We start from the raw sequence: 135077 nt of genomic DNA on the forward strand, positions 1-135077 counted from the left end.
AGGGAGACTTAATCTCAAGAAAGAAAACAATATGAACTTTGTCAAGTTGAGAGGAAGCAGATGTATTAACTTATTTATATAATAGCTTTTGTATTATAGCCAACTCTAGCTTGGGTAACAGGAGTGAAACTCCGTCTCAAAATAAAAAAAGATGGAATAGTTTTCTGAATACATGAGTACACGAAAGTGTGAGGGGCTCTTAGTGGTTGTCTAGGTTCATTTGTATGTATACTCATCAGTAAAAGAGGGTTTTTTGTGTGTGTGCTTTTTTGTTTGTTTTTCATTACAAACATTAAAAGAGGCTGGGCGTGGTGGTTCACGCCTGTAATCCCAGCACTTTGGGAGACGGAGGCAAATGGATCACCTGAGGTCAGGAGTTCGAGATCAGCCTGGCCAACATGGTGAAACTTCATCTCTACTAAAAATACATAAATTAGCCTGGCATGATGGCACGTGCCTGTAATCCCAGCTACTCAGGAGGCTGAGGCAGAAAATCACTTGAACCCAGGAAGCGGAGGTTGTAGTGTGAGCTGATATCAAGCCACTTCACTCCAGACCACGCGACAGAGCAAGACTATGTCCAAAAAAACGAAAGGAATTAAAAGGTAAAAAAGGAAGCTGGGCTAGAGATTAAACATTTCACAGAGAAGGAAATACAAATGGCCAACTGCGTTGCGCATGCCTGTAATCCCAGCTCACTGAAACCTTCACCTCCTGGGTTCACGCGATTCTCCTGCCTCAGCCTCCTGAGTAGCTGGGATTACAGGCCTGTGCCACCACGCCCAGCTAATTTTTCGTATTTTTAGTAGAAATGGTGCTTCACCATGTTAGCCAGGCCAGCCTTGAACTCTTGACCTCAGCTAATCTGCCTGCCTCAGCCTCCCAAAGTGCTGGGATTACAGGCATGAGCCACTGCACCTGGCCACTATTCCATCTTTATGGCAGTCAGTCAACAACTGGTTCTGCTGCATCTTAAAAGTGCACAATTTCTAAAGTTTAAATATATGGTCTTGGCCAGGTGCGGTGGCTCACGCCAGTAATCCTAGCACTTTGGGAGGCTGAAGCAGGAAGATCACTGAGTCCAGGAGTTTGAGACCACCCTGAACAACAAAGTAAGACTCCATCTCTACAAAAATTTAAAAATTGGCTGGGCATCGTGGCTCGTGCCTGTAGTCCCAGGTACTCAAGAGGCTGAGGTGGGAAGATTGCTTGAGCCCAGGAGATCAAATGAGCTGTGATCATACCACCGTACTCCAGCCTGGGCAACAGAGTGAGACCCTGTCTCATAAACAAATAAATAAACACTCTTAATTACACCAATGCCTCAATGTCCCAAGACAGATTGTCGTCAGTAACAGAATCTCAACTGTTGTCTCAAAGAATCAGAAACAAAAAGGACAATTCAATGTAATCTACAATATTGAGATATCTACAGGAAAAAAAAATTCATATGAACAAATTCCTTGGCCAGGCACAGTGGCTCATGCCTTAAGGTGGCTCACACCCTGAGGCCAAGGCGGGCAGATCACAAAGTTAAGACATTGAGACCATCCTGGCCAACGTGGTGAAACCTCATCTCTACTAAAACCACAAAAATTTGCTGGGTATGGTGGTGCGAGCCTGTAGTCCCAGCTACTTGGGAGGCTGAGGCAGGAGAATCTATTGAACCCAGGAGACGGAGGTTGCAGTGAGCCAAGATTGGGCCACTGCACTCCAGCGTGGCGACAGAGCAAGACTGTCTCAAATAAATAAATAAATAAATTCCTTCCTTTTCTCCTTCTTACCTATTCTCATTCTCAGTTATTGACAAAGTTTTTCTATAGTACAAGAGAAAAGTCAAATTACCCAACATCAGCTTTTTCAAAAAGAAACTTAAAAAGATATAAGGCAAGAGACTTGCGAATGTAACACCCTTGAAATGATATACTGAGCACTAACCCTAAATCTGCTATTACTACAAAATCTGAGAGAAAAAAAAAAAAAAAAAAAAAAACTTTGCATTTCTGTAGAGTTTTTAAGAATTCTCCAAACCACTTCAGCATCTGTAGTGTTTTATATTTTTCAGACTTCTCATAAGTAACATTTCATCAGGATTACCACCGTATGCCATAGTTGGTATGGAATAATTGTATCTTATAGATGAAAAAAAAAATGGACATAAAGAACAATGTACCCTAATGTCATCCAGTGTTATTACCAAGAGTTCGGATTATAATTTATATCCTACTCCAAATCCTGCATGCTACCCTAAGCCCCTATATATTCTGTTTCACAGAATGCTAAAGTCACTATATTTATGTGTTCAAACAAGTTTTGGAAATGCTGTGTTAAACAAAGCTTCGCTGTTTCCCATAGATTCTGGTTTTCATTACTGTTTTTAAAAACTCCCGAGCCACCACCATGCTCTTGGTCCGCGTCCTGCTCACTCCCATCGCGCACTCGCAGCAACTAAATCTGTTTGTTTTTTTGAGACGGAGTTTCTGTTGCCCAGGCTGGAGTGCAGTGGCGCGATCTGGGCTCACTGCAACCTCCGCCTCCCGGGTTCAAGTGATTCTCCTGCCTCAGTCTCCCAATTAGCTGAGACTGCAGGCGCCCACCACCACGCCTGGCTAATTTTTTGCAGCTGCAGCTCTTGCTGCTGAAGGGTCTCAACCTGGCCAACAAGGAGAACACGTCCCTGGTCCTGAACGGGACCGTGACGGGGCCAGCAAACCCGTGGGGAGGATCTTCTAGGAGCCTGCAGAGCTGAAAGCTAAAGTAGCTACCCCTGGTGTGGAGGATGAACCACTGCTGAAAGAAAATCCCCGCCGCTTTGTCACTTTTCCTATGAGTACCATGATAATTGGTAGATGTATAAGAAGGCGGAGGCTTCCTTCTGAACCAAGGAGAGAAATTTTATATCCCATGTTCTGGCTTTCTTTGCAGCAGGTGATGGCACAGTAAATAAAAACCTGGTGGAGCGATTTAGCCAAGAAGGTCAGATTGCAGAAGCCCATTACGACTTAAAAATATATATTCTTAAAAATATAGTCTCCTTATTGACACTTAAGTAAAAGATCCCAAAGAAAGGGAATTTCTCTTAAACACCATTGAAAGGATGCAGCTCACTGCAACCTCCGCCTCCTGGGCTCAAGCGATTCTCCTGCCCCAGCCTCCAGGGTAGCTGGGATTACAGGAGCCTGCGACTATGCCAGGCTCATTTTTGTATTTTAAGTAGAGATGAGGTTTCACCATGTTGGTCAGGCTGGTCTTGAACTCCTGACCTCGTGATCCTCCTGCCTCAGTCTCCCAAAGTGCTGAGATTACAGGCATGAGCCACCGCACCCGGCCTAAAAAACATTTTCTAATTTAAAAGACATATAGACTGTCTCAAAAAAAATCATCATGTACGTCCTTTTAGATTTTACCTGTAGTTCAGCTGGGCACAGTTGGCTCATGCCTGTAATCCTAGCACTTTAGGAGGCTGAGCTGGGTGGATCACCTGAGGTCAGGAGTTCAAGACTAGCCTGGCCAAAATAGTGAAAGCCCGTCTCTACTAAAAATACAAAAATTAAGCTGGGCGTAGTGGCTTATGCCTGTAATCTCAACACTTTGGAAGGCTGAGGCAGGCAGATCACTTGACGTCAGGAGTTCGAGACCAACCTGGCCAACATGGTGAAACCCCTTCTCTACTAAAAATATAAAAATTAGCTGGGAGTGGCAGCGGGTGCCTACAATCCCAGCTACTTGGGAGGCTGAGGCAGGAGAATCGCTTGAACCCAAGAGGTGGAGGTTGCAGTGAGCTGAGATCATGCCATTGCACTCCAGCCTGGGTGAGAGAGTGAAACTTCATCTCGGGGGAAAAAAAAAAAAAAAAAAAGGCCAAGTGTGATGGCTCATTCCTGTAATCCCAACACTTTGGGAGGCCAAGGCAGGTGGATCACAAGGTCAAGAGTTTGAGACCAGCCTAATCAACATGGTGAAACCCCATCTCTACTAAAAATACAAAAATTAGCTGGGCATGGTGGCACCCACCTATAATACCAGCTGCTTGGGAAGCTGAGGCAGGAGAATTGCTTGAACCTGGGAAGCAGAGGTTGTGGTAAGCCAAAATCGTGCTACTTCACTCCAGCCTGGGAGTCAGAGTGAGGCTCCATCTCAAGAAAAAAATAATAAAAATAAATGAATAGATTTTACCTGTTCATACTTTGAAATAATCACCCAGTAGTGTCTTATTCTAGCATTGTCTAAATCTCTGAGCATCATCTGGTGGAATCTTCAGTAGGAAACCATGAGTTAATACATTTTTCATTCAAATATTAATTTCAGAAGGAAACATAAACTAATATTTTTTTTTCAGACAGAGTTTTGTTCTTATTGCCCAGGCTGGAGTGTGCAGTGGTGTGATCTCGGCTCACTGCAACCTTCGCCTCCCAGGTTCAGGTGATTCTCCTGCCTCAGCCTCCTGAGTAGCTGGGATTACAGGCATGCGCCACCATGCCTGGCTAATTTTTTTTTTTTTTTTTTTTTTTTTTTTTTTTTTTTTAAGTAGAGACAGGGTTTCATCATGTTGGCCGGGCTGGTCTTGAACTCCTGAACTCAGGTGATCCACCGCCTCAGACTCCCAAAGTGCTGGGATTACAGGTGTGAGCCATCACGCCCAGCAAACTAATATTCTTAATAAGGCTAGTTTAAATTAACCTGTTATGTTTGGGGAAAAAAAGCTGAGACACCGCATGAAAGACGATGCGGGATATATGTTGATCTTTCGGCCCTATTTGCTAATTGTATTTGCTACTTGAACATTGTCCTGTTCTATTTTTAGTTTTCTTCATCATTTATTATATAATCCATTTTTAAATTTCTGTAATATGAGACATTTTCTATCTTTTAATTATTGTTACCTCAAGTTAATAAACACAGATTCTATGGTCCTGACACTTGTGCAACATTAAAATGAATAAAGGCTTTGCCTTGTGTTGTTAGGAAAAAACAAAAAACAAAAACCTGCAATTTGTTTTGCATTTTGCGTTTGACCCAGGAGTGGTTTAACAACATGTTCTGAAATTTCCCTTTGGGGAAGTGTATGGGAGAGCGAGTGTGAGTGTGTGCAACTAAAATTCCCTTTGGAAAAGGCTTTTTGGTTTGTTATTGTTTGGTTTGTCTAATTGTATTATATTTTGGTCAGAGAATATTATATGAATTATTATTTCTTCACTTTGGATATATTGAGATTTTCTTGCCTTTAACAGCACTCAAGAAAAACAAAAAAATAAATAAAAGATTTTCTTTGTAGCTTAGGATGTAAATATCACATTTTTGTGAATGCTTTATGCATTTTTTAAAAAGTTTATTCTTTATTATTAAGGTTCAGTTTAACATTATTAAATCTACTTAAATAAATCTATTTATTAGGTAGTTTAGGTCTTCTATATCCTAATTTATTGTTCACTTGATCTTTCTAGATCTGAGGGATTTGTTAGTCTCCTATTATTGTGTGCCTCTATTTTTCCTTGTACAAAATGTCATTACCTTTTAAATTAAAATTGTGGTTAAAATTTCTCTCTTTTAATGCTTTTTAGTCAGAATTCTACTTTAATGGATAATTACAACTGCAACCCCGGCTTAAATTTAGGAACAGATTCTGGTACATCCATTCGTCATTTATTTAGCCTTCCTGAAACTCTTCTTAGATGTAGTTCTTTTATACAGCAGTGTCAGATTTTGCTTTGTTAGTCAATGTGAAAATTATTTTCTTTTAATAGGTGTGGTAAACCCATTCATATTTATTGATATTATCAGTATGTTTGGCCAAAGATCTGCCTTACAAATTTTATGTTGTATATATATTTAATTTCACCATGTGGTCTGTTTCACTTGCTTCCTCCTCCCATCCTGCCATCCCCCTGGCCTTAAACATTATCTTTGGTGTTTAGGAAGAGTTTGTATTTTTGTTCTAATGGATACCTTTATCCTAATAGTTCTATACAATACATAAGTTCTCTCTTTTTGGCTACTATTTACATGAGCAACACTGAAATTATCTAGTAATCTGTTATTCTCCTTAGAACCTATCTTGAGGAAAAATTACTCCTGGTTAATATCTGTGTCTGATAGAGAGCTTATTTTATTTCTCATGTACTCTTCCTAATCTTTTTTTTTTTTTTTTTTTTGAGATGCGGAGTCTTGCTCTGTTGCCCAGGCTGGAGTGTCATGCTAAGATCTCAACTCACTCCAACCTTCACCTTCTGGGTTCAAGTAATTCTTGTGACTCAGCCTCCCAAATAGCTAGGACTACAGGCGTGTGCCACCACAGCTGGCTATTTTTTGTATTTTTGGTAGAGACGGGGTTTCACCATGCTGCCCAGGCTAGTCTGGATCTCCTGACCTCAAGTGATCCATCCGCCTTAGCCTCCCAAAGTGTTGAGATTACAGGTGTGAGCCACCGAGCCTAATCCCCTAATCTCTCTTCATTGATAGTTGTACTATACTTACAGGATTTCCAAGAAATGTGGAAAAGTTAATGAATACATATTAATGGTTTCTTGATGTATTTAAATACATGATAAAATAATAGTATCTATTTCCAGACTTCATAGTCAACCTATATATTGTAAAAGCATATAGCCATGATATCCTATACTGGCACCATTATAACCATCATTTATTCTTAGTTATGCAAGTAAACAAATTTATTCACACCACTAGTGAGAGATATTGATGTCTCTTCAGTGATTTTGGTTGTTTAAAGCTTGTTCTTTGGTCTTTTTGTTCTAAGAAAGTGTTATAGCTCCACCTCCATGAGTGTTCCTGAAGAGAGGGCTACCCTACAGGCAGTGTGTGAAGAGTAGACAAAGCTTGTTCTTTGGCTCCTCAGGAAGGGGATCTTAACAAGACAATTATTCTTTTGTGGTATTGTTGGGGGAAAGGAGAGATGTAACGGCAGTCTCCGATAGAGGGAGCCTTAGCCTCAGGAAAGAAAACTGGATCAGCTACTTTAACTACAGAGAAGTTTTGAAATACGGCTTTTACATTTGTAGCCATGCCTCTCTTCAGGGGTCAGAACTACCCCTTCATTTCCTATAAGGAAATCTACAAAAGCCAGGGTGTATGAATAGCTCAAAATTTGGCCAATAGTTCGGTTGGATGAAATCCTGTTAGCCCAGGAAATGGGGCAAAAGCCAGGTCTCCTATCCAAGACCCATCACCACCTGACCCAGTGAGGTGACATGCAGGGCACCTTGGAGCTACTTAGAAGAAACCCTGGAGAGCCGACGGTATAACTAGAGACAGTGATTCAGGTGGTTGAACTGTGTAATAGATGAGATAAATGCCCATGTTTTTACTATAAAGGATTACTAATCATTTTTTCTGGTTTTAAAAATTGCCATGGGAAAAAAAAACATTGAAAGTTTCAGTTACTAACTTCTGGCTATCATAAAGTAGAAAGGATTAAATAGGTAATTTAACAATGCAAAGTGTTAAAGGAAAAGTTATTATGCATCTCTTTAATATCTGGGAAATGATGCAGGATGAAACCAAACAACTTGGAGATATAATCAATTCAGCAAGGCTTTAAGATCTGTCAAGAGAACTCTCATACATCATTGAAGGAGGTGTAACCCCTATGGAAGGAAATTTGGTAATAGCTATCAAAATATACATACTACTTTTTGGCTTCACAATTTCATATCTATAAATTTATGCTCCAAATATACACATGCAAAATGGCACATGAATAAAATTATTCATTGCCAAACTGTTGTAATAGCAAGTTTGGAAGCAACCTAAACGTTCAACAGTAGAAAACTGATGAGACAAATTATAATACATTATTAATGTAATACTACACAGCTACAAAAAAGTAAGAAATTTCTTTATGCATTAAGATGTAATGATATCCAGGCTGGGCATGGTGGCTCATGCCAGTAATACAAGCACTTTGGGAGGCTGAGGTGGGAAGATCACTTAAGGCCAGGAGTTTGAGGCTGCAATGAGCTATGATCCTGCCACTACACTCCAGCTTCAGCAACAAAGTGAGATCCTGTCTCCAAACAAAAGTAATGATATCTAAAATATAGATTTTATATTTTAAGTTGGGCGCAGTGGCTCATGCTTGTAATCCCAGCACTTTGGAAGGCCAAGATGAGCGAATCACCTAAGGTCAGGAGTTCGAGACTAGCCTAGCCAACATGGTGAAACCCATTCTCTACTAAAATACAAAAAATTAGGCAGGCGTGGTAGTGGGTGCCTATAATCCCAGCTACTTGCGAGGTTGAGGCAGGAGAATCGCTTAAACCTGGGAGGTGGAGGTTGCAGTGAGCCAAGATCACTCCATTGCTTTCCAGCCTATTTTACATATAAGGGTACTGAGACCCCAGAATTTAACCCAGGCAATCTGACTCTAGCACTCATGCTGGTGGTTGCCTTCACTTAGGTCCAATTTATACATCACCTATAGAGTACAGGTTAAACTTGTACTTCAATAGCAGATTATCTCAATCCAAATAAAAGATTTCCTAATGGTTTCGTTTCAGTTATCAGAGAACTTAAGTAATGGAAGAAATACCTTAAGGCATATATAAAGGATAGGGCCTTTAATGAGCCCTTCCAACTTTGGAAGAAGTAAATCTGGTCCTAGTAGAAGACCATCAGCTGTACCTGAAGTCAACCAGTTCATATGAAGAAAGGCTAAAATTCAATACACTTTTATTAGAAGCTTACAATTACCTGTTACTACTGATATTACAATTCCTATTGTCTGTGAAATCTTTTTTTTTTTTTTTTAACTATGGGGTTTCACCATGTTTGTCAGGCTGGTCTTGAACTCCCAACATCAGGTGATCCGCCTGCCTTGGCCTCCAAAGTGCTTGGATTACAGGCATGAGCCACTACGCCCGGCCATGTGAAATCTTAAATGGAAGAATTCACATAGGATCAAGCCAGGATTGTACCTTGGATTTTTTTTTTTTTTTTCTGAGACTGAGTCTCGCTCTGTCACCCAGGCTGAAGGGCAGTGGCTCGATCGTGGCTCACTGCAATCTCTGCCACCCAGGTTCAAGAGATTCTCTTGCCTCAGCCTCCCAAGTAGCTGGGACCACAGGCGTGTGCCACCATGTCCAGCTAATTTTTGTATTTCTAGTACAAACGGTGTTTCATCATATTGGCCAGGCTGGTCTCAAACTCCTGACCTCGACTGATCCACTGGCCTCAGCCTCCAAAAGTGTTGGGATTACAGGCATGAGCCACTGTGCCCGCCCTATGACCTGGATTTTAGATTACAGAGACAAGTAATCTAAAACAATCACCTTTCTCTCCAGAACAACAGGTTAGAGGATCCAGAAACAGACCACAATATGTTAGAGAATACATTAAAGGTGGTATTTCAAATCAGTAGAAAACAACTTACTCAATAAATGATGTCAAGACAACTAGTTAGGGCATCTGAAGCATAACCTTGTCTATATTCACTAAATTCCAGCAGGAACAAAAATATAAAATGTAAAAACTGAAGCCGGGGTGAATTATTTTTCAAACATTGCATTTTACAAAAAGCCATTCAAAGCATAAAATCCAGAGCATAGAAAAAATGAGTAATGGCTGGACATGGTGGCTCATGCCTGTAATCCCAACACTTTGGGAGGCCGAACCTGGCAGATCACAAGGTCAAGAGATTGAGACCATTCTGGCCAACAAGGTGAAACCTGTCTACTAAAATACAAAAAAAAATTTAGCCGGGCGTGGTGGGGCATGCGCCTGTAGTCTCAGCTACTTGGGAGGTTGAGGCAAGGAAATCACTTGAAACTGGGAGGCAGAGGTTGCAGTGAGCTGAGATCACGACACTGCACTCCAACCTGGCGACAGGGCAATACTCCATCTTAAAAAAAAAAAAAAAAAAAAAAAAAAATATATATATATATATATATATGTACAAGATCATGTTTAAAAAAAGAAAAAATGAGTAACACATTTGACTACATAAGTACTAGAAACATGTCCATTGCAAACACACACACACACACACCCCAAAACCAAAAAAAACCCAAAAACCCAGAAAAGCCACGAACCAAACAAAAGTAAGCGACAAACTAGAGGAAATGTTTGCAACATATCTGACAAAGGACTAATTTCCTTAATATATAGAGTTCAAATAGATTAATAAAAATGATCAACAGGCTGGATACAGTAGCTCAAGCCTATAATACCAGCATTTTGGGAAGCTGAGGTGGGCAGATGGCTTGACCCCAGGAGTTCAAGACCAGCCTGGGCAACATGAGGAAACACCGTCTCTACAAAAACAAAAAAAACAAAAAAACAAAAAAATCAGCTGGGGGTGGTGGTACATCCCTGTAGTTTTAGTTACTTAGGAGGCTTAGGTGGGAGGATTGCTTGGACCCGAGAGGCCAAGTTGCAGTAAACCAAGATTGTGCCACTGCACTCCAGCTGGAGTGACAGAGAGAAACCTGGTCTCAAAAAAAAAAGGCAACAGCCCTATAGTAAGTGACAAAAGACATCAAAGGCCATTTTCAGGAAAAATAAATTAAAATTGAAAGAGATTTTTTTTTTTTTTTTTTTTTTTTTTTTTTTTTGAGACAGAGTGTTGCTCTTGTTGCCCCCAGGCTGGAGTGCAATGGCACGATCTTGGCTCACCACAACCTCCACCTCCAGGGTTCCAGAGATTCTCTTGACTTAGCCTCCCAAGTAGCTGGGGTTACAGGCATGTGCTACCACACCCAGATAATTTTTTTTTATATTTTTAGTACAGATGGGGTTTCCCCATGTTGGCCAGGCTGGTCTCGAATTCCCAACCTCAGTTGATCCAACCTCCTTGGCCTTCCAAAGTGCTGGGATTACAGGCATGAGCCACTGTGCCTGGCCAATAGGAAGGGTTTATACATATACAAAAACACTCTAATTAAAGAAATGCAAATTTAAAACAATGATATACCATGTTGGTGGATGTGGTGGCTCATGCCTGTAATCCCAACACTTCGAAAGGTCAAAGCGGGAGAATCACTTGAGGCCAGAAGTTCAAGACAAGAAGACTGAGAAACACAGTAAGACCCTATCTCTACAACTGTTCCCCTCCCCTCCCCAATTAGCTGGGGATGGTAGCTCATGCCTATAGTCCCAACTACTTGGGAGGCGGAGGTGGGAGGATCGCTTTAGCCCAGGATATTGATGGCACCACTACACTCCAGAGCTTACGTGACAGGGAAGACCCTGTCTCAAAACAAAAACAAAAGGCCAGGTGCTGTGGCTCATGCCTGTAATCCCAGCACTGTGGGAGGCCAAGGTAGGCAGATCAGGAGGATCAGGAGTTCGAGACCAGCCTGACCAACATGGTGAAACCCTGTCTCTACTAAAAATACAAAAATTAGCTGGGAGTAGTGGCACAAATCCCGCCTACTCAGGAGGCTGAGGCAGAGGTTGCTGTGAGCTGAGACTGTGCCACTGCACTCCAGCCTGGGCAACAGAGCAAGACTCCATCTAAAAAATAAATAAATAAAAATAAAATTGTATACCATGTTCAGCCTACAGCTTAAGAAGCAATATGATAGGCCGGGCATGGTGGCTCATACCTGTAATCCAAGCAGTTTGGAGGCCAAGGCGGGCGGATCACCTGAGGTCAGGAGTTCAAGACCAGCCTGACCAACATGGTGAAACCCCATCTTTAAAAAAAAAGAAAGCAATATGATATAATGGTTAAAACTGCTGCCTCTAGAGTCAGAATACTTGGGATTAAATCTGGCTCTACTCCTCACTGTGTATTTTCCAGTTTCCTTGGTTGGATTGAGAACTAACTGAGAAAATGTAATAAAGCAATTAGAACTGTGCCTGGCATGTACACAGTGACTGCTCAGTTAACATTAGTTCTATTAGTTCAATTAATTAGTTCTATTAGTTCAATTAAAATTAGACTGAAAAAAATAGAAAAACTATAATGGTGTTGAAAAGAAAGAGAGAACTAGCCACAAATAGGCTGTTGGTAGAAGTACAAACTGGTGCAATGTCTTTCAGTGGTAATTTGACATTATCTACTAATTTTAAATGCACTTTTTAAAATGTATCCTATAGATAACACATGTACATAAAATTACATTTCTGACTTTGCAATGTACTTTTAAAAACATATCCTATACATCACATATGTACATAAAAATACATGTATGTTCATAAAGATACATAGGGATTTTTCATTACAGCAATGTCCTTAATAGCAAAAGACTATAAATAACCTAAATGGTCATCCATATGGGTCTGAATAAACTATGGTGCATCCCAAAATAGAATATTATGATCAAAACATAATCCCCAAGATAGTAAAAAAGCAAATCAAAAAGCAATGTGGACAGCTTTCTGTCATTAGTGTTTGTATTCATAGAATATTTCTGGAAGGAGACACAAGAAATGGTAACAGTAGTTGCCTCTGAGGAGCAAGACTGAGAGTTGAAATCAAATGGAGATTTGCTATTCACTGAACATCTTGTTAATATGAAACTTTTTTCCATGTACATTACTTGTTCTTTTTCTTTCTTTCTTTCTTTTTTTTTTTTTTTTTTTTTTTTTGAGACCAAATCTCGCTCTGTTGCCCAAGCTGGAGTGCAATGGCACGATCTCAGTTCATTGCAACCTCCACCTCCCGGGTTTAAGCGATTCTCCTGCCTCAGCCTCCTGAGTAGCTGGGATTACAGACCCATGCCACCATGCCCAGCTAATTTTTGTATATATATATATATATATATATATATAGATATAGATATATATATATATTTTTTTTTTTTTTTTTTTTTTTTTTTTTTAGTAAAGACGGGGTTTCACCATGTTGACCAGGCTGGTCTTGAACTCCTGACCTCAGGTGATCCACCCACCTTTTGGCTTCTCAAAGTGCTGGGATTACAGGCATGAGCCACCATGCCCAACCTACTTTTTCTTTTTTTTTTTTAAGTCCTTGAGGCCAAGTAGCCATACTTTTTCAATTAAATAAAAACTAGTTAACTTTCAAAATGAGTGCAGTCATCATATATCATTACATCCTTATCAAAAAAGCAGAGGGAAGCATACCAACTGAAGACAAATTCTAAGAGAAATGATGCTAGCCTATCACTGCAGTTTGCCTAAAGGGCCAAAATGGATATCCTAGAGCAAAGACAGTCCTTGGCCCTTAAATAACTCTTCTCTTGGCCAGACGCAGTGGCTCACACCTGTAATCCCAGCACTTTGGGAGGCCAAGGCAGGCAGATCATGAGGTCAGGAGTTCGAAACCAACCTGAACAATATGGTGAAACCCCATCTCTACTAAAAATACAAAAATTAGCAGGGCATGGTGGTGCATGCCTGCAGACCCAGCTATGGGGAGACTGAGGCAGGAGAATTGGTTGAACCTGTGAGGCAGAGGTTGCAGTGACCCAATGCACTCCAGCCTAGGTGACACAGCAAGACTCCATCTCAAAAAAATAAACCTCTTCTCTCTTCCACCGCTCTAGAGTGATAAGAACCACGGGGACTAAGCACACGAGTTCCTTCCAGATCTCACATTATCCAGGTATCAACTCCAGAGCCTATAAAACAAGAGCTGTTCTTCCCTCCATATGCGGAAGTATACGAGTGTTCTTACACTTGATGTGTTGGTTAAGATGAGGATTCTGGGGGAAGAAGGAAAAGAGAAGGGACTGACGGATATAATTTATAACGCTTTCCTGGTCCTAATTATCTGTATCTTTGGGCAACTTATTCCCTAGTTTTTCCCTTTGATCTTAACACCTTATATATAAATGCACTTTACAATTCACAAAGCACAGTTCTTCTCATTAATTCTCCTAACCACCTTGTAGATGGGTATTACAGTACCATTTTAGATAAGCTTCATATTTGTCCCACAAATATTAGGCTTATGTCCCAGGACTCCCAGTGAACTCTCCAAACCTGATGTTTTCCACTCTGTGACTTTCTCTTCATCCCTGCTCAATTTCCCTGCACCAGTACCTGATTCTATTTTATTCCAGCCAACACTAAACACCTGTGTTCTTAGGCACTGTGCTTCTAGAGAGTGATAGAAGAAATTATTTAAGGATCAAGGACAAGATATGTCTTTCCTTCTAAGGACAGATTTGAGTTAGTTGTTTTTTAAATATTGTTCCTTTGTCATTCTGCCTGAGAAAACAAAGCAGTGGGTCTTATAAACAGGATCTCTCCAGTATTGAATACCTACTATGCTATGGTATTGTCCAGACACTTTATTCATTTTATTTCGCTTATCCTGTAAAAGCAGGCTTTATTATCTCCATGATTCAAATGAGTTGATAGAAATTTAGTGAAAGGCAGCCGGGCACAGTGGCTCATGCTTGTAATCCCAGCACTTTGGGAGGCCGAGGTGGGCAGATAACACGGTCAGGAGTTCGAGACCAGACTGACCAACATGATGAAATCCCGTTTCTACTAAAAATACAAAAATTAGCCAGGTGTGGTTGCACGCACCTGTAATCCAGCTACTCAGGAGGCTGAGGAAGGAGAATTGCTTGAACCCAGGAGGCGGACATTGCAGTAAGCCAAGATTGCCCCACTGCACTCCAGTCTAGGCAACAGAGCAAGACTCCGTCTCAAAAAAAAAAAAAAAAAAAAAAAAAAAGAAAGAAATGAATGAAGGCAAGTCAGTTGCTTAATGTTATATAGCTCTTATGTTCCCATGTTGAATAAGGATTCAAACCCCAGTATCTGGCTTTACAGCCTGTGGTATGTTACACTGTGTTGTCCAACAAACACAGCTGTTGAGGTTACATGGTTTGTTAAAGAGGTTAAAAACACCAATCAAAGGTCATGTGTAAGTTCTTAAGAAGGGGTAAATTGTGCCAGAAAAAAAGTAGCTGCTGTTCAGCTAGTTTTCTCACATTTACTCAGTCTTTCCCATCTCTAAAATGAAAATGAATCTAACTTCCAGAGAAAACAAATGGGGGTAGTGTGAGCCAAGGAAGTGAATAATAAATAGGAGGGAAAGGCAGCCCCTGCTGATTGGGAGGTAGTCCCAGGAGGTTGCATTCTGCAGTTGCCAAGCAACAAGTGTAAACAGCACAAGATCATGGCCACTAACTACAGTGCCAACCAGGTAAGTTCACATTCTCCATTGCTTTAATGTTTACTTTTGTTTTCCAGATTCTATCTTTGGACTGTCCCCTCTCATAGGATTCTGATCTTTGAACAGATAGCTGAAAGTGGGGTGAGATAATATTTTACCTCCTCAGGATAGAGAGCCCAGGGAAGATCCAAAGGTATCTCTGGGTTAAATTTGTAGGGTGTAAACCAGAAGGTGGCAATTTTTTTTTTTTTTTTTTTTTTTTTTTTTTTTTTCTGTAATAGGGCAGAGAGGAGGCTTATCGTGGTGGCTCACACTTGTAATCCCAGCACTTTGGGAGGCCAAGGAGGGTAGATCACAAGGTCAGGAGTTCGAGACCAGCCTGTCCAATATAGTGAAATCCTGTTTCTACTAAAAAATACAAAAATTAGCTGGGCGTGGTGGCGCATGCATGTAGTTCCAGCTACTCAGGAGGCTGAGGCAAGAGAATCACTTGAACTGGGAGGTAGAAATTGTAGTGAGCTGAGATCGTGCCACTGTATTCCAGCCTGGGCAACAAAGTGAGACTTTGTCTCAAAAAAAAAAAAAAAAAAAAAGGGCAGAGAGTAAAAACTTTAGGCTTTGCAGGCCAAGTGGCAAAGTCAAAAATATTATGTAGCTACTTACATAGAGAAAAACATTTTTCCATAAAATGTTTAACAAATTCAAAATATAACTGAATACAATTTTTGTACTACTAATGAAAATAATGGAATTTTGGGGGGGTGAGAAAAAATTTCACTTAACTGGTATTCAAAGTTGTTCCATTTTACTGAATCAATTGTAAATGTTCATCTATAAAAATCATCCTTAGCTCTCAGGCCATCCCAAAACAAGCAGCAATATGAATATGGCCCATAGGCAATAGTTTACCAACTCCTGATCTGGACCAGTGCTGCCCAACAAAGAGTGTGAGCCACAAATGTAATTTTAAATTTTCTAGTAGCTACATGAAAAAATTAAATACGCTGAATTAACCCAATATATCCAAATATTATTTAAACATGTAATCAGTATTGATTGAAAAAATTATAATCAGACATTTTACATTCTTTGTACTAAATCTTCAAAACCTGCTGGATGTGGTAGCTCATGTCTGTAATCCCAACACTTTGGTAGGCTGAGGCAGAAAGATCGCTTGAGGCCAGGACTTTGAGACCATCCTGGGCAATATGGTGAGACGTTGTCTCTACAAATAAATTTAAAAATTAGCTGGGCAAGATGGCATGCACCTGTAGTCCCAGATACTTGTGAGTCTGAGGGAGGAGGATTGCTTGAACCCAGGTATCCAAGGCTGCAGTGAGCTAGGATTCACACCTCTGACTCCAACCCGGGTGGCAGACCATGATCCTTTCTCAAAAAAACAAAACAAGAAAAAAAAAAAAAACGTTCAAAATTCAGTGTATTTTTTTTTTTCTTTGAGATGGAGTCTCACTCTGTCGCCAGGCTAGAGTGCAGTGGTGCAATCTCGGCTTACTGCAACCTCCACCTCCTGGGTTTAAGCAATTCTCCTGCCTCAGCCTCCCAAGTAGCTGGGACTACAGGTATGTGCTACCACACCCAGCTAATTTATGTATTTTTTTTTAGTAAAGAAGGGGTTTTGCCATGTTGGCCGGGATGGGCTCGATCTCTTGACCTTGTGATCCACCCACCTCAGCCTCACAAAGTGCTGGTTACAGGTGTGAGCCACCGCACCCAGCCTTCAGTGTATTTCATACTTATAAAGCACCTCAATCAATAATTTGAACTAGTCATATTTCAAGTGTTTAACAGCTCCATGTGGCTACTGGCTCCATGCTGGACAGCACACATCTAGACCAAACAAATTACACCCTTGTCATAGTGAGTTAAAGCCTACGTGGTTGGTCAGGTCTTTGGTCTTCAAATCTAAAGAACTGTGCCTAGTCAATTCCTGGGTTTGGGGCCTTGAAGCTTCAAAAGGATACTTATCTTTCTCTCCACAGTATGAAAAGGCTTTCTCATCCAAATATCTGCAGAACTGGTCTCCCGCTAAGCCGACAAAAGAGGTATTCCATATTCAGTGCAACTACAAGAGTCTCATGTTCTTCCTGCCACTTAACTCCTTTTAGACTTCTCTAAATTCTCATATCCTTCTCTGACCACATCCTTAATTCAAGCTCCCCAAATACTTTCTTTTTTCACTAATAAACATTTCTCTCTTCCACTTGCACCCCAGTGCATCTCTTCCCATGAAGGCTACACTCAATTTATTGCCAATGATCGTGGTCATCTACTGCCTTCTGTGCCCCGTTCCAAGGTGAGATACTAGCTTCATTCCTATCAAGAAAGGCAAACAATTGAGGCACAGAACTGGGAGATTTGCAGTCTCTCACAGCCATTATCTGAAAAATTAAAGTTTAATCTAATTTATGTTGCAATGTGAGAGCCCCTGAACTTCCAGCCAGCTTATCCAGCAGGATAGAGTTGTGTTTAGCACCCTTCACAAGTTCTTAAATTGATCAATGAGCTGTAAAAAAGAAAGCCTTCAGGTGATTACACCTCTGTCACACTCAGCCTAGGGATGCACAATTTTTTTTTTTTTTTTATCAAGTCCCACTCTGTTGCCCAGACTGAAGTGCAATGGCATGATCTTGGCTCACTGCAACCTCGACTCCCGGGTTCAAGTGATTCTCTGGCCTCAGCCTCCCAAGTAGCTGGGACTACAGGTGCGCACCACCACACCCAGCTAATTTTTTTGTATTTTTAGTAGAGAGGAGGTTTCACCATGTTGGCCAGGGTGGTCTGAAGCTCCTGATCTCAGGTGATCCGCCCGCCTTGCCTCGGCTTCCCAAAGTGCTGGGATTACAGGAATGAGCCACCACCTGACCTTTTTTTTTTTTTTTTTTTTTTGAGACAGAGTCTCGCTTTGTCACCCAGGCTGGAGTGCAATGGTGCAATCTCGGCTCACTGCAATCTCCACCTCCTGGGTTTAAGTGATTCTCCTGCCTCAATCTCCTGAGTAGCTAGGCCTACAGCCTCAGTCTCCCGAGTAGCTGGGACTCCCGGCTAAATTTTTTTATTTTTAGAAGAGACAGGGTTTTACCATGTTAGCCAGAATGGTCTTGATCTCCTGACCTGTGATCTGTCAGCATCGGTCTCCCAAAGTGCTGGAATTACAGGCATGAGCCACATGGCCCAGCCTAAGGATGCTGAATTTAAGTTGGCAGAGGGAAGGGGATGAAAAAATTAGGCCTGCGCAGGTAGATCAATGGTCTTGATGGTCAGGAGATCAAGACCATCCTGGTCAACATGGTGAAACCCCGTCTCTACTAAAAATATTTTTTAAAAAATTAGCTGGGCATGATGGCGTGTGCCTGTAATCCCAGCTACTCGGGAGGCTGAGGCAGGTGAATTGCCTGAACCCAGGAGGCGGAGGTTGCGGTGAGCCGAGATCGCGCCATTGCACTCCAGCCTGAGTAACAAGAGTCAAACTCCGTCTCAAAAAAAAAAAAAAAAAAAAAATTAGGCCTGCAAAGCCTAAATGAGGGAGGTGGGTAAGGAAGAGCGGGAAGATTATGCTTTCAGTCTTGTTTCATAACCATGCATTCCTGAAGGTAAAGGACGGAAATAAGATGAACAGAGGTTCTGTCAATTGGCCAGTTACTTGGAGTGAGAAGCCCTATTGAGGTATCGCTTTTCATTTTTAGGCAAATCCTTGGGGTTCCTTCATGGGCACCTGGCAAATGCCTCTGAAGATACCCCCTGCTCGGGTGACGCTGACCTCCCGTACAACTGCTGGTGCTGCCTCCCTTACCAAATGGATACAGAAAAATCCTGATTTACTCAAGGCCTCCAATGGGCTGCGTCCCGAAATCTTAGGCAAGGTATCTGTTCTTCCCATCTAACCCCAAACCCAGTTCTCAATTTCTTTTCAACCTCAAAAAATGTATATTGTTATGCCACCACTATCCCAGCAGGGAGGACCTCTAACCAATTCATCTTATCCTGACTAGTCCCTAATCACCTTCTGAGGCCTGAAGGGATGGGCTAAGGACGTCTTACCCTGAACAGTAGAAAATGATCTCATCTCAAAGTGGGGGTGGGTAATTAGAGAAATCAAATTCAAATTTTCTTTTTTTTTTTTTTTTGAGACGGAGTTTCGCTCTTGTTACCCAGGCTGGAGTGCAATGGCGCGATCTCGGCTCACTGCAACCTCCGCCTCCTGGGCTCAGGCAATTCTCCTGCCTCAGCCTCCTGAGTAGCTGGGATTACAGGCACGCGCCACCACGCCCAGATAATGTTTTGTATTTTTAGTAGAGACGGGGTTTCACCATGTTGACCAGGATGGTCTCGATCTCTCGACCTCGTGATCCACCCGCCTCGGCCTCCCAAAGTGCTGGGATTACAGGCTTGAGCCACAAATTTTCTTATTTGAAACTTGATCTACTGCCCATGGTATGGGGAGAAAGGGAGTTTGGGATCCTGAGGTGTACTGGGAATGATCTGGGCCTGACCAGAGACATGACTGTCTGTTCCACTCTACCACTGACAGTCCCATGATCCAGACAGTCAGAAGACACTCAGGAAGAAGTCTATCACAAAGACTGTACAACAAGCGCCAAGTCCAACCATAATTCCACGCTCCCCAGCTGCCAACCTCAATTCCCCAGATGAACTCCAAAGCTCACACCCCTCTGCAGGTCATACTCCAGGTCCCCAAAGCCCAGCAAAATCCTAAGAGCCCACCTAGAAGTCCACGTATGCTAGAACTCTGGGCAGGGCCTAAGCTAGCTGAGGTCCAGAAACACAAACCTTAAACTTCATAAGGACAAGGTAGCCACACACTGAAAAACCTGTATACTGTAGTGACTGAGTGAAATAAACAAGAGCCCCCAGGCAGAACTGTAGAACAGGGAAATTATGGGGTGGGAGTAAAAGCAAATTTGGAAATTAAACATTTTTTATTGAATCTTACTGATCTGGATTTTCTATTCTTGCTATGGCTGCCTCTTGTAACACAATTAAGGGAAAGAAGGTGGGGGAAATAAAGTAGGGAAAAAACGTACGGTGGTTTGGGTGGAACACATTTTTACAAGAATTGAGTCAGTTATACTCCAGAAATGACCAAGACAAAGTTGGTCTGAATCATGGAAAGAGGGCGGAATCTCAAAAAACCAGTCCCTCACCCCTACCCACTCATTTTTTATCCTGAGCACGTACAACTAATGACTTTGAAATCAGAAACAGAATTGTTGAACAGAATATGTGTATGTGTGTTTGGAGGTGGGGAAGAAAAGGTAGAGAAAGCCAAAGGAGAAGATAACTATGCTTGTGTAAGACTTTGTATCTAAGCACAAGTACAAATACAGTTTGAAAATTGAAGATATTAAAGTGATTGGAAGACAGAGAAGAAAAACAAAGATGGTAAGTAGAAATTTAAGGCATGATGCTCTGTCACACCTCCCACCCACCCATTACCATGCTTCAAACACCCAAATGGTAAGAAAGCACCAAAAAAATTCAACTGCCCTACCCATTTTCTAGCCTCCAACATCTGTTTATCATTGACCTCATTTTACATTTTCCTGGCACTGGCTGTTAAATTTAATGCCCTTGCCAAACCTTTCCCAGTCCCAATGACGAAGTGTTCTCTCATGATCACTTGTCCCTAATTCCAAGGACAAAGTAGAGAACAAATCGTTTAAAATGGAGGAAAGGTACAAGGACTTCCCAGAGCCCCTCTAGTAAAAACAGAAAAGCAATCATTACTTAAAGCCAAATACTATTTGGGACCCTGAATGAAGACTACTGAAGCAGCAGGTCCACACCTTAAGTAAGGTCTTCCTATCCAACTGATGCCAGCCAGTTACTATTTCCCCTCTTCAACCCACACTTTAACTGGTTGGCCAACAACTCAAAGTGACAGATGAGATAGGTCATTCCAGAGTTTCCAAAAACTATCAAACAGCATGCCTGCTAAAGCCTGGCCTATATGGATTTTAAAAGCAGCAAGTTTTCTCGTTACACATTTTTTGCCAGCTTTTCAACAATCCCGTCTCTTTTTTTTTTAATCTTTATTCTCCTTTCTCCCTAAGCCTGTATCTTCAGGTCATCATCCCTTAACTATCATCAACACTAGTCCTCTGTGCCTCTGACTGAATCATAATTTGCTGAATTGTACCATTAAGCTTATAATCAGTCCTTAATGGGATTTTGGTGCCTGTTATAACTCAAAAGCACTCTACATGCATCACTTCTTTTTCTTCTTCCTTCTCTGAGGCTTCTCTGTGATACTTAAATCTCTGGCTAAGTTCTATTTCATTTCCCTGAAAATTTTTCCAGTTATGAGATGTAGGAAAACTGAAGACCAAAGGGAAGAGGAGGAAATTGGTCCCTTCCCAACAGCCATTTTCTTGGTTTCTCTAGATTTCAAGGAGAGTCAAAGATAAAATGAGTATTTTAATTCAGTTTCAGAAAAAAATGGTATATGATTTGGATAAAAAAGCATAAAATTAGGAGGCTTTTCTGGAAATGCAAGAAAAAGAAATAATCTTTAATATGTTCAATGATAATTTTCTGGATTTTCCTCTTGTGTCAAAAGCTATATATTTTCTCCTCAAAGCAGCTGCTCTAAGAACTAACTAGCCCTCTTTATCTCCCTCTAGCTGGGACAGACTAATTCTCCTCCACCCCCACCTCTTTTCTTTCAATAACACTGCGTAGGTGTTAATGGCCTGGGCTCTCACCAATGAACAGAATTGTCCTTTAAGCCAGCAACCCACAGGCAGTGGCACCCAAAGCCTCACCCCCAGTTCCCAGGGCAGAAGCCACAGAGCTGGCATTGTTTCCACTGTCTCAAGAAAAAGGAGCCAAAAGCTGACCCTCAGCATAAATCAAAGCCCAATATGGAGAGGGAATAACTGCCTCTAGGCCCAGAGTAGGCAAGCTGTGGGCATAACAGGGGACTTTTTGCAGCCACCTCATCTTTAGAAACAAGGGGGAAATTAGACCCTTTTCCACTATTATGGTCTACAAGGTACTCTACTGCTCCAAGGGTATCTGAAAGCACAAAAGGATCTAAACAAGTAAGGATAACTTTTCCGAGGCTGGAGATAAGAGTGACAAACAGAAAGACGGGTGAATGTAATGACATGTAGGAAGATGATGCTGGGAATCTCCATTCTTCACATGGCTGCCAGCCCTAGAGAGGACAACACAGTAAGAACCAGAACAACCACTCCAGACTGGTATAGCTGGGGAATCTTCAGGCCTTTTCCTAGGTCCCACATCTGTGGATAGAGAAAAAAAAAAAAAAAAAGGAATTTCAGTAACCAGGACACTTACAGTTCTGCCTCAGAAAGTAATTCTACCTAAAGGAATAGACACCTCCTCTCAGCATAAGTCTAGAGAAAAGCATTTCTACCCTTATGCCCCACCTCTACCTTTCTCAAAACCCACAATATGGAACCTATTATCCACTTATTCCAATGACAGAAAATCAAGTTCTACTGTGTGGTGATGGTAGGAGGAATGTTCTCTAGAATGCCACAGGCCCTATGTGGTATACAAAAGCTTCCAGACTGAATAGATACAACTTTTCCTCATGACCACATGTCTATATTAATGTTTCTCAAAGTGTGTTCTTCCAAACGCTTGTTCCTCAGAATGCTGAAAGCATTATATGGGGCAAAAACAGTTCTGTGGTCAAAGTTCGTAAACATTTAACTGCGAAGACTTTCTAAACAGTTTATTAATGCATACTGTGAATCTCCAAAAGAGAGATATAATATGCATGATTTCCTAGATACAGTCAGTTACAGAATATTTTTATAGAGGAAAACTCTGTTTATTAGAGAACTAGTATTTCTAAAGGATACTCTGATCTAGAACACTATTTCTCAATTTTGCTTTGACTGTGACTCTACTAAGAAATACCTTTTAAATTGGAACCCAGTAGATATTTATATATAATAGATAAAACAATATTTACCATTACTGAGTGGTGCCACACACACACACACACACACACACATATATATTTATATATGTCATATATAAAATATATTTCATTAAAAAATTTTTTTTTCCTTTTTGTGGAGAATGGGGTCTCATTATACTTTCAGGCAGGTCTTGAAATCCTTGGCTCAAGCTATCCTCCTGCCTCTCTACTTCCTTAAGAGCTGGCATTACAGGCATGAACTTCTGCACCCGGCCTCTCCAGCTGGCATAGTCTTGGCTCACAGCAACATCCGCTTCCCAGGTTCAGGTGATTCTCCTGCTTCAGGCCCCTGAGTAGCTGGGACTACAGGTGAGTCCCATCACGCCCAGATAATTTTTGTATTTTTATTAGAGATGGGGTTTTGCAATGTTGGCCAGGCTGGTCTCAAACTCCTGACTTCAAGCGATCTACCTGCCTCAGCCTTCCAAAGTGCCGGGATTATAGGCATGAGTGACCACACCCAGCCAGCCCCAGCCTATATTTTCTATTCTATTTAAATTTCTTTTTTTGTTGATAGCATGCCACTAAATTGGTTTTCTACCCATTGAGTTAAAACCCATATTTATTTTTAATTTTAAAAAATAGGCTGGGTGCAGTGGCTCGCACCTGTAATCCTAGCACTTTGGGAGGCCGAGGTGGGCGGATCATTTAAGGTCAGGGGTTCCAGACCAGCCTGGCCAAGATAGTGAAACTCCACCTCTACTAAAAATATCAAAAGATGAGCCAGGCGTGGCGGTGGGCACCTATTTCCAGCTCCTCAGGAGGCTGAGGCAGGAGAATTGCTTGAACCTGGGAGGCAGAGGTTGTGGTGAGCCGAGATTGTGCCACTGCACTCTATAGCCTGGATGGCACAGAGAGACTCCGTCTCAAAAAGAAAAAAAAGGAGACAGGGTCTTGTTATGCCTTGCCCAGGCTGGTATTGAACTCCTGTGCTCGAGCAATCCTCTTGCCTCAGCCTCCCAAAGTGCTGGGATTACAGGTATGAGCCATCTCACCCAACCCACCCCCTGCTTTTTAAATTTTGAGACAAGGTCTCACTTTGTCACTTAGGCTGGAGTGCAGTGGTACAATCCCAGCTCACTGAAGCTTTGAACCTGACCTCATAGGTTCAAGCAATCCTCCTGCTCAGCTCCCCAAGTAGCTGGGACTACAGGTGCCCGTCACCATGCCCAGCTAATTTTTGCATTTTTGGTAGAGATGGAGTTTCACAATGTTGCTCAAGCTGGTCTCGAACTCCTGACCTCAAGTGATCTACGGGCCTCAGCCTCCCGAAGTGCTGGGATTACAGGCGTGAGCCACCACACCCAGCCCCAGCCTAGATATTCTATTCTATTTAAATTTCTTTTTTTGTTGGTAGCATACTACTAAATTGGTTTTCTACCACTGAGTTAAAACACATATTTATTTTTAATATTAACAAATAGAGACAGAGTCTTGTTACGTCTCGCCCCGGCTGGTACTGAACTCTTGGGCTCAAGCAATCCTCCTGCGTTGGCATCCCAAAGTGCTGGTATTACAGGTGTGAGCCATCTTGCCCAGCCCTCACTCCTTTTCTTTTTTTGAGACAGGGTCTCACTTTGCCACCTAGGCTGGAGTGCAGTGGCACAATCTCAGCTCACTGAAGCCTTGATCTCCCAGGTTCAAGCAATTCTCCTGGCTCAGCTCCCCAAGTAGTTGGGACTACAAGAGCCTATCACCATGCCCCACCAATTTGTTTGTCTTTTTGGTAGAGCTGGAGTTTCGCCATGTTGCCTAGGTTCGTCTTGAACTCCTGAGCTCAATCGATCCGCTGGCCTCCCCCTCCCAAAGTGCTAGGATTACAGGTGTGAGCTACCACACCCTTGGCCCCACATTTAACAATACGCTAACTTTGACTCTCTTGTGTCCTAGGGATATTAACATATTAATATTACATTATAAGTAACTAAATGAGTCCCTGGGGCAAAAGTAGTCTTCATTTTCCACACTTCCCACATACATACATGGCTGTCTTAACACACACATACACACATACGCCCACAGCCTCAATGTAAAACTGCCTAAATTAGGCGTCAGTTCAGAGAAAAGATGGAGAGAGCCCAGAAAAGAAAAAAAAAAAATCAAGAGGAGAAGATGCTTCCACCTCAACCCTCAAATAGCTTCTAACTAGATCAGATTAGAAGTCAAGTAAATTCCAGAGTTGTTTTGCTTAAACAGGAACAGTGTTTTATAAACAGTTGAGTCCTACTGGGTAGTGGTGGTAGGTGGGGATATCCCCTAGAATGCCACAGAGCCTAAAATCTCCTAGACTTTTATTATCAATCCTACTCCGCACTCCCCCGTGAGATCTTCTGGCAAGTCAACTATCAAGTTCAGAGGTCAAAAACTACAGGCTGTCACAGAAAACATAAAATCCTGTCCCACACTCAGAACCAGTACTTGCTAGAAGAAGAAATAAAAGCAGACTTAAGGGCCTTCAGGTTCCTCACTTCTCTCAACAAAGAGATTACCATCACAGCCAGGAACCAGGACAGAAAAGCTGTAAGTTCTGGGATTTTGTAAAACCTCCCCACATCCCCCCCCACCCCAACCATTCTGAGACAAAGACAAATATAGGGCAAGTCTATGCCTGAGCCAAAATATGAAGAGAGGAAGCTGATCAGCTGATTTTCTTTACAGAGCTTTGTTCTGTGGAATAGGAAGTCATTAATGGAAATGTCCTCCCTCTCTACCCCCTCCCCCTCAGGGAAGTGAAAGTCATTTTAAATCAAACTGAACACTGCCCCAGGGAACAGTTGATACAGACACTTAATTTGATAAGTCATTTAGTCTCTCACTTTTTTTTTTCCATTAAACTGTCTATTGGACCAGACCAAAATCCAGAAAGTATTTGTCTCTAAGGCTATGATTCAGAAGTAATACAAAGTCAAATTAAGGCAAAAGCATCCATCTGAGAGTTGGCTTAGGTTCAGAAGTAACGAAAATACAGAAATAATTGAATTTTTTTTTTAATTTTTATTTTTTTGAGATGGAGTTTCATTTTGTTGCTTAGACTAGAGTGCAATGGCACAATCTCAGCTCACCACAATCTCCGTCTCCTGAGTTCAAGTGATTCTCCTGCCTCAACCTTCTGAGTAGCTGGGATACAAGCATGCGTCACCATGCCCCACTAATTTGTATTTTTAGTAGAGACAGGGTTTCTCCATGTTGGTCAGGCTGGTCTCGAACTCTCAACCTCAAGTGGTCTGCCCACCTCAGCCTACCAAAGGGCTGGTTACAGGCATGAGCCACTGTACCCAGCCAAGAATTGAATTTCAATTATCTTCTTGGAAGCAAAACTAGGGAGACTACAAAATATGAAACTTTTTTTTTTGAGATGGAGTTTCACTCTTGTCACCCAGGCTGGAGTGCAATGGTACGAGCTCAGCTCGCTACAACCTCTGCCTCAGCCTCCCGAGTAGCTGGGATTACAGCCATGTGCCACCATGCCCAGATAATTTTGTATTTTTAGTAGAGATGGGGTTTCTCCATGTTGATCAGACTGGTCTCAAACTGCTGACCTCAGGTGATCTGCCCACCTTGGCCTCCCAAAGTGCTGGGATTACAGGTATGAGCCACTGTGCCCAGCCAAAATATGAAATCTTAAAATTCTAGAGGAGGGACTGATTTCTGACCTGGAGTAGGCTTGATTAAACTTTAACTTCTTTAGAAAAAAAAGAAAGACACCAGATTTTGATTTTGATTTTATTTATGATCCACCCTCCTTGGCCTCCCAAAATGCTGGGATTACAGGTGTGAGCCACTGAGCCCAGCCTTTTTTTTCTTTTTTTTTTTTGAGATGTGGTCTCACTTTGTCCTCCAAGCTGAAGTACAGTGGCATGATCTCAGCTTACTGTAATCCCTGCCTCCTGGGCTCAATCGATCCTCTCACCTCAGTCTTACAGATAGCTGGGACCACAGGTGCATACCACCATATCTGGCTAATTTTAGAAACCAGTTTTGAGCTGACCATGAGGTCACATAGGAGGCAACATGGATGGTTTTCACTCCATTACAAGATTCCTAAACTCGATATTAAAACCTGGGATTCTTGGCACCCAGTTGCTGTTAAAGTTGGTCTGTTCTGTCCAATAGCTGAAAGCAAAAATGCAATATAATGTCTAGATAACAAAAGGTAATCTATTTGAGTCCTGTCAGAAGCATTTCTCTGGGTCAACAGGAACATAAGAATGAAAGTATCAACAATGTTTATCTAGCTCATAACTGAATCCCCAGTGTCTACAACAGTACCGGACACATAAATAGGTACCAATTAATATTTATCTAATAAACATGCCTTCTATGCCTTCAGGGATCTCTTTTAATAATATCCCTCTTAAAAAGGAAGAGTTCACAATGAAATTCTGCAAGTATCTGTGAAGCCTATATCACTGCTCAGCTACACGACCAGCAGGACTGCCAGAGAATGCACAGAGGAACTTGTTTAGCTTTCCCCAAGAGTACCCTGAGTCACAACTAACCTTAAGAACAGCACTAGCCGGGCACAGTGGCTCACACCTGTAATCCTAGCACTTTGGGAGGCTGAGGTGGGTGGATTACCTAAGGCCAGGAGTTCGAGAGCAGTCTGGCCAACGTGGCGAAATCTTGTCTCTACTAAAAATACAAAAATTAGCCAGGAGTGATGGCACACGTCTATAATGCCAACTACTTGGGAGGCTGTGGCATGAGAATCGCTTGAACCCAGGAGGCAGAAGTTCTAGTGAGCTGAGATCATGCCACTGCACTCCAGCCTGGGTGACAGGGCAAGACTCCACCTCTGAAACAACAACAAAAAAGAACAGTACTAAACCCAGTAATGAAGGAGAGAATCCTCCTAGCCTCCCCACCCGCTTCACTGAGAAAATGTGCAAATCCCCAATTAACTTACCAAGTGTCGGATCCCATTCCAGGTATGATACATGAGAGGAAAGACGAGTGCAAACTTAGCTGTGTGGATCACTGCTGGCCCCAGATACAGGGACTTCACGAGTTCCAAATAAGACTCAAAGTTCCCAGGGAGTAACAGGGCTGACATGCCAAAAAGAGAGACCCCTGAGGAGAAAACCAAGTAGCTCATCACAGGTGCTCACAAGTTACAACTAATATGACACATAAAACTGGGTTGCATGATAGCACAATTCTAAACCATTTTGAAATGGAGAAGTTTTTTTTTGTTTTTGTTTTTGTTTTTTTTTTTTGAGAGAGGGTATCATTCTGTCACCCAGGCTGGAGTACAGTGGTACAATCTTGGCTCACTGCAACCTCCACCTCTCAAGTTCAAGTGATTCTCCTGCTTCAGCCTCCCAAGTAGCTGGGATGACAGGTACCCACCACAATGCCCAGGTAAATTTTATATTTTTAGTAGAGACAGCATTTCACAAAGTTGGCCAGGCTGGTCTCAAACTCCTGACCTCAAGTGATCTGCCCACCTTCACCTCCCAAAGTGCTGGTATTACAGATGTGAGCCACCACACCCCGCCTTGAAATGGAGAAGATTTAAACTCATGCACAAGTTTATAGTGGGAAACAGGCTACTTGGGATCTGTTCATAAACTAAATGTGCCATGTGTTTTAGTACGTTATTCCTCCTTTCAACATCCCTCTCTATAAAAACTTCACCTGCCAGTTTAGAAGTAACTAATGCCTTGGTATATCATCTAGTTGATCATCTAAGTAAGAAAAGGTAAAAACAGTATACTCAGTCCAGAGAAGAATGAGAAAAAAAAATTAGGTTCCGTTTTTTTTTTTTGAGATAGACTTTCGCTCTGTTGCCCAAGCTAGAGTGTAGTGGTTCGATCTCAGCTCACTGCAACTGCAACCTCTACCTCCTGGGTTCAAGTGATTCTTGTGCCTCAGTCTCCCAAGTAGCTGGAGTTATAGATGCATGCCACCATGCCTGGCTAATTTTTGTACCTTTAGTGAAGACAGGGTTTCACCATGTTGGCCAGGCTGGCCTGTCACTTGACTCCTGTCCTCAAGTGATTTGCCCACCTTGGCCTCCCAAAGTGCTGGGATTACCAGCATGAGACACTGCACCTGGCCTATTTTTTATCTTTATTTTCTAGTGTTGCTACCTCTGAAGAGAGAAAAAATTTAAAATCATTCAAATCTCTACCACACAAAAATTTAAATTTAAATGAATTAGAGACATTTTAAATATTAGAGCTAAAACTATAAAACTCTTAGAAGAAAGCATAGAAACAAATCTTCATGATCTTGAATTAGGTAGTGGTTTCACAGATGATACCAAAATCATAAATGACAAAAGAAAAAAACAGATGAATTGGATTTCATCAAAATTACAAACTTTTGTACGCAAATAATACCATCAACAAAGTAAAAAGACAATCCAAAGGAATGGGAGAAAATATTTGCAAATCATGAGAACTTTTATCCAGAAAATATAATGAACTCTTACAACTCAATTAATAAAATGACAAATGGATCTGAATAGAGATCTCTCCAAGAAGATAAATAAATGGCCAATCAGTAAATAAACAGATGCTTAACAATATTAGCCATCACAGAAATGCAAATCAAAACCATAATGATATAATGTAAATGCTATGTGTATATATTTGGAAGATTATTTCCCTATGTGAAAGAAAAAGTATGAATATTTTAATGTCTGACAGGGCTGCATTATTTGTTGGGGCTCAGTGGCTATCGACCACCGATGATTAACAAATATGAAACACAAATTAGAAATAAGATGTCATCTTGGTGAGGTGAGCCATGCTTGTAATCCCAACATTTTGGGAAGCCGAGGCAGGCAGACTGAGGTCAGGAGTTTAAGACCAGCCTGGCCAACATGCTGAAACCTGGTCTCTACTAAATATACAAAAATTAGCCAGGCGTGGTGTCACACACCTGTAATCCCAGCTACTTGGGAGGCTGAGGCAGGAGAACTGCTGGAACCCGGGAGGTGGAGGTTGCAGTGAGCTGAGATCGCACCACTGGACTCCAGCCTGGGCAACAGAGTGAGGCTCCATCTCAAAAAAAAAAAAAGAAAGAAAGAAAAGGCCAGTTATTTCCCACAATCAACAAAAATATCTCGGGGAAGCAAAAAAGAGTACTCACACCACAACTCCCAGAGACCCTGATCTGACAGGTTGAGATCATTGCTAGAATTGTGGTTTCCAAACTGTACATCAAGCTGCCTATAGCAAACTCACAGGTTCAACAGGACATTTTACATATTCAAATGAAACACAGTGTTACTTAACATCTACTGGACATAATGTGAACCATTATTAGCTCAAGGTAGTCCAGTTTCAACATTAGATGTAGATTTCTTTCAATGATCACAACTTTGCAAAGCTGGATTTTCAACAAAAAGGAAGTACTGTGTGAAAATCAGTGTGGAACAAGAAATGAGGGTGGAGTGTCCAATCTGATCTCTAAGGTTTGAGGAGCTGGGTAATATCCAACAGCATATACATCCCATTAGTAAGTAATTATGACTGGCTGGGCATGGTTGTAATCCCAGCATTTTAGGAGGCCAAGGTGGGAGAACTGCTTGGGCCCAGGAGTTCAAGACTAGCCTGGTCAACATAATGAGACCCCGTCTCTACTAAAAATAAAAATTAAAAAATTAGCTGGGCAAAATGGTGTGCACCTGTAGTCCCAGCTACTTAGGAGGCTGAGGAGAACAGATCACTTGAGCCTGTTAGGTTAAGGATGCAGTGAGCTGTGATTGTGCTACTGCAATCCAACCTGGGTAACAGAGTGAGAACTTCGTTTTAAAAACAAACCAAAAAAATGTATGGTTATTTGAGAATGAAATAAAAATATTTTTAAATTTCATTTATGTGGATGTGTTTGTTTGGCAATGAAGTCACACTCTCTCCAGGCTGGTATGCAGTGGCACAATCTCAGCTCGCTGCAACCAACGTTTTCCGGGTTCAATTGATTCTCCTGCCTTAGCCTCCCAAGTAGCTAGGATTACAGGCACCCGCTACCACGCCTGGCTAATTTTTTGTATTTTTAGTAGAGACGGGGTTTCACTATGTTGGCCAGGCTGGTCTTGAACTCTTGACCTCATGATCCGCCCACCTCGGCCTCCCAAAGTGCTGGGATTATAGACATGAGCCATGAAGCCCACCTGTTTTTGTTTTTCATAAAGACAGGGTCTTGCTATGTCGCTCAGGCTGGTCTCTAACTCCTGAGCTCAAGCAATCCTTCTGCCTTGGCCTCCCAAAGCACTGGGATTATAGTTCTGAGACACTGTGCCCAGCCTACGTGAATGATTTAAAAAACAAAATAAAGTCTACTCTATGGCTAAGAAACAAACGTTGGGCCAGGCACAGTGGCTCACACTTGTAATCCCAGCACTTTGGGAGGCTGAGGCAGGTGGATAACGAGGTCAGGAGTTCGAGATCAGCCTGGCCAACACAGTGAAATCCTATCTCTACTAAAAATATAAAAATTAGCTGGGCACAGTGGCGGATGCCTGTAATCCCAGCTACTCTGGAGGCTGAGGCAGGAGAATTTCTTGAACCTGGGAGGTGGAGGTTGCAGTGAGTCGAGATCGTGTCACCGCACTCTAGTCTGGGTGACAGAGCACGACTCCATCTCAAAAAAAAAGAAAAGAAAAAATTGGTGTGGGGCTATGTAGTAGTAGAACGATTTTGAAGACATCTGACTTATTTAGAAACAGTCTTCTCTTTTTGAATTGATTAAACTAATTGACATAATTCTGTATCATTCACAGGAAACACAAAAGCTGAAGATACTGTTTACTCACATCCCTAGGATTTCCATGAGTTTTAACTCCCGTAAGTCATTTGGGAGTAGGTGGTATTATCCTAGGATAACATCATATCAGGGTCTGGTCTTCTGTTGGTTAGTATTGGTATGAGTGACCATCCCTGGGACTCAGCCATGAGCCTGCTGTCCCATTTGGTGCATAGATCAGGGCTGAGTTTGCCCAGATATCTAAGGCATCTGTGTGGCTCTTGAAGTTTCAGAGCTTTATGTTGGCACTGCAGGCATGTGCCACCATACTCGGCTAATTGTTTTGTAGTTTTAGTAGAGACGATGTTTCACTATGTTAGCCAGGCTGGTCTCAAACTCTTGACCTCAGGTGATCCACCTGCCTCAGTCTCCCATCCACCTTGTCTGCTTCAGTTTCTTAAGCTCTTAAATGAAGATATTCCTGTTTCTCAGATTATTATGAGGGTTAAATAATTATGTAAATGTTTAGTAAATAATGGCTATAGCAATAGTTGTATCTGAATTAGGTGGTATTTTTCTGATGGATTGAGTCCTTAAGCAAAAAACATAAAATGATAAAGTCTCTGGATATACACAGAATACTGGTTATTTCTGACTGGCAGGATTATGGGTAACTTTTTGAAGTATATCTTTCTTTCTTTCTTTTTCTTCACAGCGTTCTTCTTTAGAATTTTTTTTTTTTTCTTTTTTTTGAGAGACAGAGTCTTGCTCTGTCTCCCAGGCTGGAGTGCAGTGGCACAAATCTCGGCTCACCGCAACCTCCACCTCCCGGATGCAAGTGATTCTCCTGCCTCAGCCTCCCTAGTAGCTGAGATTACAGGTGTTCACCACCACACCCAGCTAATTTGTGTATTTTGAGTAGAGATGGGTTTCACCATGTTGGGCAGGCTGGTCTCAAACTCCTGACCTCGTGATCCACCCACCTCAGCATCCCAAAGCACTGAGATTACAGGCATGAGCCACCGTGCCCAGCCTCTAAGTATATATTTCTATAATATTTTCATTATTTGCAATATGTTCTTATAATCAGGGGAAAAAAATTTTATACAAATTTCTGGGAGGTCAAGGAGATCCGGGATCATTACCAGATTCCAACTCAGATATAATTAGGAGAGAGATCATGTTGGCTGACTGCCTCACTAATATTTCAAAAAAGGCTCCACCTCTTCAGACAGGAATATTAATCAGTTAATTCAACTGAAAGTTATTTTAGCCAAAGCTTTCATCATTGCAAGTGAAAAACATATGAGAATTAAATATGAGATTTTTAAAAATTCTCCTCTGATGTTCAGTATATTGGGAATCAGGAAACTGACCCTACTCCTAGAACCTGAGTGCCCGAGGAAAGAGTCCTCTAACAGTTAAACAATTTCAATTGGGAAAATAAAGCCACTGAAGCTGTCCTATCTAATCACTAAGAAAAATTAACCGATGCTTTTGCTTGACTGCCAAGACCAGTTCCTGCTGGCTCCACCGCAGTTAAGTGCTATATATGGAACTGTGCAGACTGTCAGCAAGTCCTATTGTCACTTCCAGAAATCATCATAAGCTCTCTCAGACAATTCTTCCTAGCAAGCCCCTGCAGATGTCACTACAAATGAAAAGAAAACATCTAAAAGAGCCTTCATGAAGTTGTCCGACTGATGATTAAAACTCAGTGTGACAGCACGTGATTGTTCTTTTATTTATAGTGTTGTCACACTAATCTCATCATGATGTATACTGCCCATCTGCTTCCCCACAATCTCTCTCGAGGTCAAGAGTATTCATGCAATTAGGTAAAGTAAAGCATTTCTGAGAAGCATTTTCTCTTCTGGTGGGAGTTTTGCCAGGTCATCTCATCCTGGTAATACAAGGACTAAGATGCAGCTGTGAAATACGAAGGGCTGAGAAGGACTTTTTTAACTACAAATAATCACACATTTTCTGAGAGGTACGCGGTTAACTATTCCAATTATTAATGTAAATAATAATCACCACCAGGCCTGTATTAGGAATTTCAAATAGAGTATTTAATTTTTATAATCCTTAACAGTGATTATTTTAAGTAGAAAAAGAAATGATCATGTAGCAGACTGAAAAGTAACTATAACATCTCTCAAGAGATCTCAAAGATGACAAGAACTCTTGGTGCATTTTCTACAGCTCAAGGCCTACCTGGTCTTCAGGCTTGTCAAAATTACAAGAAACTAAAGTATAGAAGATAGACAGCAAAACGTCTTCTAATAATCAAAATCTAAGGCCCAGAAAGCCAAATTAAAAATTAGCAGGTTAGAACAAATGGAGGAAATTTTGACAGAAATGTCATTTAGGCCAAGTTGAGGCTGTATAAACCATAATCACACATATACCATACACACTTCACTGACTGGATAATTTGTGTCTTCCAGGTTCAATGTCTCCCTTCTTTGGACTCCAGAGAATAAACATTGAATATCTGGTTCCTTGGCCTTCTCTTTTTTCCTTTTTTGTTTCTGATTATTCATTTCCCTCTTACTGTCACTACCACTCATCTCATTCTTTGCCTCTCCCAAGAGGCAGGTCAAACCCAAATGCCTATAGGAGCCACACAGATGTGTGAATCAAGCAGAATATAAGGCAATTAAGGCCAGACTATGGTGCTCACAGAAAATTGTTGGGAGAGGGGAGCTACATATGTTCCACTTAAAGGTATTCAAATTCCAATCCTTTTCATCACACTACAAAGAAACAAAGTACATCTCTTCACCAAACATGGTCCACAGGCTACCAGTTTGTATTGTGAGAAAGGATATAATACTACCAACTAAATTTTTGCCTTACTTGATTTCAATCACATTCTGCTCTTATGTCTCTAACACATTCAGGCTATCCTGATTTTTTAAAAAATATCTTTATTGGGTATAAGTGAAACACAAAAAATTGTACATACTTAATGCATATCATTTTATGAGTCTGGAACTTTGGTTGATGTTTTAAGCTACACTACATTACTCAGTGACATGCATAAACTTTTCCTTCTTTCAAATGCAGGGCAAATCATATCTACTATGAAAGAATTTATACTAGTTTTAAGGTCTCTCTCTAGATTCTAACAGTTGTCCCCATATACAACAAAAAGGTATTATCCAGGCTGGGCACGGTGGCTCACACCTGTAATCCTAGCAATTTGGGAGACTGAGGTGGGCAGATTGCTCGAGCTCAGGAGTTTGAGACCAGCCTGGGCAACACTGAAACCTCATCTCTATTTTTTAAAAATTATTTAAAAACTAGGCCGGGTGTGGTGGCTCATGCCTGTAATGCCACCACTTTGGGAGGCCGAGGAGGAGGCTGCAGTCGGCCAACATGGGGAAACCCTGTCTCTACTGAAAATACAGAAATTAGCCAGGCATGGTGACGTGTGCCTGCAATCCTAGCTAACAGGGAGGCTGAGACAGGAGAATTGCTTGAACCTGGGAGGTACAGGTTGCAGTGAGCTAAGATCATGCCATTGCACTCCAGCCTGGGAGATGAGCAAAACTCCGTCTCAAAAAAAATAAAATAAAATAAAGTAAAATAAATAAATTTGTGGACAAAATCTGTGTCCAAATTTGTAGACAAAAAAAACTGAGGCTTGGAGGGGCAAGTGGTGACAAATAACTTTTTCAAGGTACGGTCTCACAGTCAGTGACAGAGTTAGAATTGAACATAGATCCATCTCATTTGAAAGTCTGTACTTTTTTCACTTTTTCTACACTCAGTCTGGAATAACCAGAATTTCTAAAGTATAACAGATGACATTTAAGAACCAATAACTAATATCCCATCTCAAGACAGGTCCAGAAGAAAAAAACAGCCATTTTCAAAGCCCATCAATTACTTTATGAATCTATAAGTCTTTTGGCTTTTTCTAGAGAACAGACTACCTGCCCAAGCAGCAGGTTTGCCTACAAATTAAAGGATCTCTCAGGAAAGTTCTGATTCTTCCATCTGACCCTGTTTTTATTTTATTTTTTTTAATTTATTTATTTTTGAGATAAGGTCTCACTCTGTTACCCAAGCTAGAGTGCAGTGGCATGATCTCAGCTCACTGCAACCTCTGCTTCCCAAGTTCAAGCAATTCTCATGCTTCAGCCTCCCACGTAGCTCAGATTACAGAAATGTGCCACCTACACCTAGCTAATTTTTTGTATTTTTAGTAGAGATGAGGTTTCACCATGTTGGTCAGGCTGTTCTCAAATTCCTGGTCTTAAACAATCTACCTGCATTGGCCTCCCAAAGTGTGGGGGTTACAAGCATGAGCCACGGCAGCCCACCTGATCGTTTTTAAAGACTACCCAAAACATTCAGGACCAGGACCATTCTTGTATCCATTCAAGTTAATTGTACAATTCATATACAGATCTATGAATATCTGTATATATTGGCTCAAAGCTTAAAATACATGTTGTTTAGCATCCTTATTCTCTTCCTAATCTCATGCTTTTTAATTGTTGTACGTTTTATCTTGTTATTTACGCTTTCCTAGACTCATTCATTATTGCAGCTTCAGTTATCTGCCATTCTCAAACATGTACCTAATTTCAACTAGACTTTTTCTGGCACTGTGAAAAATCCCGAGTATTTATTTTGTTTCATTTTTATTTATTTATTGAGACAGAGTCTTACTCTGTCACCCAGACTGGAGTGCACTAGTGTGATCCTAGCTCACTGCAACCTACACCTCCCAGGTTCAATCAATTCTTCTGCCTCAGCCTCTCGAGTAGCTGGGATTACAGCCATGTGCGCCACCACATCAGGCTGTGTGTGTGTGTGTGTGTGTGTGTGTGTGTGTGTGTGTGTGTGTGTGTGTGTGTGTGTACTTTTAGTAGAGATGGGTTTTCACCATGTTGGCCAGGCTGGTCTTAAACTCCTGACTTCAGGCGATCCGCCTGCCTTGGCCTCCCAAACTGCTAGGATTACAGGCATGAGCCACCACACCCAGCCCTGAGTATTTTAATTCTTATGGAACCTAAGCAATGGAAGAGTACTATTAGTCTCCTCTTTCAACCTTTTAAAACATTGTAGGCCAGGCACGGTAGTTCATGCCTGTAATCCCAGTACTTTGGGAAGCCGAGGTGGGTGGATCACTTGAGGTCAGGAGTTCAAGACTGAGGTTTAGAGAATTAGGTAATTTGTCTAAGTCATCTATCTGGCAAAAACCTGTTCCTTTATAATTTTGATGGAGGGACCATCAGCATTTGAAGAAAACAGTGTAACTACTACTCTATAGAACACAGCTACTATATTCAATCATGGAATTAGGAGAGAAGGTTTGGGAAAAACAGGACATATGCTGATGAATGCAAAGCCACCATTCAAAGGGGTAAAGAGAGAAAAAATAATTTTTTTAAAAATAGGGTCTTGCTGTGATCAGGCAGGAGTGCAGTGGCACAATCACAGATCACTGCAGCCTTGAATTTCTGGGTATTCCTCCTTACCTCAGCCTCCCTAGCTGAGACTATAGATGCAAGCCACCATTCCAGGTTAATTTTTAAATTTTTTATAGAGATAGGGTCTTGATATGTTACCCAGGATGATCTTGAACTCCTGGGCTCAAGCAATCCTCCTGCCTCGGCCTCCCAAAGGGATTACAGATGTAAACCACTGCATCCTGCCTAAATAATTCCTCAGTTGTGAAAAATATCTAATTTTAGCCATGAATGCAAATGAATGCATTTTTTTATCATTATAGTCGATAAAAGAGTCAATATCCTCTTTTTCATTTAGTGGTGACAAATATACTGAGATAATAAGGGAAACTACAGCTTAATAAATAAACTGCTCTTGTTCTTTCAGTAATTTTTAGGATTAAATCTGTTCATCAATATCACCAAACTGAGCAGAAAGCATCCATCTAGAAATTCCTTAATCAATCTAAAAAATTCTTATTCTAAGCAAGCAGAAATAAAAGTAATTGGCCAGGTGCAGTGGCTCATGCTTATAATCCCAGCATTTTGGGAGGCCAAGCCAGGAAGATCACGAGGTCAGGAGTTTGAGATCAGCCTGGCCAAATAGGCTGGTCTGTTTGAGACCGTGAAATCCCATCTCTACTAAAAATACAAAATTTAACTGGATGCAGTGGCGGGCGCCTGTAATACCAGCTGCTCAGGAGGCTGAGGCAGGAGAGTCACCTGAACCCGGGAAGCAGAGGTTGCAGTGGGCCGAGATTGTACCACTACACTCCAGCCTAGGCGACAGAGCTAGACTCCTTCTCCCTTAAAAAAAAAAATAAAAAGTGATTATGAATCTACAGTTAGAATGGCCTAATCATGAGATTTACTCTATCACCCCTATCAGTTCAGTGCAAGCAGCTTAAAAACCAGAACTATATATGGATTCCTAACAACATGAATCATCTTTTCTTTTTTTTTGAGATGGAGTCTCACTCTGTCGCCCAAGCTGGAGTGCAGTGGCATGATCTCGGCTCACTGCAACCTCTGCCTCCCGGGTTCAAGTGATTCTCCTGCCTCAGCCTCCCAAGCAGCTAAAACTATAGGCAGGAGCCACCACGCCCAGCCATTTTTAGTAGAGATGGGGTTTCACCATTATTGGCCAGGTTGGTCTTGAACTCCTGACCACGTGATCCACCCGCCTCAGCGTCCCAAAGTGCTGGGACTACAGGTGTAAGCCACCATGCCCGGCTGATGAATCATCCTTATACCTCAATTCCAGCATCCCTTTACCAACCAAAGGAATGAAAGAACAGAAATGACAGCATCAGATCTTAGATAGGAGTCTCTATCCTTATCAACAAAACTATATATGTCTATAAGTAGACATACATAAATATACACACACACGTACGAGATGGCAAATAGCAGAGGCTTAGATTCAGACACTTCCTGCCAATGTTTCATCAGCAGCTCCTTAAATACAAGATATACACTAGAGCCAATAGCCCTACTGATGACCACTTCAGTTAAAGACACAGTTTACAGGGCCGGGCGCCGTGGCTCATGCCTGTAATCCCAGCACTTTGGGAGGCCGAGGTGGGCAGATCATCTGAGGTTCAGAGTTTGAGACCAGCCTGACCAATATGGTGAAACCCTGTCTTAAAAAAAAAAAAAAAAAAAAATAGTTTACAGAGGCCTAGGAGGGACCCTGAAGGATACTATGAAAAACAGAAACAAGAGCACTTTTACAATACCACCATCACTTCAACAAAGCAAAAGTCAAGAGAAACTCCCTTTCCTACCTCGACAGCTCTATTTGGCACCAAATTTCTGAAGCAAGAGCACACTACATGCTAGGACCTGAAGGCTGCCATCTGCTCTACTCTGTACAAATGGGCCATCTCTTGGCAAGACTGTAATGATGCCTGATGTGATGAATAAAACTTAGGCACTGCTCCCAGGCTAAAGTACCAAAAGAGATGAGACAGAGGGGCTCAGACTGAGTTTTACATAAGGTAAAACAGTGGGGCTTCTGTCTCTCAGGTATATAACTTCATATGGATTCTAGGCAAGATATTTTCTCTTATTCCCTAGGATGAGGTTAAACACATAGTAGGGGGCCAGGCATGGTGGATCATGCCTATAATCCCAGCACCTTGAGAGCAATGGCAGGCAGATCACCTGAGGTCAGGAGTTTGGAAACCCTGTCTCTACTACAAATACAAAAACTAGCCAGGCATGGTGGCGGGCACCTGTAATCCCAGTTACTTGAGAGGCTGAGGCAAGAGAACAGCTTGAACCCGGGAAGTTGGTCTCAGGAGGCTGCAGTGAGCCAAGACTGTGCCACTGTCAAGACTCCAGGCAGGGCAACAAGAGTGAAACTGTGTCTCAGAAAAAAAAAAAAAAAGACGTACCAGGGAACACTCCACAGGAGAAAAGAGTCTGTACACACAGCAGGGATTTACACACTGTTCAAACTCATAAGAACATTTTCCTTTCCCAGCAAGGGTCCTAGGACTTCAACTTAGAACAGAAAGTCTTACTGAATGTGTGCTAACCGTTCATTGGAGCATTTCTTTTAGAAAGCACTCCACTACTCTTAGTTTGTATCTGTTCTCCCTGTGGATATATAAGAGCTAGATCACCTTTGCTGGGTGAGAACACAAGTTCCCCCGATGTCTCAAGGTGACTAATAGAAAACAAACTTAGATTTATCTATGCAGCACTCTAATGTCCGATAACCTCTTCTTGCTCCCACTGAATTGAATAGCTTTCAGCTAAACTAGTAATCACATCACAAAGAAATACCAGTTGAAATACAATACTAGTTAGGTAGTTATTATAGTTGGTATGCAGGGGACCAAAACAAGATACTTCTAGAGCCAAAAACTATGGTCATACACTGAACAGAAATTTAGGACAGAAATATATAAAACGTATTAACAAAAAAGAGAGTGGTATTCATTTTGTATTCACCAAATATTTATTAAATTATCTACTGCGTTCTAGGTACCATACTAGATGATTAAAAATACAGACGGATGCCATCTAAGCTTCAGGGAACGGGCAATCCAGTAAGGAAGAATGACAATGAACAAGTAAATTACAACTAAGATGATTGTTATGAAAGAAAAACTAGATTGCTTTGAGAGTGTGTATCTAGGGAACATAATCTAGTTTCTGTTTCTGTTTTTGGTGGGGATAGGAGAACAACGTATGCTATAAGGCTAGATAAAGGAAAGCTTAAAAAGTAAAAATACGTTATATGCATATTCTTGTGAGAAAATAAACACATAAAAATAAAAAAGCAGGGCCAGGCGCAGTGGCTCAAGCCTGTAATCCCAGCACTTTGGGAGGCCGAGGTGGGTGGATCACGAGGTCAAGAGATCGAGACCATCCTGGTCAACATGGTGAAACCCCATCTCTACCAAAAATACAAAAAATTAGCTGGGCATGGTGGCGCGTGCCTGTAATCCCAGCTACTCAGGAGGCTGAGGCAGGATAATTGCCTGAACCCAGGAGGCGGAGGTTGCGGTGAGCCTCATTGGAGATCGCGCCATTGCACTCCAGCCTGGGTAACAAGAGCGAAACTCCGTCTCAAAAAAAGTAAAATAAAATAAAAATAAAAAATAAAATAAAAAAGCAAAAATGTCTGTTTCCAGCAACAGCCAGAGAAAATTTTTAACACTACCTGACCTCTTGAAAAGTATATCCCTACTGTGATAAGATACATCAGATCCCAGAAGCCTGATTGTAATCTGCACTCCACATAATAAACCTTCCTACCTAAAAAGGATGTACTAATTATCTAAGACCAGTATACAATTCACTCTGTAGCTCCATTTCATATTACATAAATGAATAAATAGACATTCTGGTCTGTAAAACAAGATTTCATGAGATTGGTTAGTAAGCTAGTCTTTGGGGACTGATCAAGTCTAGGTGATAAGAATGGGTGCTAAAACTGAGTTTCTGAAGAATAAGGCTGATGATTCATCTTGAACTATGTTTCATCAATGATCAGTCAGCCATCCCATCTCTATTGCATTTCTCTGCTCTCTATAATTTCAGTAAATATGATATTAGGAAGTGCTAGGGAATGGGTTAAAAATTTACTAAGAAAATAATCTGGGCAGGGCATGGTGGCTCACACCTGTAATCCCAGCACTTTGGGAGTTTGAGGCGGGTGGATCACGAGGTCAGGAGATCAAGATCATCCTGGCTAACGCAGTGAAATCCCGTCTCTACTAAAAATACAAAAAATTAGCCAGGTGTGGTGGCACGTTCCTGTAGTCCCAGCTACTCAGCAGGCTGAGGCAGAAGAATCGCTTGAACTGGGAGGTGGAGGTTGCAGTGAGCCGAGATCAAGCCACTGCACTCCAGCCTGGGCCACAGAACAACTGTCTCAAAAAAAAAGAAAAAATCTGAGCACAGTGCAACGTTAATTAATTGTTAAAGGGATGAATGAAAAATAAACTTAAAAGAGACTTATTGTTTCCTCTAAATCAAGCTGCAGAGTGGCAAAGGAGGCAGTGACTAAGACCACTGAAACAGCCAAGATTTTCAAAGCAGCAAATGTGTGTGTGTAAAAACACATATACATACCTGCACTCAAAGCAATACCAGTACCACGGTGGCAGATGGACATCGCCATGGGAAGAGACCAACTGTAAAACACACAGAGACAATTTTAAAAAGGAAAAGATAGAAAAGAAAAATAAATAAATAAATAAAAAGAAAAACAAAATAAAATAAATAAATAAAAAGGAAAAGATGACACCACAGTAGAGTTCATCTTGGCAAAAATATAAACTAAATCTGAAATAGGTGCTATTTTCATTTTTCCTTTTTCTTTTTTTTTTTTGAGACAGAGTCTCGCTCTGTCACACAGGCTGGAATGCAGCAGCCCGATCTTGGTTCACTGCAACCTCCGCCTCCCCTCCCAGTTTCAAGCGATTCTCCTGAATAGGCACTATTTTCTAAAAACAAAAACAAACAAACAAAAAAAAACCCCAGCTTTCAAATTTCTGTGTTTTCACTTTTTTTTCTTCCCCACCGACAAGAGTCTTGTTCTGTCACCTAGGTTGGAGTGCTGTGGTGCAATCTCAGCTCACTGCAACCTGTGCCTCCTGGGTTCAAGAGATTCTCCAGTCTCCTGAGTAGCTGGTATTACATCCACCCACCACCCCATCTGGCTAATTTTTGTATTTTTGGTAAAGACAAGAGTTTCACCATCTAGGCCAGGCTGGTCTTGAACTCCTGACCTTGTGATCTGCCCACCTCAGCCTCCCAAAGTGCTGGGATTATAGGCATGAGCCACCGTGCCCAGCCATGTTTCCACTTTTTACTTTAAAAATACAAACCTGGGCCAGGCACGGTGGCTCACACCTATAATCCCAGCGAGGCTGAGGCAGGGGGATCACCTGAGGTCAGGAGTTTGAGATCAGCCTGAACAACATGAAGAAATCCCATCTCAACAAAATTAGCCGGGCATGGTGGCACATGCCTATTATCCCAGCTACTTGTGAGGCTGAGGCAGGAGAAATGCTTGAACCCAGGAGGTGGAGGTTGCAGTAAGCCGAGATTATGCCACTGCACTCCAGCCTGGGCAACAGAGCAAGACTCCGTCTCCAAAAAAAAAAAAGAAAGAAAGAAAATGCTACAATAAATTACCTATCCCAAATTTTTATATCCAGTCTTCCGGATTTAGTATATATTTCTTAATCCACAGTAGTTGTGAAATACTTTTTGTCATCAAACCCCTTTTTAAATCATGCATCATCAACTTTCCATAGAAGGACAACCAACATTGTTATTCTAGGCCTAGTTCTCACGCTCAAGAGAGAACTGGTGGATAAAATGGAAAGAACAAGAGTTTCTGTAGAAAGTTAACACTCATCTTGGCATGTTAGCTTAGACAAAGAATAACAAACATAATCAAACCATATATTAAACATTCTAAAGAGAAATGAGGAGATTAAAAAGATCTCAAAAAATTCTACCTACATAATGAAAATGGTCACAGTAAGAAAGGAGTATTCCCAAATAAATTTAAAAATATTAATACTAGCTAGACACCACTCTGATCAACTCAGATTTAACAAGAGAAATACGAAAGATGGAAGAGCCACATAACCAAGGGCAGAGAACAATGGAGTGATCTGGCAAGAAGAATCAGGAGACTGAAACTCAGAATGAGCTGAGGCTTGCAAAAATCTCAAGGACAACAAAAAGGAGCTTTTAAAATTGTATTCTGAGACAGAGAGCCTCCTAACTGGGATGAGCAATTTTATGCTAATTGATGACAGAGTGTGAAACAGATTGCACAACTATTTTATCTGTCAAAGAGAATGATTATCAGCATAAAAAAGACGGAAGAAATATTGATTTGAAAGACTTGAAACCCTAAAGAGGTGAGAAAATTAGAAGATTCCAAACACACTTGGGGCTCTGGGACCAGATGAATCAAATCCCATGACTGAAAGAGCTAATAGAAGAAACATATGCACTGTTTTGGAAATCTTTCAGAAATACTGATATAGAAAATGGTAGTGATGTAATATGAAACTGCTGAATTCAAATGTTACCCTAATTTTCAAAAACAGTTAAAATCATAGCCTGGTTAGCCCAGTAATGACAAGGTAAAAGATTTTGTTTTCTAAAAATAACCACATTATTTCCAGTCCCTCGTGATCTTCCAGAATCTTGTCATTTCTCATCAAGCAAGTATTTAGCCTCTACCCTTGAACCTGGGCAGGAAATCATGCTCGACTGCTTCAAAAGATAGAATGCAGCAGAAATGATGCTGCGTGACTTACAAATTCTCGTTCCTCCCTCATCATACGTGGAAACCCAAAGCAGCTTGCTTACACAGACATCATGTGAAAATGCCAATGGAGAGAGAAAATAAGGGCCCTACCCAACAGCCAGAATCAACCCAAGACGCGTGAATGATTGGATCTTCAGATTAATTCAGCCCCTAGCCTTTGTGTTTTCCAGCTGGGGTCTCAGGCATCATGGAGCAAAGGTAAGTCTTCTTCACTAGCCCCTTATGAACATTCTACATCTTGATTATAGAAAATCAAGATTGTGGCCAGGCACAGTGGCTCATGCCTGTAATCCTAGCACTTTGGGAGGCCGAGGTGGGCAGATTGCCTGAGTTCAGGAGTTTGAGAACAGCCTGGGCAACATGGCAAAAAAAAAAAAAAAAAAAAAAAAAAAACCTGTCTCTACAAAAAATACAAGAATTACCCAGATATGGTGACATGCCCCTGTAGTCCCAGCTACTTGGGGGCACTGAGGCAGCAGGATTGCCTGAGCCAGGGAGGCGGAGGCTACAGCAAGCAGTGATCCTGTCACTGTACTCCAGCCTGAGTGACAGAGGGAGACCCTGCCTGAAAAGCAAAAATAACAACAAAAAATACCTCCAGAAAAGTAAAAACATGTCTCCAATGGCCAAGACTGCCAATGGCCAATAAGTACATGAAAAGATATTTAACATCACTAACCATTTACTTCCAAGCCTCTCAAAAAATCCAAAAAGTGGTTAATAGAAAATATGATTTCAGATATCTCAGATATCTTTCCCTGACATGCCACTCTGGAGATAGCCCCATGTTCCCAGTTGCTTTCCCCCCCACCAACCCCAAGTATGTCTGGAGTTACATAAAAAAAGCAAACAAGGTAGTGAAAGAATCACCTCACCAACCTACAATCATTCTTTATATGGCCTGTGAAAAAAGGCCAGGGCTTTAAATACAGATTCAGAATAACTTGGGAAGCTCTTTTTCATTATAATTCTTCCCCAAAACTTTTATCTCTTAAAAAAAAAAGATTCACCATTAAACAGGAAGAAATGAGATCACTTATTAGTCTCCTTCTGTTTTAGTGGCATGACCAGTTTCTACAAACAGGATTATTCCTGGAATCTGGCTTGGAAAAAAACTTAAGGGTTATGGTATTTGTGGAGGTGGTTAAAAAATGGCCAGCCTCATTGGCAGAAACCCAAGACAGTAGCAGAGCTCAAGATGCTTTGCTGGGTTAGCCTAAAAAGAAAAAAAAAAGCAGATTTACAGGGGCTTATTTCGAAGACATGAGCAAAAAACAGCTATCAATGCCACTTTTGAAGATGAGATAAACAGAGATGTGTACATATGCATGTATGATGCATGTATGTATATACACATGTGGTGTGTGTGTGTGACAGAGAATGCATACATATATATATGCTACTTCTATCCACGGGGAGCCTAGAAGCAATGACATACCAGTAGCGATGAGCACATCTAGCACCTAGATACTGATTTCACAAGAGTCATTTTGAAGATCTCCTATGGGCCAGGTCTGGGACAATTTGAACACCAAAATAAATAATAACAGGGGGCTTGGCCTGGTGACTCACGCCTGTAATCCCAGCACTTTGGGAGGTCAAGGCGGGAGGATCACGAGGTCAGGAGGTAGAGACCAGCCAGGCCAACATGGTAAAATCCAGTCTCTACTAAAAATAAAAAAATTAGCCAGATGTGGTGGCACATGCCTGTAATCCCAGCTACTCAGGAGACTGAGGAAGAAGAATCACTTGAACCCAGGAAGCAGAGGTTGCAGTGAGCTGAGATTGCACCACTGCACAACAGCCTGGGAGACAAAAATAAATAAATACGCAGTATAATCCTTTGGGCAAAATAATGCTTGAGTCTCTATTATCCTTGAGTCCATACTGATATAGAAAGTTTAAGCATTACCCTATCATAACAAATAAATCTAGAAAATATTATATAAAATTAATAACAACACATTTGGCAACTATCTCGGTAATAAATGATTTAGGCAAGTACCTCCAACAGATATTAATGAGTAAATATCTGATGAGAAAGAATATTTAGTTTCAAAGTAACTCCCCCCCCAAAATATGTATTAATTAATAAATACAACATCCTTATTCAATAACTTTACAGTAGAGAAATCTAACAGACACATCTTAAACAGTGACAAAAGTTAACATCACCAATAATGGGATAAATCATCAGCACCTGCCTCCTGATACAATGTACTCAGAGAACTGTAGCGTTACTGCAGGGGTATTCCTGCCAAAAATGCATAAATCATAAAACAGCAAATAGCCGGGTGCTATGGCTCACACCTGTAATCCCAGCACTTTGGGAGGCCGAGGCACGCAGATCACCTGAGGTCAGGAGTTGGAGACCAGCCTGATCAACAAGGTGAAACCTCGTCTCTACTAAAAATACGAAATTAGCTGGGCATGGTGGTGCATGCCTGTAATCCCAGCTACTCGGGAGGCTGAGGCAGGAGAATCGCTTGAACCCAGGAGGCGGAGGTTGCAGTGAGTCGAGATCTTGCCATTGCACTCCAGCCTGGGCAACAAGAACAAATCTTCGCCTCAAAAAAAAAAAAAAAAAGCAAAAAAAAAACACCAAATAAACCCAAATTGAGGAACATTCTAAAAATATCTAGGTCATAACAAATAAGGAAAGACTAAAAATGTCTTCCATACTGTAGGAGATTAAAGAGACATGACAACTAAACATAATATATAATTCTAGGTTCAATCTTAGACCTATAAAGGACATTCACGGAGTGGCAAAATTTGAATGGGACTAAGGTTTAGGTCGTAACACTGGATCAATGTTAATTTTCTAATTAACATGGTGATGGTTGTACTTTGGAGATTGTCTTGCAATTGAGGAAACACATACCCAAGCATTAAGAAGTTGTAGTAGAGGCCGGGCACGGTGGCTCAAGCTTGTAATCCCAGCACTTTGGGAGGCCAAGGCGGGTGGATCACGAGGTCGAGAGATCGAGACCATCCTGGTCAACATGGTGAAACCCCGTCTCTACTAAAAATGCAAAAAATTAGCTGGGCATGGTGGCACGTGCCTGTAATCCCAGCTACTCAGGAGGCTGAGGCAGGAGAATTGCCTGAACCCAGGAGGCGGAGGTTGCAGTGAGCCGAGATTGTGCCATTGCACTCCAGCCTGGGTAACAAGAGCGAAACTCCATCTCAAAAAAAAAAAAAAAAAAAAGTTGTAGTAGGCAGAATAATGGCCTCCTTAAAGATGTCCATATTCTAATCCCTAGAACCTATGAATATGTTACCTTTTATGGCAAAGGGGAATTAAGGTTGCAGATGAAATTAAAGTTGCTAATAAGAGAACCTTAAGATAAAGAGACTAGGCTGTGTGCAGTGGCTCACACCTGTAATCCCAGAATTTTGGAAGGCCAAAGTGGGAGGACAGCTTGAGCCTAGGAGATCAAAGTCAGCCTAAGCAACATGGCCAAACTCCATTTCTAGGAAATATTTAAAAATGAGTCAGGCCGGGCGCGGTGGCTCAAGCCTGTAATCCCAGCACTTTGGGAGGCAGAGGCGGGTGGATCACGAGGTCGAGAGATCGAGACCATCCTGGTCAACATGGTGAAACCCCGTCTCTACTAAAAATACAAAAAATTAGCTGGGCATGGTGGCACGTGCCTGTAATCCCAGCTACTCAGGAGGCTGAGGCAGGAGAATTGCCTGAACCCAGGAGGCGGAGGTTGCGGTGAGCCGAGATCGCGCCATTGCACTCCAGCCTGGGTAACAAGAGCGAAACTCTGTCTCAAAAAAAAAAAAAAAAAAAAAAAAAAATGAGTCAGGCATGGTGGTGCATACCTGTAGCCCCAGGTACTCAGGAGGCTGAGCTGAAAGGACCACTTAAGCCTATGAGGTTGAAGCTGCTGTTAGCCATGATCATTTCCCACAAGTTTTATTAAAAACTTGTAGAGCCAGGCATGGTGGCTCATGCCTGCAATCCCAGCAGGAGGCCAAGGCAGGTGGATCACAAGGTGACACGTTGGAGACCAGCCTGGCCAATATGGTGAAACTCCATCTCTACTAAAAATACAAAAAAATTAGCTGGGCATGGTGGCACATGCCTGTAATCCCAGCTACTCATGGGGCTGATGCAGGAAAATCACTTGAACCCAGGAGGTGGAGGCTGCAGTGAGCTGAGATCATGCCACTTCTCTCCGGCCTGGGTAACAGAGTGAGACTTTGTCTCAAAAAAAAAAAAAAGCAGGTTCTAACTTAAAGAATGAAAAAAAAAAAAAAAAAGCAGGGGGATCAGGGGGGAGGCAGAGAGTAAAAATATTAGGCTTTGCAGGCCAAGTGGCAAAGTCAGTGACTCTGTCTCAAAAAAAAAAACTTGTAGAAAACTTGTGCATTTCAGCCTGGGCAACACAGCGAGACCCTGTCTCAAAAGCAAAACAACATAGACTATTCTAGATTATTAGGACGAGCCCAGTGCAATCATAAAGATCTTTAACAGCAGAAGAGAGAAAAGAGAAAAAAGAAAAGCAGAAGAGGCTCACAGAAGAAAGGAGTCAAAGAAGAAATGTGATGACAGAAGCAGGGTCAACTGTTGTGACTGAAGAATTCAATTTAGCATTACTGGTTCTGAAGACAGAGGAAGGAGGACACATGCCAAGGAATTCAGGTAGCCTCTGGAAGCTAGAAAAGGCAAGGAAATGCATTCTTCCCTAGGGCCTCCAGAAGGAAACAGGGCCCTGCAAACACCTTGATTTCAGTCCAGGAAGATTTTGTCAGACTTCTGACCCACAGAACTGTCATAAATTTGTGTTGTTTTAAGTCACTAAGTTTGCAATAATTTGTTATGGCAGCAAACAGAAAACTAGTATAGATTGTGGTGACTGAAAGAGGAGTGCAGCTGTTAATGAATACCCAAAAATGCTGAAGTGCCTTTGAAATTGGGCAGTGGAAGGGATTAAAATAATTTTTAGAACCATAATTTTTAAAAAGCTCAAATTGCCTTGAACAGATGTTAATAGAAATATGGAGGCCGGGCGCGGTGGCTCAAGCTTGTAATCCCAGCACTTTGGGAGGCCGAGGCGGGTGGATCACGAGGTCAAGAGATCGAGACCATCCTGGTCAACATGGTGAAACCCCGTCTCTACTAAAAATACAAAAAATTAGCTGGGCATGGTGGTGCGTGCCTGTAATCCCAGCTACTCAGGAGGCTGAGGCAGGAGAATTGCCTGAACCCAGGAGGCGGAGGTTGCGGTGAGCCGAGATGGCGCCATTGCACTCCAGCCTGGGTAACAAGAGCGAAACTCGGTCTCAAAAAAAAAAAAAAAAAAAAAAAAGAAATATGGATGTTGTGTTGGTGAGGATGTGGATAAACTAGAACCCTTATACACTGCTAGTGGAAATGTACAATGGTGTATTTCTATTGTATTTTTAGTAGAGACGGGTTTTCACTATGTTGACCAGGATGGTCTCAATCTCATGACCTCTCGATCCATCCGCCTCGGCCTCCCAAAGTGCTGGGATTACAGGCATGAGCCACCACACCCGGCCCAGAATTTTCTTAATGGTAGTTTTGCAGGATACATTACCTTTCTAATGCTAGAAGATAGAATTTAGTCATCTCCATATAAAAAAGGCCTAAGATAATCCTTATGTTATCTCCCTCTACTCTGAAGGGTTCACCTTATCTACAGAGCTGTATTTTAGTTGAGCAAAAGTGAGGGAAGTATCAGGTAGGCTAAAGATCAACCTTAATAACTCACCCACTACTTCTAGATTCTCTGGCTCCAGAGTCCTTACCTGTAGATAGTGATGTGGGGAGATAAGGGACGGTTGGAACCTGTGTTCTTATTCCAGAACCGCTCCATCTCTTCTTTGGCTGTGGTTCCCAAAGGAACAGCACTAAAATAAAACCAGAAAGTTTCAAAAGAACTAAAAGTAAGCTTGGTTTAATATTTTGCATAACTTTTTGTTAAGTTAATATTTTGCAATACAGGCCAGGCACGGTAGCTCATGCCTGTAATCCCAGCACTTTTGGAGGCTAAGGTGGGCGGATCACCTGAGGTTGGGGGCTCAAGACCAGCCTGACCAACATAGAGAAATCCCGTCTCCATTAAAAATACAAAATTAGCTGGGTGTGGCAGCAGGCGCCTGTAATCCCAGCTACTCTGGAGGCAGAGGCAGGAGAATTGCTCGAACCCAGCAGGCAGAGGTTGCAGTGAGCCGAGATTGTGCCATTGCACTCCAGCCTGGGTAACAAGAGCAAAATTGTCTCAAAAAAAAAATTGCAATACCTTTTTAGAAAAGGTTTTGTTAGGGAAGCAGGAGCCTAGGAGAGCCAGAGTGACACTATTTTAAAATTGACTCCATCTTGCTACAGCAATAGAAAACAGAAAATAATAAAAATAAAATCAACTCCATCTTAAAACTAGCAAGGCAGATTCCTTGCCAGTCACAACCCACGGTCCTAAGATGTTTACAGATAAGGAAGCAGCTTGGTAATACCTGCAAAGACAAACTCCAACAACACAAAGTCCAGATGTCCCAATACCCATAACAACATATGCTTTCAAAATAATTATTGTTATGCTTTGATGTCCTTACACACTAAAATGTCAAGGATAGTTTTCTTTAAATCAATAGAATAATAAATTTTGTCATGCTGTCTGCACCTCCGCATGTAAGCACAGCTTAGTTTAGTCTTTACATAGACAAGATCTCTATATAAGGAACACTTAGGCCAGGCATAGTGGCTCATGCCTATAATCCCAGCGCTTTGGGAGGCTAAGGTGGTCAGACAACTTGAGCCTAGAAGTTTGAGGCCAGCCTGGGCAACATGGCAAAACCCCATCTCCACAAAAAAACGTAAAGAAAATTAAGCCAGGCATGATGGTCCAAGCCTATAGTCCCACCTATTCGGGAGGCTGAGATGAGATATGTCCTGAGAGCCCAGGGAGGTAGAGGCTGCAGTGAGCTGTGATTGCATGATGTTACTCCAGCCTCGGCAACAAAGCAACACTCTATCTCAAAATGTTGTCAAAAAAAATCAAAATTAAAAAAATAAAAATTTAAAGACAAAGAAAAAGATATATAAAAAAAAAAAAAAAGAGAGAGAGAGAGAGAGAAGAAACTTAAAGAAAACATGTTCCTCCATTTGTTTCCGGAGGACATCCTACTATATAAAGGAGTAGTTTCTAATAAACTTGCTTCTTTCACTGCGCTTTGCTACTCACCTTGAATTCCTTCCTACATTAGATCCAAGACCCCTCTCTTGGTATCTGGGTCAAGACCCCTTTTCCAACAACAGTATGGTGGGCTAGACAAATCCACAGTATTGGGAAAACATGTTCCTCCACTTACCTTATTTTTATACAAAGTTTAATTCAGTTAATAACTTCAATCATCTGATGAGGTCACATCAGATGATAACTCTGATTTCTTTTTTTTTTTTTTGAGATGGATTCTCACTCTGCTGCCAGGCCAGAGTTCAGTAGCACAATCTCGGCTAACTGCGAACTTCGCATCCCAGATTCAGCAATTCTCCTACCTCAGCATCCCAAGTAGCTGGGACTACAGGCGTGTGCACCATGCCTAGCTAATTTTTATATTTTTAGTAGAGATGGGGCCAGGATGGTCTTGATCTCCTGACATCATGATCCGCCCACCTCGGCCTCCCAAAGTGCTGGAATTACAGGCATGAGCCACCACACCCAGCCAAGAACTCTGCTTTCTAATCCCACCCAATACACAGGTCTGACAGTGAAAGCACAACTTCTTGTTGGGTGGCAAGGCAAGTGTATTTTTAAAATATTCACATAAATGGATTATGCTTTTCCAAGGCCAGAGTTTCAACTCATACATTACCATCTGCTTTCATCTGGCTTTTCAAGATTCCCTTTCAGGTTCTCAAAAATCAAGAACTAGATTCAGTTCAGTACCACAATAGTTTTTTGGTTTCCTTTGTCACTGGGCTAGGTTGAAACCAATTATTAACCAGCTATACTCAGGCCAGGTGTGGTGGCTCATGCCTGTAATCCTAGCACTTTGAGAGACCGAGGCAGGAAGATCCCTTGAGCCCAGGAGTTCGAGACCATCCTGGGCAACATAGGGAGACCCTGTCTCTATAAATAAATAAATAAGAAATAGCTATCCTCAACAATTTATTAGGTTGAGCATGGTGATTCATGCCTGTAATCCTAGCACTTTCAGAGGCTGAGGTGGGTGGATCGCTTGAGCCCAGGAATTCAAGACCAACCTGAGCAACATGGTAAAACCCCTTCTCTACAAAAAACACAAAAACTAGCTGGGCATGGTGGTGTGCACCTGTAGTTCAGCTGCTCAGGAGGCTGAGACGGGAGGATCACCTGAGCCCAGGGGGATTGAGGATGTGGTGAGCCATGATCATGTCACCGCACTTCAGCCTGGGTGACAGACTGAGATCCTGTCTCAGAAAATAAAAAAATCTATTATGTGCCTATATTAAACATGATTCCATTCCTTCAAGAAAATATCTGTCTAGAGATTATCTATTAATTACAAAAGGAAATAACAGTAACTTTACAATAGAAAAATCCTAGCAGACATTTGTTATCCAAATGATCAAAGTTAAAAATTAGGCCGATGGCCGGGCGCGGTGGCTCAAGCCTGTAATCCCAGCACTTTGGGAGGCCGAGGCGGGTGGATCACGAGGTCGAGAGATCGAGACCATCCTGGTCAACAAGGTGAAACCCCGTCTCTACTAAAAATACAAAAAGTTAGCTGGGCATAGTGGTGCATGCCTGTAATCCCAGCTACTTAGGAGGCTGAGGCAGGAGAATTGCCTGAGCCCAGGAGGCGGAGGTTGCGGTGAGCCGAGATCGTGCCATTGCACTCCAGCCTGGGTAACAAGAGCGAAACTCCGTCTCAAAAAAAAAAAAAAAATTAGGCCGAGTGCAGTGGTTCACACCTGTAATTCCTAGAAGTTTGGGAGGCCAAGGTAAGAGGATCACTTGAGGCTAGGAGTTTAAGACCAGCCTGGGCAACACAGTGAGATCCCCATCTCTAAAAAAAGAAAGAGGGCCAGGTGCAGTGGCTCACGACTGTAATCTTAGCACTTGGGGAGGCCTAGGCAAGCAGATCACCTGAGCTCAGGAGTTTGAGACCAGCCTAACCAAAATGGCAAAATCCCACCTCTATCAAAATTACAAAAAATTAGCCAGGCATGGTGGTGAGCTCCTGTGGTCCCAGCTACTCAGGAGGCTGAGGTGGAAGGATCCCCTGAGCCTGGGAGGCTGAGGTTGCACTGAGCCATGATCACCCTACTGCAACCCAGCCTGGGCGAGATCACATCTCAAAAAAAAAAAAAATTAAAAAAAAAAAAAAAAAAAAGCCAGGTGCAGTGGTTCACATCTGTAATCCCAGCACTTTTGGAGGCCAAGGAGGGCAGATCACCTAAGGTCGGGAGTTCAAGACCAGCCTGACCAACATGGAGAAACCCTATCTCCACTAAAAACATGCAATCAGCAGGCGTGGTGGTACCTTCCTGCAATTCCAGCTACTTGGTAGGCTGAGGCAGGAGAATCACTTGAACTTGGGAGGAGAAGGTTGTGGTGAGCCGAAATCATGCAATTGCGCTCCAGCCTGGGCAACAAGAGCAAAACTCCATCTCAACAAAAAAAAAAAAAAAAAAAAGGAAAAATTACTGATAATGGTAAAATATGGCATCATATGGCATCATATGGCCTTTGACATGATGTATTGAGGATATTAACATCATCCATTACTCCTGCCAAAAAAGCACAACCTGAATCTAATCATTAGGAAAGAGTCAGAAAAAGCCAACTTGAGGAACACTACAAAACTGGCCTGTATTCTTCAAAAATTGTCAATGTCATAAGACTGTAGAGAAAGTCTAAGCAACAGTTCCAGACTATAGGATACTAAAGAAAGAGGTCAACTAAGTTCAATGTGTGAGCCTAATTAGATTCTGGATGGACAATGGAGAACTGTGTTTCCTTTTTCTTTCTTTTTTTTTGAGACGGAGTTTCACCCTTGTCTCTCAGGCTGGAGTGCAATGGCACAATCTCAGCTGACTGCAACCTCCGCCTTCTGGGTTAAAGCAATTCTCCTGCCTCAGCCTCCCAAGTAGCTGGGATTACTCACAGGTATCCGCCACCATGCCAGGTTAATTTTTTGTATTTTTAGTAGAGACAGGGTTTCACCATGTTGGCCAGGCTGGTCTTGAACTCCTGACCTCAGGTGATCCACCCGCCTCAGCCTCCCAAAGTGCTGGGATTACAAGTGTGAGCCACTGCACCCGACCTTCTTGTTTTTAAAATAGAGACGGAGGTCTCATTCTATTGCCCAGGCTGTAGTGCACTGGCATGATCATAGCTCACTGCAGCCTCAAACTGCTGGGCCCAAGACATCCTCCTGCCTTAGCCTCTCCCATAGGTGAGGCTATAGGCACACACCACCATACTCAGCTAATTTTTTATTTTTTAATTTTTTGTAGAGACAGGGTGTCTCTCTGTTGCTCAGGCTGGTCTTGAACTCCTGGCCTCAAATGATCCTTCTGCATAGGCCTCCTAAATTGTGAGGATTACAGACGTGAGCCACCATGCCCAGCTGATTGTATTTCTATAAAATACATTATTTGGGACAAATGAAAAATCTGAAAATCAACTGTATATCAGATAAGAGTTAATCAATGTTAAATGTCCTGAATTTGATAATTATGCTTATATAATTACACTGCATTATGTAAGACAATTTCTTTATCCTTAGGAGAAATATTTAGAGGTAAATGGTCATGATATTCAAACTTACTCTTAAAGCATTCAGTGAAAATAGTAATAATTAAATATATATTAGGCTGAACTACACTAAGTCATTAATATTCCACCAGTTTTGACCTACAAAAATAAAAACTTCATATAGCATAATCTAAAATACAGAAAAAGAGTGATAAGCAAACACAATAAATGTTAACAACTGACAAGTGTGGGTGAAAGGCATATAGAATCTTATAACTTCTCTGAAAGTTTAAAATATTTCCAAAACAAAAAGTTTTTTAAAAGTCACATAAAGGTAACTGTTGACATCAACAGGCTGAGAATAAATATATAGCATGAAAGTCTGGGTGCAGTGGCTCATGCCTATAATCCCAGCCAAGGCAGGAGAATCACTTGAGTCCAGGAGTTCAAGACCAGCTTGGGCAAAATGGCGAAACCAGACTCTACAAAAAATACAAAAAATTAGCCAGGCATGGTGGTACACCATACACTTGTAGTCCCAGCAACAGGAAGCTGAGCTGAGGAAGTTGAGGCTACAGCGAGCTCTGATTGTGCCACTGCAGTCTAGCCTAGGCAACAGAGAGCCTGTCTCAAAAACAAGCAACACGCATACACACAAACAATAAACAGTGACCACAGTTACTTAAATTTCAGTCAGCTGTCTACCACTGCCCACTTTCATACATATCCACCAAATCTAAGTCAATAATCTATTGCTTTTCCCTAAGGAAAAAAAAATAATAATAATCTCCAGACTTAGAAACTTACTTTCTGACACAGAGCTGAGGGCTAAAGTGGTTTCGGAGGCAATGACGACTAACGTGTCTGCAAGACAAGAGAATCAAAATCAATATACATTTAGAGATCAACTTTAGTATATCAACTTCTATTTTTGTACTATATTAGACTTAGGGGTGAAGGGATGGATTAAAAATAAGATAAAAACAATGACAGTACAGTGTCCTTGGTATCATTTTCCAGTTGAAAAGCTACAACTCTAAGTAACTTGAAAATAATCAGAACTATTACCTAAAAATGCAAAATAAAGTTTGTCTTTTGTTTTTGAGATGGAGTCCCGCTCTGTCACCAGGCTGGAGTGCAATGGTGCAATCTCAGCTCACTGCAACCTCCACCTCCTGAGTTCAAGGGATTCTCCTGCCTCAGCCTCCCAAGTAGCTGGGATTACAGGCCCGTGCCACCATGCCTGGCTAATTTTTGTATTTTTAGTAGAGACAGGGTTTCACCATGTTGGCCAGGATGGTCTTGATCTCCTAATCTGGTGATCCACCCGCCTCAGCCTCCCAAAGTGCTGGGGACCACCGTGCCTGGCTGCAAAATAACGTTTTAATCAAACACAAATAATACAAGGTAAAAGAATAAGAATAATCAGAGTTGGAAATGTTCAACAGAGAAATAGAGATTTTTTTAAAAGCTAGGTCTTCTAGGAGGTGAGGTATGAGAGACAGGGTTAACAAAACAAAACAAAAACAGAATAATCCCACCGGTAACTGCAAGCATATAGCTTAGCTTTAACAGAAACCTGTTACAAATGGATGAATTTAAAAGGTTGGGCCAGGTGTGGTGGCTCATGCCTATAATCCTAGCCTTTGGGAGGTCGAGGCCAGTGGACTACTTGAGCCTAGGAGTTCAATACCAGCCTGGACAACGTGGTAAAACTCCATCTCTACAAAAAATATGAAAATTAGCTGGGTGTGGTAGTACATGCCCAGAGTCCCAGCTACTCCGGAGGCTGAGATGGGAGTATCACTCGAGCCTGGGAGGCAGAGGTTGCAATGAGCCAAGATCGCACCACTGCATTCCAGACTGGGTGACAGGGCTAGACCTTGTCTTAAAAAAAAAAAAAAAAAAAAGGTTGAAGACTGCAAGGGGTTTGTGGATAGAGCATCCTAAATATTAAACTAGGTCATTTCAGAAACTAACATCAATCAAGCTCCAGATAACCTGAGCGAAGATTTCAAGTCAAAAGTCTTTCATTGGATTGCAAATCCACATGAGAAATAAAAATAAAAATAAAAAGGCAAAAAGTCTTTCATGTAATTATAATAATGTGCAAAAAACTGGGAATGAAAAAAATTTTTTTACTGATCCCATGAAAGTCCTCTACTTAAAAGTTGCTATTTTCGAAATGTATACATCAGTGCCAGAATTGCTTTTCAAGTCAAAAACTAAGATGTGACCAGGCACTCTATCTAAGGAGAATTTAACTGATCCAAAGTTTACACAGTATAGGTTTTGCACCCCTACTCTGGAAAATTCAAAATCTGAAACCTCCATAACCCAAAACTTTTTGGGTGCTTGACATGATGCTCAAAAGAAATGCTCACTGGAGCATTTTGGATTTCAGGTTAGTGATACTAAACCAATAAGTATAATGCAAATATTACAAAATCTGAAAAAAATCCAAAATCCTAAATACTTCTGGTCCCCAGCTTTTCAGAAAAGGCATGTTTATCGTGTATTATGAAAAACACATGACCATTACACCCTTCAGTCACATCATTATATCAAATCTTTCCAAAAGCATTTAATAAGGTGAATACAGTGAATTTCTGGGACTAAAACTTAAAAATACAATGATTCTACAAGTTTATTGCATATTCAATATGTGTAAGGCACTAGGAGGATACAAGATCTCACAAAGATCTAATGATCTTCTGAAAAAGCTCATGATGTCCCTCACACCACTGATATTAAATGTACAAACTTTTCAAAAGCTGTATGCTTCCCATTAGTACACTAGAAGGGCTTACTATTTGAAGGAAAAAAAAATCTAACCAACACTTCCTTCTTCAGCTCTTCCCTCTTTCCAGCTTTGAAGGAAAGAGGTGAATACAGACATTGTATACCCAAGGCTCCCAGAAAGAAGTGGGAACAAATCTCTTTCAATCAATTGAATTGTGACTCTGAAGTTGCAGGGCACGCATTCCTCACACCAGGCTAGGCCCAGTCACTCAGCTACCCAGCAAGAGTTTGCAGATGTGGGTTGGAATCTATGGCGTGCCCTCTCTGTCTAGTGCTATTGTTTCCCAGACAAATATCAATGTAAACTTTCTACAAGGCCCTCACAGAAACTAGCTGCACAAATGCCATAACCTTATTTGAAATATGACAAAAGTAGTTATCTGTCCTTCTCGTTCATGTGAAAACAGAACTCTGTATTTTTAATTGACAAACCAGAACTTAGATTGTCTAGTTATTGTTGCCCCCTCCTAAATGCATTATACATGTCTCTCCAAAATGTGATCACTGCTCAAATCATTTTTGAAACTCTTCTCTGAATTGGGGCAGCAAAAGTAACGTAAAAATAACATTAGAAAGTAAAAAATCAAGACTGAAATCTCAGAATAAGTTGTATAACTTCAGTGAGTCATTGAGCTTCAGCATTTTCATTTATAAAATGGGACTGATAATACCTACCTTATTGGTTGCTGAGTGTACTGCACAAGAAAACATACAGGAAAGCATTGTCTAAACCACAAAACACCACATATATATGTAATATATTATCACTGATCTCCCCACGGTCTTTAGAATTTGCATCACATTCTCTTTAAAACCCTCAGTGGTAACAAGAATATCATCTACTGAAAATATATTTGATTTCTGGGAAAAAATAAAAGTTATTCAAAGTCAAGTCTATGTGTTCAAACTGAATTATAACAAATTTAGTCCAAAACAAGATGTGACTATAATATAATGAGTTTCTCTTCTTATAGTCATATATTATATGACTTTTGCCCAGGCTGGACTATAGTGGTGTGATCTTGGCTCACTGCAATCTCTGCTGCCTGGGTTCAAGCAATTCTCCTGCCTCAACCTCCTGAGTAGCTGGGAATACAGGTGCCCACCACCACGCCGGGCTAATTTTTATATTTTTAGCAGAGTTAAATTAATATATAAAGTTAATATATAACCTTGAATGACATGATGAATAATAATTTATATACAAAGGTTCTGGTTAATGATTATTACCACTCCACTATCAAGCTATAACCTAAGTCATTCTTGATTTCTTTTCTCTCGCCCCATATATATGCATGGAATCATCCAACCTTACCATTAACGTCTAGGAAACTTCATTCCAATCCATTGCTATAATCTATATCCTCTTCATTTCTCACCAGGACTGTAACACGAGCTCCTGAACTGATCTCCCTAGCACCAATCTCTTACATATGATTCAATACCAAAGTAAATAAAATAACATGGTTTCATCATTCTTCCGCCTAAAAGTCTTTAACAGTTAATTTCTCACTGCTTACAGTATAAGATCCAAACTGTGGGCAAACAGTGTACTTTACAATGTGGCCCTATCCAACTCTAGACCTAAACTCCCACAAATCCCTTTGAATCCCCTCTAATTCTGCCACACTGAACATTACACATCATGTCCAGATACAGCAAACCCTCTTTTGACCACATGCCTTTGTTCATGCTGTTCTCTGACTATAGCCTCCCTCAGAGCCTGTTAAAATTCATCCTTCAAAACCCCTAAGCGCCAGCACAGTAGCTCACGCCTGTAATCCCAGCACTATGGGAGGCCAAGGTGGGTGGATCATTTGAGGTCAGGATATCAAGACCAGCCTGGCCAACATGGTGAAACCATGTTTCTACTAAAAGTACAAAAATTAGCTGGGCATAGTGGCACGCACCTGTAATCCCAGCTACCCAGGTGGCTGAGGTAGAAGAATCTCTTGAACCCAGGAGGCAGAGGTTGCAGTGAGCCAAGACTGTACCACTGCACTCCAGCCTGGGTGACAGACCAAGACTCAGTCTCAAAAAAAAAAACAAAAAATTAAAAATTAAAAAAAAAACAATTCCTGGATAGCAAGATCACCACTTCTTTAGCCTTACTTGCTGTATCTACCATGCTCTCACACTTGTTCATATCTATTAATATTTCTTACATTGTTTAATAATTAATCTATTTATCTCCCTGCTAGACTTTGAGCTCAAGGACAGGACTGGAATAGTTTGGATGCATAGTACTTTTTTTTTTTTTTTTTTTGAGACAGAGTTTTGCTCCTGTTGCCCAGACTGGAGTACAATGGCACAACATCGGCTCACCCCAACCTCCACCTCCGGGGTTCAAGTGATTCTCCTGCCTCAGCCTCCCGAGTAGCTGGTATTACAGGCATGCACCATGCCCAACTAATTTTGTATTTTTAATAGAGACGGGGTTCTCCATGTTGGTCAGGCTGGTCTCAATTCAAGGTCAGGCCTTGGATTCAAACAGTACTTATAATAATGTAATAATGTCTGACACATAGAAGAAGCTAAAGAGAAAAGTTTGTGAATGAATGTGCTTATTTTAAAAAGCAGTCCATAAATTGAGAGTTAAACCTTAATATTTAGGGGCATTTCACACACAGTATTTAATACAATTAGATAGTTAAAGACTCTTGGTGACTTTGTGCTTAAGGAGCATGAACATTGTTAGACGGAAGCCTAGCTATCCTTAGCTTAGTTCTCTGACTCCTTGGCTTTGGCAAGTCATTCCTTGACTGATTGCCAATGGTTTGTGTTACTTGGCTGGTTGTTCATCTCTGGCTGATCCCTGAACTGTTTAGGGAATATACAAAATATACAGCATATATTCAAAAACCATGACAATACAATACTCTGATAACTAATAATTAGACAAGCATTAAACATATTCATATGGGGGGGAAGGGGAAAAATTGGTAAAGGATACAAAATTTCAGTTAGACAGGAGGAATAAGTTCAAGAGATCTATTATACAACTACATAGTACTATTATCAAGTTATTAGATTATTGTTAATCATAGTTAATAACAAGGCATTGTATACTTGAAAATCACTAAGAATAGCCGGGCTTGGTGGCTCATGCCTGTAATCCCAGCACTTTGGGAGTCTGAGGCAGGTGGATCACGAGGTCAAGAGATCAAGACCATCCCGGTCAACATGTGAAACCCCGTCTCTAACTAAAAATACAAAAAATTAGCTGGGCATGGTGGCGCATGTCTGTAATCCCAGCTACTCAGGAGGCTGAGGCAGGAGAATTGCCTGAACCCAGGAGGCGGAGGTTGCGGTGAGCCGAGATCACGCCATTGCACTTCAGCCTGGGTAACAAGCGCAAAACTCCGTCTCAAAAAAGAAAAAAAGGGGGGGGACAGGCGCGGTGGCTCAAGCCTATAATCCCAGCACTTTGGGAGGCTGAGGCGGGTGGATCACGAGGTCAAGAGATCGAGACCATCCTGGTCAGCATGGTGAAACCCCATCTCTACTAAAAATACAAAAAATTAGCTGGGCATGGTGGCGCGTGCCTGTGATCCCAGCTACTACGGAGGCTGAGGCAGGAGAATTGCCTGAACCCAGGAGGCGGAGGTTGCGGTGAGCCGAGATCGTGCCATTGCACTCCAGCCTGGGTAACAAGCAAAACTCCGTCTCCAAAAAAAAAAAAGAAAATCACTAAGAATAAATTTCAAGTGTTCTCCCCACAAAGATGTAATACGTATGTTAATAGCTCCATTTAGCATACACGATTTTTCAAAACATGTTTTACACCATATACACAATTTTCATCTGCCAATTAGAAGTACATAAATAAAAAAAAATTTAAGTTTAACCAAAAATAAAAATAAAGGCCAGGCACAGTGGCCCATGCCTGTAATCCCAGCACTTTGGGAGGCCAAGGCAGACGGATCACAAGGTCAGGAGTCCAGTCTGGCCAAGATGGTGAAACCCAGTCTCTACTAAAAATACAAAAATTAGCCAGGCGTGGTAGCAGGCACCCATATTCCCATCTACTTGCGAGGCTAAGACAGGAGAATCACTTGAACTGGGGTGGCAGAGGTTGCAGTGAGCTGAGATCGCACCTCTGCACTTCAGCCTAGGCAACAGAGCGAGACTCCATCACAAAAAAAATAAAAATAAAAATAAAAATAACAAAAAAGAAGACCCCCCCCAAAAAAAAAAGTTTAACCAATATTTCTCTTAAGTGGGACCAAGTCATTGCCATTGTCAACACAAATGAGGAAACCACAATCACAGAATCAATGATCTTGACTTGTCTAAAATAAATGTAGAACTAGAAGCCAGCTCCTAGGATTTCTCAGAAGGTATTTTCTTTTGAGGTTAAATCAGAACATTATGAACCGTTCCAGATCCCTCTGGTAAAATGGAATTAGATTGGAAACTTCTATCAAGAAAAAAAAATGTAATTCCTCATTTCTCCTTCTAAAAAAAAAAAAAAGCCCTTATGAGAAATAGAGGTGTCCTTCCCATGAGAGCTTCAGATTGCCACTAATGAAAAATACATCTTTCTTGGCATTGAATCCTAGTATGGACAGTGCTATACAACTCAAATGATACTGTATGGATACACTTAATGAGTATAATGATCCTCTGCCTGTAAATACTAATCCCAAAACTCCTATAATGAACTGTTTGGGACCAATATGATCATTTCAAACTAAATGTTAATTCTACCAAAAGCCCCTATCAAAATACATCAGAGAATTCAAAACCATTCAATTATGGTCAAACCATCTGGAATAAAGGAGGCAGCACTAGCAAAACAAGCCTTGGCATACCTTAGAAAGAAGACACATATGGAGATGAAAAACGGAGAAAATGAAGGATTAAGATAACCCTGATTTCAACTCCAAGAGGAATCATTTTGTCACTGAAAAAAAAACTAAACAAAGTCCCTCTATTTTTAAACTGTGTGACTGAAGTGGAAAGAGAAATGAGAACACATTTGGGGAAATCAGGGATTGAAATCTCAATAGCACTGAAGCTAACTTTCCACAACAAATAATTTCCAAAAATAGGGCTGGCACAAAACTGTACTGGCATTTGTACCAGGAGCGTCTAAAGGCTCTAGTCTAGTCGCTTTGAGTAGAGAGGCTGAGTAGAGAATGAGACCTATACAGCAGAAAGTTTAGAATGAAAGAAAATCTAGGGTATTTCTCTGGACAACTAATTCATATTTTAGAGAAAAACTGGGACACTCACTTTCTCTCGCAAATAAAAAGATGAACTAAAAATGAATTCCCTGTACTGCTTTGGGGCAGCAGAGGACCGCCCTGGGTGCTAATGCCAATCGCCACCCTAGTAGGGGTCCAGGCACCCTTTGCCAGCGGCCCGCTGGGAACGCTGACAGTGCCACTCACTGCCGGGAGCAGCCAGTGTTTGAAGGCATTAGACGCAAAAGCAAAATACACCCAGAACTCTCTCTCCGAAGCTAAACGTCTAAACACGCTCTCGAAATCGTAGGACCCGTGGGTGGCTGACCTCAACGTTATTTTCTCAGAGCTCGGCTCTGGGTGCAGGCACGAGTGCAATTTGCGGAAGAAGTACTAGAGGAGGTGGAGAAAACAGAAGGGGCGAGAGCCGCGCGCCCCTCGATAGGGAGTCAGTGACCCCGAAGCCCTACGGAGCGCACTGGAGCTGCTGGCGGGGGGGACTGGAAAACGGGTCTCTAGGATTCCCGAGCGTTTGGCCTCCACACCCATGGGTCCTCTCCCCGCCCAGGCACAGGGTAAACACTTGTCAGCAAAACGTGAGGGACCAGTTCAGGTCTCCGGAGGGCCGCAGCCACCAACTCCCAGCCCCACACGAAAAGTCACCTCAGCAAGAACGCCGCCATCTCGGGTTCCGGTCTGGACGGAAGTGACGTCAGGCGGCCCCGCCGGGTGGAGGCGCGCGAGCCGGGGTTGGGATGTCAGGTGACTCGAGTCTCTTTAAAAGACTGCGGAGCTTCTCAACTCCTCACTCCCCAGATGGTTTGCTGGTTGTTTTCTGGTTCTTTGGTCTCCTCCCCCGCCTCCTTCCGCTCACTTCCACCGGAATTTGCCAGGATTTCGGCAGAAACACCGCTGGCTCAAAAATCTGCAGTCTGTGTTGCACCTGCGTGCATATTCATTTTGTATCCCACTCCCGAACAGCGAACGGCGGACTTGTTTAGAGCCTTCCTTAAAGGCTTAGCGGTGTGTTGTACTCCCTCTCCCTCCTAGGTCGGCCTAAAAACGTCGTGGTTGGCCGGTTCAGACACCCAAGAAAAAAGATACTTTGGGCTCCCTCCTGTTCTAATGTGAAGCTTTAACCAGAAAGATACATAAATGGTGATCTAAGCTGGGGAGTGTGTAAAGGGGTCTCGAGAGGACCTTGCGGACCACCATTCCCACGAACGACGAGCCTCGTCTAACCGTCTGGATCAGACCCCACAATTCCTGGGTTTGAGCTGCCACATGAACCAGGCGCCCACTAGCCGAGGACAATGCTCTCTTGTTCCTTGTTTCAGTGCTATGTGGGTGACACCCACGGTTAGAAGAACCTGGAGTGAGGGGGAGAACACGCTTTGATTTATGTATATATAGGAACCCAAGCCCCAAGCACAGGAATCAACTGACGACCACTCAAGACTGAAGAAAGAAGAAGAGCAAGTGAGAAAGGAAGGGAACAGAGTGCAAAAGTTCTTGAGTGGTTTGTGGGGAGTAGGGTGGAGAAGAGTAAAAAGGACAGCCCAGAGCAAAAATTTTTAGTTTTATTACTACAAAAAACATAATTATATTAATATTCAGATCTTATGTGCATTTAGCATCCCTGCACTTCAGGATTTAAATAGCACAAATTAACTTATTTCTGCATCAAATGAATAATACTATTTTGCATTTCTATAATGCTTGACAAAGAAAGCACATTCATACGCTTTAGGATTGGAAGAGATTCGCTAATCCAAGCTGGGATCTCCTCTGCAACACCCTGACAGCTGATTTTCAAGACTCTGCTCCCACACATTTAATGATGGGTACCTCAAAAAACAAGTTTTATTTAGTGAACAACTTACTCATTAGAAAGACATTTAAATACAGCTTTGTGCTGTTGAACTTCCAGTCATTGATCCTACCTTCAGCTCTCTGGAGCTTCACATTAACCCAGGGGATGCCTCTTTCACTCAGCTCTATTTTTTTTTTTTTTTTTTTTTTTTTTTTTGAGACAGTGTCTCACACTGTCAATCAGGCTGGAGTGCAATGGCACAATCTCGGCTCACTGCAACCTCTGCCTCCCAGGTTCAAGCGATTCTCATGCCTCAGCCTCCCGAGTAGCTGGGATTACAGCCACGCACCACCGTGCCAGGCTGATTTTCTGTATTTTTAGTGGAGATGGAGTTTCACCATGTTGGCCAGGCTGGTATCAAACTCCTGACCTCAAATGATCTGCCCGCCTCAGGCTCCCAAAGTGCTGGGATTATAAGTGTGAGCCACTGCTCCCAGCCCAATAGGCTCTTTAAATATTAATAATTTCATTTAGCATGTAGGTATGGACTTTTCTTCAGTCTGTGAAAAGTTCCATAGGGGGTTCAAAGCTACAGACGTTTATATTGTCCCTAAGAAGGCTATAGCCTTAGCAGGATCAATAAAGAAATGCAACAAAGAAAGTAGCAACAGCCCCTTGAAAACAGTGTAGATAAAAGGGGTGATTAGTGTTAGGGTCACAGCAAGGCAAGCCCATAGACCTCCTCCCTGTTCTCACATGCTAAGCCAAGCTCATAACAAAAATAGCCTCAAGCCTTGTATACAGGGCACCTGGGTTCCAGGATGTGGTCGCACCAGCTCTCAAACCCAGATGTTAACGCGGTTAAGCAGAATGTCAGCCCCTGAGAACCAAGATGCAGTTTTTCTTAGAATAGCACCCCACTATCTGCAAACCCCCTATATAACCCACATAGTCTGTAAGCCGGACTGCTGCCTTCACTGCCTGTGGTAAGGCAGCAGCCTGGCAGGTTGAAATAAACTTGCTAAACCTGACCCTGCATCTGCCTCTCCATCCTTTTGGTCAGCCTTACAGTTAGATAAGGAGAAAATGATTACTTACAGTTGGGAGGTGGAGTTAGGTGGAAATTTTGGAGGGAGAGAGTTTTGGGTTTTTGTGTTGTTGATGTTTACAGTACTTTTGAATTGCTGTTTTATAGAAATCTTGACTACAACATCCTGTAAATATTTGTCAATGATGATAATTTTGCCTTTAGACTTCATAAACAATCCCATATTTAGAATTCCACAACCCAAATCTAATACTAATGACTAAACCCACCAGGACTGTGGCCTAATGAGATCCCAGGAAGGTACCAGGACACAGTTCCTTTACATGGGCGGGTCTGCAGTGGTCTCACAGCGGGAATAACAATGACCACCCCACTCAAATTAACCTCTAGAGGTCAGGCACAGTGACTCACACCTGTAATCCCAGTACTTAGGGAAGCCAAGGCAGGAGGATCACTTGCATACAGCAGTTCAAGACCAACCTGAGCAACATAGTGAGAACCCCGTCTGCAAAAAAAAATTGAAAAATTAGCTGGGTGTGGTGGAACCTGCCTGTAGCTCAGCTCATCTGGAGGCCGAAACAGGAAGATCCCTTGAGCCAGACAGATTGAGGCTGCAGTGAGCAATGATCACACCACTGCACTACAGCCTGGGCCACAGAGCAAGACCTTGTCTCTGAAAAAAAAAATTTTTTTTAACTAGCTGGACGTGGTGACATGCTCCTGTAGTGGTCCCCAGCTACTTGGAAAGCTGAGATAGGAGGATTGCTTGAGCCTCAGAGGTCAAGGCTGCAGTGAGCCGTTATGCCACTGCATTCCAGCCTGAGCAACAAAGCGAGACTGCCTCAAAAAAACAAATAAACCTCAGCTCTGGTCATGTAGACATGCCCATGGCTAACTCCACCCTAACACCAACCCCTTCAGATTCTCGTGATGTACCAAATTGAATTCACCCTCTTTCACCTGTCATTTAAGGCCTTTCACAGACTGGCTTTGACTTTCCTGTCTGGCCTTGTTTTTGACTATGCCACTTCAAGTTCCCCAAATCAAGTCAAAATTCCTGCCCTGAATATATCCAGCACATCACAAACCTACATAACACACACACACACACAAACACAAAACACACACACAACACTCTCTCTCTCTCTCTCTCTCTCTCTCTCTCTCTCTCTCTCTCTCTCTCGCCTCTTTGTCCTTGCTTTTGCTATTCCATCTTCTGGCAACATTACCTTCCTCCCTTTCCAAAATGGCAGTCATCCTTCAAGGTTGGTTCATTTCTAACATCACCTCCTAGACACAACTGTTCTTCCCTCTGAACTATTTATTTATCTGTTTATTTATTTTTGAGACAGAGTATCATTCTGTAGCCCAGGGTGGAATGCAGTAGCACAGTCATAGCTCACTGCAGCCTTGATTTCCCAGGTTTAAGTGATCCTCCTGCTTTAGCCTCCGAAGTAGCTGGGACTACAAGCATGTGACAACGTGCCCAGCTGATTTTTTTAAAAATTTTTAGTAGAGACAAGGTGTCACTGTGTTGCCCAGGTGGGTCTCAAATTCCTAAACTCAAGTGATCCTCCTGCCTGAGCCTTCCAAAGTCCTGAGATTACAGGTGTCAGCCACTGTGCCTGACATAAACTTTATCTATTGAATAAAGTTTGTTTTGTCTTTAATTTCTCATATAACTTACTCGGTCTCCATGATGTTGCAGCTGTGTGTGCCCTCTTTTGTACTCCCAGAGCTTTTTTTATTACTAAAGGAAGCATCACGGCTTATTATAATTGGTTGTTGATGGGTTTGTCCTCTGATCCTCCCACTTCCACCTCCCCAAACCAAATTTTCCACTCCTTGCAGGAAGGACTTAATTTTTATTCCTCTCTCTATTACCTGCATTCTCGTACTTTACATATTGCTGGCACTCAATGCAATTTTATAGCCTTGATATAAATTGAAATTGATTTAAATAGCAGCATCAGGCATTAAAGGACTCCTTGACAAACAGGGAAAGGTTAGAGGCTTCTTGGCGGGAAATAGTCCAGTGGAGAAAAACTTCTATCTGGGAAGAATCATGCAGGATGCAGGGAAGTGAGGGGGGAAAACTCCTATAGGACTTGGTCATCTCAAGAAGTCCATAATGTAGCCCACATTAGTGGAGATAACGAGGCATATCGTATTTTCAGAGTTCTCTGGGGGACACCCACCTCTAGTTCCTAGGGCTCTGAAGCAGCCCCTCAGGCAAGGAGGCTAAGGAGGAATATCTTTTTATGGCCTTTAAATCGAGGTTCCCTATCTGTCCCTCAGAGAAGTCTGTCTGTGTCCCTGTTTTTGTCCCTCTCCCTCACCAGCCAGTCCCCCACAACATTCCAGCCTGGGACAGGGAGAGGCCAGTAGACACAAAGCCCTCTGTATATGGGGTGGTATGTGTCCCCCCACCCCTCCACCCAGACTATACAATGCCCCTTCTGCTCCCTGCACTCTGCTCCCCTCCCCACCACCTCTCAACTGCACATGCCAGGCTGCAATTGGTTACTGGCTGAGGACAGCCTCCTCATGCTGGGGCACCAGGGGATTTTAAGCGGGTTCCAGAAACCCCCCGCTCAGTTCCTGGTTCCCCACTTTGTCAACCCCACAGACGCTCCGGGCCCCCACCCCTGCCCCAGCTATGGCTCCTGGGGCTCCCTCATCCAGCCCCAGCCCTATCCTGGCTGTGCTGCTCTTCTCTTCTTTGGGTAAGTGGAGCCACCCTAGTCTGGGAGCCTCGGGACTCAGGTGTGGGGACCCAGCAGCCCCACTACCTTCGCTGCCCTCCCCACTGCAACCAAAGAAAGAGCAAGCGGGAGCAGGAAGGTGACATTATATTCAGAGAGAAAAAAATACATGGCTGGGTGAGGTGGCTCACACCTGCAATCCCAGCACTTTGGGAGTCCAAGGGGGGACAATTATTTGAGCACAGTAGTTTGAGACCAGCCTGTACAACATAGTGAGACTCTATACATAAAATAAAAAATAATTATATAGATACAAAGTTTTATATAGAGTTATATATGAAAAACAAAAAAATGCATTTAGAGGAAAGCAATAGAGCTATTCTCTGAAAAGAAAGGGTAAAAGAGATTGTAGCAAGGGTAAAAGAGAGTGGGCGTGGCTGGAACCAGGTTGGAAACCAGTAGCATGCCCCCAGAGCCATGCTAAGAGCCCAGTGGGAAGCAGTGTTAGATCTCGTAATGGAACAGACTCAAACACCTGGGTTTGGTTCCCGCTTATCTTCTGGTAGTGCAGGAAGTGCCTAACCTTAGTTTTCCAGAAGGAAAAAGAGAGTGTGATCTAAATAGAGAGCCCAGGTTTGTGGTCTCAGCTCCTCAGATTTTTTTGTCTCTTTGTGGCTCCTCACCTGTTGTGTGGGTGAAGGGAGGGAGGTTCTATGAGATTCTGTGATCTTGTCCCTCTAAAGCTGTCTTCCTTCATAAGTTAACAAGCCCTTTCCTTGCCCCCTGGCAGATGCTGGGTGAGCAAGAGGTCAAAGCAGTATTATTGGAATGGCTCCTTTCCTTCTCTGAACTGCCCTGAATCCTAGTGCAACAAGTGAGCCGTAGGCAAGTGGTGGGAGGGAGGGGGGCAGCAAGGGAAGGGGGCTGGCCAGAATTCCCACAGTTCTCTACTGTCAGCTGCTTGAGCTCTAGACTCTTCTGGGTTATACTGGGCTACTTGGAGGTACCCTAAGAAAACATTAAAGATAGAGAGTTGGAGAAGGGCACAGTGAGAGAAGCAGAGGGAAGGAATCTTGTATAAGGGAGAGGGAGAGTTCTATCTCAACATTTGTTCCACTCGTAGAACCATTAGCAGAGCAGAGAAGGGCAATGGTTGATATCATAGCAGGAGGAATAGAAGTTAGAGCCAATGAATAACCTCCCTCATTACACAAGGGGGATTCCCAAGAAGGTTCTCAGGTGGAAGTTCCAGGAGGTAAGTAAATAGTATTGCATGCTGAGGTGAGAGATTCAGGACAATGGGGGTGGGAGTAGGGGTGGCATGAGTCCCCCAACCTTCGTCCAACAATGGGACTTTGTTTGATTTCCACCTCCCCCTCCTGTAGAACAAAAAGGTCTACAGTTGCCCATCCCTGGGGTCAGCCCACACACATAGTCTCTCTGGAATGACCTTCCTTGTGTGGGTAAGTCTTGGGGTGGCACTGGGCCAGAATGGCCAAGAGGGTGAGGACGGTTGAACTATAGAGGGCTCACATGTAGAGTCATCTGAGCTCTAGGCTTGGGGTCTTGCTCTGCACCTAGCTGAGAGGGGTATGAGGTCCTTCCCTTCCTGACTCCCCAGCCAAGAGCAAGCTGTGTGGCGACCAGGGATTCAGCAAGGAGGACAGTTGTGCCAGGGAAGAAGACTTACATTCTCTAGTTATCCTCATTTTTTTTTCTGCAAGAAATTTGAGTTTGCTGCATTATCAAATACAATGCAGCTGTTAAAATAAGAGTGATATGTCTGAATCTACAGGGAAAGCTCCTCCAGATACATGTATTCTTAGGCAAAAAAGAAAACACTAGAATACAATGCAGTATGTATGTAAAAAAAAGATTCGTTGTAAGTACATGTATATCTTGAGTTTATTGAGTTTGTACTGAGTTTGACTCATACTAGATGGATAACTGGTTACATCTTGGAAGAGACTAGAGAAAAGGAATTTGTTGGGCTGAGTGTCCAAGGAGACTTTTGTTTTATTTCTATTGCTTGAACAGTTTATAAGAACGCAATATGTATTACCTGTAAAATTTATAATAAATTTAAAAAATTTAAAACACTACATCTAAAGGATAGCTTAAGAGTTGGATGCTGATCCAAAGGGAACGTAAGACTTAAAAGGCAGAACCCAATCTCTGGAAGTCCCCAGGAGAATTCTGTTAGTGCTGATTTCATCTCCTGTACAGACATGCTGACGAGCTTGACAGACACAGTATTTATGCTCATCTGTTCAGTTAGTCCCAAGAGACTTGGGACCCAGAATTTGTTTGCTTCTTTTCCAAATTGGCCTCTGACCTGTGACTCAGCCTTTGATTTCCTACTGATCTCCCTACCTCACTGGTCCCATATGTGTGCATCTGATTCCCCGATTTGTGTTTGCAGTGCTGTCCCCGGCCCAGGCTATCGTGGTTTACACCGACAGGGAGGTCCATGGTGCTGTGGGCTCCCGGGTGACCCTGCACTGCTCCTTTTGGTCCAGTGAGTGGGTCTCAGATGACATCTCCTTCACTTGGCGCTACCAGCCTGAAGGGGGCAGAGATGCTATTTCGGTGAGTGCCTGGAGGAATCCTGGGGTTGGAGAACAGAAAGTGCTTCAAAGAACAACAAAAAAGAGAACTTGGGCTAAGGAGAGGGAAATCCTTTATGAATCATAACCCCACCTCTGGTAAGGCAAATGACAATCTTTATCACCCTGACTATGTCCGGTCTACATCGTCCTCCCTTCCCCAGCACTACCTTTTCCAGCCCAAGATCCCTTACCCTGATGCTGGAGCTAAGCGGTTTTTTTCCTTCTTTTCTTTCTATAACAAATTATGATGCTAAGTTTTGACAGCTGTGTTCTCATTAGGGTCCTCTCACATGCTTCCCCTCATTCCTCATAGATCTTCCACTATGCCAAGGGACAACCCTACATCGACGAGGTGGGGACCTTCAAAGAGCGCATCCAGTGGGTAGGGGACCCTCGCTGGAAGGATGGCTCCATTGTCATACACAACCTAGACTACAGCGACAATGGCACTTTCACTTGTGACGTCAAAAACCCTCCAGACATAGTGGGCAAGACCTCTCAGGTCACGCTGTATGTCTTTGAAAAAGGTGTGAGAGGGGATGGGGACAAGGATCTGGGAGGCAGTTTGGGAGGGGATCAGGGAGGACTGACAGGTGGGGCAAGAGGCAAAAAGCCCAGCCTAAGGACCTTCAGGCTCTGGGAGGGTGGGCAGAAGGCAGTTTTGACTGGGAGTCCAACATCCTCAATGCAGGGCACAGACGCGGACTAGGAACCACAGACACAGGGCCCTGCTCATTCTTCCACTTCTTTTCCCACTCCTCCTAGTGCCAACTAGGTACGGGGTGATTCTGGGAGCTGTGATCGGGGGTGTCCTCGGGGTGGTGCTGTTGCTGCTGCTGCTTTTCTACCTGATTCGGTACTGCTGGCTACGCCGGCAAGCGGCCCTGCAGAGGAGGCTCAGGTAAGGAGGGGAGCCAGGCTCCCCTCCCCCTCTCCCCACTGTCCCCTGCTCCCCCACCTGGGCGGAGACTACTCCAGTGGGTGGAAGGGCCAACGTAAAGAGGAAGCTGTGTCCCGCGAGGCCAAACGCGCAGCGCCCTCTCTTCCTGCAGTGCCATGGAGAAGGGAAAATTGCACAAGCCTGGAAAGGACTCGTCGAAGCGCGGGCGGCAGGTTAGCTGGACTTGGGGCCTGTGCGAGATGGGAAGGAGAACCCTGGGAGCCGCCGGGGAGCAGTGAGTGGTGGGATGGGAACCGTCAAGCCCCAGTCGCGCGGTGACTGATGTGTGCGCCTCTCTCCCAGACGCCAGTGCTGTATGCCATGCTGGACCACAGCAGAAGCACCAAAGCTGCCAGTGAGAAGAAACCCAAGGGGCTGGGGGAGTCTCGCAAGGATAAGAAATAGCGGTTAGCGGGCCGGGCGGGGGGTCGGGGGTTAGGGGTGGAGTCCGCCAAAGGCCCAAAGGTGGTGGTCATCGAGATGGAGCTACGAAAGGATGAGCAGAGCTCGGAGCTCCGGCCTGCTGTCAAGTCCCCCAGCAGAACCAGCCTCAAAAACGCCCTCAAGAACATGATGGGCCTGGACTCGGACAAGTGATGGCCGCCCCCAACCCTAGGCCCTGCCAGAGCAGAGGGACCTAGGCTCCTCTTAGCCCCGTCTAGGTGCTTCCCTTCCTTGCTCCCCCCGCCCTGCCCTGCCTGCACCTCCCTTTGAGATGTAAGTTTCATTCCAGAATTCATTCCCTAGGCAATTGTATTTTCCCCCACCTTCACCCCTGGCTTGCTGGGAGCCCAGGAGCTAATCCTACCCCTCACCTGCCCCAAGGACTACGTGTTTGGTGCCTGTCCGCCTGGGCACTGAGAAGAAAGGGACCTTGATACCTTCTGCCTCACGTCCAGGCCACCTGGCATTCCCATCCCCTGCATTCCCCAGCCTACTCGCTGGCTGTTTCCTCTCCCATTCCCTCCCTCCCCTCTACCAGGTGGCCCAGCTCCATACTCTGTCCCCCCCCACCGCCCAGCTAACGCCCAAAGCACCCAGATCAAACTGTCCTTCAGGGTTTATTTAGGTTATTATTTTTTATTTTTTAATCCACTCTTTGTTTATCTGTGCCCATCCTCTGCCCTTACACCCATGACTGAGGACCAATGACGTCATGTGGCTTTTGCAATTCTTCAACCCCCTCCCCCTTAAGCCCTTAATGAAGAGCCAGCCCACGCAGAGGGGCCCCTGATCCTCACAATTCGGTATAGAGTTGGTGCCCCCCCCCCCGCCCACCACCACTTTGGAGCACTGTTCTGGGACTCCAGGTCTGGAAAGTGAGGGAGAGAGAATGGATCCTCATAGATCAGGGAGTGGAGGAGGGGCAAATGAGCCTTAAGAAATGGTTTTTAAACAACAAAACAGAAAGCAGGAAAAACAAATGGGAAATGGGCCGGGGTTGGGGGCGCGGGAAGAGGCTGCACTCCAGCCACAAGGGATTCTTAGGATTTTTCTACATTCTGTATATTTCTTCTCAAACCTCCAAATGTCCTTAAATGTTTAATAAACACTGACATTTCCAGAAGCTGCTGCCTCGTCAAAAATTTCCTAGTTCTCCTGGGAATAATTCCTGCCCCCCACCCATCCCCAACCTTCCATACTTGGATTCAGTTGTTGAGTGTGTTTTTTGGGGCTGGACTTATATAGTATACTAGAAGGAACTCTGAAATAGGCTCACAAGACACATTCATACACTCAACAAATACGCAGTGAGATTATACTACGTTGTAAACTCTGTCAGTCTCTGCTTTCATGTGAGTTAAGACACAGAATTCCTCTTCACCAAGATCTGAATCTTAAAACATTCCAGCCACTCACTAGCTGTGTGATACCCAGGACAGTTGTGTGACTTTGGTAAGCTTATTTATGTACTTGTAAACAATTTAAATGATACCTGCCCTGCTTAATTCCTAGGGACTTTGTAACAATCAAATGAGATTCTGTGTATGAAAAACTTTGTAAGCTATAAGTTGATACACAACTAAAATATTAAGGAGTTTAATATCTGTTTCTAGTCCTTGCCTAAGGGAGTACACTTTACAAATTAGCACGAATCCCATTCACCTCTCTAAACAGACACTATTTTGTTTTGTTTGTATACAGTTTTATCTCTGTTTACCTATTAATAGGTACACTATTAATAACTCATTAGTTTGTTGGTATGTCAATTTAGGTACACCATTAATAACCTAGTATCCTGAACTGATCCTGGAAAAACATATATTTATCATTTTCCCCTGGGGATTACTGATGGCAAAAAACAAACAAACAAACAAAACAATGCTGACAGGTCATTTCTTCCCCTTGTTAAGAGGCTAAAGATATGATTAACACCAGCTTTACCAAAACCCAGAGTGTTTCCATTTGTTTGAAGGATGTCTTCCACATCTTGAAAAAAAAATTAATCTGACTTCATTTAAATATAAAAGCTAATGGATTATATATAGCTTTTCGTCTGGGGGAAGGTGGGAGAGGAAACTTAGTCACAACTCAGTAATAAAGTTGGGAATATCTTAAGATCAAGATTCCTTATTGGTTGAGTGCAGTGGCTCATGCCTATAATCCCAGCACTTTGGGAGGCTGAGGCAGGTGGATCAGCTGAAGACAGGAGTTCAAGCCCAGCCTGGCCAACATAATGCAATCTCGTCTCCACTAAAAACACAAAAATTAGTCAGGCATGATGGCGGTTGTCTGTAATCCCAGCTACTCAGCTGATCCAGGAGAATCACTTGAACTCAAGAGGCAGAGGTTGCAGTGAGTTGAGATCACACTGTTGCATTCCAGACTGGGCAATAAGAGCAAGACTCCGTCTCAAAAAAAATAAATAAAAATAAAAAATAAAAATAAAATTCCATATTAGTTAAGATGCTGAACTGTCCATTATTCATTAGACAGTTGCAGCTGGGTTCTCTGCTTAAACTTCCCAGGCTGTTAGGAGAGTCAAATGAGATAGGGTGTGTGGCTCCCACCTATAATCCCAGCACTTTGGGAGGCCAAGGTGGGCAGATAGTGGAGTTCAAGACCAGCCTGACCAACATAGCTAAACACCGCCTCTACTGAAAATACAAAAATTATCTGGGCATGGTGGTACCCACTTGTAATCTCGGCTATTCAAGAGGCTGGTGCACGAGAATTGTTTGAACCCAGGAGGCAAAGGTTGCAGTGAGCCAAGATCGTACCATTGCACTCCAGCCTGGGCAACACAGGAAGACTGTCTCATTTAAAAAAGAGAGAGAGAGAGAGAGAGAGAGTCAAATGAAACATTATGCTACTTATGAGATAGAGCATAGCTCAAACTTTCTCATTTAATTACACTTTTGTTCTAAAATTTATCAGCCACCTGCATTTTGCTAGCTCAGTTTACCCATTTATTTTAAAATTTCTTATTCTATCCGGAATCCTGATATCTTGGGACATTTTGCAACCTTTGCATTAAGCTTTTTCATAAGCATTGCCACACTTAATGGGTTTTTCTAGGACTGTGTCCATTTTCCACAATCCCCAACAAAATAAGCCACAAACCCCTTTCTTTCCTCTGCAGTAAACCATTAATTAAAATCCAGAATAATGATTCAGGTAAAGGGAAATGACATTGTTATATGGGAAACTTTGAATCCTATCTAATTATTACTTTGAAATAAATTGTTCATAATCCTCAGTGCATTGTTAATAATAGCAATAATTTTGACCAGGCATGTGAGCACTTTGAGAATAATTTAAAACCTTTTTCAGTGTTGACCATAAAAAAAAGAAACCACCAAGATTATAACCTAATTTATGAATACACATACAAAACATCTAAATAAAATATTTGCGAAAGAGAATTCCACAGTGAGTTAATAAAATAATAAATTACGACCATGAAGAATTTATTCTGGGAATGAAAGAATAGTTCAGTATCAGGAAACCTACTAACAGAATGCATTATATTAACATAGGGGGAAAAAACATAATTCAATCAAGAGGAGATGTGAAAAAAAAAGCACTGTTTCTTAGTAGCTATTCTACAAAACATTCTAAGAATCCTTAGATATAGACACCAGGTTTTTGTGAAAAAAGAAAAAAACATTCTAGGTAAAATAGAAATCGAAATAACATAACGAAGACTATTTTTCAAAAATCATTTAAAAAGCATATTAGGCCAGGCGTGGTGGCTCAAGCCTGTAATCCCAGCACTTTGGGAGGCCGAGGTGGGTGGATCACGAGGTCGAGAGATCAAGACCATCCTGGCCAACATGGTGAAACCCTGTCTCTACTAAAAATACAAAAATTGGCTGGGCGTGGTGGCGTGCACCTGTAGTCCCAGCTACTCGGGAGGCTGAAGCAGGAGAATTGCTTGAACCCGGGAGGGGGATGTTGCAGTGAGCCAAGATTGTGCCACTGCACTCCAGCCTGGCGCCTGGCGACAAAGTGAAATTCTGTCTCAAAAAAAAAAAAAAGCGTATCAAATATGAAACATTGCAGCCATTGTCATTAAATTAGAAAACAAGACAGTACATATATTATCACTAATAATATTCAATATTGTTTTTGAAGAATTTAACTAGTATTAAACCAAGAACTAGGAACAATCTGTATACATAGACGAGAAACTTACCTTTATTTGCAGCTAATATAATTGTGTTTCTAAGAAATCTATAAGATGAAACTAGACAAGTATTGAACTTGTTTAGAAGTCAAGAAGTCAATCTGGTAGTGTGATTATAAAGAAGTCAATCTGGTAGTGTGATTATAAAGAAGTCAATCTGGTAGTGTGATTATAAAATCAATTTATTTCAGTCTATAACTAGAAATCTAGCTAGAAATGGAAATAAGAGGGAAGCCCACTGATGACAGTAAAAAGAACAAAAACAAAAATTAACAAGAAAGGTACATAACCTATATGAAAAAAATATGATTTATTAAATAACAATATGTGAAAGTCGTCAGAATCCAAATGGAGACACTCGTGTTAAAAAAGGAAAAACAAGACCAGGCGCAGTGCCTCACTCCTGTAATCTCAGCACTTTGGGATCTGAAGTGGGTGGATCACTTGAGGTCAGGAGTTCAAAACCAGCCTGGCCAACATGGTGAAACCCTATCTCTACTAAAAATACAAAAAATTAGCCAGGCATGGTGGCACTCGCCTATGATCCCAGCTATTCAAGAGACTGAGGCAGGAGAATCAGAAACTGGAAGACAGAGGCTTCAGTCAGCTGAGATCGAGTTACTGCCATCCAATCTGGGCGACAAAGCAAGGCGCCATCTTAAAAAAAAAAAAAAAAAAAAAAAAAAAAACTGACAAACAGAGCCAGGGAGGGCTATGAAGAAACAGGTTCTCATGCATAAATACCTGATAACAAAAGCTATCACAAAAGAATGCAAAATGGGGACTCCAAGGAAGGAGGGGTGAGGAACAGAAAACTACAAATTGGGGTTCAGTATATACTGCTCGGGTGATGGGTGCACCAAAATCTCACAAATCACCACTAAATAACTTATTCATGTAACCAAATACCACCTGTTCCCCAAGAACCTATGGAAATTTTTTTTTTTTTTTTTTTGAGACACAATTTTGCTCTTGTTGCTCAGGCTGGAGTGCAATGGTGCAATCTCAACTCACGGCAACCTCTGCCTCCCAGGTTCAAGCGATTCTCCTGCCTCAGCCTCCCGAGTATCTGAAATTACAGCCCCCCCACCACCACCATGCCTAGCTAATTTTTGTATTTTTAGTAGAGATAGGGTTTCGCCATGGTGGCCAGGCTAGTCTTGAACTCTTGGCCTCAGGTGATACAGCCACCTCAGTCTCCCAAAGTGCTGGGATTACAGGTGTGAGCCACCACACCTGACTGGAAATTTAAAAAAAAAATTTAATTCTATGAGAAATAAACATTAGTTCAACATTTTTGAAATATTTTCTTCACCCTCATTAAATTATTAAATAAAATAATAAATCTATTTAGGCTATAATCAAATGGATTTTTGATCTCCTTGCAAATGAATTTTGCCCACTGTTTTGCAGCCATATTTTTTCTTTATCTTTGCATGTTCTCACTTACAAGTGAGAGTCAAGCACTGGGTACAAATGGACGTAACAATGGGAACAGTAGACACTGGGGACTATCTGAGGGGAAAGAGAGATGAGGGAAGGGCTGAAAAACTACTTACTGGGTACTGTGCTCAGTACCCGGTGATGGCATCATTTGTACCCCAAACCTCAGCATCACACAGTATACCAATGTAGCAAACCTGTCCATGTAACCCTGAATCTAAAATAAAAGTTGAAATTAAACAAACAAAAAACGCAGAAACTGCAAACTTGCACAAAGGCCGTCAGAACCTTACACAAAAAATATATCTACAAGGACATCTACCCAGCAACTGTCTGTGAAACCTCTAACTGGCATTGCCTTTATTGATTCTTGTAGCAAAGGATAATTATTAATATCTCAAAACAATTACATAAGCCTCCTCATTTTGCCTTTAAAAATCTTGGTCAGTCAGGCACGTTGGTTCACGCCTGTAATCCCAGCAATTTGGGAGGCCAAGGCGGTCGGATTGCTTGTGTCTAGGAGTTTGAGACCAGCCTGGGCAACATGGTGAAACTACCATCTCTACAAAAATTAGCCACGTTCGGGTGAGCACCTGTAGTCTCAGCTACTCAGGAAGCTCACTTGAGCCCAGGAGGTGGAGGCTGCAGTGAGCTGAAATCACATCACGGCACTTCAGCCTGGGTGACAAAGCAAGACCCTGTCTCAAAAAAAAAAAAAAAAAAAAAAAGGCATTTCAGTTTAGTGGTAAATAAATGGATTGTTTAACAAATATATTGGCATTGGCACAATAGACTTATATGTCTGGAAGAAAACAAAATACAATTTTTCCCTCACATCCTATATAAAAATAAAATAAAATTGTAAAAAAAACAAATACTAGAAGGAAATAAAAATATTTCTTTAATCTCCAAATGAGGAAGACCTTTAAGCAAGACAGGAAATCCAGAAATCATAAAAGAAAGTAACAAAAAGTTTAACCTCTTTTTTTTTTTTTTTTTTTTTGAGACGGAGTTTCGCCCTTGTTACCCAGGCTGGAGTGCAATGGCGCAATCTCGGCTCACCGCAACCTCCGCCTCCTGGGTTCAGGCAATTCTCCTGCCTCAGCCTCCTGAGTAGCTGGGACTACAGGCACGTGCCACCATGCCCAGCTAATTTTTTGCACTTTTAGTAGAGACAGGGTTTCACCATGTTGACCAGGATGGTCTCGATCTCTCAATCTCGTGATCCACCCGCCTCGGCCTCCCAAAGTGCTGGGATTACAGGCTTGAGCCACCGCGCCCGGCAACCTCTTTTTTTTTTTTAGATAGAGCGTGGCTCTGTCACCCAGGCTGGAGGGCAGTGGCATGATCTTGGCTCACTGCAACCTCTGCCTCCCAGGTTCAAGCGATTCTCCTGCCTCAGCCTCCCAAGTTGCTGGGATTACAGGCGTCCACCAACATGCCTGGCTATTTTTAGTACATATGGGGTTTTTCATGTTGGCTAGGCTGGTCTCAAACTCCTGACCTCGAGTGATCCTCCTGCCTCGGCCTCCCAAAGTGCTGGGATTACAGGCATGAACTATTGTGCCCAACCTAGTTTAACCTCTTTAATGGCAAAATACATCATAAAGAAAGGCAAAAGACAACTGGTGATGATGGATAAAATACAAGACATATGAAATGTCTTTCTACACATTTCTTTTTCATTTTAGGCGGAGTCTCACTCTGCAGCCAAGTTGGAGTGCAATGGCGCCATCTCAGCTCACCGCAACCTCTGCCTCCCGGGTTCGAGTGATTCTCCTGCCTCAGCCTCCTGAGTAGGTGGGACTACAGGCACACGCCACCATGCCCAGCTAACTTTTTGTGTGTTTTTAGTAGCGACAGGGTTTCACATGTTGACTAGAATGATCTCGATCGCTTGACCTTGTGATCTGCCCACCTCAGACTCCCAAAGTGCTGGGATTACAGGCGTGAGCCACCTCGCCCAGCCCCTACACATTTCTTATTATCTCCCAAATTCCTACCTCCAGCTACTGCCCCATTTCTCTGCTTCCCTATATAGCAAAACTCCTTGAACAAGTCTAGGATTACTATCTTTAATACCTCCCATTCTTTCTTCAACCCTCATCAATCATGCCTCTATCCCCATCACTCCACTAAAACTGCTTGTCTCAAAGGGTGTTAATGATGCTTATTTTGCAGATTCAGTTGTCACATTTGTCTTCCTCATCCTCTCAGCAGTATTCAACATTACCAGCCACCTCCTCTTTCTGTGAACACTTTATCTCTTGACTTCCCAGAAACATACTAACCTGATTTTCTCCTAACTCTTTGAGAAATGTACAACTTTTTTTCTTTTTCTTTTTCTTTTTTCTTTTTTTTTTTTTTTGAGATAGAAGCTCGCTCTGTCACCCAGGCTGGAGTGCAGTGGCACGCTCTCTGCTCACTGCAACCTCCACCTCCAGGGTTCAAGTGATTCTTCTGCCTCAGCCTCCCGAGTAGCTGGGACTACAGGCATGCACCATCACACCTGGTTAATTTTTGTATTTTTAGTAGAGATGGGGTTTTATCATGTTGGCAAAGCTGATCTCAAGCTCCTGTGTTTGAGTGATCTGCTTGCCTTGGCCTCCCAAACTGCTGGAATTACAGGCATGAACCACTGTGCCTGGCTGATAAATTAACTTTAAATCAGAGATTGCAACAACTTGGAAAACATCTTTTGTTTGTCCTACACAATATGTTTGTTTATTCAGATAATGCTACAATTGGTTGTCACTGGACAACCATCACCTTGAGATGAATATTGTTTTCCCTTTTAGATGGGATCTAATCCTCACTTCTCTCATTTCCTTAACTGCCTGATCACTATAAACATAAGAGTTTGAAGACAGATCCAAGATGGCTGATCACTAGCAGCTCGGGATTGTAGCTCCCAGTGAAAGCACAAAGAACGAGAGGACGCCATACCTTCACATGAATTCTTGTTGCTCACGCACCTGGAGATTCCCAGCGGAGGAGCCCCACGGGTCGCCAGCGCGACTCTTGTGACCGGTGAGGCGGTTTTGCCGGAGCCTTGTAGCGTCAGTTCTTGATGCAGAGTCAGAAAAGCACCATCAATCTTAACGCCGCTGATTTAGTCGGCGCAGTGGGTTGCTCAGATTTCGGCGCTGAGAATCAATAAGTTGGACGTCCACTCAGAAATTACAAAGACGGTAAATACAAAGACCACAGATGGATAAATTTATAACGAAGGGAAGAAAACAGCCGAAAAAGGCTGAGAATACCCAAGATCAGAACGCCTCTCCCTCAGTGGGGGATCCCAGTTCCTCATCAGCAACGAAACAAGGCTTGATGGAGAACGAGTGTGTTCCAATTACAGAAGCAGGCTTCAAAATGTGGATAATGAGAAACTTCTGTGAATTAAAAGAACTTGTTTTAACCCAATCCAAAGAAACTAAGAACTTTGAAAAAAGACTTGACGAAATGTTAACAAGAATACACAATTTAGAGAGGAATATAAGTGAATTGATGGAGCTGAAAAACACAATAGGAGAACTTCGTGAAGTATGCACAAGTTTTAACAGCCAAATTGATCAAGCAGAAGAAAGGATATCAGAGGTCGAAGACCAACTCAATGAAATAAAACAAGAAGACAAGATTAGAGAAGAAAGGATAAAAAGGAACGAGCAAAGTCTCCAAGAAATATGGGACTATGTGAAAAGACCTAATCTACGCTTGATAGGTGTACCTGAATGTGATGAAGAGAATGAATCCAAGCTGGAAAATATGCTTCAGGACATTATTCAGGAAAATTTTCCCAGCCTAGTAAGGCAGGATAATATTCAACTCCAGGTAATACAGAGAACACTGCAGAGATATTCCTCAAGAAGAGCAACTCCAAGGCACATAATCATCAGATTCACCAGGGTTGAAATGAAGGAGAAAATACTAAGGGCAGCCAGAGAGAAAGGTCAGGTTACCCACAAAGGGAAGCCTATCAGACTTACAGCAGATCTCTCAGCAGAAACCCTACAAGCCAGAAGAGAGTGGGGACCAATATTCAACATCCTTAAAGAAAAGAACTTTCAACCCAGAATTTCACATCCAGCCAAATTAAGCTTCACAAGTGAAGGAAAAATAAAGTTTTTTGTGAATAAGCAAGCACTCAGAGATTTCATCACCACCAGGCCTGCTTTACAAGAGCTTCTGAAAGAACCACTACACATAGAAAGGAACAAACAGTATCAGCCTTTCTAAAAAAATACCAAAAAGAGCATAAATATAATGAAGAATTTACATCAACTAATGGGCAAAATAGCCAGCTAATATTAAATGGCAGTATTAAACTCATATTATTATTAATTCTAAATTTAAATTGACTAAATCCCCCAATCCAAAGACAGACAGGCAATTTGAATAAAAAACTAAAACCAATCAGTATGCTGCATCCAGACCCATCTCACATTCAAGGATACACAAAGACTCAAAACAAGGGATGGAGAAGGATTTACCAACCAACCAGAGAGCTAAAATAAATAAATAAAAAGCAGAAGTTACAATTAAGCAATAAAGATCAAAAGAAGCAAAGAAGGACATTATATAATGATAAAAGGATCAATGCAACAACAAGAAGAGCTAAAGACCCTAAATATATATGCGCCCAATACAGGAATACGCAGACATACAAGACTTATGAAGAGACTTAGACTCCCACATAATAATAGTGGGAGACTTCAACATTAATATTAGACAGATCAATGAGACAGAAAATTAACAACGATATTCAGGACTTGAACTCAGATCTGGAGCAAGTAAATGTAATTAACATTTATAGAACTCTCCACTTTAAATATACAAAATATACACTCTTATCAGTACCACATCATATCAACTTAGAAGTTTAAACGAAATGTTGGCTGGCTCCTTGTTTGTTGTTCTCTTCCCTCATTTTCTTTCATATCTCCATTATTAAGGACAATTATAGGCATACCCATATTTAGACTGCATTCTAGCCCAGGCAATAAAGCAATACCCCCATCCTCTCTCCCTCTTCCTCTTTCTCTTTCTTCCTCTTCTTTATTCTTTTTCTTATTAAAAAAAAAAAGAACAAAAGAAAACTATAGCATATATATCAGATGATTGAAAGTGGTTGCAGCCTACTTCTTACTCTTAGGCTTTTACAAATATTGTACTCCCAGGATCTGTTAATTCAGCAGGGCAGAATATTTAAATGATGTAACTAGGAAACATTAGGTTACTACATCACAGTATTACCTGAATTTTGGCTATGCTGATGTTCCATATTTTATGAATAGCTATAATCCTTAAAATATCTGTTCAAATCTCACCTTGTCAGTAAAGTCTTCTCTCTTCTCCTCCTTAGTGTTCTCTATTTCTACTACCCTGTTTTATCTTTCTTTACAACACTTAAGAAAAAAAAAAAAGTTTGCTACCCTGCCTTAAAACATCTAAGAAATTGTTGGACAAATATTCTTATATGGAAATAAGGTTGGAGAAGGAAAGACATGGTCAGACTACAAACACAGAGCTTTTCACAGTTCTTCAAATAGGCCATCAGTGATTGTATCCATCTCTGATTACGTTAATTCAGTCATAGTCCCACCAATTATTCTATCATGTAAACTATATTGCAAAGTGCACTTCCAGTAACTTGTCTAATAATATAAAAAGAAGAGAGGAGGCTGGGCGTGGTGGCTCATGCCTGTAATCCAAGCACTTTGGAGGACAAGGCGGGCAGATCACCTGAGGTCGGGAGTTCAAGACCAGCCTGATCAACATGGTGAAACCCTGTCTTTTTAAAAAAAAAAGAGAGAGAGAGAGAGAGAGAGAGAGAGAGAGAGGAGAGATGAATAAAAATGAGTAACATAAACACATATCTATAGTAAGCAAATAGAAAATAAGCCAATTTCCTACAGTCCAGTCCTCTTTTCCTTAATTGGGTCGAAAGCCATATTCCACTTCTTTCACTATGCATTCTGTATTTCCCCACTCTCAGTCAGAACCTCAGATGTTCTTCACCTGTACAGGGACCCAAACTTCCATTTCTCACTCAAGGCCTGAGCTCTCAACTGTCTTGCCTTTTGTTGTTGTTGTTGTTGCTACTATATTTGTCCATTAACCTTACTGTTAAGCTGGGAAGTACTAAGTGGCACTCCCAGAGAATTCCCTGGGTTCTGGAAATAGCTTTTCCTGTTTCCACCATGCAGCCAACTCAATTTCCCCTATGTAATCAGGATCAGTCACACCAGCCAGTGGAATACAGTAGCCCTCCCTTATCTGTGGCGGATGTATTCCAAGACCTTTCTGGATGCCTGAAACCAGGAATGGTACTGAACCCCATATATACTGTGTTTTTTTCCTATACATATATGCCTATGATAATTTTTTTTTTTTTTTTTTTTTTTTTTTTTTTTAGATGGCGTCTCCCTCTGTCACCCAGGCTGGAGTGCAGTAGCACGATCTCAGTTCATTGCAACCTTTGCCTCCCTGATTCAAGTGATTCTCCTGCCTCAGCCTCCCAAGTAGCTGGGATTATACGTGTGTGCCACCATGCCTGGCTAATTTTTGTACTTTTGGTAGAGACGGGTTTCACTGTGATTCTCAAGCTGATCTCAAACTCTTGACCTCAAGTGATCCACCCACCTTGGCCTCCCAAAGTGCTGGGATTATAGGTGTGAGCCACCTCGTCTGGCCCAGGATTAAGTTTAATTTACCAGTTATGCACAGTAAGAGATTAATATCAATAACTACTACTAATAGAAAACAATTATAACAGTTTGCCAACATCACTACTCTTGCACTTTGGGGCTATTACTGAGTAAAATAAGTGCTACTTGAACACAAGCACTCAGAGAGCTGATTTGATAACTGAGGCAGCTACTAAATGACTAAAGGGTGGGTAATGTATACAGCATGGATAGACTGGACAAAGGATAATTACATCCCTGGCAGCACAAGATTTCATCATGCTACTCAGAATGGTATGTTATTTAAAATTCATGAATTGTTTATTTCCGGGATTCTCCACTTAATATTTTCAGACCACAGTTGGCTGTGGGAAACCTTGAGAAGTGAAGCCATAAATAAGTGGGTATGGGGAACTATTTTAATCGTTTGGTTTGGCTTTTTTGTTCAGTGTCATATAAAGCCCCAAACAGCCAGGTGGCATTCTTGTCTTCCAAGTCAATGAAACCATTGCTGTGTTCACTGGTGAACACAATCTTCCTCTGGAGACTAAGTCTTCCAGACTTCTTTTGTCTCCCAGCTCAGAGCTGCTGGGAAACAAAAACTCTATGAGTGGGTTATTAGTGTAACAGTGGAAGAGCCATTCCCGCTTCTACTTGCCGACTCCTGAACCCATATATTCTGGCTTTGGGGAAAACACCACCATATAATGGCCTCTCATTCAAGGCACATACTGCACCTTGTAAGATGGATCCCCAGTCTTTCGGGGTATTTTCTCCCAAGTGTTGCTTTGAGTCTTTAGTAAGTCAGTCCATGTTTCAAATAGGCATGTCCTTCCAGGTGATGAGAAATGTGGTAAGATCACTTAATTCCATGAGCACGAGCCCATTACGTACTGTACTTCCTTTGCTGCGAAGTAAGTTCCTCGTTTAGACACAATGCTATGGGGAATGCCATGACTATGGATAAGGCATTTTGTGAGCCCACAAATGGTGGTCCTGGCAAAAGCATTGTGGACAAGGAAGGCAAATCCATATTCAGAATGTATCTTTCAGCAGGGCGTGATGGCTCATGCCTATAATCCCAGCTACTTGGGAGGCTGAAGTGGGAGGACGGCTTCAGCCCAGAAGGCAGCGGTTGCCATGAGCAGTGATTGTGTGACTGTGCCACTGCACTCCAGCCTGAGTGACAGAGCAAGACCCTATCTAAAAAAAAAATAATAATAATAACCTCTGCCCCCTCCATGATGGAGAAAGTCCAGGGTAATTAACCTACCGTTAAGCATCAAGTGGGAAGGCGGTCTCCTAAGAGAATAGTGTCTATCAGGGACTCAGTATTGGTTTCTGCTGTTGACATATTAGGCACTCAGCAGTAGCATTAATTAAATCAGCCTTGGTAAGGGAAAGTTGCTGTATGTTGTTGAGCTCACGCATAGCCTCTATGCCTGCCAAAATGGCCACTTTGACCAAGGGCTAATGGAGGAGCACTGTGGGTGCCAGGAAAAGAGGCCTTTGGTGGATATTCACCTGGAACATTAATTTTTTTCACAGTGTGTATCCATTCTGTGTTCCATTCATATATCTCTTCTTCATCTGTAATATAAACCAGTAAATATGTAGATATATGTTTATTAAAAGAAATTGGCTCACATGATTTTGGAGGGTGTGAATTCTCAAGATCTGCAGAAAAGTCCCAAAACCTGCAGTCTGCAGGCCTGACTACCAGCAAGCTAATGGCATAAGTTCCAATTCAAGTCCAAAGGCAGGAGAAGACCAATGTCTCAGTTTAAATACCATCAAGCAGAGAGAATGAATTTTCTCTCATTCAGCCTTCTGTTCTATGTAAACCTTCAGTAGATTGGGTGAGGCTCACCCATAATGGGGAGGACAATCTGCTTCAGCCTACTGATTCTAATGTTAGTCTCATCCAGAAACACCCTCGTAGACACACTCAGAATTATGTTTAACCAAATATCTGGGCAACTTGTGGCCCAGTCAAGTTGACACTTAAAATTAACTATCACATACCACCATTTCCATTTCATGATAAATTGCTGCTTTGTGGCCAGGCACAGTGATTTATGCCTGTAATCCCAGCACTTTGGGAGGCAAAGGCATGTGAATGGCTTGAGCCCAGGAGTTTGAGACCAGCCTGGGCAACACGGCAAAACCCCATCTCTACAAAAAACACAAAAATTAGCCAGGTGAGGTGGTGCACACCTGTAGTCCCAGCTACACATGAGGCTGAACTTGGAGGATCAGTTGAGCACAGGAGGCAGAGGTGGCAGTGAGCTGAGACCTCACCACTGTGCTCTAGCCTGGGCAACAGAGTGAGACCCTGTTTCAGAAAAAAAAAAAAAATGCTGCTGTGTACACTCAATATTATGGTTAGGTGAGTTAAACAATATCCAGTTCATGAAGAGAAGCTAAGATCCCATAGTTACCCAATGTCTTCTAATCTTCTTTTCCTGCTTAGTTCATTTAAGGGAGCTGAGTGTGCCATCAGTCTACAAGTCAGGGTCATATATATATATATATACATAGAGAGAGAGAGAGAGAGAGAGAGAGAGAGAGATACATATACTTTTTTTTTTTTTTTTTTTTTTGAGACAGAGTCTCACTCTGTCACCCAGGCTGGAGTGCAGTGGTGTGATCTCAGCTCACTGCAACCTCCGCCTCCCAGGTTCAAGCAATTCTCCTGCCTCAGCCTCTCGAGTAGCTGGGATTACAGGAACCCACCGCCACGCCCAGCTACTTTTTGTATTTTTAGTAGAGATGGGGTTTCACCATGTTGGCCAGGCTGGTCTTGAACTCCTGATCTCAGGTGATCCACTCGCCTTGGCATCTTAGAGTGTTGGGATTACAGGCGTGAACCACTGCTCCAGGACTCCAATGGGACTTTTAAAGTCAAGTGAGATGTGGGACAATTATTTTTTGTGCAGCATTGTCCTGGTCCTTGCAGTATTGTCTGGCATCCTTGCCTCCTAAATACCAGGAACCTTCACCACCATCAACACACACACACACACATACACACACACCCCTAAAAAACACCCCCACAGATTCCCAAAATATCCCTAGAGGTCAGTGCACCCACTGTTTGAGAACTGATTTAGAAGCCTAAATGAGGCCTGGGGCCTTCCCATGAGTTAGAGGAGAGGGGATATACATACCTACTCACTGTCTTACACTAATGGGAGTCTGTTGATCTTCTTGGCCTTCCTTGCTTCTAGGCCTGCATTTTGGCCCTACTTTGCAAGTTCTGAGCCCCATTTCTCTATCTGTTTCATTCAAACCACTTTTAATTCCAGAGAGCGTAGTCACATGTTCCCTGGAGTACAAGGAGAAGCAGCTAGATGAGGAGATCAAGGCACTGATACAATTCTGGAAGGTGTCTGCTAGGACCGTCGGGTAAAGCCAGGATCTGGTTTTTCCCTAGAAGGATGAGGGACCAGAGAAGGTACACATCTTACCTGTCTAGGTTATGAGGGACCGAGCAGACATGCCTGAGCTCAGCTAAGGGAAGTTCTGCCCTATAAGCTAGGCTGGAAAACATCCTTGACAAGCAATCTACTGCCTTTCGCTTATCTAGTCCCTTATCAGGGTAATACAGAGGGTCTAGATTCTGGAGCGAGACTGCCGGAGTTCTGATTCAAGCTCAACCACTCACTTGTTTTGGGCAGCTTATTTAAAATTTCTGTGCCTCGGTTTCTTCATTAGTAAAATGGGATAGTATCTATGTCATCAAGCAGCAAGAACTAAATGAGTTAATATATGTAAACGTGCTTAGAATGGGATCTGACACAGAACAACTTACAAATCTTAGATATTGCTATTATCATTCACGTCCTGTAGGTAGCATAAGGCTAGGGAATCACCTCAAGTTGGGAGTGAACATTCCTGAAGACCCTAAGTCTGATGTAACCTGAGCCAACAAAGAGTTATGTGCAGGTAGGGATACTCTCAAGTGATCTAGTGGAGGTGGCTGGCTCCCCTTGCTTCATGCTGACTGGTGAGTAAGGAAAGCCTGTGATGATGGTGACCATGGTGATCATGATCATGATGATGACTGAAGCATGATGCTGGGAGGAAGGAGCCAACAAGGGAATGAGGAGGCTCTTCCTGCACCCTAGTGAACAGGCTGACTTTCTGCTTGTCTGTGGACTGTGAATCTCTGCCTTTGTAGATCTGGAGTCAGAGCTGCCACCTAAACAACCAGAAAGAAAGGCGCCATTTTACTACAAAAAGCAAACCTCCTGTCCCCCACCCTCAATTTTCAGAGGCACAAGCAGCAGAGGCGCTACATCTGGAGATAAGATGGTGAAGGGAGACAGCAGCTCACTGGAGAGTGATTCCAGCGAGGGCAAGTTGTCAGGGACTGAGTACAGCAGGGACAAAGAAGCTGCCAGGAGCCACTCCCACTGCAAACAGTTCCAAAAATAAGGGAAACTCAGCAAGGGCAAGAGGGTGGAGAGAATGGCAAAGAGGTGGGCACAGAGCACACCTCCCAAAAAGGACATTAGGGCAAGGATTAGTTGCAAGAGGAGGAGATGGAAAAGATGGAAGTGGAAAGAGCTAGTTCTAGATTGGGGCAAGATCAAGGAATGTGGAGGGTCCTACCCGGCAGCAACACCAAGTCTCTGAAATTAGAATTGCAGGATTGTCCAGGGAGCAGAATCCTTCTACCTTTAGCTGACTGAAACTTCACCAAGATCTTCATATTTGGACTTTGGGAACATATTTACAAGTACATCCCCTGCTTGGATTGCCAGACCTCTCCCACGTATAGATGGGACTATAATCCCAGCTCTGCCACCCCTACACAGTCAAAAAAAAAACACCAAAACAGATATCAGCGATATGGATTTGATATTGTGATATAATAAGAAATATATATTTGGTTATCCTCCTCCAGTTTTGGCACAGCAGGTCCAAGCACAGAGCTCCTAAAACCCTTAGAATTTCCTAAGTGAGCCAGGTGCAGTGGCACATGCCTATAGTCCCAGTTTCTCAGGAGGCTGAGGTGGGAGGATTGCACCTGTGAATAGCCACTGCACTGAAGACTGGGCAACATAGTGAGACCTCATCTCTAGAAACAAATTTTTTAATTAAAAAAATTTTTTAAGAAATTCTTGAGTGTTAAGAGGAAGAGCATCTTTTATAATTTGTAATAAGCCCCTTTCAACCTTACCTGTGCTTATGTTAATGACGTGACTCTTCGGAGGATGAAAGCCTGGTTGCCAGAGAAACCAACCTTGTGATTAGAGGTTTGGAACTTTCAGCCCTCCCACCCCCCACCAGGCCTTCAGGAAAGGCAGAGAGACTGGAGATTGACTTAATCAACAATGGTCAATGATTCAATCAACCATCCCTACATAATAATGCCTCCATAAGCACCTTAAACATGGGGCTTGAGATTCAGAGAGCTTCGGGTGAACACATGGAGGTGCTGGGAGGGTGGCACACCAGGGAGGGCATGGATGTCCCATGCACCCCTCATTCCCATACTTTGCTTTATGCATCTCTTGCATTTGGTTGTTCCTGAGTTGCATCGTTTATAATAAACCAGTAACAGTAAGCAAAGCAGTTTCCTGAGTTCTATGAGCCATTTTAGAAAATTACTGAACCTGATGGTTCCCATGAGGCATGGGGAACCCCTGATATACAGCCAGTTTGCCAGAAGTATAGGTCACAATTTGAGACTTGCAATTCATGTGAGGTCTGGATAGCGAGTGTCACAATTGGATTGGTAGGACACCCTGCTGGTGTCCAGAGTTGGATAATTGCCTAATAGAAAGAGAAAAAGAAAACTCAAACATTTGGTGTCAGAAGTGCTGAATATTTTTCAAAATGAGTTTTTTATTTTTAGCTTTCTTCCTTGGCTGTTCTTATGCCTGTATTTTCTGCTAAGCCATTTATAAAGGCTTTCATCAATTCCCCAAAGACTCAGTTTTTGCTCCACAAAAGAAAGCACTCAAGAATAATTCCTCAGTGATTAGTATTTGAGAATTGGTTCTTCAATAGTAGGTACCAGAAGGACAGGGAAGAGAAGCAAGTTTCTAGAGTCCCAAGATCCCAACCTCAGCTCAGGGCCCCAGGGAGGAGTTATAGGCATGCTAGAGAGTAAAGGATCAGTTTGAGTGCCCATGGTAGGAATAGGTAGCCTGGCACAGAGAATACCATGTTCAGAACTTTCACTGAGAATTACCATTGGTTCAGCAAAAGATGTTCAAGTCTCTCTTTCTGGTCAGAACTATCTTTCCCAAAGCAATGACTGTTTTCGCTACCATGCCCTTTATTAAAAATAGGAGAACAAGCCTAACATTTTTAAAGCAAGAGATGGTAAAGGGAAAAATAATTTCAGCACTGTGCTCCAGATCAGTGTGGCAAAAAACAAATCAACAGATACTCCCAAGCGGCTGAGTCTGCAGGAGAGGAGCTGGTGGCAAAGAACTCCAGGATTGCCTTAGCATCAGCCACAAAAGCTCAATTCACCAGAAACAGGAAGCCCTTGCCTTACCTTAATGCCCACAGGGGGAGACCAGGTAATGCACCAGTCCATTCTCATCTGTGTCCATAGAACAAGGGAAGAGGGAATACACAGCTTTGCCAGATGTATTGGACACATAGCAGATGTGGCAATGAGTTTATCCTTTCATTTGCCTTTGAGGCTGGGACCAAAGACCACCATCATTACCATATTGTACTCAGAACAGACTTCAAAAGTAACAGTAAAATTTCCTCCTTTTCCCTGGCATCAGGAGAAAGGGGGAATTCCTTTAACATAGGGCCTTCCCATGAATTACTGGTCAATTCTCCTAATATCCTATGGCAGTGGGCTTGCTAGGCGTGAGTAAACTTTGAGCTGTAGGTTACCTTTTAGGGTTACTGTCCCTTGCTTCCCAGTCATAGCTGCCACATGGTTTACACACACAATTTTTTTTTTCAGAAACAGGGTCTCCCTCTGTCACTCAGGCTGGAGTGCAGTGGTGCGATCATAGCCCATGGCAATCTTGAACTCCTGGGCTCAAATGATCCTCCTACCTCAGCCTCCCAAGTAAATGGGATTATAGGCATGCACCATCATGCCCAGCTGACTTTTTTTTTTTTTTTTTTTTTTTTTTTTTGAGATGGAGTTTCGCTCTTGTTGCCCAGGCTGGAGTGCAACAGCATGATCTTGGCTCACCACAACCTCCGCCTCCCAGGTTCAAGTGATTCTCCTACCTCACTTCCCGAGTAGCTGGGATTATAGGCATGCGCCACCACACCTGGCTAATTTTGTATTTTTAGTAGAGACAAGGTTTCTGCATGTTGGTCAGGCTGTTCTCAAACTCCCAACTTAAGGTGATCCACCTGCCTCAGCCTTCCAAAGTTCTGGGATTACAGGCATGAGCCACCATGCCCGGCCTCCAGCTGACTTCTATATTATTTTTTTGAGATGAAGTTTCACTCTTGTCACACAGGCTGGAGTGCAGTGGTATCATCTCTGCTCACTACAACCTCTGCCTCTCGGGTTCAAGCGATTCTCCTGCCTCAGGCTCCCAAGTAGCTGGGATTACAGGCATTTGCCACCATGCCCAGCTAAGTTTGTATTTTTTTAGTAGAGATGGGATTTTACCATGTTGGCCGGACTGGTCTCAAACTCCTGACCTCAGGTGATCCACCCATCTCGGCCTCCTAAAGTGCTGGGATTATAGGCGTGAACCACTGCACCTGGCCTGACTTCTATATTCTTAAATCAAGAAGGGACCAAAGACCACCATAAATGGTCTTAAATATGAAGAAGGGGACTCAGGGATAAGTCGAATGGTGGCTGCCAGAGGCTGGGAAGAGAGGAAATGGAGAGTTATTGTCTAAAGGGTATAGATGTAGAGTTTGCTTTACAAGGTGAAAAGAGTTACAGAGATGGATAGTCATGATAGTTACACAGTATTACTGAATGTATTTGATGCCACTAAACTGTACTTCAAAATGGTTAAGATGGAAAATTTTGTTTTACCACGATAAAAACAATTGAAAAGGAAAAAAAAATTAAAAAGGGAAGGGAGTGACAAAAAAAAGGATCATTCTTTGCTCAATCTTTAAGCATTTGGCTTCTGGTTTTAGTGTATAGAGGTAATTTCTCAGCAATGTAAGCTACTTAAAAGCCATCATTTTATGTAACTCGTGGTTTAAAATTTTAGTGCAACCGTGGTGCTCTCTAGTGACCAGCAGAGTCTTTTCCTTCCCTTGCATTTGATAAACAGAGGGAGGGGAGGGGAGAATGTGGTAAGAAGACAAAGCAAGAAGGAAATCTAAGATAGGTCATTTGGGAATCTGGAGCAAAAAAGACTAAGTTTGTTTTCAGAGGGATGCGTACCCAGCACGCTGTCAGCTGGAAGGAGAAAGGGAAGATGAGCACTCTTGCAGGTGCACCCTGGGGGCGGTGACAGCAACACAGAGACAGTGTGGGTGGCAAATCAAGGTGAGGGCAAGATCGGTAGGGGTGGGGGGAGGCAGGGTTGGCTTCAGTCTGAAAATTGCTCAGGCAGTGTTAGTTTCTTGTGCCACCACACAATCAATGCAGTTGTTCCACCCCACTCCCTGAGGCCCCTCAGGCTTATATTCACATTCCTCCCAAGAAAAAACATTAGTAGAGGTTAAACGACCCCATTTGTGGATGGGAGGGGGAGGTTTATTGTCATAATTATTAAACATGCTAAAATCACAGAGTGGCTATTCCATTTTTGCCCCGACTCCAATCCACGGTGGGGCAAATGGGAACTACAGGAGTCACTTGGTTTGTGTGGTTTCTGGGGATGGCTAGACTTGGGAAATAGAGCCAGGCAGGTTAGCAAAGCCCCAAGAATCCTTCATGTAGTACCCTTTTCCCAGTAGTAATGTGTTTCAGAGATTTCCCCTCCTTCGTTTTTCTTTTTTTTTTTTTTTAAGATGAAGTTTTGCTCTTGTTGCCCAGGCTGGAGTACAGTGGTACAATCTCGGCTCACCACAACCTCCACTTCCTGGGTTCAAACAATTCTCCTGCCTCAGCCTCCTGAGTAGCTGGGATTACAGGCATGTACCACTACGCCCAGCTAACTTTGTATTTTTAGTAGAGATGGGGTTTCTTCATGTTGGTCAGGCTGGTCTCGAACTCCACCCACCTCAGCCTCCCAAGGTGCTGGGATTACAGGTGTGAGCCACCGTGCCCGGCCCCGCTTCTTCACTGTTCTTTCCTCCCTATATCTACCCTACTTCTCATTCCCCGGCCTGGGGCCCTAGAACCTCTTCTGCTTCTGCCCCTTATGGTCCTAGACTAGATGATGAGGGAGCGTTTTCCTTGACACCACCATTCCAGTCTCCCTTCCTTGGAACTAATCTATTTAGCATGCACTATGTGGTAAGCTGCTTGATTGAGGTCTGCCTAGGGAGAAAGGGAGGCCCCCATCCCCACTGTGGCTTAGATCCTGGGAGGGGAAGTTGGAGTTGGTGCAGAAGGATCTGAAAGGGGAAAAAAATGTTACCTGAAGTGTGAATGCTGTAACTAGCAGAACAGTGCATATGTTCCACCCTCAAGTACCCTACTTTGAAGGCCTTCCCCTCCTTCCCACATTGCAGTTGGGGAGCTCTCTCAGCCTCAGAGCCTCTTGTTTAATTCTACAGGACAGGCATAGCTACTGATCAAAGAACCTTATCCCAAGAAGAAATTGTTCCACCCTTAGACAAGTGGCTGCTGATTGAAGTCTTCATCTTCTCCACCTCTCTTGTGCCTCTACTTCTGTGATGGCTTAAGGGGGCCAGATACAAGAATATATAAGGGTTGAACTTGCCTCAAGGAAAGGCTGGAGGGACAAGGGACAAAGATGCACGGGAGTCAGGGCTGTGAAGAAGGGGAGAGAAGGGGCCAGGGGGAAGGTGAAGGGCAAGGCTGGCCATTCAGGAGCTGGGATCCTTTTTCCTTTTCTGAAATCGCCGAAACTTGCCCTGAATAGCAAGGGCAGCCTTCTCTGTTTCTGGTGCTGTCAGATCAATGTCAATCTCCTCCTCCTCCTCTGCCTTCTTGGCATTGCCAGCTTTTCCTGCAGATAGTTGGGAGACTCATTAATAAGTCAACCTGAGCTGCTCCAGCCCCTTTCTCCAGGCCCCCAATACAGTGAGGTGAGGTCCATTTTGTGCCAGACTGTGGGGTCCCCCAATTTTTGCTAGGACTATGAATGCCTCATAATTCCTCTAGAAGTTTGAGTCAAGGTACTTAGGCTGGGAATTAGCTATAGTTACTTAAAGGAGTTCTGCTACTCTTGAAATAAACAACAAATGTCTTCTTCTATCACTCATTCATAAATCGTACAGTTCAAGTCCCAAAGCACACTCGCTTTCCTCAGCTTTCCCTCAATTTCTGATGGAGATAATGCTGGGACTTTTGATAAGTTTCTTACCTTGTACCCCTCTCTCCCAACACTCCAGACTCAGTTTCTAAAATCAAAGAGTAAGTACTATAGGTTTACTTACTAGGAAAAGTAGAAGGAAGCCTATAGATACAGTACTATAGTTCTAACCTGGTCCTTTGTTTCACTTATCCATGTTCTTATTCCTTCCATGTCTGACTTTAGGAAATTCCAGACTCTTTCTACTTGTCTTCATGTCTCTACAGTTACCTGCTCTATAAACAGCCTAGCCCAACCCTACTCACCTTTTTCCTCTGGGCCAGCTGCCTGGTTGGTTGCTGGGGATGTTTCGGTATTAAGCTGGAAAAAAAAATCAGAATATCAGAATATTAGATATTCGTGGAAGTATTTTGAAGGTGCCATCACCTTAGACCACTTATATACTCTCAAGCCCTCCTATTACCAGGTGCATTCCCTTAGTCTTTTGAAAAAGTGAGTCTGGAGATCAGAGACCAGATGAAAAATCATCAAAATTTATTCAACAAAGATTTATTGATGCTAGCAAGTGTAGAGGACAAAACAGACAAAGAAATTCTGCCTTCATGGAGCTTACATTCCAGTATATACAGAGACAAATAAAGCACATAAAATGACAACTATGATGATAAGTGCTATGGAGAAAAGGGAAGGAAAGGAGGTAGTAAGTACTGGGGTGGAAATTGAAGAATACAGTTTTACACAGAGTAGTCAGGAAAAGCTTCTCTGAAAAGCAGCATTTGACCAAAGAGCTGAAGGAAATGAGGAAGTAAGGCTCATAGATAACTGGCTGGAGTTTTCAAGGGCTCTGGGTTGGAAGTGTGACTAGCCTGTTTGCGGGATAGCAGACCAGTACAGCTGGAGTGGAGAGAGGAAGGAGGAAAGATTAATGGAGATGAGAACATAGTTAACTGGGGGTGGAAGCAGATTATGTAGGGCTTTAGAAGTCTTTCTAAGGAGTTTGACTGTGACTACAAGTGAGATGAGAAGTCACTGGAGACCTCTGATTTGCATAAAATGGAAATGAGAAAGGAGGCAGAGAAGTCTGTTAAGAGGGTATTGCAGAAAACCAAGCAAGAAACGATGGTAGCTTGAATCAGCATGGTGGTGGTGAAGACGGTAAATGATTGGATTCTGGGTATATTTTCCAGCTATGACCAATATGATTTGTTGATTCAAAAAATGGCATTGTGAGAAAGAGAAAGGTCAAGGATGATTCCAAATTTTGGCCTGATGATCTGAAAAAAATAGAGTTGCCATTTCCTGAGATGTAGAAAAAAGGGAGAGGAGATTTAGGGGGAGGATAAGGAACTTATTTTTAACAAGTTTGAGATGACAATTATCCAAGAAAAATGCTTTTATAAACAATTAAATATTTGAGTTAAAAAAGAAGGTCATGGGTTACAGATATAAATTAGGAAGCTATTGGTATAGGGATAGCTTTTAAAGCCATGAGACTGAATGGGATCACCAAGAAAGTGAGTTCAGATAGAGAAGAGGATCAAATCCTAGGGCATCCCACTGATTAGAATTGCAGAAATGAAGAAAAATCAACACGATAGAGAAGAGCCAGGTAGAAGAAAAGCCAAGAGATTACAGTAATGTAGAAGCCATGTGAAGAAAATATTTCAGGGAGTAGAGAATGACTATGTCTAATTCTGCAGGTAAGCCAAGCAAGATGAGAACGGGATTGACCATTGAGTTTTGCTGTGGGGAGATCACTGGTGGCATTGATAAGAGAAGTTTCCGTGAAGGAGGGGAGCAAGAGGAGGGAATGATTGTAACGGGCTCAAGAGGACAAAGGAAGAGAGAAATTGCAACAGCAAATACAGACATAATTCCAAAAACAGGAATGGGAGTATAACATTTGGTGAATATGGGGGTCACAAGATCTTATTTAAGATGACAGAATTACAAAATGTTTGTGTTCTTATGGAAATGATCCAGTAGGCAAGTAAAAACTGTAGGAGAGAAAGAGGATCATTACTGGAATAGGAGAGAGGGGATGAGATCTAATGCATCAGTAGGTGGCTGGCCTTGAATAGGAGCCAGACTAGCTTACCCACAGGAACTGGAGGGAAGGCAGAGCTTAGGGGCCCAGGTGTAAGCACAGGGAACATTTGGAGGGTCTCCCTAATTGTTTCTATTTTTGAAGTAAAATGCATAACAAAGTCATCATCCAAGAGGAGGAAGAAAGAGGTATTAAAGAAAGGAAGGTAGAAAGAAGGTATAAAATACTAATCTAGGAGAGTAGGAGAGTAAATGGACTAGGGAACAGCGATAGGGTTGCTGGGGACATTAAGGCCCCTCATGAGGCAGGAGATCATGAATTTGAAGTGAGACTAATCAGGTGCTATGTATGCTTTTTTCTAGGTTCCCTGCTCAGATGGAAAGTTAAATTAAATGTAATAGTAAGGCCAGGTACAGTGGCATACAGCTGTAGTCTCAGCTACTCAGGAGGATCCCTTGAGCCCAGGACTTCAAGGCCAGTCTGGCAAGACATAGAAAGACCCTAGCTCTAAAAAAAAAAAAACAATAGTAATTCTCCTTCCTCAGAATCATATTAATAAGGCTACTTCATCTGGACATTCATCGATCTCAAAGTATGCTTCATCTGCAGATAGAGTCACTCCTGAACTTGGTATCTTTGGAGCCTGTTTATTCACTTCATAATTTTGAGTACTTTATATTTAACAAAATACAAAAAACTGGGTGCTTTCATAAAGGTTTTCTCATCTAATTCTTGGAACAGCTTAGTGGAGTATTTAGGAATACCCCCACACACACATTTTAGAGATGTAAACCTTTGTTGAATGACTGCCAGATATAAGGGTTCTGCTTTAAGAAACTGATGGAATCCAATTTATGTTCTGTAGATTATGCTGTTTCCACCCCATTTCAATACTTATCAAGCACTTACTTGTATTCAGCACTGTTCTATATGCTAAAGAGGTATAAAAGAAGCAAAAAGATTCATTCAACAAGTATATCAGTGCCTAATCACATGCCAAGTATTATTCTAGGCATTGGGCATACAGCAGTGAGCAAAAGAAAGTCCTTGCACTCATTCAACAAATACATCAGTTAGCAAAATGTCATAAAAGAAAATAAAGCAGAGTAGTCAGGTCTCTCTGAAGACAGACATTTGAGTAAAGGCTTTAATGATATATAAGAACAAACTGGCCGGGTGCGGTGGCTCAAGCCTATAATCCCAGCACTTTGGGAGGCTGAGGCAGGTGGATCACAAGGTCAAGAGATCGAGACCATCCTGGTCAACATGGTGAAACCCCGTCTCTACTAAAAATACAAAAAAATTAGCTGGGCATGGTGGCGTGTGCCTGTAATCCCAGCTACTCAGGAGGCTGAGGCAGGAGAATTGCCTGAACCCAGGAGGCGGAGGTTGCGGTGAGCTGAGATTGCGTCATTGCACTACAGCCTGGGTAACGAGCGAAACTCCATCTCAAAAAAAAAAAGAACAAACTATGTAAATGTCTGGGAAATGATCCTCTGGGCAGATGAAATATCAGTAGAAAGTCCCTGAAGCAGGTTTGTGCCTGTATGCTCAAGGAAGAGCAAAAACAAACAAACAAGCAAAAAAAACAAAACATCATGGGCCAGCTACAGTGGCTCACGGCTGTAATCGCTTGGGTCCAAGAGTTCAAGACCAACCTGGATAACAAGGTGAAATACAATCTCTACAAAAACTACAAAAACTAACCAAACATGGTGGCATGCACTTGTGGCCCCAGCTACTCAGGAGGCTGAGGTGGGAGGATCACTTGAGCCTGGAAGGCGGAGGTTGCAGTAAGCTGAGATTATGCCACTGCACTTCCAGCCTGAGTAACAGAGTGAGAGAATTGGAAGGGTAGAGGAAAGAGAAAGGGAGACTATCATGGCTGAAGCTATGTAAGGGAGAGAATATAAGAAATGAGGTTAGGTAGATAGCCAGAATATGTGTCTTTAGAACAGGGCAAAGAATTTAGATTTTTTTCTAAGTTGATAAAAAGGGCATTATACATTTTGGGGCAGAGGAAAACATGGTCTCTCATATTTTTAAAGGATTGTTCTGACAGATGCATAGAAAATAGACTGGCTGGGTATGGTGGCTCATGCCTATAATCCCAGTACTTTGGGAGGCTGAGGTGGGAGGATCTCTTGAGTCCAGGAGTTCATGACCAGCTCAGGCAAAGTAGCAAGACCCCATCTTTATGAAAGAAAGAGAGAAGAAAAAAAAAGAAAAGAAAGAAAATAGAGGTGCAAGAGAGAAACCAGGGAAAACAATTAAGAGGGTCTTGCAGCTAGGCGAGGTGGCTCATGCCTGTAATCCCAGCACTTTGGGAGGCTGAGGTGGGTGGATCACAAGGTGAGGAGTTCAACACTAGCCTGATCAACATAGTGAAACCCTGTCTCTACTAAAAATACAAAAATTAGCTGGGTATGGTGGTACATGCCTGTAATCCAAGCTACTCAGGAGACTGAGGGAGGAGAATTGCATTAACCCAGGAGGTGGAAGTTGCAGCGAGCAACCTGCCACTGCACTCCAGCCTGGGTGACAGAGCATGACTCTATCTTGAAAAAGAAAAGTCACGGCAGGGGGGTCTTGCAGTGGTACAAACAAGCAAGATGATAGGGCTTGTACTAGGGTGGTAGTGATGAAGACAATAGGAAGTATTAAAACCTAAAATAAGTTGGATCTGTCCATATATTTTTGAGTAGAGAGAGTTCTATCAAAGAGCCTTTCTTTAAAGGGCAGCAGAGAAATTGGACATTAGTTGGAGATGAATGTGGGATTATGAGAGGGTTTCGTAAGATGGGAGATTTTAAATGCTGATGGAAACAATTTAGTAGGGAAGAAAAAAACTGATGATGCAGGAGAGGGGACAATTACCAGAGTGATGTCTTGATCGGGCAACAGGAAATAGATCTGGTGCATAAGTGGAGGGATTGCCCTTAGATAGGTATATAGACAGTTTACCTACAATATAGGAATGAAGACATAGATGCAGGAAAGGTAGATGTAGAAATGTATAGAAGTTTTCTTCTGATTGTTTCCATTGTCTCAATGAAACAAGAAAGACAGGTATCAGCTGAGAGTGAAGAAAGCATAGGAAGTATTAAATGTTTAAGGAAAGAGGAGAATGAGTGAAAGGATAATCTAAGAAAATAACAGTGAACTGGTGAGATACAGGATGAGGCAGGAGGATCACTTAAGCCCAGGGGTCCAAGACCAGCCTGGGCAACACAACAAGACCCTGAAGATGTAGCACGCTTACCAGATAGCACAAAGGGCACATTGGGAGTTAGTGGCCATGAATTTAAGGTGAAAGTAATCAAGATACTGTTTCTATTTTCCAGGCTAAGTGATTTTAGAGAAGGACCCAAATAATATTTACAGTTTATTATATGCCAAACATTATCCCATCTAATCCTCTGAAATCTCTAAGATGGCACCCTATTTTATAGTTGAGGAAAACAGGCTTAGAGAGATGTTAAGGAACTTGTCCAAGTCAAATCACACAATAGAAAACAGTGGACCTGGGTTTGGCACCCAGGTAGACCGACTCCATACCCCTAACCAACAGTCTGTACTGTCTCCATAAGACCAAATATTGTCACATGCTGACACATATGCTAATATGCTAACAATTACTGAATCTAAGTGGAAGACATATGGACATATATTAAACTATTTTTTCTTTCTTTAAGGAATTGCTTTAATTTCCTTTTTTGGAGTTTTCATTGACAGTGTTTGGAGACACCACTAATTTTTATATATTGATCTTGTATCCAACAACTTTGTTGAATTCATTTATTAACTCTAATTATTTGTTTGTTTGAGACAGGGTCTCACTATACTGCACAGGCCAGTCTCAGACTATCGGACTCAAGCAATTCTTCCTCCTCAGCCTCCTAAATAGCTGAGATAATAGGTGTAATGCCACTACGCCTGGCTTGAACTATTCTTTCAATTCTGGTAAATGGTCCCAATAAAACATGAGAAGGAAATAAGGAGACTACTTCTGTCTCTTTCTCTCTCTCTCTCTCTCTCTCTCTCTCTCTCTCTGATTCTCTCTCTTTCTCACTCTCTGACTCTGACTCTCTCTCTCTCTCTCTCTGACTCGCTGACTCTGACTCTCTCTCTGTGACACACTCTGACTCTCTCACTCTAACTCTCTCTCTCTCACTCTCTCTGATTCTTTCTCACTCTCTGACTCTGACTCTCTCTCTCTCTCTCTGTGTGACACACTCTCTCTCTGACTTTCTCACTCTAACTCTCTCTCTCTCTCTCTCGCTCTCTCTCTTTTCCCTCCTTTGTTCCATGTCAGTCTTTCTCCTCTAGGATTTTTTTCCTCTCTCTCTTTCTCTCTCAGAAGCTCTTTTGGAGATTTACCTTTTTAGTTCTCTATTATTTTTTGTAATTTCTTGTATTAAAAAAATAAAATTTAAAAAGAAAAAAAGAAGGAAATAAGGAGATCATTTAGAATAAAAATTATTTACGCCGGGCGCGGTGGCTCAAGCCTGTAATCCCAGCACTTTGGGAGGCCGAGGCGGGTGGATCACGAGGTCAAGAGATCGAGACCATCCTGGTCAACATAGTGAAACCCCGTCTCTACTAAAAATACAAAAAATTAGCTGGGCATGGTGGCGCATGCCTGTAATTCCAGCTACTCAGGAGGCTGAGGTGGGAGAATTGCCTGAACCCAGGAGGCGGAGGTTGCGGTGAGCCGAGATCGTGCCATTGCACTCCAGCCTGGGTAACAAGAGCGAAACTCCGTCTCAAAAAAAAAAAAAAGAATAAAAATTATTTAAAATGCTAATGCAATATTGTACTTGACATGGGGAAGTTTTACAAACTAGGTTATAAATTATATGGTCCAAATTTTGTGTAAGATAAATATGTGTTTGTCTATGTACATATATACATTTCCCTTTTTTTTTTTTTTTTTTTTTTTTAAGAGATAAGGTCTTGCTCTGTCACCAAGCCTGGAGTGCAGTGGCACAATCATGGCTGACTGCAGCTTCAATCTCTCAGGCTCCAGCGATCCTTCCACTTTAGCCTCCAAAGTAGTTGGGACTATAGTCACCCCACTACACCTGGCTAATTTTTGTATTTTTTGTAGAGACTGGGTCTTGCTATGCTTCCCAGGCTGGTTTCAAACTCCTGGACTCAAGTAATCCTCCTGTCTCAGCCTCCCAAAGAGCTGGGATTACAGGAATGAGCCACCGTGCCAGGCCCATATACATTTTCATTTAAAAATCTGGAAGACCATACATAAAGATGTTCTTGAAACCCTATGGAATTCCTGCTTGTTCCCCTTTGACCAAAAGAAAGATTCCATATGAGGAAGGCCTGTTCTTGAGGCTTAGGAGACTGGCCCAGTTGTTACTCTTTCTCTCCCCATAATCTCTCTGTGGTCAAATGTTTTTCTTTTCTTAATTTTGTACATAATCGATAAAATGTCCTAGTAGTTACTGAGATGACACCTCCCACAGGAACACTGTCATCACAAGAGGTTTGTCCACACTGCAAAAGTATGACCTGGCCAGGCACCGTGGTTGACATCTATAATCCCAGCACTTTGAGAGGGTGAGGTGGGCTGATCATTTGAGGTCAGGGGTCCAAGACCAGCCTGGTCAAGACGGTGAAACCCCGTCTCTACCAAAAACACAAAATTAGCTGGGCATGGTGGCAGGCAACTGTAATCCCAGATACTGGGGAGGCTGAGGCAGGAGAATTGCTTGACCTGGGGCGGCAGAGGTTGAAGTGAGCTGAGATCGCACCACTGCGCTCCAGCCTGGGTGAGAGTGAGACTTTATCTCAAAAAAAAAAAAAATGTATGACCTGGATGGAGTGTGCAGTTAATATGATAACAGCAACTGTCCAGATGAGAGGGTCATAGGTTAAGAGGCAAATTCTATAGTCTCATAATTTCTGACTTCAAAGCCTATGCTCTTTTGCCAGTAAATCTCAGACTCTGATCCACGATTTAGCCATTATCCCTCTGCCTGACTCTAAGCCTGTTCGCTTAATCCATCAGATCTTTTCTCTCACCCCAACCCCTCCTCTCTGAAGGAAAATCTGGACACTGACTCCAAATAGTTTCCCTCAGGTGGCTGTTTCCTCTATGTTCCTTCCTATATCAGCGGACCTTGAGAATCCTAAGCAGGAATATGTGTCAGGACTAAACCACACAGGCTGCCACTTTCCCTCTGCCCTGCCAGCTGCTTCCCCTCCCCATCCCCTCCTGAGATCACTGGTGCTGGAATGGAGCAGTGGCTCAGCTGCCATCTGGTCCCCCCACCCCCGGGGTTTCCAGCTCCATTTAGGTTAAATTTATGAGAGATAATAATCTAAAAATGGGGGTCTCCACTTGGGAAACCAGAAAAGGATGCTGTAAGGAGAAGAAAACTATTCCTCACAATGCCTCTTGAAATCTCCCTCTCGCCTTCTGCTGAAAAGGGTACAGGGGCTTTTATCTCCTGCCCCTCTTCCTCCTTTCTCTCTAGCTTGTTCTCAAAATAGCTACTCTAGATCTGGATTTAGTTATTTGTGATTTGCTGAGGTTAGGGGTGGGGGCAGTTAGATCACAAGTTGCCTGCTTCCACCCTCTATACGGTGCTCAGTCCTTTATTAGTCCCTGGCCTCTGCCTCAATCCTCTTGTTTATCTTCCAGAATGACAGCAATTTTAGATGAATTAAGGTCCTCTGGTATATGCATCTGCAAGCCATCAGACTAACCATACTTCACATAAACAAAGGAGGCATAGAGGGCCACTCTGGGTGAACCAGAAACCACATACTCTACTGTTTCTTACAAAAACTCATACCTCCGGAGGAGTGAGGCCAAACTGCAAGAACTGTAACAGGTCAGCAATTTTCAGCTCCTCATTCTAGCCAGGTATGGATCACAAACCTCACAGGTGCTCCTCTACTTTTTTTTTTTTTTTTAGATGGAGTTTTGCTCTTGTCATGCAGGCTGTAGTGCAATGGTACAATCTCAGTTCACTGCAACCTCTAACTCTTGAGTTCAAGTGATTCTCCTGCCTCAGCCTCCCAGGTAGCTAGGACTACAGGCATGTGCCACCACTCCCAGTTAATTTTTGTGTTTTTTTTTTTTGGTTTTTTTTTTTTTTTTGAGACGGAGTTTCGCTCTTGTTACCCAGGCTGGAGTGCAATGGCGCGATCTCGGCTCACCACAACCTCCGCCTCCTGGGTTCAGGCAATTCTCCTGCCTCAGCCTCCTGAGTAGCTGGGATTACAGGCACGTGCCACCATGCCCAGCTAATTTTTTGTATTTTTAGTAGAGACGGGGTTTAACCATGTTGACCAGGATGGTCTCAATCTCTCAACCTCGTGATCCACCCACCTCAGCCTCCCAAAGTGCTGGGATTACAGGCTTGAGCCACCGCGCCCGGCTAATTTTTGTATTTTTAGTAGAGGGAAGGTTTCACCATGTTAGCCAGGCTGGTCTCGAACTCCTGACCTCAGGTGATCCAACTCGCCTTGGCCTCCCAAAGTGCTGGGATTACCTGAGTGAGCCACTGTACCCAGCCTTCTACTCCTTTCAATACTGAGCTTTTCTGACCAGAAACAACAACAATGAAATGGTTTAGCAAATCCTTCCTTCTCCTTATAGGACCCATCTAGGGGAACTGGAAGAAAGCAAAGATTTCAGAATGTCAACTTACTTTATATATGTGAGCAATCATGTATAATACACTATGTGCCAGCTACTTTTCTAAGCACTTTACAATCACTAACACATTGAATAATTATAGCAGACCTATAAAATAGGGTATAATTATTTCCACGGAGAAGGAAATTGAAGTTGAGAGGTTATCTTGCCCAAAGTCATAGACCAAACAAGCCACAAAGCTAGGATTTGAACCCAGGCAGTCTGGCTCTAGAGTCCATGCTTTTTTTTTTTTTTTTTTTTTTTGAGACGGAATTTCGCTCTTGTTACCCAGGGTGGAGTGCAATGACGCGATCTCGGCTCACCACAACCTCCGCCTCCTGGGTTCAGGAGATTCTCCTGCCTCAGCCTCCTGAGTAGCTGGGACTACAGGCACGTGCCACCATGCTCAGCTAATTTTTTGTATTTTTAGTAGAGACGAGGTTTCACTATGTTGACCAGGATGGCCTCGATCTCTTGACCTCGTGATCCATCCGCCTTGGCCTCCCAAAGTGCTGGGATTACAGGCGTGAGCCACCGCGCCCGGCTTGAGTCCATGCTTTTGATCATTATACTATGTCCTTTCTCAATGTCCAATCAAACACATGGGCATGCATGTGCATTCGTGTACAACACTATCTTCACATATACTCCACAAGGAACTTGGGGAACAGGGTTCAGTCCTGCCATTATGGAGCAATTTTGCATGTCATTAATATTTGGCAACCTGATCCCAGACCATGCCTGTCACTCAGATTTCTGCTCATTGATCTAACCACCCTGATTCCAGTTTTCATCTTAATGTTTCTCAGTGGGTCTCCTGACACACGAGGCTGACTCCTGGAGGACAGCCATAGTTTACATATGTGTTCTTTACTCACAGAGCCACAACCCAGCCCTTCAGAGTCAGAATTCCATGTGTAGGATCATCCTACTGCCTTCCATTTCAAGTGACTCTGTCACTGTCATTCAAGCCTGTTATTCCAAGTTTCTAGTGAGCTTGGAGGTTGGTTCAGTTCAGCCTCACTGCCCACACAGGACTAAATGGGATTTTTGGTGGGTTTTTTTTTTTTACATGAAGGCAATTTATTAACAGAAAACATTTTGAGGAGTCTTGTTCACAGATGGTGACCACAGCGACTCCTCTTCCTTCGGGTGCTGTCAGAGGGGATGGGGGTGACGTCCTCAATCCGCCCGATCTTCATACCCGAGCGGGCAAGGGCTCTGAGGGCCGACTGGGCTCCAGGTCCAGGGGTCTTGGTCCTATTTCCTCCTGTGGCCCAGAGTTTGATGTGTAGGGCAGTGATACCCAGCTCCTTGCACCTCTGGGCCACATTCTGGGCAGCCAACATAGCAGCATACGGCAAGGATTCATCTCGGTCTGCCTTCACCTTCATCCCACCAGTCACATGGCAGATGGTTTCTTTGCCGGAAAGATCAGTGACATGGACAAAAGTGTCATTGAAGGATGCAAAGATATGGCAGACACCAAATACATTCTCTCCTTCAGCCACCTGAGGTCCAAGGCTGATGACCTGTTCTTCCTTCTTTTCCTTCCCCTTTCAAGGTGCCATTTCTGCACGTTGTCTCCGGACTCCACACCAGAAAGCTGTTTTTTTGTTTGTTTTTTTAAACATATTCTCACTCAAGCAATACTCCAGCCTCGGCCTCCCAAAGTGCTGAGATTACAGGCGTGAGCCACCTGAACCCAAGCTGGGACTAAATGCTTCTCACTTCTCAATAGATACCAACACTAATTAGCAACTGTGAGGCCCATCAACTCTTTTCCCTAATTTATTCTCCCCAGAGGGTTCTAGTTTCTTTCCTTGCCTACCTTTCTATATTTATTTTCTCCTTGCCTCCGAGGCTGATGTGTACCAATGTTCCATTCCATCATCTTGGTGATGCTGTCAATTCCCCATGAGTACTCTTTTGTTTCCTCTACAGCTCAAAGTTGTGGATTCTCCCTTCCCATGGGGAAGAAGGAAAGGGAAAGTCTTATTGGCTTAAGGATCCTTTTTCCTTTAGGCTTTGAGATTGCAGAGAGGAACATGACATAGTAACATTCCCCCTTTCCCTAATACTTTCCCCAGGAGTATCTACCCTTTTAATTGCCTCCCACTTCCAGGAAACTTACCCTGTCCATTTCCTCCCAGAGCATTTGTCAGCATTGAGATGATGTCCTGCCATCTGAGCGCTAGATCCCATCACGCTTCTCCTCCTCAGGAATCTTGACAATCAGTTCCCTATACTCTTACATATAAAGCTTTCCTCTCTAAGAAGTAAATAAACATATGACTTAAGGATGTCAGTTAAAAAATAAATAGGCCGGGCGCGGTGGCTCAAGCCTGTAATCCCAGCACTTTGGGAGGCCGAGGCGGGTGGATCATGAGGTCGAGAGATCGAGACCATCCTGGTCAACGTGGTAAAACCCCGTCTCTACTAAAAATACAAAAAATTAGCTGGGCATGGTGGCGTGTGCCTGTAGTCCCAGCTACTCAGGAGGCTGAGGCAGGAGAATTGCTTGAACCCAGGAGGCGGAGGTTGCGGTGAGCCGAGATCGTGCCATTGCACTCCAGCCTGGGTAACAAGAGCGACACTCTGTCTCAAAAATAAATAAATAAATAAATAAATAAAGCCTTCCTCAACCTGAATTTCTTTTCCAACTACCATTAGAGAAGAAAGAAGTAGGTCTAGGAAAATAGGAATTGTCAATATTGAGGAATACCAATTTTTTGGTTTTTTTGAGATGGAGTTTCACTCTTGTTGCCCAGGCTGGAGTGCAGTAGCATAATCTCGGCTTGCTGCAACCTCCACCTCCAGAATTCAAGCAATTCTCCTGCCTTAGCCTCTCAAGTAGCTGGGATTACAGGTATCCACTACCACACCCAGCTAATCTTCGTATTTTTAGTAGAGATGGGGTTTCACCATGTTGGACAGGCTGGTCTCGAACTCCTGACCTCTGGTGATCCACCCGCCTCAGCCTCCCAAAGTGCTAGGATTACAGGAATGAGCCACCGTGCACAGCCCTTTATTATTTTTTGAGACAGGGTCTTGCTCTGTTTCCAGGGCTGGAATGCAGTGGTACAATCTCAGCTCACTGCAACCTTGGCCTCCTGGGCTCAATCAATCTCCCCACCGCCTCAGCTTCCTGAGTACCTGGGACCACAGACACACACCACTACACCTAGCTAATATTTGGATCTTTTGTAGAGATTGGGTTTTGCCATGTTGCCTATGCTGGCCTCAAACTCCTGGGCTCAGGCAGTACTCCTGCCTTGGCCTCCCAAAGTGCTGGGATTACAGGTGTAAGCCACTACGCCCAGCCCCAAATCCTTAATACAACCTAAAAGACTCTACATTATGCAGCCTCTGATTATCTCAATAACTTCATCTCTGGAACATACTATGTTCCCTCCCACCTCAGGACCTTGGCATATGGTTCCCTTATCCCTGCCTCCTTTTTATGTCATTAATTCCTATTGATCCTTTACACATGAGTTACACTAAGTATTTTTTAAATAAATGAAGGGAGCTCTGTTTTATTTGCAATCTCATCTACATTTCTGAAATCAAATTTGTTTTCAGTCAGTTGAGGGCCTCCATTCTGTAGTCAGTTCAGAGGTTATGAAAAAGGGATTCAGAAACCAGGTCATTGCTTTCCTTTAACATATGTGCCTGAAAAAGAGCTGAGAACGAAGGAAAGACGTTCTCATGAAATATATTTCATATTACCTGTACTACAAGTACAGGTAACAGATAAGACATATTACCTGTACTAACATGAAATATACTTCATGACAAGTACAGGTAATATGTCTTAGTGTCGGCAATATGTCTTACCTCCCCTTCCCCACCCTCAGCACCCTGCTAGATTTTATTTCTTTTGAAGCAAGGTCCCTATTTTCCATTTGTGTCTAGCCTACAATAACTAAAACCCATGTCATGTAACAGTAGGTACTCAATGAATATTATGTGAATTAAAATTTGCTTAGGCCTTACCATCACATAGAGGATGAGGATAAAAGAAAAAAATAAAATTCTCTTAGGTTTTAAATTCCTAGGAGCATCAATTCGGCATACTAGATGGAGTCAGTCAGATCTGGGTTCATACCCTGGATCTGCATTGACTATCTGTTCAAATATCAGCTCCGCCATTGCTAGCTGTGTGGCAATTGGTAAATTACTTAGCTTTGCTGTGCTCAGATCTCTCACCTGCAGAAGAGAGATAATATCTACCTTGAAAAGTAAAAGGGCAAGGCACAGTGGCTCATGCCTGTAATCCCAGCACTTTGGGAGGCTAAGGTGGGTGGATCACTTGAGGTCAGGAGTTCGAGACCAGCCTGACCAACATGGTTGAACCCTGTCTCTACTAAAAATACAAAATTAGCCAAGTGTGGCGATACATGCCTATAATCCCAGCTACTTGGCAGGCTGAAGTAGGAGAATCACTTGAGCCCAGGAGGCAGAGTGTGCAGTGAGCAGAATTGTGCCATTGCACTCCACCCTGGGCAAGAAGAGCAAAACTCCATCTCAAATTAAAAAAAAAAAAAAGAAAGAAAGGTAAAAGAAGCTAGAGAAAATTTATGTAAAATACCTAGCACATATTGCAATAAATCATCATTATTCCAAAGTAATATCACCTGGGGTTGAATATAACAATAGGTTTAGGTCAAGATGCTGAAGTACTGCAGGGTTAAAATACTAGAATCAGAGAGTGAGTTGCCACAGAGTAGATCTTCTTTAAGTGGAACTGAAAGAGGAATAGAATACCTGAGATTGCTCGAAGGGCCCTGGAGGCTTATTCTGCTATCATAGGAGTTTCATAAATGCTCTTTTTCCCTCTAAACAAACTCTAGAAATCACAATCTCCCTGTCTTCCCAATGTCTCACCAAAAGTGCTGAGAATGGCTGTAAACCTCTGGGAACCCTGAGATATCTTTTTTTTTTTAAGTTATACACCACAGGGAGAAGGAGATTAGTGCTCAGGAGTAAACAATCTATATCTCCTTGATTGAGTCCACTTTTGTGTCACGAAAATGATTGTATAAGTCTATTCCTTGCCTCGCAAGATAGTATTGTTGGTCAGGCATGGTGGCTCATGCCTGTAATCCCAGCATTTTGGGATTTTTTGGCGGGCAGATCACCTGAGGTCAGGAGTTCAAGACCAGCCTGGCCAACATGGTGAAACCCTGTCTCTATGAAAAATATAAAAATTATCCAGGCACGGTGGCGGGCACCTGTAATCCCAGCTATTCAGAAGAATGAGGCAGGAGAATTACTTGAACCCAGGAGGTGGATGGTGTGGTGAGCCAAGATCACGTCACTGCACTCCAGCCTGGGAAACAGAGCCAGACTGTCTTAAAAAAAAAAAAAAAAAAAAAAAAAAGATAGTTCTGTGTTGGCAAGCACCTAGACAGTCAAAAAGGTAGCAAGTTTGGTGCTGTTTTTCTGCTGCCACTATTGGGGAACAGATACCCTATAACTCTAGGCCCAATCCTCCCTGCTCCCTTCTTGGGCTGTGTTTCTTCCTTCTTTTGTGGCTTTCACCTTTAATAGCGTTGCCACAGCAACCATTGTCACCAGAAAAGGGAAGATAGTGTCACCCCTTCTGCTCTAAGCAGTGAGTTAGAACCTTGGAAAGGATCAACTACCCAGATTTCCCCATATTCCTCAGCCCACTGGGCTCTTGAAAGAGAGAGCACAGGCTGTTACCAGCAGCAACAAACAGAAACAAGGATCACCTCACCATACCTAGACCACCTATACCTGCATTTGCATAACATAGCTTGGATGCTGTGCAAATAAAAACACATTATAAACACATTTTGGTACTTACTGCCAGAATTAGTTTAGATAGACACAGGAACTCAGAATCCTGTCCTACAGTCCAAGGCAGAAAAACCTAAAAAGGGACGGACTCCTACAAATCCTAAATACTAGCCTTTAAAAATCTCTTTCCTTGCCTTTGTATTGACATAAATCCTAGGCTTCATAAGCTCACTGCTTGCTCTAGAGGTGCAGGAAGTGAAGGGGGACAGGAGGTAGCGGATCTGCTTCTAAGTGGTAACAAAGAGGCTTGCAACCTCCTACTCCACCCCTGGGACCCTTCTATCCCTCTGACATATTCTCCTCCAGTGTTAAATGAAGGTAACTGCTAAAAAAAAAAAAAAAAAGAAAAGAAAAGAAAAAAAAAAAAACCTTTTAGAGGCCTCTGGGATCCTCTAGTGCCCCTGGAAGACCCTAGACTGCTGTTTTTGGAGCACTGTTGGAACTGTTTCAATTCTTTCAGTGCAGCAACCAGCTGCAGTCCTCAAACAGCTTCAGAAAGACTTGCTCAAGGTCACCCTCAAGATAATAACAGAAAAAGAACTAGGAATCCTTATTCCAGGTTCTATATACAACATTCTTCTCTTAATATATAGACTACTTCCCCAATGCCCTATATCTCAGATGCATCCTAAGACAGAAATAGAACCTAAACAGCTCTAGCTCCCAAGCCCCCTTGTCTGATCCTCCGCTCTTGGCCATCCCACCCCTGTTTCCTGGAATAGAAGTACCCCCAACAGGAGTCAGAGGCAGAATTTCTTGGCCATGCCAGCTCATGGTAAGCAGTGAGTCAACAGCCCCAGCCTGTTCCGCGCCAACCCCCCCCCCACCCCGCCACCAATGGGCTGCCACAGTTTAATAAGTGGTTATTTGTGGTGCTCTGCACACAGCTTAAAGCTGTGCCTTTATCCTATACTAGGGGATAGGGAATGGGGGAGAGACAGTAGTACCAAAGCATCATTTATTACTATAATCTTCAATGTGCATCCCACCCATGGTGTTAACATCCCAAAATAAACGTATTACTCCCCCCTGCAGCCTACAAAGCAAACACTCAGCTGGAGGGCTTTGTGTGGGAGGGAGGCAGCACCAGAGACAACAGAATGGTAAATGGCGCCCCTTTTCCCAGGGTAGGGTACTGGGAAATCTAGGTGAGCATGCCTTCAGGAGTAAACCCGGAGGGAAACAGCAATCAGGCTTCAGTGAGGAGACTCTGATAAGGTCTAGATTTCTAGATACTTGTTTATGGGCACCTTTTAGGGATGTAGATCTCTCAGATAAGTGGTTTTGAGGCCAGGCGCAGTGGCTCACACCTGTAATCCCAGCACTTTGGAAGGCTGAGGCAGGTGGATCATCTGAGGTCAGGAGTTCAAGACCAGCCTGGCCAACATGATGAAACTCCATTTCTACTAAAAATACAAAAAAAAAAAAAATTAGTCAGGTGTAGGGTAAGGTGCCTGTAATCCCAGCTACTTGGGAAGCCGAGGCAGGAGAATCTCTTGAACCTGGGAGGAGGAGGTTGCAGTGAGCTGAGATCACGCCACTGCACTCCAGTCGGGGCAACAAGAGTGAAACTCTGTCTCAAAAAAAAAAGAAAAGTGGTTTTGGATCTGCTCTTATTTAGCTTACTTTTATAGCTAAAATAATTCCAGTGCAAGTAAAGCCATTTTGAGCAGCAGGTCTGGAGTATGGATTTAGAAAATCATACACTCAGGATGCTTGAATCCCGGTAGGCTTTCATCACTCACCTTGCCAGCCTAATGCATTCTTCTTTCCCCATCTTCTTGCTGTTTTTTGTTTTGTTTATTTTCCTGCGACAGGGTCTTGCTCTGTTGCCCAGGCTGGAGTACAGTGGCACAATCACAGTTCACTGCAGCCTTTACCTCCTGGACTCAAGCAATCCTCCCACCTCAGCCTCCAAGTAGCTGGTGCACACCACCATACTTGGCTAATTTTTTATGTTTTTGTAAAGACAGGGTCTTGCTATGTTGCCCAGGCAGGTCTCAAACTCCTGGGCTGAAGCAATCCTCCCACCTCAGCCTTCCAAAGTGCTGGGAAAATAGGTATGAGCCACCACACCTGGCCTAACTGTTCTCTTCCCAAAGCCTTTGTACTCCCTACTTGGAAGTCAAGTGGCCAAACGAAAGAGGACTGAATATTCAGAGGCTGTTTGGTGGCCAGGTGCACCAATTTTACTTAGACACCTGCTTTCCTGCAACTATGGGACTCAATGATGAATATAGAAATTAAGAACCCACGAAAAAAGGGCCTCCAAGCTCCCTACTTCCTTTACTCCCATCAGCTTCCCTACTCCACCCCAGCACATTTTCTGCACCCATTTTTAAGATGACTAGGCACCCTGCATAAGAATGGATAGTACCTGCCCTGACTAGTATCCTACCAGTTTGTACCCTGTTGATAAAATATTATCTAACGTTGGTCTCTTGTCTCTATCCTCTTGCTCAGCATTATTAGATCACACTGCTTATATTTCTTTTATGTGAGTGAGAGAGACAGGGTCTCTATCACCCAGGCTGGAGTGTAGTGGTGTCATCATGGCTCACTGCAGCCTCGACCTCCCAGGCTCAAGAGATCCTCTCACCTCAGCCTCTCACATAACTGGGATCACAAGCATGCACCACCATGCCCAGCTAATTTTTAAATTTTTAGTAGAGACAGGGTTTTGCCATGTTGCCTGGTTTGGTCTCAAATTCCTGAGCTCAAGCAGGAGTTTGAGCTGGTGGGAGGACCACCTCAGCTTCCCAAAGTGTTGGGATTACAGGCGTGCACCACCACACTCAGCCACACTACTTATGTTTCTTCTTTTATATTTTTTTGAGACAAAGTCTCACTCTGTCCCAGGCTGAAGTGCAGTGGTGTGATCTCAGCTCATTGCAACCTCCGCCTCCCAGGTTCAAGCAATTATCCTGCCTCAGCTTTCTGAGTAGCTGGGATTACAGGCACCCGCCACCATGCCCGACTAATTTTTATATTTTTAGTAAAGACAGGGTTTCACTATATTGGCCAGGCTGGTCTCAAACTCCTGACCTTGTGATCTTCCCACCTCAGCCTCCCAAAGTGCTGGATTACAGGCGTGAGCCACCGTGCCCAGCCTATATTTCTTATAGAGTACTTGAGGCCGGGGTGGTGGCTCACGCCTGTAATCCTAGCACTTCGGGAGGCCGAAACAGGTGGATCACTTGAGGCCTAGGGTTTGAGACCAGCCTGGACAACATGGTGAACCTCGTCTCTACTTAAAAAAATACAAAAATTACCCAGGCATGCACACGCCTGTAATCCCAGCTACTCTGGAGGCTGAGGCAGGAGAATCGCTTCAAGCCAGGAGGCAGAGACTGCAGTGAGCTGAAATGACACCACTGCACTCCAGCCTGGGCGATGGAGTGAGACTCCATCTCAAAAAAAAAAAAAAGGAAAACACTTGAGGCCAAGCGTGGTGGCTCATGCCTGTAATCTCAGCACTTTGGGAGCCTGAGATGGTGAATTGCTTGAGCTCAGAAGTTCAAGACCAGCATGGGCAAAGTGGTGAAACCTGCATCTACAAAAAAATATTTAAAAATATTAGCCAGCCGGCCGGGTGCTGTGGCTCAAACCTGTAATCCCAGCACTTTGGGAGGCCGAGGCGGGTGAATCACGAGGTCAAGAGATCGAGACCATCCTGGTCAACATGGTGAAACCCCGTCTCTACTAAAAATACAAAAACTTAGCTGGGCATGGTGGAGCATGCCTGTAATCCCAGCTACTCAAGAGGCTGAGGCAGGAGAATTGCCTGAACCCAGGAGGCGGAGGTTGCGGTGAGCCAAGATCAGGCCATTGCACTCCAGCCTGGGTAACAAGAGCAAAACACGGTCTCAAAAAAAAAAAAAAAAAAAAAAATATTAGCCAGGCATGGTGGTGTGCACCTGTGGTCTCAGCTACTTGGGATGCTGAGGTGGGAAGATTGCTTAAGTCCAGGAGCTCGAGGCCGCAGTGAGCCATGATTGTGCCACTGTACTACAGCCTGGGTGACAGAGAACCTGTCTCAAAAAAAAGAAAAATAAGTACTTGAAATATACTCATTAAAGGTTGCACGCTAATCAAATAATTCTGTATTTACCAAAGTAAAATGTTAAAGGAGTCCTGTGGAATGTTCTTTTAGAATGAGAAGTCAGAAGTACTGTGCCCTAGTCTTGGTTCTAGTACTGTGTAAACTTAGATAAGTTTTGGGCCCCAGTTTCCTCACCTGCAAAATAAGATTGGACCAGACGATCTTTAGGGCTCCTTAACAAATCTAAAATTGCATCGCTAAAATGTTTTGATATTTTATTTGAGGTTTTCTTGGTGAAAGATATCTTTCTATTTTGAGGAATTTCTTGCAGAACTAAGTTTATTTTTCTCTACGATAAAATAGACTCATGAAAGACAATTTAGAAATAGAGAAAAGTAGAAAGAAAATAGAAGGAGGCATTCACAGAACCACCACCTGGAAGAGATAATTATTCATCTTTCTTCATCCTCTCTGCCTGCAACCCTATCTCCACCACTTCCATCAGTTAAGACCCTTCATGGGCAGACATGAAAGATGCATCAGGTTTGTGTATTTGGACTTCAGCCATATTACTTATGGCTGCCTAACCCTATAAAGACGATATTCTAAGAGCTAACAAATTACAGCTGTAGTTGAAAGAAAGAATCATCCATATTTCCAGGTCACAGGATGACAAAGTCAGCCGCTTCTACCCGCCAGAGGCTCCTGCCTAAACAGCTAAAACCAGTAACATAAATGGGAAACTAAAAAAGGGATGAGCAAGTTCTGGTTTTCCTCACTCCAAGTCAGATGTTTCCAGAGGTAGAAGGCATTTCAATATCAGTAAGTGACCAGCCTTCCTATTTTGTATATCCAATATAACCAAAATAAAAGTAACATACCAATGAGAGAGAGAAACTTGGATCTCCTCCAAGTCCACACCAGGTTCCCTAACAACTGGTTCAGGACACATAACAGAACAGTATCACTCTAACTGAACTTCCCTTGTTGGGAAGGTGGCAGATGCAGACAGATGTGCACAGAAGAGAGAGTGTGAATCTTTAAAGTGTGATATCCCATTCTCATTAGGTAAGAAGACAGCAAGCAGGATAATGAAGGAGCACCAGGTCTAAGCTCTCCCCTAAATGACATCTCTAATTGATCTGTCCCTTGCTCCAGCCTCTGCCAGCCAAAACGCAGGACAGACACCATGATTGTCACCAGTGGTCCATGACTCCCATTTCAGCAGAATGACTGCTAGACCAAGGAATTTCCCCAGTGAGGCTCCTCACAGATGAGAAATGCAACAGGATTACAAAAGAACCAGCAATTCTGCTTTAAGCAGCCAGCTACACTGGATGAAAAAGGATTATAGGAAAGAGCCCTCAGAGACTGAACACATCTCCCATTCCCATGCATTACTGAAACTAGGAAAAAGTTATTAAACCATAGGAGATAGCCTGTGATCCACAGCAATCAAATCCTGCCTGCAGCTGTGAATGCAGACAAATTGGAGATGAGTCCCTGCAGCTCCTTCGTGCACGAATGCGCGTGCACACACTCATGGGGAAATGCTCTACTGCAGTAATCAGTGACAGCAAAGAGCCACAAAGGCAAGGCAGAGCCAAAGATCCTCCCCAGCAGCCCCACCAGAACCCCTGCCCTGTTGGTTGTTCTAGGTCTGGAGACTCTTCCCTGGTTTTGTTCTTCAGTTGAAATGGGAGTCTCTTAAAGACATCCCAAATCGTCTCATTTCATGCAGTTTCTCTGAAGCAAGAAAATAAGCAGTTGGGGGAGGTGAAACTTACGTAAGCTTCAAGGTACACGGGGCTTTCCTGAGCTGGGCTCTTCAGCCTGAAAGAGGAGCCCCATGGGGCTGAGCTGAGAGAAATGAAGCAGTTTGGAGTCTCCCTAGAGCTCTGGGCAACACTTCCACCTTCTACCATAACTTTTACAAGAAGAAGAAAATAGGCTGGGTCTCGCCCCTAGAGAAGCAGAGACCCCTTTGTGACCTGATTCAGAGACAGCTGCTTCTGGATTTTTATAAGTACTCATCCCTGAGACCAGGCTCAGCTCCGTATTAGGAGACAGCTTCTACATGTAAATTGCTAGTTAAAACCAGTTCTCTCTGAGAGCCTAGGAGGCTGGGCAGCCTTGTATACACTAACAGTCTTCATCTGTGGACCCTTCTCTCTTCATTCTACTGAGCCCCTAGCCCTGAAGGCTAACCAAATTCAGCTGCTCAATCAGGAGGGCGCCTGAGACTTGACTTTCCGCTCAAACACCAAATTGTTTTATTTGCCACAAAACAGGTTTATCATTCCACCAAATACCACCCTAAATGCCAGCCCTATAGTGTGTCCTACAAAGGGGCTGTGCACTTCTCTCAAAAAGCACAGGCTAACCACAAATCCTCATGTTGGCATAGCCTTCAGATCACAAACTCCCAGGGGATGGCTTGGATTACAACTTTCAGATTTAGAAATGCTCGGGGTAGGAGTGGTATGAACCCTAGACCTCAGTGAAAAGAGGGCAAAGAAAACCTCTCTTCCCATATTAGAGCTGAAAGAGGAGGTTGATGCATTTTTTTTCTTTTCTTTCTGAAAGATTGCCATCCTCAGAATCACAACCAGCTGAGGGACTGGAAACCACTGTGGTTCATCTGCAGCCCCCAAACTAGCTGAATTTTCCAGGATAAAATTAGTGAACATGGCAACCAAGACAACACAGCAGTCAGCAATAATTAGCTCCCTGGGTGACAACTTTTGTTAGGAGTCAGTAGAGATCTTCATTTTTAGTATCTGAACTGGAACCCAGGCGCCAGGGTCCTATTCCTTCAGTAATCGAATGTCTTGGGGAATTCTTGTTAAATTTCTGTAATACTCTAATGGGGAAAAAAATCAGAAACAGAAAGATAATAGCTAATATGAAGTGCCAGGTCCTGTTCAAGGTATTTGGCATTTATTATCTCATTTAATTGTTACAACAACCAATATCAACCTCATTTTGTAGATAAAAAATGAAACAAAGGTGTTGTACTTTGCCTATATCACAGGTAAGGAGCAGAGCTACATATATATCTGACGTACAGCGGAGGAGCTGGATTTAACACAACTATGTAGGTACCGGGAAAGAGGTTGCAGAGGGCAAGCTTGTGATGCCACTATCCAGACTGACTTCACTTGGGAAGGCCGATCCTTGTTTTTGGAAATGAGACTGTGCCTACAAAAAGACAATGGGAGGCGTCTTTCCGAAGTCTCTGCTTTGATCACAACCCCCCCCCCGCCCCCGCCCTCACTCCCCTACCCCGTGAACAGTGTTCATTGAAAACAGTAAATCAGTTAATGGAATGGGTCTGGCCACGATGAACACCACAGAGCCTGCTGAAAGACCTAGTTTGTAACAAGCACTGCAGAGGGAAGTCTATTCTTGAAGGGGACATCTCCCCAGGTGCTGGCAGGGGCTTCTGAATACCAGAAAAGGTCCCTCCAACGTTCCTGGCTCAATGAGTGCAGGGCAGGATGCCACCTTTCTAAAAGGGCATAGTGGCCCTCCCCGGGGGCCAGGGATGGAGTTCCTGTTAGAGGCTGCATAAGGAATGCCAGAGCCTTCCATCCCTAGGAGAGAGGAGATAGAAGCGAAGTGAGGGGGGGTATGGGGAGCCAGAATAACCTCGGGCAGTAAGACAGATGCAGAGGGCAGTATCCCGAGGGGATGGCCTACCACCTGAGAGCTCAGCATCCCCCCCCTCCCGACTCTACAGCCGATTCCAGTTACCCCCAAAAGCCCCGTCCACAATGGGGAGACTGAAAGCTCCCCGCACCCCGCCTTCCAATCGTTTCCCAGCGCCCCGAGGTGGGAGCTTTCCCAGGAGGGCAGTGGGGCGCCCCTGGAGGGTTCTCCGGGCTGCCTAGCTTTCCCTCGCCTCCCTGGGATCCCGAGCTGCAGCCCCCTCCCCGCCGCAGCCCTGCCGAGAGCGCTGGGGGCCGCGCCGCTCACCTCGCTCATCTCCACAGCCGGACAGCGCGCGCGGGGCGCGACACGCACAGGTGAGGCGAGGGGCCCTCGGGGCTGCGCGGGCGATGGCTGAGAGTTGCCGGGCTCTGCGGCTGGGGCTACGGCTGACCAGGAGAGGAATTAGTACGGAGAGCCGCTGCTCTGGCGCTGGCACCCGGGATTCTCGACGCCCAGTTCCTACCGGACGACCCCTTTCGACCCGTCCTGTCAGAGCCCCTCCGCGCACCGCCTCCGGCCCCACCTTTTATACTCAGCTCGGTACCCGCCTCCAGCCCGACCAATAGTAGCTTCTCCTGCCGTAGAGTGACAACCTCTTGCATCCAATGGTGGCAGGTTTAGAGGTCTGCTGCATTTCCAAACTAGGGTAAGACAGAGAGCGGGAAGGAGGGGGAGACCGTCGGGGGATGCGGGGACAGAAAACGAAGTAGGGGGAGCAAAGAAGGACAGGGAGGAAGGAGAGGTACACGAAGGAGGCAAGGAGGGAAGATAAGGAAGGAGTGTGTGAGTCTCAGAAAAAGAAGAGCTGGAAGGAAATCAAGAGGGTGCACGGAAAGCAGGAAACAGCGAATGAAAGAGAGAAAGCTAAGAGATGTTGCAGATTAAGATTTAGTAGTAGGATGTCACCCTGGACAAGGGAACAGCACAAGAGAGTGAGGAAGGCTGGGGGAGGAGGGAGGGGGCGAGAGAGAGAGAAAGAGAGGGAGGGAGGAAGGGAGGGAGGCTGGAGAAAATCGACAGGGTTCTTTGGCAAAGAACAGGGAAATTGTGCAGGGCTTGTTTGATGTGCAAGATCATAGATCTTAGAAGTTGGAAGACATTTTAGGATTCATTAAATCCTACCTCCCACGCAATACAAAAAGCAAAAAAACTCCAATAAAATGATGGTCTCCAGTGTCCACTTGAATAGGTAAATGACCCCGCAAAAGTTAATTTACAACTGCTTATTCATTCAATCTCACTCTGACAATGTGCTCTCCACTGTGCCAAGGCTGGGGAGCTGTTTTTAAAAAGACACTTCTTATGACCTTGCACCTGTTGTTTCTATTAAAATATGCAAGTCCTGTCTCCTAGAGCTAGCTTCTTTCTTCCCACACTTCAGGTAGCAACTCAGCATCTGGTGGTCCATATATGAGTACCCAAACTAGCCAAGTGCATTCTGTCAGGGTGTGAGGGGCAGCTATGAAAGACGCGGCCCACAATCCAACCTATATAATTTATTACTAAATAATTACTATGCTGTATAATTTTAAGGGAAAAATACGATTAGGAAACGACGAGGAGAAATAGAACACCTGGTAAAAGTCATGAACTTTCTGATAACTTCAGTTGCTATTCTTGTTTATCTAAATATCTAGCTTTCTTTTTGTCTTTAAAGAAATCCTGGCCGGGCGCGGTGGCTCAAGCCTGTAATCCCAGCACTTTGGGAGGCTGAGGCGGGCGGATCACGAAGTCAAGAGATCGAGACCATCCTGGCCAACATGGTGAAACCCCGTCTCTACTAAAAATACAAAAATTAGCTGGGCATGGTGGTGTGTGCCTGTAGTCCCAGCTACTTGGGAGGCTGAGGTGGAAGAATTGCTTGAACCCAGGAGGCGGAGGTTGCAGTGAGCCGAGATTGTGCCACTGCACTCCAGCCTGGCGCCTGGCGACAGAGTGAGACTCTGTCTCAAAAAAAAGAAAGAAATCCTGCCAGGTATGGTGGCTCACATCTGTAATCCCACACTTTGGGAGGCTGAGGTGGGTGGATCATCTAAGGTCAGGAGTCTGAGACTAGCCTGACCAACATGGTGAAACCCTTCTCTACTAAAAATACAAAATTAGCTAGGCATGGTAGTGCACACCTGTAATCTCAGCTACTTGGGAGGCTGAGGCAGGAGAAGTGCTTGAACTCAGGAGGCAGAGGTTGCAGTGAGCTGAGATTGTGACATTGCACTCCAGCCTGGGCAATAAGAGCAAAACTCCATCTAAAAAAGAAAAAGAAACCCTTTAAATTATCATGCCCACAATACTCCTACGCATTGTAAAACCTCTTAGCCTACTTAGAGCTTCAGTCGGCCAAGGCCTCTTTCAGCTTTAGCAGTTACACTCTTTTGATGGTTTCTGTCATGGCCTGTTATAACTGTGTCATTAATAGTTGAGCTTTGGCCAGGCGCGGTGGCTCACGCCTGTAATCCCAGCACTTTGGGAGGCCGAGGCGGGCGGATCAAGAGACTGAGATCATCCTGGCCAACATGGTGAAACTCCGTCTCTACTAAAAAAAAAATACAAAAAAATTAGCTGGGCATAGTGGCACGTGCCTGTAGTCCCAACTACTCAGGAGGCTGAGGCAGGAGAATTGCTTAAACCCAAGAGGCAGAGGTTGCAGTGAGCGGAGGTTGCACCACTGCACTCCAGCCTGGCGCCTGGTTACGGAGTGAGACTCTGTCTAAAAAAAAAAAAGTTGAGCTTCTCTCAGTCAGCCACCATTGATCTCTTCTCCACAACCAGATTCAGGTAAGACCTCAAATAGTCCTCTCTCTAGCTAGACCACATTTGCTTTTACATTTCCTCTGCCGGGTCAGAAAAAGAGGAGATGGAAAAAAGATCACCTCTTTCCCCTCATCCACCTGAGATCCTCTGATTCTCACTTTCCAATGGGAATCCAGTTGCCTAAGTTACTAAGTTTCTAACTAGGATAGCTCCTACTCGCTCTATAAAGCCTACTCCTCCAGCTTCCCCCACTGTTCTAATGAACCACTAATTAGCGTCAAAAGATTATCTTGAGTGAAGCAGACCTTTCCAAAGTTCTTAAACAGCTATGAAAAGATTATAAAGACGATTCAAGATCTGAGATCAGGATCAGCAGGCTTTTTCTGTATCAACCAGATGATAAATACTTTAGGCTTTGCAGGGCATATGTTCTCTGTCAAGACTACTTAAGTCTCCCAATTATAGCTTGAAAGAGAACATAGACAATATGTAAACAAATAGCTGTGGCTATGTTCTAGTAAAACTTTATTTGTGGACACTAAAGTTTAAATTTCACATAATTTTTATGTGTTACAAAATATTCTCTTTTTTTGTATTTTTTTCTATTTATTTTTTTTACAAAATATTCTTTTTAAAAAAATTTTTAATATTAATGTGAAACCATTCTTAGCCCCAGGCAGCAGGCCAGATTTGGCTCATAGGCCATAAATTGCCAGTCCCTGCCACAGATGACTAAATGCCCAAGTATGCTACAATGGTAAATTGTATAATAATGAAAAGTATAAAAAAGACAAAAATAAACAAAAAAAAAGGATAAAAAATAATAATGAAAAGTAATAAGTCAGGCTAGGCATGGCTGGGAGCACTTTGGGAGGCCAAGGCGGGTGAATCACCTGAGGTCAGGAGTTCAAGACCAGCCTGGCCAACATGTCGAAACTCTGTCTCTACTAAAAACACAAAAATTGGCCAGTTATGGTAGCACACACCTGCAGTCCTAGCTACTCGGGTGGCTGAGGTATGAGAATCACTTGAACCCTAGAGGCAGAGGTTGCAATGAGCCCAGATCGTGCCACTGCACTTTAGCCTGGGTGACAAAGCAAGCCTCTGTCTCAATAAAAAGAAGACAAAGATCAGTCAGAGATCAAAAGAATCAAAAGCTTCCTGAGGAAAGTGAAATTTGAGTTAGGCCTTAAAGGAAAAGTAGAATATAAACAAACGGAGAAAGAAAAAGAAGAAGGTGGAAAAGACATGTCTCTCTGGTATCTGGGTGACAATAAGAAAAAATGGTGACAGAAAACTGAGGTTTTTGATGGAGAAGTTACGGGAGATATGGCAGGGTCCTAAATATCAGAATAAGGAATTTAAATTTAGCCTTCATACAAATATCGCCTTTAGGTTATTCTTGCAGAAGAAACATAGGACTGATTTGACAAGAGAAAGACTAAGAGCAGGAAGGCCAAGATGGGGACGTTGCAGTTGTACAAAGTGTAAGAGCAGGAACAGCATCAAGAAACACATGGCATAAGAAATCTGTAAGACCTGGTGACTAGTAAGATTTAGAGGGGGGTTCACAATGACTTCGGAATTTAAGATCAGGAAGTTGGGAAAAATCTTCAATCTTTCATTGGCTTATTAAGCACACATTATGGCCAGGACAGATGCTGAGTGCTGGAATAGAAAAACCTACACAACATAGAGCTTGTGGTGTAGCAGGGGAGAGGCAGTCATGTGAATGTGAAGGTATGATATTGTTATAGGTTACATGATACAAGCCTGGGCAAGTGCAGTGGGAATCCAGAGAAAGGAACAGAATGAGATATAATCTGCAGAGGCATCAGAAGTGACTATTCAGCCTGAGCCATATAGTGAGACCCCGTCTCTCAAAAAAAAATAACTGTTGAGTGTGGTAGTGTGAGCCTATGCTCCCAGCTACTTAGGAGGCTGAGGCGGGCGGCGGGGATCACTTGAGCTCAGGAGGTTGAAGCTGCATTGAGCCATGAAGGGCACCGCTGTATTCCAGTCTGGGTGGCAGAGTGAAACCCTGTCTCAAAAAAAAAGAGTGACTACTAAGAACAGCAAGATTTGGCCAAGCACAGTGGCTCATGCCTGTAATCCCAGCACTTTGGGAAGCTGAGGCAGGGGGATCCCTTGAGCTCAGGAGCTCAAGACCAGCCAGGGCAACATAGTGAGAGCCCGTCTCTACAAAATAATTTAAAAATAAAACTAAAATAACATCAATATTTCCTGGAGGTAGAGTTGTAGATTTTCACATGCTGAGATGAGGGTAAATAAAATTAAGCATATAAACACTGTAAACTGTGATGTTAAAACATTAGACGTTTTTACTTTTTATCAGAGCCTCATATAGAAATTAAGCATTAGGGAAGAACATGAAAGAAGGGTAGGAAGGTGAAGATCAAGCTTTAGGTTGCAGGCATATTGGCTCACATCTATAATCTCGGCAGTCTGAGAGGTCAAGGCAGGCAGATCACTTGAGGTCAGGAGTTTGAGACCAGCCTGATCAACATGATGAAACCCTGTCTCTAATAAAAGTACAAAAATTAGCCAGGTGTGGTGGCATGTGCCTGTAATCCCAGTTACTCTGGAGGCTGAGGCATGAGGATTGTTTGAGACCAGGAAGCAGAGGTTGCAGTGAGCCGAGATCCCGCCACTGTACTCCAGCCTAAGCGACAGAGCAAGGCTCCGTCTCAAAAAAAAAAAAAAAAAGAAGAAGAAGACGACGACGGAGCATTTGGGGGGAAAAACACCCATCATTTCCATAGTTTTTCCTAACTTGTGAACCTAGAAAAAAGGAAGATCAATTAGAGGAGAAAGAAAAAAGACCTATTAGCCAGGTGCGGTGGCTCATTCCTGTAATCCCAGCACTTTGGGAGGCTGAGGCGGGCGGATCACCTGAGGTCGGGAGTTTGAGACCAGCCTGACCAACATGTAGAAACCTCAACTCTATTAAAAATATAAAAATTAGCTGGGCATGGTAGCACATGCCTATAATCCCAGCTACTTGGGAAAGCTGGGGCAGGAGAATCACTTGAACCCAGGAGGCGGAGGTTGCAGTGAGCCGAGATCCTGCCACTGAACTCCAGCCTGGGCGACAGAGCGAGACTACATCTCAAAAAAAAGAAAAAGAAAAAAAAGAAATACAAGTGGAGAACCAAGAATAGATAACATCATAGAGATTAAGAAGAGAAAGTAGTTGTTAGGAGGTCAAAAGCAATGCAGAGGTTGATTGGGAGAAACATGAAAGAAAGCCCATTGAATTCAGTAGACCACAGGAGATTGGTGGTAAATTTAAAGAAAGAAGATTAACACCGGATTACAAGGCCCAAAAGAAAGGAACTCTTCCTGTTCAAAGAAGTGTTTGTGCCAGAATCTGGGAGGTCAAACAGGACAGAACAGGCCCAGACTGGAAAGTTGGCTCAACAGATACCTGCGTGACATCAGCCAGATAGCAAATGCACAAACATGGCAAGTAGGAGCATCAGGTAGGAACTGTTCAGAAGTATGAAAGGAATCGGGAATAGGACTAGAAGACTAATGGGAGTCTGGCCAAACGGGAGGATCGCTTGAGCCCAGGAGTTTGAGACCACCCTGGGCAATATAGTGAGGCCCTATTTCTTCAAAAAATAAACAAAATCGGCCAGGTGTGGTGGTATATACCAGCTACTTGGGAGGTCAAGGCAGGAAATTCATTCGCTGGAGCCCAGGAAGTGGAGGCCGCAGTGAGCCTGTCTCAGAATGTATTTTGTTTTATTTTTAAATGTTTAATTATTATTCTTATTATTGAGACAAAGTCTCACTCTGTCACCCGGGCAGGAGTGTAATGACACAATCTTGACTCACTGCAATCTCCGCCTCCCAGGTTCAAGCCATTCTCAAGCCTCCACCTCCCAAGTAGCTGGGATTACAAGCATATGCCACCACACCTGGCTAATTTTTGTATTTTTAGTAGAGACCTAGTTTCGCCATGTTGCCCAGTTGATCTCGAACTCCTGGCCTCAAGTGATCCACCTACCTTGGCATCCCAGAGTGGGCATGAGCCACCATGCCCAGTCATGTCTCAGAAATTTTTTTTTTTTTTTTTTTTAAAGCTATGAGGGCCGGGCGTGGTGGCTCAAGCCTGTAATCCCAGCACTTTGGGAGGCCGAGGCGGGTGGATCACGAGGTCAATAGATCGAGACCATCCTGGTCAACATGGTGAAATCCCGTCTCTACTAAAAATACAAAAAATTAGCTGGGCATGGTGGCGCATGCCTGTAATCCCAGCTACTCAGGAGGCTGAGGCAGGAGAATTGCCTGAACCCAGGAGGTGGAGGTTGCGGTGAGCCGAGATCACGCCATTGTACTCCAGCCTGGGTAACAAGAGCGAAACTCCATCTCAAAAAAAAAAAAAAAGCTATGAAAGAGCAGCTAGGCCAGTTTCAGTGGCTCACGCCTGTAATCCCAACACTTTGGGATGCAGAGGCAGGTAGATCACCTGAGGTCGGGAGTTTGAGACCAGCCTGACCAACATGGTGAAACCCTGTCTCTACTAAAAGTACAAAATTAGCCGGGTGCAGTGGTGCATGCCTGTAATCCCAGCTACTTGGGAGGCCGAGGAAGGAGAAACGCTTGGACCAAGGAGGCAGAGGTTGCAGTGACCTGAGATCGCACCACTGCACTCCAGCCTGGGCAACAAGAGCAAAACTCCATCTCAAAAAAAATTAAAAAATTAAAAAAACAAAGTCAGTAGCTAAAAGGGAAATAGAAATGTATTCAGATGGCAGTGCTAGCAAAATGCCTGGCACAAAGTAGATACCCATTACATATTTATTGAATGAATCAGTATACTCATTCACAAACAATAGCATATGATGTCACATGCAAAGAGCATGGGTTTGAAATCAGATCTTAATTAGTATCCTAGTCCATTTATTCATTCCATAAATATTTATTATATATGCTTGGGGTACATAAGATTCTAAGGATCCCAAAATGACGGATGCAGCCCTTGACTTCATCAACTCACAGTTGATTGACAGAGTCAGAAAGAAACGGACAGTTGTTCTGCAGTGTGATAAGTGCTGTGACAAATTGGTGTGCAGAGGTGTAGCTCTATTAGGTTTACAGAGGTAATCTGTTGCACCCATGTCTGAAGGACCAAGAGGATCAGGAGGACCAGGGAGGAGGGTTTGAAAGTGAGGGTGTGCGAGGTGATGCCAACCAGAGGGAACAAGGGCAGATGTTTAGAGGTGAGTGAGCACAGCTTATTCAGGGAACTCTAAATGCTTAAGCACATCTAGAGCCAAAGTATGATATGCTAGGTCAGGGGAGGGAAGTGAGGATGGAATAGATGAGGCCAGAGTGATTAAATAGGGGCTAGATCACAAAGGACTTTGTGTGACATGCTAAAAAGATGGGATTTTATACTGAAGGTGATGGAAAGCAAATGAAGAATTTTAAGCAGGGGAGAGACATGATCAAATTTGCATTTTAGAAATAGCAACAGCATGGAGGATGGGTTGGAAGGAGATGAGGCTGGGAGCAGGGAGAATAATTTAGGAGGCTACTGCAGCAGCAAATGGAAAATGATGAGGGCCTAAACTCAGCTAAGAGGTAGTGGGCATGCAGAGGTCAGCAGATAGGAGCGTCAGGTCATGGCATCTGGTCATTTATAGGGAGTGAGGGAGAGAAAGGAGGCTAGGTGACTCACCAGTTTCTGGTTTGGCATCTGGGAGAAGACAGCAGTAAAAGGGAAAGAAAAGGAAGAGGGTAAGAAAATGAATATGTGTTGATTTCCTTCCATATTTCAAGCACCGTGTAAGGAATTTTACATTTTACTACTTTATTACTTTGTTTAATCTTCACAGCAAACCTGGATAATGAATGTTATTAACCTTTTTTTTTTTTTTCCAGATAAGAAAACTGAAATTGAGAGAGCTTAACCCATCAGGTCATAATCCTCACAGGTTTTTCAGATCCTGCCCTGGAAGAGGATGAGGGTATCAGTTAACCCTGAAAACCTGTTCACCATGGGTGCCAGGGGAATCCTGCGGCAGATTCCACTCTCCATCTGCTTCACAGCAGAGACTCTGAAGCCTGGGGAGGGTTTCTGTACACAGAAGAGCAAACTCAGAGCAGTCTGTTCCCCAGCAACCCCATCTCAAAGAACTTCAAGGTGGACTTCTCCAAGAAGAACAAGGCTCGGTGTAATCCCTGGCCCCAGGTGAAGGGCAGCCCTGGACCAGAACATCTTTCTAGCCTAGCCTCTCCCTAAGCATTCAAAGCTGATGTAGGAAGAGGAAGAATGCCTCCCTTCCCTGGTCTGGTGTTGGCTCAGCCTGATGATATCTGATTCCCAGGAACCCATGAGCTGGGTCTCAGTCATGCCAAACAATTAGAGAAGTGGAAAAAAAAAAAGGGGGGTCGGGCGTGGTGGCTCCCAGCACTCTGGGAGGCCGAGGCGGGCGGATCACGAGGTCAAGAGATCGAGACCATCCTGGTCAACATGGTGAAACCCCGTCTCTACTAAAAATACAAAAATTAGCTGGGTGTGGTGGCGCCTGCCTGTAATCCCAGCTCGGGAGGCTGAGGCAGGAGAATTGCTTGAACCCAGGAGGCAGAGGTTGTGCCGAGATCGCCCCATTGCACTCCAGCCTGGGTAACAAGAGCGAAATTCCGTCTCGAAAAAAAAAAAAGGAATTCAGCTAGCAAGAGCCAGTCAGAATTTGAACCTCAGTCTATATGACCCCAAAACCCATGTTCTTTCCACTTTCTCAAGTTGGAGTAGTCACCAAGTTAGGTGATATAGGAGAAGTTAGTTTGTAGGGGGTTGACAGTGAGCTCCATTTTAGACATACTGAATTTGAGGTGCCTATGTGGCAACCAAGTGAAGTCGTCTAATACACTGTTGGGTATAAGTTATCTACACACTCTGAGCCTCAGTTTTCTCATCTGTAAAATGGCGATATTACCTATCTTAGTGTTAACACAGGCAAGGATTTTTTTTTTTTTTTTTTTTTTTTTTTTTTTTTGAGACGGGGTTTCGCTCTTGTTACCCAGGCTGGAGTGCAATGGCGCGATGTTGGCTCACTGCAACCTCCACCTCCTGGGTTCAGGCAATTCTCCTGCCTCAGCCTCCTGAGTAGCTAGGATTACAGGCATGTGCCACCATGCCCAGCTAATTTTTTGTATTTTTAGTAGAGACGGTGTTTCACCATGTTGACCAGGATGGTCTCGATCTGTTGACCTCGTGATCCACCCTCCTCGGCCTCCTAAAGTGCTGGGATTACAGGCTTGAGGCACTGTGCCTGGCCTAGGCAAGGATTTTTACATAGTACTCTACTCATACTGGGTAGTCAGTAAGAATAAATTAAGAGAGCAGGGCTGGGCGTGGTGGCTCTCGCCTGTAATCCCAGCACTTTGACAGATCACCTGAGGTCAGGAGTTTGAGACCGGCCTGGCCAACATGGGGAAACTTTGTCTCTACTAAAAATAAAAAAATTAGCTGGGTATGGTGGTACACACCTGTAATGCTAGCTATTCAGGAGGCTGAGGCAGGAGAATTGCTTGAACCTGGGAAGCGGAGCTTGCAAGGAGCTGAGATCATGCCATTGCACTCCAGCCTGGGCAACAAAAGCGATACTCTGTCTCAAAAAAATAAATAAAATAAGAGACCAATTAATACCTGTTTTATATATATATATATGTATGTATACAAATATATATATATATGAGACAGAGTCTTGCTCCGTCACCAGGCTAGAGTGCTGTGACATGATCTAAGCTCACTGCAACCTCCATCTCCCAGGTTCAAGCAATTCTCCTGCCTCAGCCTCCCAAGTAGCTGGGACTACAGGCACGCGCCACCACACCCAGTTAATTGTTGTATTTTTAGTGGAGATGGGGTTTCACTATGTTGGCCAGGATGGTCTCGATCTCTTGACCTCGTGATTTGCCCGCCTCGGCCTCCCAAAGTGCTGGGATTACAGGCATGCACCACTGTGCCTGGCATACCTATAATATTATACATAGTCTTTACCACAACATTTAGGGTTTGATTAGACATTTTCTTTTAAGACCTATGAATTTGATTTATTTATTCAGTCTCCATAATTAATCTGGAAGTGTCTCTGTAATAGGGACTCTCTTTTGTCTCTCCTCATGGTGCCTAATTTTGAGTGGACACTTGATAACTTATTGCTGGAGTAAATTGTCAACTGTGAAAATGGATTGGGGTCCAAGTATGGAGGGCCCTTGTCCTCCTCCTGTAATCTCTCTCCCAGTTGGCAGTACCATCATCCACTCAGTCACCCATGCCAGAAACCTGGAGTCATCTTTAACTCCTCGTCCTTTTTCTTAATCCAGGCATTCCAGTAGTCATCAAATTCCAATAATTCCACTTTCCATGTATTTCTCAGAAACCTCTCCTCCCGTATATCCCTCCACTGTCGTAGCTCCGGCTTAATCTTCCCTCACCTACATTTTGCCATAGCTTTTTTTTTTTTTTTTTTTTGAGATGGAGTTTCGCTCTTGTTACCCAGGCTGGAGTGCAATGGCGCGATCTCGGCTCACCGCAACCTCCGCCTCCTGGGTTCAGGCAATTCTCCTGCCTCAGCCTCCTGAGTAGCTGGGATTACAGGCACGCACCACCATGCCCAGCTAATTTTTTTTTTTTTTTTTTTTTTTTTTGTATTTTTAGTAGAGACGGGGTTTCACCATGTTGACCAGGTTGGTCTCGATCTCTCGACCTTGTGATCCACCCGCCTCGGCCTCCCAAAGTGCTGGGATTACAGGCTTGAGCCACGGCGCCCGGCCTGCCACAGCTTTTTTTTTTTTTTTTTTCTAATTATAAAGGTAGTGTATAGAACACCAGTAGAGATGGTGCTATAAGTTCCTGCTTTTACACAGCTGATCTCTTCCAAAAACAGAGCAAAGACTGATGAAACACAGAGGAAATCAGAAAGACATTTAGAGACTGAAAGGAAGAGAGAAAAAAAGGAGGGGTAGGGAGGAGAAGGAAAAGGAGGGAAAAGATCTCTAAAGTCACAAGTCTGAAGGTATAGGCCTGCTGAACTCCCAGTCCAGAAACAGATTGACAATGATGGTCAGAATTTCAGCTCCTACTGGAGCATAGGGAACCAGGTGACCCAGCTTCACCCCAAGAAACTGAACCAAGCTGCCCCTAGCCTGGTGTAATATTACTAAACAGCAGGAAATCTGAGCCACCAGAATAAGTCCTGGTTCTTGATTAGGGGTCAGGGAGCTGGGCAAAATATTATGCAGGTAGGAAAGAGGGCAAGAGAAAAAGCAAGCAAGCAATGGCACAAGCAGACAAACAAAAACTCTCCCATCAAAATCAGCTGCAATCCTAAATTCAAAAACACATAATTAATAGAAACAACTAAATCAACAACCTACATAATTGGACAGGGAAATTTTTTTTTTTAGAAAGAAAAAAAGAATAATAAGAAAAAGAATAAAGAAGAGGAAAAAAAAGAGAAAGAGGAAGAGGGAGAGAGGATGGGGGTATTGCTTTGTTGCCCGGGCTAGAATGCAGTCTAAATATGGGTATACCTGTAATTGTCCTTAATAATGGAGACATGAAAGAAAATGAGGGAAGAGAATAACAAACAAGGAGCCAACCAACATTTCGTTTAAACTTCTAAGTTGACATGATGTGGTACTGATAAGAGTGGATATTTTGTGTAAAGTGGAGAGTTCTATAAATGTTAATTACATTTACTTGTTCCAGATCTGAGTTCAAGTCCTGGATATCGTTGTTAATTTTCTGTCGCATTGATCTGTCTAATATTAATGTTGAAGTCTCCCACTATTATTGTGTGGGAGTCTAAGTCTCTTTATAAGTCTTGTATGTCTGGGTATTCCTGTATTGGGTGCGTATATATTTAGGATCTTTAACTCTTCTTGTTGTTGCATTGATTCTTTTATCATTATATAATGTCCTTCTGTGCTTCTTTTGATCTTTGTTGCTTTAAAGACTATTTTATCAGAGGCAAAAGTTGTAACTTCTGCTTTTTATTTATGTATTTTTGCTCTGTTTGGTTGGTAAATCTTTCTCCATCCCTTGTTTTGAGTCTTTGTGAATCCTTGAATGTGAGATGGGTCTGGATGCAGCATACTGATGGGTTTTAGTTTTTTGTCCAAATTGCCTGTCTTTGAATTGGGGAATTTAGTCAATTTAAACTTAGAATTAATAATGATATATGTGAGTTTAATACTGCCATTTAATCTTAGCTGGCTATTTTGCCCATTAGTTGATGTAAATTCTTCATTCGATTGATGTTCTTTACTTTTTGGTATTTTTTAGAAAGGCTGATACTGTTTGTTCCTTTCTATGTGTAGTGGTTCTTTCAGAAGCTCTTGTAAAGCAGGCCTGGTGGTGATGAATTCTCTGAGTGCTTGCTTGTTCACAAAAAACTTTATTTTTCCTTCACTTATGAAGCTTAGTTTGGCTGGATGTGAAATTCTTGGTTGAAAGTTCTTTTCTTTAAGGATGTTGAATATTGGTCCCCACTCTCTTCTGGCTTGTAGGGTTTCTGCTGAGAGATCTGCTGTAAGTCTGATAGGCTTCCCTTTGTGGGTAACCTGACCTTTCTCTCTGGCTGCCCTTAGTATTTTCTCCTTCATTTCAACCCTGGTGAATCTGACGATTATGTGCCTTGGAGTTGCTCTTCTTGAGGAATATCTCTGTGGTGTTCTCTGTATTAGCTGGAGTTGAATATTATCCTGCCTTACTAAGTTGGGAAAATTTTCCTGAATAACGTCCTGAAGTGTATTTTCCAGCTTGGATTCATTCTCTTCGTCACATTCAGGTACACCTATCAAGCGTAGATTAGGTCTTTTCACATAGTCCCATATTTCTTGGAGACTTTGCTCGTTCCTTTTTATCCTTTTTTCTCTAATCTTGTCTTCTAGTTTTATTTCATTGAGTTGGTCTTCGACCTCTGATATCCTTTCTTCTGCTTGATCAATTTGGCTGTTAAAACTTGTGCATACTTCACGTAGTTCTCGTATTGTGTTTTTCAGCTCCATCAATTCACTTATTTTCCTCTCTAAATTTTGTATTCTTGTTGACATTTCGTCAAACCTTTTTTCAAAGTTCTTAGTTTCTTTAGATTGTGTAAGAACAAGTTCTTTTAATTCACAGAAGTTTCTCATTATCCACATTTTGAAGCCTGCTTCTGTAATTGGAACACACTCGTTCTCCATCAAGCCTTGTTTCGTTGCTGATGAGGAACTGGGATCCCCTGCTGAGGAAGAGGCGTTCTGATCTTGGGTATTCTCAGCCTTTTTTGACTGTTTTCTTCCCTTCGTTGTAGATGTATCCATCTGTGGTCTTTATAATTACTGTCTTTGTAATTGGGTTTCTGAGTGGACGTCCAACTTATTGATTCTCAGCATCGAAATCTGAGCAACGCACTGCGCCGACTAAATCAGCGGCGTTAAGATTGATGGTGCTTTTCTGACTCTGCACCAAGAACCGACGCTCCGAGGCGCCGACAAAACCGCCTCGCCGGTCACAAGAGTCGCGCTGGCGACCCGTGGGGCTCCTCCGCTGGGAATCTCCTGGTGGGTGAGCAACAAGAATTCATGTGAAGGTGTGGCGTCCTCTCGTTCTTTGCGTTTTCACTGGGAGCTACAATCCCGAGCTGCTGGTGATCAGCCATCTTGGATCTCTCTCGGACAGGGAAATATTGCCACAGCTTTTTAACTGATCTCTTTGCCCTCAGTCCTGCCCCCTCAAATCCATCTTTCCAACAGCCAGCAGAGTTAACTATCTAGAATACAGATATGATAATGTCATTTCACAGATTACCCTTTTACAGTTTCCTGATGGACTCCAAGTATTTAGCCTAACACATGAAGTCTCCTGTGATCTGGCCCTGCCTACGTCTCAGCCTTATATCCCACCTCTCCAGCCTTATCTCTTCCTACTCCCAGCCTGAAATGTTATGCTCCAGCAAGAGAGGCCCATTTGTGCTTCTACCATATCTGCCTTTTTGTATGTGGCTTCTTGACCGCCTCAGATTTCACCCTCTGCCTGAACTGCCTTTTATTTTCCCCTGGCTAACTCATCATTACCCTTTAAAAGTCAACTCAGTGGTCACTCCTCCAAAAAGCCTTTCCTGCCTCTTCCTCAACACCCTTTTGCCAAATCAGGATTAGGTGCCCCGCTTATACAGTCCCATAATGCTCTGTACATGGCGCCGTCATTGATCTAACTATATTTCTTTTTCTTTTTTTTTTTTTTTTGAGGCGGAGTTTCGCTCTTGTTACCCAGGCTGGAGTGCAATGGCGCGATCTCGGCTCACCGCAACCTCTGCCTCCTGGGTTCAGGCAATTCTCCTGCCTCAGCCTCCTGAGTAGCTGGGACTACAGGCACGCACCACCATGCCCAGCTAATTTTTGTATTTTTAGTAGAGACAGGGTTTCACCATGTTGACCAGGATGGTCTCGATCTCTTGACCTCGTGATCCACCGGCCTCGGCCTCCCAAAGTGCTGGGATTACAGGCTTGAGCCACCGCGCCCAGCCAATTTTTTATATTTTTAGTAGAGATGGGGTTTCACCATGTTGGCCAGGCTGGTCTCGAACTCCTGCCTTGGCCTCACAAAGTGCTGGCATTACAGACGTGAGCCATCATGCCCAGCTGACCTCTACTTCTGAATCTTAAACTTACTATTTAGAAGCCCTTCATCTTGACTTCAGATGGGACTGGGTACACAATTTTGGAAGCTGGCCCACTGAAAAATGAGAATCCAAGTCCCCTTGTTCAAAAAGTAAGTATCGGCCGGCGCGGTGGCTCAAGCCTGTAATCCCAGCACTTTGGGAGGCCGAGGCGGGTGGATCACGAGGTCGAGAGATCGAGACCATCCTGGTCAACATGGTGAAACCCCGTCTCTACTAAAAAAATACAAAAAATTAGCTGGGCATAGTGGCACGTGCCTGTAATCTCAGCTACTCAGGAGGCTGAGGCAGGAGAATTGCCTGAACGCAGGAGGCGGAGGTTGCGGTGAGCCGAGATCGCGCCATTGCACTCCAGCCTGGGTAACAAGAGCGAAACTCCGTCTCAAAAAAAAAAAAAAAAAAAAAAAAAAGTAAGTGTTTTAAGACAGCAACAGCAGAGCATTGAGCCAAGCATGAGAGTCCTCTGAATGCAGAGCTCATGGGACTGTACAGGTCACACATCCATTAAGCCATTTCTGGTGCAAGGGTTCCTAAATCAACCCCAACTACCTCTGGTTAGAGGTCACTATTATTTTTAAAAAATTAGTTTGGCCGGGCATAGTGGCTCACACCTGTAATCCTAGCACTTTGAGAAGCCAAGGTGAGCGGATCACAGGTCAGGAGTTTGAGACCAGTCTGACCAACGTGGTGAAACCCCATCTCTACTAAAAATACAAAAATTAGCCAGGTGGTGGGCGCCTGTAATCCCAGCTACATGGGAGGCTAAGGCAGGAGAATCACTTGAACCCGGGAGGTGGAGGTTGCAGTGAGCTGAGATCGTGCCACTGCATTCTAGCCTGGGTGACAAAGCAAGACTCCATCTCGGGGGGGGGGGGGGTAAATTATAGGCGTGAGTCACTGTGCCTAGCCTCTAGTCTCTTAAAAACTTTCCTGCCGGGCACGGTGGCTGAAGCCTGTAATCCCAGCACTTTGGGAGGCCGAGGCGGGTGGATCACAAGGTCAAGGGATCGAGACCGTCCTGGTCAACATGGTGAAACCCCGTGTCTACTAAAAATACAAAAAATTAGCTGGGCATGGTGGCGTGTGCCTGTAATCCCAGCTACTCAGGAGGCTGAGGCAGGAGAATTGCCTGAACCCAGGAGGCAGAGGTTGCAGTGAGCCGAGATCGCGCCATTGCACTCCAGCCTGGGTAACAAGAGCGAAAACTCCATCTCAAAAAAAAAAAAAAACTTTCCTTTTGGGAGCCTTGTGCAACTGTTACACCTCTTCTTTTTTTTTTTTTATTTATTGCATTTTAGGTTTTGGGGTACATGTGATGAACATGCAAGATTGTTGCATAGGTACACACTT

At 43.1% G+C, this 135077-nt stretch overlaps 4 protein-coding genes and 1 pseudogene across 5 annotated transcripts; 2 read left to right on the forward strand and 3 right to left on the reverse strand.

Annotated features, from left to right (window-relative positions):
* The first annotated feature begins 15012 nt into the window (after positions 1-15012).
* On the forward strand, positions 15013-20023 carry CFAP126 (cilia and flagella associated protein 126). The gene is made up of 5 exons (XM_003937994.3): positions 15013-15082; positions 17053-17115; positions 17286-17366; positions 18757-18933; positions 19602-20023. The coding sequence occupies exons 1-5, from the start codon at positions 15056-15058 to the stop codon at positions 19785-19787; spliced, it is 534 nt and encodes a 177-aa protein (XP_003938043.1). The 5' UTR covers positions 15013-15055; the 3' UTR covers positions 19788-20023.
* A 1558-nt stretch (positions 20024-21581) lies between these two features.
* Positions 21582-63509, reverse strand: SDHC (succinate dehydrogenase complex subunit C). Of its 2 annotated transcripts, XM_003937990.4 has the most exons (6): positions 63400-63509; positions 55553-55609; positions 49812-49913; positions 41801-41862; positions 27955-28118; positions 21582-22338 (listed from the first exon to the last, which is right to left on the reverse strand). In XM_003937990.4, exons 1-6 carry the CDS (start codon positions 63417-63419, stop codon positions 22234-22236), a joined length of 510 nt encoding a protein of 169 aa, XP_003938039.1. In that variant the 5' UTR covers positions 63420-63509; the 3' UTR covers positions 21582-22233. The 2 variants fall into 2 exon arrangements, with proteins under 2 accessions (XP_003938039.1, XP_003938042.1); XM_003937993.4 differs by lacking the exon at positions 27955-28118.
* Positions 63510-68213: 4704 nt separating this feature from the next.
* On the forward strand, positions 68214-73454 carry MPZ (myelin protein zero). Its single transcript, XM_003937989.4, has 6 exons — positions 68214-68323; positions 70725-70891; positions 71225-71438; positions 71677-71812; positions 71964-72024; positions 72155-73454. Exons 1-6 carry the CDS (start codon positions 68257-68259, stop codon positions 72254-72256), a joined length of 747 nt encoding a protein of 248 aa, XP_003938038.3. The 5' UTR covers positions 68214-68256; the 3' UTR covers positions 72257-73454.
* Positions 73455-93246: 19792 nt separating this feature from the next.
* Positions 93247-118618, reverse strand: PCP4L1 (Purkinje cell protein 4 like 1). The gene is made up of 3 exons (XM_003937988.4): positions 118534-118618; positions 95277-95331; positions 93247-94665 (listed from the first exon to the last, which is right to left on the reverse strand). Exons 1-3 carry the CDS (start codon positions 118540-118542, stop codon positions 94523-94525), a joined length of 207 nt encoding a protein of 68 aa, XP_003938037.1. The 5' UTR covers positions 118543-118618; the 3' UTR covers positions 93247-94522.
* LOC101052184 (small ribosomal subunit protein uS11-like) lies at positions 105743-106270 on the reverse strand (annotated as a pseudogene).
* Positions 118619-135077: the final 16459 nt, after the last annotated feature.

The sequence above is a fragment of the Saimiri boliviensis genome, chromosome 19, assembly GCF_048565385.1.
Source record: "Saimiri boliviensis isolate mSaiBol1 chromosome 19, mSaiBol1.pri, whole genome shotgun sequence".
Taxonomy (NCBI): domain Eukaryota; kingdom Metazoa; phylum Chordata; class Mammalia; order Primates; family Cebidae; genus Saimiri; species Saimiri boliviensis.

Coding starts and splice junctions, on each gene's coding strand:
- PCP4L1 (XM_003937988.4), bottom strand. Junction 94,666..95,276: donor AGCTGGCCCAGAGGAAAAAG/GTGAGTAGGGTT, acceptor AACTATCTGCAG/GAAAAGCTGGCAATGCCAAG.
- SDHC (XM_003937990.4), bottom strand. CDS start 63,419: ATGGCGGCGTTCTTGCTGAG. Junction 55,610..63,399: donor ATGGCGGCGTTCTTGCTGAG/GTGACTTTTCGT, acceptor CTTGTCTTGCAG/ACACGTTAGTCGTCATTGCC. Junction 49,914..55,552: donor CCTCAGCTCTGTGTCAGAAA/GTAAGTTTCTAA, acceptor GTTTTATTTTAG/TGCTGTTCCTTTGGGAACCA.
- MPZ (XM_003937989.4), top strand. CDS start 68,257: ATGGCTCCTGGGGCTCCCTCATCCAGCCCCAGCCCTATCCTGGCTGTG. Junction 68,324..70,724: donor GCTGCTCTTCTCTTCTTTGG/GTAAGTGGAGCC, acceptor TTGTGTTTGCAG/TGCTGTCCCCGGCCCAGGCT. Junction 71,813..71,963: donor GCCCTGCAGAGGAGGCTCAG/GTAAGGAGGGGA, acceptor CTCTTCCTGCAG/TGCCATGGAGAAGGGAAAAT.
- CFAP126 (XM_003937994.3), top strand. CDS start 15,056: ATGGCCACTAACTACAGTGCCAACCAG. Junction 17,116..17,285: donor CCGCTAAGCCGACAAAAGAG/GTATTCCATATT, acceptor CTTGCACCCCAG/TGCATCTCTTCCCATGAAGG. Junction 17,367..18,756: donor CTTCTGTGCCCCGTTCCAAG/GTGAGATACTAG, acceptor TTTCATTTTTAG/GCAAATCCTTGGGGTTCCTT.